Source organism: Ambystoma mexicanum, chromosome 12 (assembly GCF_040938575.1).
Source record: "Ambystoma mexicanum isolate Mex_15411 chromosome 12, UKY_AmexF1_1, whole genome shotgun sequence".
In the NCBI taxonomy this organism is placed as follows: domain Eukaryota; kingdom Metazoa; phylum Chordata; class Amphibia; order Caudata; family Ambystomatidae; genus Ambystoma; species Ambystoma mexicanum.
In genome coordinates this window covers 185435109-185579287 of record NC_090936.1, presented here as the reverse complement: position 1 = coordinate 185579287, position 144179 = coordinate 185435109, and positions in this window count along the sequence as shown.

Below are 144179 nucleotides of genomic sequence, written 5' to 3'. Positions count from 1 at the left end.
GCGTAATCTAGTTTGGTTGCCTTGCATGTGGGGACAGCACAAAGCAATTTCTTTGGCAACAGTTAGATTAGTGAACATAATTGAGAAAGAACTGCAGTTATTGAATAGTAGTTTGCATATTGGGCAAACTACTATTATGAGGGGTTGGTAAAATCATGAATCATTTTCACCTTGTATTTACCCAATAAGAACGAACTTGTAATGATATGATAGCTCTGCATTTATATCTATGCTTGGTCCCCATATGACCTGTTTCTTTAATGTGTTTGTTGTTTGGATGAAGGAGGTGAATGATGTTAGGAAGTGACTTAAGATTGTTTTGCTTACGTATTATGCGATGTATTATGATAAGAATTGTAACATTTGTTTTATGTTATGTCATGGTTTTAAAATTATGAAAATTTAAGGATTAATGAGAGTTTTATGTATATCTCAATTATGTATTTTATTTATTTGAATTGTTTTTTGTAAAGGTGTAAATTAATTTTTACTACCAAAAACAAATTAATAATAAAAAAAAAATAATAAAATTACTCACCTTGTCCCTGAGACCCTAGAATGGAGTTCACAGCTCCCAAGAGCCAACAAAGACAGGATTCCTGTCATTTCGCGATCAAACTGCTGCAAAATGTGATTCAAGCATGTTCGACCCAGATCAAGCCACCGGGATCCGCCGGAACTGCCTTTGGCATGCACTGCTTTACAAACCGCAGTCCACCCATTCATACATGTTTGACACCATGCCATCTGATGCATGTTATTTACTCAGCTCAACAGAAGAGCATTCTCATTGCTCGAACTGCCGTTCACCCCACAAGCCTCTTCATCACAGATCAATGACCGAACTGCCACTGGTGTTCTTTCCGAACTGGATTCTTCGAGCCGCATCGAACCACCTTGCCTGTGCATCCCGTCATTAGCTATCTCAAGCCACTTTGAACCGCAGCCTTTTTCCAGTTCGACCCTGCTTTTGACTCCTGCTAAACGCCGGACTACTGAGTCTGCCACATTTTGATCCGGCTTGAACTACCGAAGAGCGCGGAGAACCCTGGTTCAATGCATCAAACAGCCAAGACATTTCAAAAGGTACTATTGTCTGATAACTGGCCACCCTGGTCCATTTTGAGTGCTAGAGTCTGGTTAGCTCACCTTGATCTCTTTTTGCAACCCCAGGAATCCCTTTTGAACATTGTGGTTTTTATTGCCTTTTCTCCTCCTGTAACTTTACCCAGATTGGGGGGTGTGTGGCCTGAGCCGATCTGGTGAGCTGTGAATTTACAGAGCTCCTATTGAGATCCTTAATCAATCCTGCTGTTCGGCGGTAATTTATAAATTTAAACGCATGCAAGGACATCATCCTGCAGGGGATACCAGTGCCCTGCTGTGAGGCGTTGTTCCGATCGTAATCAGACTGGTTTGCTGGAGAGTGAGTGGCTGGAAATCTGGCCCGTCAGAAGGAAGATGGTAGCTGGAGCTGCGTTGCAGTGAGAAGGAGGAGGAGGGGTGGAGGCGCTGCCGCGCTGATCAACACACCTCACGTGGCCTGCATGCTGAGTTAATCTCTGGTGTGCCCACTACTGGGGGCTGCCTGGGACCCTGCCCGGCTGGCTCACAGAGATCACGTGCCCCGGACTGAGGCGCATTCTGTGCCTTCATCTGTGCATGGTCCTGGCAGATTGGATCCCGCGGATGCCTGACTGGAGCAGGGGCGAGCAGACCCATGAAGCACGGCCAACGGGGCGCTTGTCCTTTAATGAGGATCGAGTTATGATATTATATGTAATGATATGGCATTTATAACGCGCCTATACACAAGTGTTTCAAGGCGCAATGAGGCAAGGGAGGGGGAACAGGGGGAAGACAGAGACAATGATCCTACTAGGCCAGGTGACATTAAGATTGTGCAAGTGCAGGGGAAGGAGGGAAGGGGAAAAAGTGCAGGGGGCCAGGGGGCAGTGCGGTACATAGGATTACAGTAAAATGAATAAAGATAATAATTAAAAGTGTGTCCAGCTGGTGGCAGTGCGGTACATAGGATAACAGTAAAATGAACAAAGATAATAAATAAAGGTGCGGCCAGCGGGTGGCAAGTGCAAGGGTAAGTGCATGCATTTGCTCTACAAAAAGCTTTAACCACATTAGGGTTGATCCAAGCCATTACTAAGCCTACCCATATGAAAGGACGCATGCTGGATTGGGTAGCTCATCATAACTGTTCTATCCTCGTCCCAGACATCTCCCCCATCCCTTGGTCTGACCACTTCTGCATCCAACTGGACATCGCCACCACTACTGGGTCCACCAAACCCAATATAACGTTACCAGCAGCCTTCTCTAGAAGCTCGCGGAAACTAACTAAAGAGAATCTTCTCCCACATCTCCTAACACTAGCCCTCCAGCCTCCATTTCCCAATGATCCAGGCCTCTTCGCGAGCTCCTTTAATCAGGTCATCACTTGCGCAGTTGACACCATAGCGCCTCTCACCCTTAAGAAGGCAAAGAAAACCAAGCATTCAATGCATGGTTCACTCAAGAATTTATGGACCTACGTTCAAATAAAAGGGCCTTGCTTGCCACTTGGAAGAACACCCCCAATGAAAAAGCTAAAGCAGCCTTCAAGGCCTTTACTAGACACTACAAAGCAGCCATCACTCAGGCTAAAGCTGCATCCTTCAATACGAGGATTAACAATGCCAAGTCTGGAACTAAGGAAGGCATTGTTAATCCTCGTATTGAAGTTTTTGCAATTTTCAGGGAACTGGAGACTCCTACAACCCCTCCATCTACCCTCATAAAGAATGAGTCATGGTGTAATACTATTCAAACTGCCATGCTAGATAAACTGGACACTCTGCAATCCAAAATTCTAGCTCACCAAAAAGCATTATCCGCTCTTATAGACAAGTGCCCCCGCTACCCGCACAGCACCTGCTGGTAAGGAGGTACTGACATTTGAATTCTCTGACATGAGAAAAACAGAAGTCATATCCCTTATCAAGTTTATCAAACCATCCAACTGTAAAGGGGATGCCTGCCCAGCACACATCATTAAGGAATGTGCCCCTGCCCTAGTCTCTTTCATCACCGCATTCATTAACTCATCCTTCCGCTTGGCCCAGGTACCAAATTCACTGAAGGAGACCTGGGTCCGGCCACTCCTAAAAAAAAACTCCCATGACCCACTGGTCCCAGAGAACTACAGACCCATCACCACTGTCCCCTTCCTGCTAAAGATTTTGGACAAAGCAGCCTACCTGCAAGTTCAAAAATTATTGGAAGATAATCAACTCCTGGGACTGCGCCAGTCTGGGTTCAGGCCACGGCATGGCACAGAAACGGCACTACTTGATCTTAAAAATCAAATCGATGACCTGAGAGATGTAGGCAGGCCGGCTCCCCTTCTCCTGCTAGACCTCTCAGCGGCATTTGATTTGGTAGATCACAAAACCCTATTTCATCATCTGTCCTCCACAGACAACTTCTCCCCGAAGGCCTGTGAATGGATATCGTCTTTCCTCAAAGAAAGAGTGATGAAGGTGTTCTCTGATTCCTCTAGTCCCAACCCTAGTCCAATTAAATGTGGGGTCCCTCAAGGGTCCTGCATAGCACCAACTCTCTACAACCTCTTTACCAGGCCACTGTTCCAAATCCTCGACGCCATGGGCTTCTCATATACCAACTATGCAGATGACACCCAGGTGCTCATCCCACTGACAGGTGACTATCCTACTGATATGAACACTCTCAACCTCATCTACTCCACAATGCAATCCTGGATGGCTGAAAACTGGCTTTGTCTAAACAGTGAGATTTCGGAACTCTTGCTAATTGGATCCACAGCCACACTGGGTAAATTGGGCATGCAGTATTGTTCATTCACAATAGATAACATTCCCATCACAGTGTCTCAAGTATTCAAGACATTTGGTGTGTATCTTGAACCTGGCATGACCATGGAGAGTCAGGTTAATGCCATTGCATCCTCAGCTGCCTATCACTCCAAACTGATCAATGCAGTCAGGCCATTCCGATCACAAGAGAACTGCATCACCATTGCTATGGCCATCATCGGGTCCTGGCTGGATTATTGCAATGCTCTCTTTGCTGGAACATCCCAAAAGAATTTGGCTAAAATCCAATTAGCTCAGAATAATGCCTTGAGAGCCGCAACTAGTATCACACGTAGGGATCACATTTCTGGGGTCAGAAGGCAGGTGCACTGGCTACCTGTCAAAGAAAGGATTCTTTTTAAAACGCTGGCTATCGCACACAAATGTCTCCATCTATTATCGCCCATATACCTAGCTCAAAGGATCATCAAAAAAACATCTTCTAGACCTTCTAGAACTGCATATGCCAATCGCCTCACTGTTCCTCCTACATGAAGAGGGCAAGCCGGTGGTTCCAGCTTCCCAACCCTGGCAGCAACCTACTGGAACACCCTCCCAGCCCAATTCAGAATGATCAAATCTCATACAGCTTTCCGAAAGGATTTAAAAACAAGGCTTTTTGTTTGATTTGCCTCCCCCCTTCAAGCTTGTGCTGTATCCTAATTGCCATCTTGTGACTTTCATGCTATGTACTGTATCCTAATATGCCACCCTCTTCATGTACTTCAACACACTGTAAACTAAGCAACTGTATTAATCCATTGTACTGGGCTGTTCTCCTGTAAACCTGAAGCAAGCCTGTATACCTATTCTTACAGCACCTCGATGCCCGTGGGCTGTAGTGTGCTATATAAATCCAAAAAATAAATAAAGTGATAGGTAAGTACTAGTAGGGGCTGTAGGAATACAGAAACAGTCCCCAAGTGCAAGGATTGCCAGGGGGGCAGTGCAGATGTGCAACTGGCGGGGAGGGGACCTGGGCCCGAGATCAGATGGTAGCTAGGTAACCAGTGCAGTTTCAGATTCCGCCAGGAGATCAGCAGGGGAGAGGAGGAGAGGAAGCAGAAGCAAAGAGGAAGGTCTTGAGGTGCTTCCGGAACCAAAGATGGTTCTCCTAAAGTTTCAGAAAGGCAGAGAGGCTGTTCCAGAGGGAGGCCCCAGCAGAAGAAAGAGATCTACCACCAACTCGCTGCTTGGAGAAGTGACTGGCCCTGAGGGAGTTGGAGGTGGATGAGCGAAGACCTCAAGAGGGAAGATATTTAGGAAGAGAGAGTTGAAGATATTGAGGTCCCAGGCCCCAGAAGCCCTTGTGGACAATGCAGAGGGGTTTGAACTTAAACCTCGCTGCCACTGGGAGCCAGTGTAGAGATTTCAGTCCTGGAGAGTCCTGGAGAGATAGGATCCCTGGGCTAAAGGCCAAGGACAAGTCTTGCAGTCTTGATTTGGATGGGTTGAAGAGGGCAGAGAGAAGAGGCAGGCAGAGTTTGAAAGAGGCTGTTGCAGTAGTCCAGCCTGGAGAAAACCAGAGCTCTGGAGACAGTGAGCTTCTAGGGTAAGGAGAGGAAAGAAAGAATGAATACCTTTGAGGAGGTGCAGCTGGTAGTCTGACTTCTTAGAGACATCAGAGATGTAAGGGGAGAAGGAAAGTGTGGAGTCGAAGATGACCCCAATATTTTTAGCCTCACAGGTGAGAGCAGGGAGAGGACCAAGAGAGGCCAGCCAGAGAATGACAGGAAAGGAGGGAGCAGGTGTGCCGATGAGGAGAATCCCGGTCTTACTGGCATTAAGGCAGAGGACATTGGCGGCACACCACTCCTGGATGTCAGACAGACAGTCAGAGATGAGAGAAGAAGAAGAGGTGGCAGAAGGGAGCCTGAAAATTAGTTGAGTGTCATACGCATAGCAGTGAAAGTTGGGGCAGAGAGCGGCAATGTGGTGGGCAGGAAGTGCCAGGTATTGGTTGAACAGCCACAGAGAGAGAGGTTAGCCCCCTGGGAAACACCACACTTAGAGATGGAGATAGAGGAGAGGAAGGACCCAAATACGACATGGGAGGGTCGATGGGAGAGGAAAGAGGTAATTCAAGCCAGGGCCTGATCAGTGATACCCAGGTTATCATGGAGACGGTTGAGCAGGATGGCATGGTTCAAAGGCAGAAGAGAGATCAAGTAAGATGAGGACACAAGTGGTGTTGGAATCAAGGTTGGAGAGCAGGTCTTTGCAGATGTTCAGAAGAGCAGTTTCAATGCTTCTGGCAGCTCAGAAGGCAGACTGATGGTCATGGAGACAACCAACAGATTCAGTGTGAAGATTAAGCTGGGATATGGCCAGATTTTCCATGAGTTTGCCCAAGAACGGAGTGATGGAGATTGGGCGATAGTTAGCCGGGCAGGAAGGGTCGGCAGAAGCTTCTTAAGAAGAGGGTGCACAAGGGAGTGCTTCAGGGGGAGGGGAAGACTCCAGTGGCAAAGGAGTGATTGCAGAGGTTGGGGCCCGAAGTGGAGCGAGGGCAAACCGGCCGATGGCCGGTGCTTGAGAAGTGGCCTGGGTAAGAGCGGATGAGGGACCGCCCATTTTATTTGAAGGACCCGCCATGCTGGGATCCAAAACAAGCTCTGTGAGGGTTGCACATTGATTGGGAGACCTGACACCTGGTGGTGCAGTGGACATTGCACCTTCCTCACACTGGGATCGTAGGTGACGCAAGTGGGATCCAGGTGGCAGCGGGACGCCTGCTGTGCTGCTGGTGGGCGGTACTGATCCTGAGTATCTGCTCTGCGTGATGGACACATAGGGTATGAGAGGGACTGGGAAGATCTGCTGCCCTCTGATGCGATGAATGGCCCTCTGGGAAGCACATGTATCGAGTGCTTGGTGTGAGGGGAGTGCTGTTTCTACAAGATGGAGGGCCTTGACGTGCATGTGTCTGCGGCCTGGACTGGTCATAAGGGGAGGGCACCTGCTTGTTCTGACGAAAGAGAGTGCAGGTGCAGGGAGGAGGTTTGCACATAGTGGGATTAACACAGACTCCCCCGGTGGCCGCTTGAGGTGGTGGATACACAGAGTGGGAGATTGGAGGGGGGGGACGGATGTGCTAACATGTGACTGGCAATCTCTGGTGTCTGGGTTAGTAGGTTCTGGCACTCACAGCTAACAACACCCCAGACACTGGGAGAAGTGTCTGGGGTGTATCATAGTGTATCATAGTGTGTCATAGTGTATCGCCTATGCCAAGGAAGTCTGATGACAAGCATCGACCCCCAGATCTCTGGCCAGCTGATGCCTACTGTATAGCACCTTGAGAATGGAGAAGGAAGTGTTGCATTGTGGAGGAGTAATTATCCACTTGTAACGCTACTGAGCAGACCATACGCTGATCAGGATACGATACTCCTGTGTGGCTAGCCACCGCTGGCTGATGTGCTAACATTTTTGGGTCAGTGGGAGTACGCATAAAAGTCCTCACGAGGGCAGGAGACTGTACTAGGTGCCCCTCCTGCCTGGTGGTTCGCAAGATTTCTGGGCGGTGTGTGCCGATGCTGGACCAGGCACAAGCAAACAACGATTCATCTACACTGTCTGGGGGCATTGGCCAACTTCTCGCTGTCAGCTACACGCCTGGATCTCCGTTGTGGCCTCACTCTACGTCTGCTTTGTCCTCACTAGGAATAATATCGGTGACCAAGGGTAAAGGTAAAGGCACAATTATGAACTCATTTACTAATACGGGTAAATCCCGTGAACTTTCACAAAGTGCACCTGCAATGCAAGCAGAGGCATGTGTATCCAGCGCAGGCTCTCAAGAAGATCTGGTACTGGCTGCAATAGCTGCACTGAGATCCTCATTACAGTCAAAAATAGATGAGGTCAAGGTAGATGATCAGTTGCTACGACAGGACGTTACACAATTAGCCGAAAGAGTTGCAATGGCTGAGATGGAGCTGAAGGAAACGATTGACTCTACAAAGGACATGGAGACTCGGATTCGAGACCTGGAGAGAAGAACACTGCTTTGGAGCTGCGGGCTGAGGATGCCCAAGGGAGGGCCTGATGAAACAATGTATGGCTGCTTGGGATCCCAGAGGGTTTGGAGTTGTGTTCAGTGTCATTTGCACATTCATTTTTGTTACATATGATTGGCCGAATTGCATTACATATTGTCGCCAGTGTCATTGGTTGGTGCATAGTCAACGCATGGTTAGTCCAACTTGGGGCTACAGAACAATATTTACATGGTGGTTTTTTAGTTCAAAAGTCTATACACATTCTTTGTGGTACACTTGGTTGGCCGCGAGGAATGTCCATCAGCAGGCGTTATTCCAGGGCAGCTATATTACATATTACTGCAAGTGTCTTGGTTGGTGCATGATCATTACATACTTTGTCCAACTGGAGGGTGAGGTACAGCCTTTACATGGTGGTCAAAAGGTGGTATAAAAGCATGGTACACAACACATGGTATAAAAAACAGATGGTATAAAAAATGGTATAAAAAAACAGAGTATAAAAAACAGAGTACAAAAAACAGATCACTCAGGGTGTTCGGTGTTAGGACAAAAGAGGGGTCATAGGAAATGCTTCCATTCCACAGTGACATTTAACCCTTTCTTGACAGTGTCCAACTTATGAACCCATTTTTGTTCAAGGCGGGTCAAGGTTTTATCGATGTCCCCACCTCTTCTGCTCGAGGAGACCTTTTGTATTACCACCCACTTGAGGTCCATGTTAGTGTGGTTTTTGCGGACATAGTGATCAACAAGTGGTTTGTCCGGTACTTTGTTTTTTATGCATGAGCGGTGCTCACATATCCTGGTCTTGACTGGTCTCATGGTTTTGCCCACTTAGAGGAGCCCACATGGGCAGGTTATGACGTAAATTACCTGTTTGGTGTTACAGTTTGTATGCTCTAGTAGGTTCCATTTGACATTTTCGTGAAGAAATATTTTGGTAGTTTCGGTGAATTGGCATACCGTACAATTGCCGCAGCTGTAGTGGCCTTGTGTTGGTGGTGGATTCCATAGAGTGTTGATCTGTCTGGTAGGTTCAATGAAGGTATGTACCAAAGTCTCTTTGATGTTGCGTTTTTTTTTAAAGAGAACAGTGGGACTTTTTGAAGTGATCCTGTGTTTTTTATCAGAGGCCAGTGTTGTTTGACTGTTTTCTTGATGAGGTTGCTCAATGGGCTGTAGGTAGTGATACATACAAGCCTATCTAGTTCTTTTTGGGTTGTTTTGGTGAGACATATGCCCCGGTCTGTGTTGGCGGCCCGCTTCTTTGCGTTTTTAATAGCTTTTTTAGGGTATCCTCGGTCCCTTAGTTGTGTTTGTAGATCGCTGGCATGTTTCTCGAAATTGGTACGGTCCGTGCAATTTCTTTTGATCCGCAAGAACTGTCCGTAGGGTAAATTGTATTTCAACCCCTCTGGGTGGTAGCTTTCGAAGTGCAGAAAGGTGTTTCTGTCGGTGGGTTTCCGGAACAGCTCCGTGTACAGGTGATCGCCAGATCTATAGATGTGAAGATCCAGAAAATCGATCCTATGGAAATCCCAATGTATGGTGAATCTGATGTGCTGATTCCGTTGGTTTAACCATAGGTGGAATGCCTTTAGATCTTCAGGACTCCCATGCCAGATGAGGAGGACATTGTCAATGTACCTTTTCCATAAAATGATTCTTTGTACGGATTGATGGCTGACATGATATGTTCTGTTTCGTAGTGGGCCATGTATAAATTCACTATATCCGGTGCGAATGTCGCGCCCATGCTGACGCCTTTGATTTGCTTATACAGCTGGTCCCTGAAGAGAAAGAAATGTTCTGTCATAGCCAATCTTACACATTCCAGAATGAAATCCGTGGGTACAGTTGTAGTATCCGTCCTGGTGTTCAGAAAGAGTTTGAGTACTTCCAGACCTTCTCTTTGTGGAATAGACGTGTATAATGCCTCAACATCTAGGGTGGCTAGGATGTATTCTTTTTGCAAGATTATGGAATCGAGCATCATGATGGTGTCTGTGCTGTCCTTTAGGTATGAAACCATTTTGTTGACGAAAGGTTTGAGAAAAAAATCGGTATATACTGACAAGGGTTCAAAAGTTGAATCAAACGCCGAGACGATGGGTCTTCCTGGCGGATTCGTAGCGTTCTTGTGTATTTTAGGAAGTATGTAGAATGCTGGGATGCGTGGATGGTCTTTGTTCAAAAAGCGATGCTCATCATCGCAAATCCACGTCTCTTGTCGTGCGTGGTTGGTGAGGCTCAGAATTTCTTCCTGTAATTCTTTAGTCGGGTTTCTTTGTAGCGGTAGATAGGCATTTGTATTGCTGAGCAAGCGTAGACATTCATTGTTGTAGTCCGCAGTGTTTGAAATTACGATCCCTCCTCCTTTGTCTGCAGGCTTGATGGTGATGTCCTGGTTAGACTTGAGTGAGGCGAGGGCTTTTCTTTCTTCTGTTGTTAGATTATCGGGATAGAAATTTCCTTTTGTAAGACCCTTCTGGATGGCACTGGTCACCATTTTTTCGTAAGTATCAAATTCACAAGGAATGGTGTGTGCAGGTGGCCAAAAAGTGGATTTTACTTTAAGTCCTGTGGTTTTGTCCTTCTCCTTGTTGTTTATGTCGGTGCCACTGGAGGAGTGTTCGGGTAAGTAGACTTCGAAGAAGTATTTGAGTCGAATACTGCGGAAGAAATGTTTCAATTCCATTTCAGTGTTAAAGGCTTGTGCCTTGGCTGCTGGCACAAAGGACAGTCCCTTTTCCAACAAGTTTTGTTCAGCTAATGTCATCATATGGTCGGATAGGTTGAAGATGGGTATCCTCTCTGCTGTCCTTGGTTTTGGTACCATTGGCGGGTGCGCATCTGTTTCCCCTGTGGTGTTGGTCTCCTTCTCGGACGGCCTCGTTGCATGCCCCGGGGAAAAAAAGGTTGTTGTTGTTGCTGTTGGTTCCCCTGGCCCCCGTTGGAGCTTCTGCCGCTGCTTGATGAAGTCCCCGAGAAGTTGATGCCTCGATTGCGTCTATTGTAATAAGTTTGTTGCTGGATTTCAGTATAGTAATTTTCCCGAAGATATGGGTACGTTTTTTCTTCAGCGTAGTTTTGTAGATCCTTTTTGAATTTTTGTGCTTTTCTTTCAATCGTGATTGTTTTAAACTTTTCGATTTCAGCTTCAAGTTTTTCAAGTTTTGTTCCAGTGGCACTGACACAAACAACAAGGAGAATGACAACACCACAGGACTTAAAGTAAAACCCACTTTTTGGCCACCTGCACACACCATTCCTTGTGAATTTGATACTTACGAAAAAATGGTGACCAGTGCCATCCAGAAGGGTCTTACAAAAGGAAATTTCTATCCCGATAATCTAACAACAGAAGAAAGAAAAGCCCTCGCCTCACTCAAGTCTAACCAGGACATCACCATCAAGCCTGCAGACAAAGGAGGAGGGATCGTAATTTCAAACACTACGGACTACAACAATGAATGTCTACGCTTGCTCAGCGATACGAATGCCTATCTACCGCTACAAAGAAACCCGACTAAAGAATTACAGGAAGAAATTCTGAGCCTCACCAGCCACGCACGACAAGAGACGTGGATTTGTGATGATGAGCATCGCTTTTTGAACAAAGACCATCCACGCATCACAGCATTCTACACACTTCCTAAAATACACAAGAACGCTACGAATCCGCCAGGAAGACCCATCGTCTCGGCGTGTGATTCAATTTTTGAACCCTTGTCAGTATATACCGATTTTTTTTCTCAAACCTTTCATCAACAAAATGGTTTCATACCTAAAGGACAGCACCGACAGCATCATGATGCTCGATTCTATAATCTTGCAAGAAGAATACATCCTAGCCACCCTAGATGTTGAGGCATTATACACGTCTATTCCACAAAGAGAAGGCCTGGAAGTACTCAAACTCTTTCTGAACACCAGGACCGATACTACAACTGTACCCACGGATTTCATTCTGGAATGTGTAAGATTGGCTATGACAGAACATTTCTTTCTCTTCAGGGACCAGCTGTATAAGCAAATCAAAGGCGTCAGCATGGGCGCGACATTCGCACTGGATATAGTGAATTTATACATGGCCCACCACGAAACAGAACACATCATGTCAGCCATCAATCCGTACAAAGAAAAAATCATTTTATGGAAAAGGTACATCGACAATGTCCTCCTCATCTGGCACGGGAGTCCTGAAGATCCAAAGGCATTCCTCCTATGGTTAAACCAACGGAATCAGCACATCAGATTCAACATACATTTGGATTTCCATGGGTTCGATTTTCTGGAGCTTCACATCTATAGATCTGGTGATCACCTGTATACGGAGCTGTTCCGGAAACCCACCGACAGAAACACCTTGCTGCACTTCGAAAGCTACCACCCAGAGGGGTTGAAATACAATTTACCCTATGGACAGTTCTTGCGGATCAGAAGAAATTGCACGGACCGTACCAATTTCGAGAAACATGCCAGCGATCTACAAACACGACTAAGGGACCAAGGATACCCTAAAAAAGCTATTAAAAACGCAAAGAAGCGGGCCGCCAACACAGACCGGGGCATATGTCTCACCAAAACAACCAAAAAAGAACTAGATAGGCTTGTATGTGTCACTACCTACAGCCCATTGAGCAACCTCATCAAGAAAACAGTCAAACAACACTGGCCTCTGATAAAAAACACAGGATCACTTCAAAAAGTCCCACTGTTCGCTTTAAAAAAAAAAGCAACATCAAAGAGACTTTGGTACATACCTTCATCGAACCTACCAGACAGATCAACACTCTATGGAATCTACCACCAACACAAGGCCACTACAGATGCGGCAATTGTACGGTATGCCAATTTACCGAAACCACCAAAATATTTCTTCACGAAAATGTCAAATGGAACCTACTAGAGCATACAAACTGTAACACCAAACAGGTCATTTACGTCATAACCTGCCCATGTGGGCTCCTCTAAGTGGGCAAAACCATGAGACCAGTCAAGACCAGGATATGTGAGCACCGCTCATGCATAAAAAACAAAGTACCGGACAAACCACTTGTTGATCACTATGGGCCTCATTACGACCCAGGCGGTAAGTTACCGCCTGGGCCGTGACTTTACCACCATGGCGTAAACTACGTTTACGCCATGGTGGTTGGCGGACTTACCGCCCCATTCCGACCTAGGCGGGGCGGTAAGTCCCCAATCCCCATTTACCCTTCCCCATTCCCATTTTTGCCCCATAGGGCATAATGGGAGTGGGGAAGGCGTTAATTACGCCACCGTAATTTACGGTGGCGTAATTAACTCCATGGTCCCTTAGCGCCATGGATTTTAACACCTGCTAAAAGCAGGTGTTAAAAGCACCATGGCGCTAGGGGACCTCGTAATTGGCGGTAAGGGGTCGGCGCAGCTAACGCTGGCGTTAACCCCTTACCGCCAGGGTCGTAATGAGGCCCTATGTCCGCAAAAACCACACTAACATGGACCTCAAGTGGGTGGTAATACAAAAGGTCTCCTCGAGCAGAAAAGGTGGGGACATCGATAAAACCTTGACCCACCTTGAACAAAAATGGGTTTATAAGTTGGACACTGTCAAGAAAGGGTTAAATGTCACTGTGGAATGGAAGCATTTCCTATGACTCCTCTTTTGTCCTAACACCGAACACCTTGAGTGATCTGTTTTTTGTACTCTGTTTTTTATACTCTGTTTTTTTATACCATTTTTTATACCATCTGTTTTTATACCATGCGTTGTGTACCATGCTTTTATACCACCTTTTGACCACCATGTAAAGGCTGTACCTCACCCTCCAGTTGGACAAAGTATGTAATGATCATGCACCAACCAAGACACTTGCAGTAATATGTAATATAGCTGTCCTGGAATAACGCCTGCTGATGGACATTCCCCGCGGCCAACCAAGTGTACCACAAAGAATGTGTATTGACTTTTGAACTAAAAAATCACCATGTAAATATTGTTCTGTAGCCCCAAGTTGGACTAACCATGCGTTGACTATGCACCAACCAATGACACTGGCGACAATATGTAATGCAATTCGGCCAATCATATGTAACAAAAATGAATGTGCATATGACACTGAACACAACATGTATATGTTTCCGTGCTATTATGCTTCACAAGTGTGCAATTTTCACCAGCGATGACCTTCTCTACGTGCACCCTTGTCTTAGTCGCCCAACATTTTGCCCGCTCACACGCGCTCGCTACTAGGCATGTCATGGTATTCACTACAATAGCTCATGACATCGTGCCGGCCCTATCCATGGGCCGCCGCTTTGATTAATTTTTCGAATTTAATTTTTCGATTTTAGTTCATTTGCATCAGGCACTCCCGCGAACACCCCATTAGTGAACATCATAAAATGGCCGCCTAACTTGTTCTCAGTAACGAACGGTGAACCGACACGGTGCACCATCCACGGGTCTCGTGTTCGTCTACAGACACTCCACTGCAGACATCCAGTCTCCTACCTCGAGGTGAGTCGTGTTTTTTCACAATAGACCAACGATTATGATCGCTCTCACCTGACCGCACGCATGGCCACGTACAGCACTCCTTTGTGCTTTCAAACACACACATTGTGATAGAGCCAATCTAGTCGCCTTTAGGTGCCACAAGTTACCACATGCGACCGCTTTGTGCTGCATTATGCGATCACTTCGTGTATTTTGGCTACCACTGGTGAATCTGCCACGCCCAGGGCCTAATGTTCCTAGCATTAGATTTATCCTTATACCGTATATAACAGCACATCCCACAACAACTAAGCATGTTGATGCACAAACGTTCTGTCTTTGACTTAATTCTCACAACCTAGTCCACGCAACATCTTTGGGCTACACTGCACCCCGCACTCAACAGCACTCCAATCCACACAGGTACACGCATCATTGTAGCATATCTGCTACTGATGGGAGAACATGGTTGTATGCAGGTCTCTCCACACTAACGCATGTCACGCCTATCTTACCACTCTGTGTCACACGGGCACCTAGACCATCACGAGACCCTGACACATGTCCTTACCCGAACCTGATGTTCATTTTATCCACAGTCATCCCTTGGCGGATTGACACAGCGTCACCAGAAGCCAACCTAATGAAACACCCTACATCGGGGTACCTATAGGTAAGTCCCTACCCTTCTGGCGATACGTACTCTATTCTAAGAGAGACGGACAACTAAATGCCTTTTGTCTTGTCCACAGGATCAAAAAACCTTGTAAATTCTATACAGTGTATTTGGACACTGTTGTCTTCCAAGCCACTGCGCTCCCCAGACCCGGTAAGCACCGGCTCTTCTCCTCTGTGATTTATGTCACTCTTTTACTGCTAGATTTGCCTTTTTTGACACACTCCTAAAACATCCCTGTCTGTTTACCTCAACAGACCTCTTAAGATACCTCTGCCTTTGGAATCATCTTGTCCTGATGAAGGCCGTCCAACCAGAGCTCACTTAAGCTCACTTCCTGGCCGAAACACTGTTATGTTGACCTTCTGTATTGTTATGTGTTGTTGTTGTTCAACCTTACATTGTTCTGATTAATTATATTACTCATATGCTATCACATCACTAGGCCTGCTGGTTTCCTTCCCAAGGACATCCTAGTAGACATAGAAGCAACTGATTGAGACCACAAATATCCAGCATTTGTACCCGACTAACTGGTTAATTAACCTAAAAAATGTACACCGGCTGATGTATCTTTTGCTTATGATTACGTGTATTGAAAACACCCGCTGCAATCTAATTAAAACCCTGTTGCAGCTCACTGAATCGTCTCATCAAAATATTTGTTACAACTATTCATCTTAGTATAAACTCCACCACCTACAGGTGGCTATCTCTGAGGATTGTGTTCATCTAAGCACTCAGCAGTGAGACACTTATGTCCTTGCTCAATTTTGTTCTTCTTATCATGTTACCCACCTGGGCAGAGTAAGGCATCAACCAGGTGCCCTTTTTGATATATGGAACTAGAGAGGGTCCATGAGCGCTGTGGGGGGGGAAATGGTACGGGCGGCATTCTCTAACTATGCTAGAGGAGTGTTCACTTGGATAAATAATAATATCTAGTTTTGTATAGCACTACAAGTCCGCAGGCATCTGAGCACTCAGATAACAGTTGATGTTATTATCCCACAGTGTGGTATTGCGTGGTACTCAATTTATTGACCTCGGAAGGATGAAAGGTTGAGTTGGCCCTGCTGGGATTCGAACCTGCATCAGCAGGCTGCACACATATGTCAGAAACGGGCATTCAGCTCATTGTGCTATCTGACCAGCTGCTGGAGAAGGGGGCATGTAGAGAATAGATGTTATCTTGCTGGGTTACATCGATCATATTGAGGTGTGCATAGTTAACTCTTATTTCCAGAAACACGGTATTACATCCCACGTTCGCACACTTTGTTCCCGGGTCGCACATCTGCGGGAGTGCTTTTTCTTATAGGGAGGTGATTTTAATTGGCTAGAGATCCTGTCCTTGACAGATCTTCTATTCCCCAGAGAGGTCAGTTGTCTGCATCTACTGCACTTAATGCAGCACTGACCAATCTGGATTTAGTGGATGTATGGAGAGAATTGAATCCTGAGGGTAGTGGTAACTCCTACTATTCTTCACAACATGCCTTGCACACCAGGATTGATTACATCTTTGTTGGGTGATATCAGATGGCTGATATGTCTGGGGCAGAGTACTTGGGGAGAACAATGTCAGACCACTCCCCTCTGGTGGTTGCTTGGAATACAGGGAGTCCGAGAACCCCCATCCCAATGTGGCATATGCCAATGGATGCACTGTCTGACCAAGTCTTTAGCGACAAGTTGCAAATGAAACTGGTACAGTTTTTAGAACATAATGTGGGCAGTGTAAAGGAGTGGGGTACTGTGTGGGAAGCCCTGAAAGTGGTGGTCAGGGGAGATGTAATAGCTGGTGCTGGGGGTATTAGAAGAATGCTGAGGGTGGAACTGGAAACTCTAGAAGATGAGATCTGGGACTTGGAGGCCCAGTATGTGGGGCTGCAACCAAGTGAGGAGAAGCTGGCTAAAACCCGGTACCGCTGCCTTGAGGCATGGGAACGGTTATCCAAGTTTTATTAGGTCGCACGAACCACCAGCGCGCATGTAAAGGGGGATAGGCTGGGAAGGCTTTTAGTGTGGCTGTGTATGCGGGAACACCCCAGACACCTGACCACCGCATTGATTGAGGAAGGTGGGAGTGTATGCAGAACACAATCCGGAATCAACAATATTTTTGCCAGGTTCTACTCCCAGCTGTATAGGCATGAAGTGCAGGTTCCCCAAGAAGATTTAACAGAGGCTCTCTAGCTGATGGTGCTCCCCAAGCTAGAGAACGCACAACAGGCCATACTGGAGCAGACCATCACCGTAGAAGAAGTGTGTGATGAGATTGCTTCACTTGCTACAAGTAAAATTCTGGGTAGTGATGGACTTCCACCTGAATTCCAAAATGTATAATTTGACACTAGCCCCAATGTTGCTCAAGGTCTTTGAGGAAGCCTACACTAATGGTGCACTCCCGGAAAGCACGCAGGAAACCCTGGTGGTCCCAATACCAAAACCAGGGAAACCCACAGATAGATGCAATATCGATATATCGGCGCCTAGCAATGCTTAGATATGATATGAAAATTCTGACAAAGACATCGGTGGGGCGGCTCTGCAGAGTGATTGCGGGCCTGATACATAGTGACCAGACAGGTTTCATTCCAGGCCGAAGCACCGCCCTGAACTTGTGCCGACCGCAACACATTATCGCACAGACCAATGACTGCCTTGAAAAGTGCGTGGTGGTATCGCTATATGCGATTAAAGCTTTTGATTCGCTTTATTGGGAATGACTGTTTCCAGCACTGCAGGTATTTGGGTTTGGTGAGCAGATTATAAAATGGGTAAGGATCCTATACACATCGCCGACTGCCAGAGTCAAATATGGGAGGCAGGTGTCAGTGGCTTGGGACATACAAAGGGGAACACGACAGGGATGCCCGCTATTAACCATGTTGTATGTATTGTCGCCAGAGCTCCTAGCGGTCTACCTATGGCAAGAATTTTTAGAGGCAGATATTTAGGTTGTTGGTGCTAGACATTTAATTTCATTGTATGCCGATGACATCTGCTGTATATAGGAGAGACGCAACACAACCTACCAATGATTATGGAAGTATTGGACAACTTTGCTAAATTGTCTGGGATATCATTTAATAGAGAGAAGTCTTGTATTTTTCCACTGGTGGGACTCCGGGGGGTCAAGGTTGAGTCTTTGCCGAAAATGGTGCTCCAGTGGGAAGTGGGTGCCTTCAGATACTTAGGTGTACACATCATCTGGAATCTGGAATGTTACTACCTGGTGGCACAACTTAGTCTTGTGTCAAAATGGCTATCAGGTGTAGTTACATCTGAGTCGCTATTGCTCCAGCAGCTGGTGTCCCCTGCCTACCTCAGAGATGTGATATGGCTACCACTGAACTGCCCGGACACTAAATCCTTACTAATCAGCTTGGGCAGGAAAGTGTGGCATATAGCACTGAAATTATTGAAGATAGACTGCCCTTACTCACCTGATGTACCGGTAGTGCCTGGATGTATGCAGGAACAGAGATGATCTTGGAGTGGTACGCTGCTGGGAGGGCTGGGGAGTCACTACCCCAGACAACCTTTTTTTTCGAAAATGGTAAATGCAAAGAACTAGACACTGTAATTGAGCAGACTGGAATTCCTGGTGGGTAGTTCCTGCGATATATATGAGAATAGCAGAAGTGGCTAAACGTAAATGGTCTGGGTGGCTGGAGGAACCGGTGGTAACTGCGCTGCTGGTCTTAATGTACTCTTTGGCAGATGGTTGGCAACCGGTGTCTTGACTGTATGGTGCCTTAAATGATAGACGTAATCTCCGTAGTTCCAAGCTAAAAGAATGCTGGGAATCAGACCTGGGAGTGGAGATTGGGGAGCAGGAGTGGGAACATATTCTCAGGTTTCCCTAGGAGGTGTCCAGGAATGCACGCTTCAAATTGATTCAAATAAATGTGCTTCATCGCACCTATATGACTCCTAGCAGAGTGACCAAATTCAATAAAGGTAAACAGTCAACCTGTCCCTGGTGTCGTGGCGATAGGGCTTATCTGATACACGTTTTGGTGTTGCGCTAAACTGCAGGGTCTCTAGTCCCGGGTTGAGCAGGCATGTAGAAAGGCTGGGGTCAAAAGGTACTCCTGGAATTCATTGGAGTGCCTACTGGGTGCATACCCCAGAAATAGTAAACAAACTACCAGGGGGCATAATTCAGTTTATGGATCTGGCATGTATTCTTGTTAAGCGCTGCATTGCCATGTCCTGGAAGTCAGCTAGGGGTCCACAGTACTCACACTGGCATAGGGACTTTGAAACTTGGGCTGAGGCGGAGACAAGAGTGTGGGCCATTTCAGCACAGAACCTAGATGTGTCCTCAAGTGAAGCTTACGACTTGTGGAAGCAGCTGGTTTGGGATATGTTTCACCCCTCAGATGACAAGCCACTGTGAACACCCTGCAACAACTTCAGGTGTTGCATAACTATCTGGCTTCGCTGCTCCTTTTGCCCTATTGCCAGCCCCTATAAACCCAGACCGAGTGGGAACTTGGTTACCATAGCCCAATACGTACGATTGGAATCTTGTTGGTCTTTACCCCGGGCCTGACCACAGAGCTGATAACACTAGGGCCTAGTTGACATGCATGGAGAACTGTTTTTATGTTGTTTGATTTGTTTGTTTTGTTTGCTTATGTTGGCAGAATGCACCAAGTGAGAGTAATGCATGCCTGTAACTAATGCACAATGATCTATTGTACCATTGTTTGACTACAAATGGCAATAAAAAAAATTAAAATAAATTACCCAGATTGCTGCAACTATTCTATCTATGCATATTCTGTGTTCGTGTACAGGGTGGGTTTTTACAGTGTTTTCTAGTTAGGTGTTATTGTACATGGTTTGTTAGACTAAAGTACATATTTTTATGGAACCTGATCGGACATTACTTTATTTGGACTTTCATACTTCACTGTTTGGGTTGCTACTGGCACACTTTCACACCCCTCTTGAGAGAATAGCTTTCCCTTGGCCCACGTTACCACAAAAGGCCAAGGAGGTATATCTCTTAACTGTGCCTGTTTAACATTTATGATTGTGCAGGCTCTTGGTTTGTACAAGTATGAGGGCTGAGTGGGCGCTTTAGTCTCTACTCGTCCTTGTACTCCTGCAGGGTAGAAGACAATTCATCACAGATGGCCACCTCTATACCCAGGTTTCTGCCCATCTGTTGGCCCACCTAAGTTGTCCACCAATTGGATATTCTGATGCCCTAGCAGTTAGTGGGAGCAGCTCTGATTTATTCAAATTAATCACAAGTCCTGGGTATACACCATATTCCCTATTATCTGTTATTATGGGGACACGTTTTACAGAAGGCTGTGTTCTTGTATAATGCCACTTCATAAGCATGCTACTGCAACAGTGTGTGCCTTTCCCTGATTAATGCTCCCTTTTCCGTGTGGTTTTGATGACCCATTGGGCTAAGGTTCTATCGCGCAAATGAAAATCACTGGGGACAGGAGGCAGCCCTGTCTAGTGCCCATGATGAGCACAAATGATTAGGAGGAGCCAGCATTTGTTATGACTTTGGCAGTTGGTGATATGTTTAGAATTCATGTCTACCGGATGAACGGTACTGGAAGTCTGAATCGCAGTAGTGTCTGTGCTATGAACCTCCATTCAATGGAGTCGAATGCTTTGCTTGTCTCCAGCAGCACCAAAACCAAATTCTGTGTTGGGGAGAGATTGGATAGGGTGGAGAAATCCTAATGCAGATTCATCTGTGTGGTTCTGCCCGATATAAAGCCTGCCTGGTCTGGGTGGATCAGGAGGGGAATGTACAGGTTTCTTTTTTTTGCAGATGAGCACCTTAGCCAGGATAATGTAGTCAATTTTAAGCATTGGCAGTGGCCTGTAAGATTAACATTGTTTGGGGTGATTTCCTGATTTTAGCAGGACTATGATGTAGCAGCCATCAGGAAGACAGGTAGTTTGCCTTTCTGGTACGCTTCATGAAGCATGTTTAACAAATGTGGGGCTATAATGTCAGCATTCTCCTTATAAAACTTGGGGGGGGTCCCGTCTGGGCTCAAAGTTTTTCTTAATGGGCATACCCTGGATAACCATTTGGATCTCTTTGATTGTTAGCGGTGCAGCTAGAATTTGCGCTCTGTCTGTTTGGAGTTACAGGAGAGTGATGCGATTAAGAAATGTATCCAGTTATTTTGACATGCATTGTGCTGTGAATGTATATAAGGTTTTGTAGAAGTATTCAAAGGTTTAATTTATTTGCTTGGGATTGGTGGTTCTTCCCGTCAAACTATATACGCATAATACCGTCTGATTATGAACATTGGCCTAAGCGCATTCGCATTTGTACTGAAAACAGCGTTTAAACAGACCTGAATAGAGTTGACTTCGCCACCATCTTAGAACCATCCGCCATTTTGATTCTAACTCCTGCTTTCTGTCCTAAAATGGTAAATTGTGTTTTCAGCTGCAGAAGAACTGAATGAACTTTGAACTATGTCAACATTGAGGCTGCTGAGAGCAGAATGTTTGTCCTGTGCTAAGAGACCTTGGAGTCCAATTGAACCTCAATTCAAGTGTTGTCTACACCAATAGCTTAATCCTTATACAAACACTGGAAATGAATGTTGGACAACTAAAACTATGTGCCTTTGCAGAAACCCATTGAATTCGTTTCTTGACACTGGAATTACTTTAAGCTCAAGAACAAGGAAAGATCTACATGGCCGAACAGAACAAAGTTTGCCACCATTGTACGTTATGTATAGAAACACATATCTTAAAACTAAAGACAATATTGTCATATTTGTCATGTGAACTGGGCATGAACCCTTTTTGTAATTTATTAGTTTGGAGAAGGGCTGGACAATGCCCGGGACTGTGTATAAATAATGCATGCTTTGTGATGTCTTTCCAGCACTCTCTTCCCTCACAGTGTCTGCTTGTACACACTGCGAGGCTCTTGAGAGCCAGATTTGTACTTTGATTAAAAAGTAAACAACAGCAGCCTCTGAGAATTGCTGCATCTTTATATTGTGTTTAGTCTGTTGGGAGGGCTTTCAGATTGTCAAGTCTGCAGATGTTTAAGTTCCCTTTTCAGTGGGTTGAGCTTATTGTGTATGTCTCTTAGGTGTCCTGTCCCTTTAGCTATGCTGAATATACGTTTTATGTTCCACAGATCATTATCCTACTGTCTGTTAGGAGCCTTTGTAAGTGCTGAAAAACTCCACTTTCGCGGCTCTTTTCTCATCTCCGAACATTTGGTCTGACAGGGCCTTTGACTTGAATAGCCAGCTTTGTTCTGGGCGGGGCCTGTCGGGTTGAGCTTAGCCTAAGGTTACCAGGCTGTGATCTAAAAGCTTTCTCGGGAGAATGTGGCATTCCTTTGTCAAGTGGCTGACCCCCTGTGTGGGAAGACAATGTAATCTATCCTTGCTGATGTGTAGTGTGTGCCAGAGTAATGTGTATATTCATGAGAGTCAGGTTTACAGTGCCTCCAAGTATCTACTAAGTTATAAAGGCAGGTGAGGTCTTTATTGGTGTGTGTGGATTTGTTTTGGGGCAACTAGTCCCCTGTGAGCATTCCTGTGATGGGTTCTTGACTGTGTTGAAGTCTCCCACTCATTGTTTGACAAATGTTGGGTTGTATTCTCACTGCCATCTCAAAGAAGTTTGGGTAATCCTTTTTGAGGTCTGTGACGAATCCTTGGATGCTGTCCCTTCTGCAATGGGGGGAACTCTTCTGATGGGGCCAGGTTGGTGCGGCCACAGTCCAACAATCTCTCTGGGGACAGTGCACCATTGGAGGATCACATGGGGAGGGAAACCACTTTTTGGATGAGGGATGATATAATAGGGAGAACGCGGTATACCCCCACACCATTCCAACCTCCCTCACCCTCTTACCCTGTGCAGAGTGACTTAGTCAAACTGGCTCCCATCTATTTGTGCAAGGTAGATTATTCTCCATCAATATCTCACCGTGAGACAAGAAGGAGTTTGGACTTCGCACGTGAAGCGTATCTGGCAACTGGGATGAGGGGGAACATCAGGAACCCAGTGAAGGATTACTGTGTTTGTACTGAGACAAAGACAAGGAGTGCAGTGCTAAAGAACATTCCACAGAACCAACAAGAGTAATTCTAGTCCATGTGGAAAATGTGTTAGTATGAATGCTACAAAAGTGAAGAAAGAAGGACTCACAGTTACAATGACCCCTTCCTGGAGGAACTGTGAAGTCCAACAGTGCAGGTGTAGAGAGAAGTTAGACCTGGACGCAGTAAGAAGAGCAGCACAGGCCAGAAGCAGTCCAGTGTGAAAGGAGCGCTCGACAGAGGAAGCAGAAGAAGCACCTGGTACTCTGGGAACACAAGGAGCCTGGGAAACCTAAGAGTAGCCACCCGAGGAGACACTGCCCCTGCAGTCTCACTGCAGACCGAAGGGAAGCATAAAACGGCGGCCAAACCAATCAGCAGAGTGCCAGCATCCATTGACCCGCAGGACCAATGCACTCTAGAGAAAAAAGGTACATGGGTGGCAGGATGGATGCAGAGGCAACAAGCCAGTGGGGTAGAAGTTGGCAGGAACAAGAAAGCTCAAAGTATAGGGTTGGTGACACAGACAAAATAACTTTTACAGATTGAGAATACCACAGCAGTACTCCTCATAGTCACAGTACCTGGCAGGAGAGTATACCAGGTAGAGTGTGCACTGAATCAAAATATGCAAGTTTGGGACCCGCACCCATTTAGCCAATCAAAGGCATCAGGAGTACTCCTCATAGCCCCAGTACCTGGCAGGAGAGTATACCAGGTAGACAGGGCAAAGAAGCAGAATATGCAAGTATGGAAACCGCACCCATAAAGCTAATCAATAGCATCATCAGTACTCCTCATATCCCAGTACCTGGCAAGAGAGTATACCGTGTAGACTGGGCAGAGAAGCAGTATATGCAAGTATGGGTCCCACACCCATAAAGCCAATCAAAGTCATCAGCAGTACTACTCATAGTAGCAGTACATGGCAGGAGAGTATACCAGGTAGACTGGGCAGAGAAGCAGAATATGTGAGTCAGGGACTCACACCCATAAAACCAAGTCAAGGCATGAGCAGTGCTCCTCATGTTCGCAGTACCTGGTAGGAAATAAGATAGGGGAAACATAAAAGCTAAGAAGTAAGAGAAGCATCATACAGCGTGTGCTACCAATCGTGCCCGGCACGTGTATGTATCAGCCTTATGAGCCATCGTTGCCCTCTTACATAAAAAATTCAACTCTTTATGAACCATTGTTGCCCTTTCTTTTGCTAATGATGAGTAGTTGGTGAAGTATTGTGCCCCCCCTCCCATTTCCTGGCAATCCTATCTGTATTAAGCTCACGCATGTGTGTCTCCTGCAGGCATGTGGTATTGATTGTGTGTCGTCTATCGTAGGCCAGTAGCTTACATATTTGCTTGTGATTATTCAGTCTCCTGAAGTTCCAGGTGTCAAACTTAATTTTACTGTCCATGTAGGATCGGTTTACATCTAGGGTGACTGGGTATGTAAATCATTGGGTATTCTGTAGGAGACTGGCTCCTACAATGTTTCCCTTGTCAGTGGTCTGCCCAAACAACCAGAATAACTGGTGATATGGAAGATCAACTTTCTAAATGTGTCACTGTGGAGCGTCTGGAGAGTGTCCCCCTACCAACCACCCTATCATGCTTTGAGTTGCATGGTTGCATATGAAGTATGTTATGGAAGCTGGGCAGTTTACTCAAACATGTGAATATCCATTTCATATCAGCGTGAATGCAGCAGATTTGGTCATAGGTTGCGGTCATGTCTTGCTGTCTTGGAAGGTCTATTTGTTATCTGGGTCAGGTTTTTGTCCATGTGATTGGCCACCTGGGATAGCTTCTGCGAATTGTGCTGCATCTGATGGGTCTGTGTAAAAGTGCATCAGCCCTGTATGAACTACAGAGAGCTTTTTTGGAGCTCAGAATCTTTTTGGCTGCATCCCATTTTCTCCTGATGCATTGCACTAGCAGGCTGATACTCCATTTTCGTAGGAAATCGTATTTTTCTCGTGTGCTGCCTGCATTTTGAGATCCGTCTCTAGGTAGTGCAAGAGTCTTATTATTGTATCTGGATTCAGCAGCGTATCAGCTCCTTCTCTCAGGCCAAGTTATCTCACATTGCACCCTATAGTCCTGCTCTTTAGATCCTCCACCTTGTCAACACGTTATTTGGTGCTGCGCTCTGCCTGTTCTAGGCTTTTGAGGGCCTTCGTGTGTTTTGATTCTGCATTGTCTAACCCCTCCTCCACTGTTTTTGTGCAGCTGTTCAGTTTGGAGAGGTTTGCTTGCATGCTATCCACTCTGTCAGACTACCCTGATATCTGGCCAGATAGTTTGGTGTGATTTGAATGTAGTTTTTCTATAATCTCTGTGAGGGTGATCCTTGGTTCCTCGTTGTCGGGGGCTGTGACATTGCGAGTGCAATCCTCGCTTGCGTCTCAGAGGGTTGTAAGACAAACTGATGCAGGCTTTGGGTGGATGTGGCATTCTTTAGCTTGTGGTGTTTGGACATTGTGTCAGTGGCCTGTACCTACTGTTTCTCTCAGGGAATGAGGACTATGTATGTTCAGGCATTGGGCTGATGTGGGACCGGGCCATGCAGTATAGGCTTTCCACAGGCTCCCCACGCTTCCTCCTGTGACCTGTTACGGGCTCCCCACGCTTCCTCCTGTGACCTGTTACGGGCTCCCCACGCTTCCTCCTGTGACCTGTTGCGGTCTGCCCACACTTCCTCCTGTGACCTGTTAGGTGGATCGCTGGTGTCTGCTGCTCCCCCTAATGTTCATGCAGGTGGGGACAATTTGCTCAGGTTCTTCGACCCGTCCTCGAGGTCAGGCTCAAGGCTGCATCCCCACCCTTTCAGTACTGCAGCTGCCAGCTGCCAATGTGGTCTCTTATGCGTCAGAGCTCCTGTCAGGGTGTGTTCATGGAGTCCCCGACCTCTCAGCCTTCCCCTCGGATAGGTCCTCCCATAACACCACTGGAGTGTGTCTTATCGCGTCCTACCTCTGGGACAGCGGCACCAGCACTGGTCTAGGTTATGCTCTCCATCAGCTTTAGGCACCTCACCAGTTTGCCCTCTCACAGGTTGGTTTAGGGGCGATGTTCAGCCACCACTGAGGTGTACGGCCAGGGTCCCCATGTGGTGCTCCCCCGGCATGCCACGGCCCAGATCAAGCGAGACCACGCTGAGAATGCGTGGGCACCTCTGCTTTTTCTCTTGGACATCATCCCTGCAGCAGCTTATTCGGTCTTGTCGGCAGTCCTCAGAGGCGAGTCTAGTGTTGTTGCTTTCAGAAAGGTCTTACTGAGGGCAGGCCTGCTCAGTAGATTACTTCACGTACAGAGATGTTTGTGATGGAGCGGGTGCGGATGGGAACGTTCAAACCCATCTTGGGTTTACTTGGCTCCACCCATCACGTGACATTATTTTCTAATGGATTTTATTTTTCTCATTACTGGCTACTTGCTTATTTGTCAATGATTTTGCAAAACATATTTGTTTCCAAAATGAATAGAACCATTTCAATTTATATTATTAAGCTTATTGTTGTTGTAGGATGTTGGGAGGCCTTTGATATGGCATTCTAGATGGGTCTACATATTAAGGAAATTCAAACCAATTTTAAAGCTTATCAACAACTCAATAAGGCTCTAAGATAGCTCAGTCAGTTGAGCGCTCACTGCTTCAAGCTGTATGAACACCATTTACATAGACAGTGGGTATTTCCTGCCAGGTGTTTCCTTCACACTTCTTATGCGAGGACATCAGATATGCCTCAATATTGTCAGTAGTTATTAGACTTTCCTCATCAAGACAGTGATCTTTGGCTTTGGATTCTTTTCATTTTGGCCATACAGGATTTCAACAGGAAAACCTTCCACTGACACAATCGGATACCTTTCCTTAAAGACCTCCCCAGATGATATTCGGTCTGCCTGCAAATATTCTCTGGTGGCAAGTCTCTAGAATGACATGCTCTACATAAATCAACTGGCAGTAATGGTTAATGCCCACACAGTCACCAGGAGTGCTCTTTCACAAGCATGGCATGTTTCTTCTATGCTGGACAATCTTTTGATCACGTAGGAGACACCTTTGTTGGCGTGATCATGTGTCTGATAGAAATGAATCCTTATTCTTGATTGAATAGGCCAGTCAAGGACCTGCGCGAGGCTTCTCTCCAATTGCTTTACTCTCTCATCTCGTGCGCAACCCCACTTCCACTTCACCACTGCCTTCAAAGCATTTAACAAAGGGCTCTGTGATCTCTGCATAACCCTCAATCAACTTTCAACTGTAATTAGTCAGTCCTAAATTGCTTTGCATTTCAGACAGATTTCTGGTGTCATTTAATTTTAGCAGTGGCTCATCTTATTTCTTCTGAGGATTGAGCCTGCTGTTATTTCTTGGCCCAGAAAGTTCACTCTAGGGTAACACCATTAAGCTTTCCATAGTCCCTCTTGGACCCCTGTTTTAAATGTTGTCCTGTTAACTATCATTAGAACAGTTAACGCTAAATCACTTTAATTAAAAACAAATGCATGAGCAGGGAAAACAGGGCCCCAAGAAATGTGCTTAATTTCTGCCAGAAGTAGTGCAGCAGTTATTAGGTTTGCTTTTTGGCTGAAGGGAGAAAGGGTGCCAGTGGCCATTTTCATCCACTGCGGTGTCGTTGCCCCATTTCATTGTCAAGTCCGCGTGTCGGACGGCCAGCACAGCCCACACCTCACCATTGTCTGAGTGCCTTGGAGTGCACTCTGGGATTAGCCATCCTACTCTGCAATTCTGGTGACAGTGAGTGCCTCCACAGCAGACCACAGTTATTTTTTTAATATTGAAGCACATAGCTCTAACGGTTGCGTAAGCGCATGCCCAAACCGGCACCATATCCCTTCTGGCTTGGAATTTTAGACAGGTTTAAAAAAAAAAAAGTCAAACCTGTCTTTGTAAATAAACATACTAAACATCATTTTAGCTTTTAGTATTCCTATTCTGGGGGCTATTAACCTCTCAATCGCTAATTATACTTATTGGAATATGCAACCTTCAGTTGTCATCATTTGCAATTTATTCATGAGTGCATTGCTGCCATGTAAAGCAATAAACTGCCTCAAAGGGGTAAATTAATTGTAGACATCACGTACATATCCAGATGCATTCGGGCTCATTACAAGTTTCCCGGTATCCCGCCGGTAGCTCTCGCGGGATACAGGGAATACTGCAGCACCCTAACCATTTACTTACTATACAGACCCCCGGGCCCATTGGTACCTTTGAGGAGGATATATCCAGCCTTCTTCCCAATAACATCAAACACTCCTCAAAATGGTTTATTTTGGGCGAGTTTAACCTTGGATTCAATGACCCAGGCACTAGCGACCATCCTCTCAGAACTTGGCCTGACTCAAAAAGTTTCTGCACCGACCCATGTCAAAGGAAGGACCTTAGACTGGGTAGCTGACAAGAACTGCAAAACCTCCATCACCAAGGTAACCGCACAATTGTGGACTGACCACCACCTGATTGACTTTTCTCTAGCAATAAACAAACAAATAGCCCGAGATAAAGTCATGGCACCACCCCTTCCGACTAGGAGCAAAAAAGAAATATCAAGGCGGATAAGCTACTACTACATATCCTTCCTTCTATTAAATCACTCCCAAGTGATTCTGACACCGAACTCCTTGTCGAGGTATTTAACAATACTATGTCCAAGGCCTTAGACACTATTGCACCGGTCAAACTACGCAAATGTAAACAACGTGCACATCTCACTGCCTGGTTTACACTGCAACTCAAAGACCTCAGATTACAAAAAAGAAAACTACAATCTCTATGGTGCCACACTCCCTCAGATGAAAATAAGCGGCAATTGACTGACTTTACAAATAACTATAAAAAGGAAATAATTTGCACTAAGAAAGAAACTCCAATGCCAGCTCTAACACTAAGGAACATTTCACAATCCTTCGAGAACTGGAATCCCCCATTCTCCCTACAGATAATGTACCCAAGGACAAAATATGGTGCACAAGCATTCAGAATGCTTTAGCTAATGATATAACACTACTCCAAAATAAGATTGCTATTAAAAAAGCCTCCCTGTCTAATACGGAGCTGCAATCCACCAGTCCCATTGAATCCTCCGATACCATAGAACCATTTAGATTCACTAAAGTTTCCATCCAGGAAACTGAAAAAACTATTTTGTCCTTGAAACCATCCAACTGCCATGGTGACAACTGCCCTGCCCAAATAATCAAAGATGCAGCAAGAGACCTAGCCCCGTTCATCTCAAAATTAATCAATCCCTCCTTCATGACTAACACTGTCCCAAGCAACCTTAAAGAGTCCTGGGTCTTACTACTGCTAAAGAAATAGACTCTGGACCCCTCCATTCCAACTAACTATAGGCCCATTACTACGGTGCCCTTCCTTCTCAAAATAATCGATAAAGTAGCGTACCTGCAAATTCAGAACTTCCTAGAGGCTAACCAACTCCTAGGCTCCCGCCAATCCGGCTTCAGCCCACAACATGGCACGGAAATGGCATTAATGGAATAAGATATGTTACGATGTACTCAGTTTCTATGACATTTCGATGCAATTGCTGCTCGAAAATCCGGATGCCGCAAAACTGAAACTTTGGCGAAATGACTGGATCCAGACTTGCGACAAAAGAGCTAAATCTAAATCGATGCGTGAAGTACCGGCCGAGGCAAGAGCTTACGGAAACGTAGCTCCATATCTAGCTTGCTTCCCGGACCAGTGGGCCCGGGCCGCCTACCTTCAGTTTAGGCTGAACGCTATGTCAACTAAAGAACGTCTTTGCTATTGGTCTCAATCTTCGGACTCGGACCTTGTGTGTCGATTCTGTTCTAACACAAAGGAATCACTTAAACACCTTATCATAACGTGCTCCGAGTTTGACTCTGAGAGAATTAACATCTTCAACCCATTAATAATGAACTCTCAGTGCCTCACTCGTGATGACTGGTGGAAAGCTATGTTTGATGGATCAAACAGAGCGTTGTTATATGCTTTGATTTCCTTCCTTCGTGCTATAAAAGAACGTTTACACGATAGCCCGGTGGTCCCGCTCGTTGTGAGATCATGAGATCCGCATCTAGTATAAGTTATGGGAACCAGATGATGGGAGGAGGACGTGTATTGATTTGAGATGAATGTAGAATGCATAGCTTGGTTTTGTCTTTTTTCCTTTTCTTCTTGCTTCTTTCTTTTTAAAGGTTTGTAATATAACCAATAAAAATAAAAAAAAAATAAAAAAAAATGGCATTAATTGATTTAAAAACTCAAATCGATGAGCTCAAGGACAAAGGGAAAACTGCCTTGCTACTTCTCCTCGACCTGTCGGTGGCCTTCGACCTGGTGGACCATGAAGTTTTGTGCAAACACCTGCCTTGGCTGCTCACTTCTTGAGGGACGCAATAGCATGGGTCCAATCCTTCTTAGCCAACAGAACGATGATGGCAAATTGGACAGGCTAGGTGTCACCTACACGAATTACGCAGATGACACCCAGATCCTCATCCCCCTTTCGGGCAATTTAGACAAGGTTACGGCTTTCTTAAATAAAACCTACCTCCTCATTCAGGCATGGATGGCATCCCATGCCCTCTGTCTGAATGACGACAAAATAGAGCTCCTGATTCTTGGATCAGCTGCCAACCTAAAAAAAACTAAACTCCAGCTGCTCTACCTTTAACATAGACAGAAACACAATTAAGGTAGTTAAAGAAGTAAAAACGTTAGGCTTCTACCTTGATTCCACCCTAACCGTAACTAAACAGGTAAATTCCATGGCATCATCAGCCGCCTACACCTGCAAACTAATCAGGGCCTGTAGGACATTCCTATCCAAAGCAAGAAGCATCATCCTTGCCAAAGCATTAATACTGTCAAAACTGGATTATTGCAACGCTCTATACTTAGGTACTAACAAATATATCCTAGGCAAAATCCAAATCCTACAGAACAAAGCCCTAAGAATGGCCCTGAACATACCCAATACAGAACATGTCTCAGAAATCAGAAGAGGACACCACTGGCTTAAGATAAATGACAGAATCCTGCTCAAAACTGTCTCCCTGATATTCAAATGCCTAAACAATGCAGCACCCCCTTACCTAGCGGAGAGAATTGTTAGAAAAGCATCCACCCGCCCCTCCAGAGTGGCCAACTCCTTCTGTCTGAGTATACCCAGATTCAAGCTAAAAGAATCTGGAGGTATTAGCTTCCCTGTGAAAGCTGCCCAGTCCTGGAATGCACTACCTCCAGCTCTCAGAGCTGACCAATCCCACCTCAGCTTTAGACGCAATACCTTGAACTGGCTGCGCTCCAACGACATATGATCTCTACTGTACCCAACTCCATGTATATGCCGCACTATTTGCCTTGTGCCACATACTGTACAATTTTGCTTTTTTTCCCTTTTTATATGTTTTAACGCCCTCCTGCTTCACCATGTAACCTTATCTCACTGTGTAACCTAAGCTTTAAGGATTCTTGTACTTGCTGCGCCCAGTTACCTACAGGTTCAGTATGCCTTACAAATTAATAAACAAAGAATCAAACAAACAACCTGTTTATGAAGAAAATTGATATTGGCTTTAAGTTAAAAGTGAGCATGTATGCAGATCATGATTTCTCGCATCGCCCAGGTGGATGTGTTTTCTCTTCTCTGTAACATGGAGCGCCACAAGGAATCTATTAAACGTTTAAAGCAAGGCATTTTGCACTTTTGCACTTTCTTTATATGCAACATTCAATTTGTTCTTCCATGACCTATCGCATGCAAAACAAAGTCTCATGCTAGTCATGGAAAATCTAATCCGTTTGAGGAAAAATATAGCTTTTCAATATCTTTGGTAATAGACTTTCAATAAATGTAAAAAAAACAAGACAATGGTATTCAGCGGGAAAAGGGTCAGGAATACTCAAAGGCTAACAATCAGCTCGGATAGTGGGGTGATCAAACAGGTCACGAGCTACGATTATCTGGGAGTCCGGTTGACTGAAAACTGCACTTGGAAGGACCAGGTGAACAGGGCAGGTTTGAAGCTGACCAGGCACTGTGGAGCTATGTCTAGATTCATGCAGGCCCATGGGACAGGCCCATTAAGCATTGTTTTACAGATTTACAAGTCTCAGGAAAGACAGGCCGCCCTTTATGGGCTGAGCTCTGGGGTGCCTACAGTTCAGACATGCTCCGGGTCATTGAGCAGACCTTTCTTAAATCATCCTTGGGCTTGCCGGCAAACATGCCTGAGTCTCTCGGGGCTAGATTTGCAAAGCATTAACTTCTTATGTTGCTCGAGGCCAGTGTTTTATTGGGATTGACTCTGGACTAGCGACAATCTGAGCCAGTATAGAGATGCTGTCAAAGATCTTTTGTCTCAGCCAGGCGGAGCTGATTTATCTTGGTTCTCCACCATCAAAAACGAGTTGACTGCCTTGGGAATGGAGAATTATTGGTCTTGCCAGGACACTATGCCGAAGAACCCCAAAACACTGGTAAGAAATGCTTACGAAAGCAAATGGTTGAGAGAAACCTGAGCGAAACTCACAAGGTCTGCCAGTCTGGCTCTTTATCAGTCCAGGAATGAACATCCTGGTCTTGAAGATTATCTGGACAGAATGAAGTTGAAACCGATGAAAGCCCTGTATATGAAACTGCACGTGGGGACTCGTCCCTTAGCTGAAGTTAGGGACAATTGGAATAGGAGTATATTAGCAGCTTGCCCTCTCTGTCCTCATGAGATTGAAAGCGTAGTGCATTTTATTTTGTTTTATCCAAAGTACTCTCACATTAGGGAAAGATTTCTTATACCGCTAATTAAACAGTTTTGCATTAGTAGAATTGATGCAGCGCTTGACCTTTGCTTGGCGGGGGATTGCGAGCTGGCAACTAACTGTTTGGGAATTACTTGCTCCAAGCTTGGAGGGTGAGATGTAAACCGATCACCTTATCATCAGCCTCGTTAAATCTGGTATTTTTCAATTTTTGCTTTCAAATTTGCGGTCTTTGTTATAAAAGTTATAAAAGTTTTACCAATGTTTTAATTATTTATTGCAATGTATTGTGTGGTTTGTTATGCTGTAAAATATGTGTTTTACTTTTATGATCTATTTATTGGATCGAAATAAAGTATTTGATTGATAATATCTGTGAAGACGTTATGAGTGAAGTAATGCTTATTCCTATGTAGCGCAATTTCACGGGTGATGAAAGTGGAGTGGAGTTTGGGGTAAACACAAAATGCAAAGAGATTTATACACTTCAAGCCGGGCTTTGTTTTTTCTTACAGCATTTCTCTGTGATGGTAAAATCCCATTCCTCGTTTACCAGCGTTGATTCGTCCCCTTATTTTCATCGATTTATGTTCTGCTTTCTTCCATCTACTAAAGCGACCGTGCATCACTGTCACGGCGAGTAAGGTGGCGCGATTGATTTCGTACCTTTCGCTTGATTTTCAATTTATGCTTTTTTATTTATATATTATTAAATGGCAGGCTCTGAGTAAAGAGAACAGGATAGATCTATTATTGCCACACAGAAGAAACGTGCATGAAATATCTACCATACACGAGACGAGAGCATAATGCTTTGTCAGCCGGGGCGCGCGCCTAGCATCCAGGGTGTTTTATCAGTGAGCCTGGATGAACACGCCATGCTCTGTGTAAGCACTCCACTGTTTCAAAACGGCATTTCGCTCTGTCAATGCTTGCGGGGGTTATTTTGAAGCAGGCCCCAGAGGACCACAAACTGATCTAATTAGATCTCGCCTGTCTCCCACACACGTGAGGCAATGAACAGCTTTGACATACAGCTTCGTGTGAAAAGGCCTTGCACAGGCGTGATTTATTTATTTATTTATAGCTCATCCGCACAATGAACCCCTTTTTGTGTGAATAATAAGGTGCTCACGCCTGCACATAAGAAGGCTGTTCTTAGCTTCAGTTGCAAGCAAGTGCTGTAACGACGAGGGGATGGGTGAACAAGCGTCCATTTTATTCACACCTATGTAAACATTGGGGGCTCCAGCCTTCATGAATGCTTTGAATCTCCTGGAGTTGAAATTTAAAATCATTCAATCATTCTAATGATTCAGACCTAGATTTCAGGGGATTGAATAGAGAAGCAAACCTGCTGGCTCAAACTGGCTCACTTTTTTGGCATTTGTTTTGCCTTGCATTTATATTTGAGTAAATTGTATTCTTTCTTTCTCAAAACCTTTATTCGATGCACAGTCATCAGGTTACAATGCATTACAAAATGGGTAAAATACATAGAAAACCATACTGTTAAAATACCACAAAGAACATGAGTAAAAGTCTAAAATGTAACATTGGGAAAGGTTGGTACTGCAACACTAGGTCTCAGATGTGACAGTCGATTTAGTTCAACCATACCCAAAATCGGCTACGGCACCGGGAGAGGAATACTTGCAGCCGGGCACCCTGATTAAAATGCTACCTTCCTTCTCCTCAGCAGCCAAGCTCTGAGCAAATAGCGGGCCACTGAGTATGCCGTTGTGGAGTTGGTGATTTGCCCCTGTCTTGATACCTGCCTCAAGCAATACGGGTCTCAGATACAACCATTTTAGCCGCTGGTAGGACTTGCAAAATAAAAGGAAGTGTGCTATTGTCTCCTTGGTGGCCCCGCATGATGGACAACAAGCTGGGTCAGAACGCTTCCATTTGGAGGTAAAGGCGGTAATCCCTATTCTAAACCTCATATATAGTGATCGAGCATAGGTTGGGCTAATCTCATCCAGATACCCTTTAAAGCTCGCTATATGTCTCTTATCCAGATAGTCCGGGCCTAGCTTTAGCCTTGAAGCTTCAAAGAAAAGCAGGTCCATTGCTCTCTGTCTTATCAGAGGCTTAAATCGGCTCCAGCTTGACGCTCCTAGGCTTCCAGGACCGCTCCAGTACTCCCCCAAGTTCAGACAGAATAACAATTTTTTCAAATGGGAGAGTCATTTCAGGCCACTGGCTCCTTCAAGAGACATGATATGTAAGAGAGAGTCCCTACATAGTTCCTCAACCGGTTTCGACCAGACTCTGACCCATAGTGAGACAGGTCAAAACATTATATCAGTGGTGAAAGGAAGGGTGCCGTACTCCAAATGGACTAGTGCGGTCAGGGTACTAGGTGGTAGCAATAGCAATTTCTTCACGAAGTGGTTTTCCCTTTTAAGAATCAGCTCAGCATTCTCAAACCCCCATAGTTCTGAGCCCTACAGGGCAGCTCAAACCGACCTGCCCTTGATGAGGTTCTAGTGCAGGTGAAATTGCCCCACTCCCATGATTGGTGAAAAAGCTTAAAACAGCCCCACTAAATGTATTCAACGTAACAGCAGCCGTATTTATCTGTTGGACCCAGCCTGGACTTGCCTGAAATCTCACACCTAGGTAATCAAAGCTCTCGACTTGCTTAGTTAAAATGTCATTGATTTTTAGTTGAAGCAAGTTATTCTTTCCATATTTCGTTTTTGTTAACATCAACTTAGTTTTTGTAATGTTCATTTGAAGTCCAGGCTCGCTAGATTTCCTTAGATAGATAGCTAGGGATTCATTTAGACCCTGTGGTGTTGTTCCTATTAGAACAGTGTCATCTGCATAGAATAATGCTGAGTATTTAGTTTTGGACATTTTAGGGCAGTCCTGGCACCCCCTTAATAGCTTGTCAATAATCTCCTGTATATAAAGTTTGAATAAGAGGGGAGTCAGGGCAGAGCCCTGCCCTAACACCCAGTGCCACCTCAAATATGTCGTCTGATCTTGCCCCATATTATAGCATACGCAGGACTCAGTGTCTGGATAGAGTGATGATATAATACTAATCAAATACTCCGGTACTTTGCGCTTCACCAGCACCTTCCATAGTTGTTCTCGAAGAACAGAATCGAAGGCTGTCCTGAGGTCTACAAACAATACATACAGGTATCATTTCTGTAAAACTGAGTATTTCTGAAAGATGAGAGATAGCATAAGGCACTGGTCCACTGTACCACAACCCTTTTGGAACCCTGCCTGATGGATGCTGATCACCCTATTATTTTTAGCCCATTGTTGGAGGTGGTTCAGGTTTGTTTTTCCCCAAAAACCTCCCAGACCCATCCAGCAGGGAAATTGATCGAAAGTTGGCAGGACTGGCCCTGCGTACCTTCTTATATACTGGGACGATAACTGCCCTAGACTCAGTACGCCATCATTCACCCGCCACAGTATAGGGGCCCAGATGAATGCCTCGTCCTTGTAAATATCCAACAGAATTAGGTCTGGGCCTGCCACCTTGCCATTCTTTGTACAGGCTGTTGCGCACTCTACTTCCTGAAGGGAGAGACACTGATTATTTGAACTTATATTACCGTTTAAACATAGGGGACAGGTCAAAAACGAATATGTGGCATACAGATCCCTAAAATGGGCCCTCCATCCTCCATCTGACCATGCCAATACTGCAGGCCATTTGAGGTTCCCCCTATAATCACAGTCAGCTATCAGTTTCTAAAACCTGACACTGTCCCTTAGATGGTGGGCCCTATGAAGGCCCTCCTATTTCTCCTTTAGTTGTTCTGTCTTTTTGATGCAGATTAGGCTTCCATATTGGGATCTCAAAGACAGGGTTTTGGTCTGTCGGTCCCCGGTGGGTCTCTAGTGCATCTTTAGATGGCTCTTTTTACAGCTCTACAAGGACCGTCAAACCATGCCACCCTCTTGGTCGGTTTGTTTATGAATTCGGCCCTTGAACCGAAACATGCGGCTGGGCTTTAACTTTACATTTTTCGAACTCTTCCAAGACCAATACAGGCCCGTTATCTGGGTTACAGATTGCCTCAATGTTGTCTATGATCGAGCCATACATTCTCTGCCTCCTCTCGGGCACTGAAATCTTGGCCCATTTCAGCGGTCTTCGAACTGGGCCCAATAGCTCAGATTATGTGGATGACTAGGGGGCGATACTAATAATGGGCCTTTTTTCAAATCTGAATCTCTTTTTCAAAGGGCTCTGGTTTACACTGGTTGGAACCATAATCAAACTACAAATAAGAAGAAACTAGCACGGAAACCTGTGTTCAAATCACCCCTGCAGACTGTTTTATAGGAGTTCACCTGAATCAAACGTATTCAAATAGAGATGCCCTTTAAGACAACGGGCCTCATTACTAGGTAGGCGGTAAGGGATTATTGGTACCGGTAAGGGCACCGGTACCGGTAATCCCTTACCGCCCTATTACGAGTTCCCTTTACGGGTCCTCCCTTAACGCCTGGTTTTACCAGGCGTTAAAGGTGGGACCCGCAAAGGGACTTTGGTGCTAATATCAGTAGCGCAATTTGCGGTACCGTTATTAGCGCCTTCCCCATTCCCATTGAGCCCTATGGGGGCTCAAATGGGAATGGGGAAGGGCCCTGGTGAATAGGGAATTACCGTCCCCGCCAACCTTGGAATGGGGCGGTCATAGCTCCATTCACCAGTGCAGAGTCGGTAAGGATTTGGAGGCAGCCATGGTGCTAATAGCGCCAGGGTTACCTCCAAACTCCTAATGAGGCCCTATAACAATTATCTCACAGGAAGCAATAATGCAAGGTTTTTAGCTAATTTGCATGCCAGCAATGCATTGTTCTGTGGCTTTTTTTCAGGAGGTGAACATCCAGGGGTGTCGTCTAGGTTGCACTGTGCCATGTGTGGTTTGTTCACTGAAATGACCCGCTCTACGCTGACATTAAAGGTGAAGGGCCAGAGTCTCATAAATGAGCGCAATTGAAAAGAACAAAGAGAACCCGCTCCTTTCCTCTGTGCTCATTTCGAAATACTCAGTTCAAAGATGACCTGGTCATTTCAGGAGGGGCTGGATAATAGTGCAAAGATGCGTTGTCCAGCCCCCTTGCCTACATTAGTGTCGGGAGCATGAAAGGCTCCCAGCAAACACTTCCCCGAAATGGGTGGTTAAAGAGCCGGTCTCAGTGAAATGACAGAGAAAATTAAAAAGCAGTTGCATCCCTGCTTGGGGGATGGAAATGCTAGTGTGACAGCCACGGTTAAAACCGCGGTTGTCACACTTCAAAATCAAATAATGGCAGGAGCAGAAATTACGCTTTGCATTTGCATCACAGCATTTGCGCCTCGCCCCAGGCCTGATCGAAAACGGCGCAGGGTGAAGACCCTCTTTTATGTGCCTTTAAAAGTGCATCTTGTTTGTGAATTGGGGATGCGCTTTTAAATGCTCAGAAATTCCCATTTATCTGCGCAAAAGCAAAAAGGGGGGAAAGAGCGTCTGAATGAGCACATCTCACTTGCGCCCAAAAAAATTTGAGAATCTGGCCTTATATGTTTTTTGCCTTGAATTGCTAAACCCACCATATTATTGATGGTGTTTAGTAAATATAACGCAATGCTAAAACGATAAGGATGTCAAACTATACCACACTGATGATTCCAAGTTACAGTGAAATGTGTATGCGATTGATTGCTTTTTTTCCAGATGTGTCTTTAGCCTGAATAAAACACAAATAGAGTGGCCTATAAGACCATTCCCATGATATCTGGCTATTGACTATACTGGTAAGGGATGATGGGCGTTGTAGTCCAGAACAACTGGAGAGCCAAAGTTTGCAGAGCCCTGCTCTAAGATATAACTGTGACCCATAGATTTCATAACTTTAAACAAAGTAGAAGTTGGGATCCTGAGTGGGGAGGAGGCCTTTGAAAAGGAAAGACCCTGAGTTGGGTAGACCTGTGTTCATAATCTCTGTCTTGCTAGATGAGAACCAGAGTTTGTTAGCACCCATCAACCTCAACCGTACTGTGGCATTTGTTAAAGGATATGTTTGGAACACTACTTTCTTTGAAAATCATTTGGATGTTGTTGACATGGAGCTGTTGTAAGGAGTCACACACGTTTGCTTGGATGGAGTCCAAATGCTACATTTAAACTTCCAAAAGCTATTACTGTGGGTATTCTCCTTTTGAAGCACTTGAAGGCTTCCTAGAAGTAAGAAAAATATTGCACTGTTTAGAATGGCTGTCCTTTTTTTATTTTTAGAAGGTGACACTACCTCTGAGTTAATGCACTTGTGGGGTTTCCATCAGCGTGGGGGATGGGCTTGTAAAGGCTGCAGCTGTCTGCAATGAGCCTCTCCTAAAGTTAATATGTGTCACTAGCATCATAACTAGAGGATTATAACATGCTCGCCATTTGTGATTCCACAGTAAGAATACTTTATTGTAATACACCAAATATTGGGGAAGTGGACACTGTTGTGCACATAGCAAGTTGAACGCATCTTGATAGATCTCCAGCAGACAACTCTAATATCATGTATTAAATATCCTTGTGACACACTATTTGTGGCAGAGAAGACAATGACATTGTCATGGAACCATCCACGCACAACTTGGTCACATCAGATGCTGAAATAGATCAATAACTAGGAAGGAACAATGTGATATAATGAGGAGGCCTGCCAGAAGGTCGAGCGGATGGAGCCTAGTGTGGTGGGGGAAGCAGCGGTGCATGGCAACACAGTGATCACATTGACAACGTACTAAGGATGTTCACTGCCAGTGTGATCCTAATCAGCGATTGACAATGGGGGTGCCTCAGCCATAAGGAGATGCTGGTGATCCCGTCTCACCCCTCCTCCCTCCTTGGAACACTGGTAGAGTGGTGAGTGACAGGTGCTGAGAGGAGCAAGGAGATCAGGGAGACTACGTCCACTGAGGCTATATGGGGCTCTAAGGCAGGTGATGCCCCTGATGGAGTGAATGTGGCCGACTGGGCCCACACTGAGAGGAGCTTTGAGGAGGGAGCACAGCAGAAGAGAGATGCCATGGCTAGTGACCTCCAGGGCCCATCTGGTGCCCATGCCAGAGTGGATTGCAGAGCACGTGTCTCCCCTCACCCCACAGTGCACGGTCACAGAGATCATAGGAGCTTCCATTAGCAGGCTTCCCTTGTGGGGGATTTCGGTGAGACAGTGAGATGCATCCACTAAATACAGGGAGGAAATCTGTGTCTGGAGCATATGTGCATAATTGACTAGAGGAATCAATAACTGCAGCGGTTCATAGATGAAACCCTCATAACCAATGGTAGTTTGGATTGGTCCACTCGCTTGGATAGCATCGCCGTCTTTCCTGTCACCCTGGCGATTTGCATGAGAAGTGTAGTGAAAATGATTTCTTTTTCAAACAACATCTATGAGACCTCTCACCAACTTTGCACATGATAGGGGGATGGGAGGAGGGCATAGGTTTGCTAGCTCCCAATTTTGGACGTGGCAAGAAGCCCCAGAAGGGATCATTCATTGTGTAATTAGTTAACGCTGGGTGGATGCCATGGTAAATCCTAAAAAGCAAGCAAAGATTGATCATTTTGCGAAAGCATGCACCCCCACAGCAGCATGTCCTGAATAGCAGGTAGGTGCCTGGACCTTACACATAAGGACGCTAATGGCAGTGAAGGACAGCACGGACACACTATGTAGGAAAATTGACAGCCTGACCAGCAAAGTGGACATATCAGCAGCACAGCTCAAAAAATGTTGTGGCAGAATGTCGGAGGCCGAACAGCAGATTGGTGAGGCGGAATACAAAATTACAATGATGCAAGGAGAGATTGTACAACTCCAGCAAAATAGTAAGAAGGTCATAGTGAAGAATGACAAGCTGGAAGGACGGTCCCAGCGTAACAATCTTCGCATTGTAGGACTACCTGAGTCGACAGCAATAGAAACAATGGAACCATTAATTGAGCGCCTGCTGTTGGAGATACTGGGCAACCCAATAGTCTAATCCCTGTGCAGAGCACATCAATCTCTGGCCCTGAAACCACTACCTGTGGCCCAGGAGATACCAATCATAACCTGCATATTTAACTAGCGGGATAGCGATGCTCTACTGAAGGTGGCTAGGCACAAGTGGGAATTGAACTATTAGTCTGCAATCATACGAATCTTCCTGGGCTTCAGCCCACAGGTACAAGAGCTAGTGAACACACTTCAGGAGACACAAAATGTATTTTGCAGGGTGGGAATAAGATACACTATGATGTACATGGCAAAAATGAAAGTCCTGAGAGATGGCAAATCACTATTTTTCATAGATCCAAGAGCAGCTGAAAGGTACGCCATGGAGACAGCTGCTTTGTCCAGTAAAGCCCAATCACCAGCATGATGAAGCAGAAGGCAAAGTACCGGACGGAACTATCATTGATACTGTACCTTGTTCATATTAGTTTGCTTAACTGACCAAGCAGGACATAGACAATTTCAGATGACTGGTGCACATCAATAACGGAGTTCAGCAGCACCTGAATGTAACAGCTACGACAGAGGACAGTCATCCAGTACAGTAACTGCATACTCAGATAGATGTGAGGGAATGGGGGGGGGTTGAGCAGTCAGTATGTTTAGGTTTCTGGCATGGGTCGTGGGTAAGAGTACAGGATTGTTACCACTCTAGGCCAGATGAAAGGCATGGCACACGGTATGATAGACCTCACCTTAGACTTAGGGGGAAGAGTTAGAAACATGTTGGGTTGAGAGGATAGTTGTTCAGAGGACTACTCGATAGCATTACAGCAATGACCTGGAAAATGAGGGGGATGCAGAATAACAATAAGTTTCAGCAAATAATATGATATGTGCATAGATACCAAGTATGGGTGAGGATGTTGCAGTAGACACACCTGGGACAGGAAGATAGATTACTGACAGTGCAGGGCTGGGGAGTCCAAAGATATGATGCACCACAATCCCCAAATGCCAGGGGGCGTCAGTACATATATCTACCCCTCCTTACAGTACAAGTTACATGACAAGATAAGTAACACAAAGGGTCGCTACCTCATATTGGCGGGTGAATTGCTGGGTTTGAGAGTAGTAATAATCAATATCTATGCCCAGTCCTATTCACTTTTGAGAGGGCTGTGCACAGGCCCAGGACCCTCTGATGGAAGTTACGAAATCACGCACTGAGTGACCCGGTATTCAGAGAGGATATAGCCCTGTAAATTCAACAATACTTCCAGCACAAAATTTACTCTACAGATAATGTTAATATGATCTGGCAAGTGTATAAGGGATGCATTTGAGGAAATTGTATGTCCAAGGAGGGGGGTATACTGAAAAGCTCTGGAGAAAAATGGCAGACCTTGAAGCAGACATTAAAATAATGGAAACCACTTCGGCAATAGAAGGTGAGATCCATATCACTCAACACCTGCATTAGGCATGGGAAGAATGTGCAAAAATGGCAGCTAGCAAAATTAAATATCTGACAGGACCGGCCACAGCTAGGTCATTCGGTGAATGAGATTGCACCACTAGGACTCTAGCGTGCACAATGCAGAAAAAAAGGGAAACCACGGATATCACAGAGATTGTAATGCAAACTGGAGATAGAGTGAAACACAACAAAAGAATCAATGAGATCTTTTGGGATTACTACAATTCCGTATACACTGCAAAAAGGGGAATCTGGAACCGCAGAACTGCACTCCTTCCTACAACAAGTAGCACTGTGATGGCTGGACAAAAACCAGGCTTTGCTCCTCAATAACCCGTAGACAGTTGATGAAAGTCCCTTTCCAATAATAAAGCCCCTGGGGAGGATGGTTTGAACGCAGAATTCTTCACAGTATACATGGCAGGGCTTGCCCCACATCTCCTTTGAATGTATGAAGACACATACGACACAGACACCCTCCCAGAGTCCACATGACCACTCTGCTCATAGTCTTACTTAAGCCTGATAAAAAAGCCACAGAGGAGTACATCATACAAACCACTTTCCCTAATCAACACTGACAATAAAATCATGGCCAAGATACTAGCAAAGCGGCTACTGCCACATATACCTTCCCTGGTACTACCAGATCAGGCGGGCTCCATAACATGAAGTTTGACACAAAACAACCTGAGAAGAATCTTTGCACTCCTACACAATATTAACCCTAAAATCCCTGTGATAGCTGCCTCACTAGATGCAGAGAAGGAGTTTGACTCTGTCAAATGGCTGTTCTTCTTTGAGATACTACAGAGGTCGAGAACGGGCAATCACTTCCTACAATGGATACAAATATTTTACACTCCCTGAAGGCAATGATCTGGACCAATAAAATAGAATCAGAAGATATATTCCTCTCAAGCAGAATGAGGCAGAGTTGCCGCCAAACCCCACTACTCTTTACCTTGGCTTTAGAGCCCCTGGAATGTTATATTAGGGAATTTCATAGTAACAGGGGTAACAATGGGCACAATTTTAAGCATTATCTCATTATATGCAGATGACATGCTGCTGTATGTTAAGGAGCCTAAGCAAAATCCTCAGGCAATAATGTCCGATGTATGATGGTATGGTACCCTGTCCGGACTGAAAACGAATTGGAAGACCTCAGGGAAATGCTGCTATTGACACCCATTACCAAAAGAGAGGATGCCCTGGATAACCTGCAATGGTGGCCGGCATGTATGTACCTAGGCATAATGATTTCAACTGACCCAGCTACCCTGTATATGCCCCAAACTATATCACAACACTAGAAGGATTAGAAGCCAAGGTGAATGCCTGGATTCATTTAGCCAATATCACCAGCAGCAAGAAGCTCAGTGGAAAACATGGTTGTGCTCCCAGGTTGTTATATATTGTTAACAAGATTCCAATAATCCCTCCCGTGACTATTTGGCAGTGCATTTAGATCGTAATGATTAGATTGGTGTGGGCGGGTAAACAACCTAGAGTTGCCTATGATGTAGTGACTAAGCCATACGAAAGAAGTGTTCTAGACTATCCTGATCTCTCTCTCTCTCTCTTTATGGTGGTATAATGAGACCTCAGAGTACCCTACCGTTGGGGATTGAATGAGCAACAACACACCCAGATAATTTGACATCTTTGCTCTGGAGAAGAAAATGTAAGCACTGTAGGAAGGAGATACAGCCGGTAGATACAACATTTTACGCCTGGAGTAAAATCGCAAACGTAGTGGGCGAGGACTCCCTTTATTCCCCTAAATTCTCCATTTACAATGTGAGAGGGATAGCTATAACATATGAAGGTGTTCAAGGCCCATTTTGCAAGATTGAATATACACACGTTACAAGATATATTTCAGAACGGGAATTTGCTCTCATTGGAGCAACTTAAATAACGGGGTACATACAATGAGATTAACATATTCCTATTCGATAGATTTAAACATGTGCTATGTTCGCACATTCCTTGCATCCTGGGAGGGGGCTTTCCCTTTGCCCATAGAACAATACATGGTTGCGCCACCCAGATATAACAAAATGGTATTGTCCATTTACAGATTGATCAAAACCTGAAGGACAAACACATAGGATAAAGCCTGCGGGCAAAGGCATGTCTGCAAACTAGGAACGTAGCCTTAACTATTAGTCACAGATTCACCCATTACAAATACTTGCATCAGATGTATTTCACTTCCCTTAGACTTCATTTCTACTATCCGGCGAGATCACCTTCACTAAATGTCACGTACCACAAGCAGACTTTATACATCTAGCATGGAATTGTACGAGCGTACAAAATGTCTGGCAACCGATCATAGAGGTTATGTGGGAAATGGTGGACGGTCAAATCCCGTCAGCTCCCCTGGCCCGGCTGCTGGCGATATTTGAGGGTGAAAGCAGAACCACAGACACACTTTTGGGAATGGCTTGAGTGATAGCAAGATCGCTAATTGCCAGATCCTGGTTCAAAGGTCCCGCCCCCACATTTAACCACTGGCTGAATATTATGACTGACTGTGAACGGAAAGTGGCCCAGTATGCCATGAAACAGGCTGAGGGACACTTTGAGCCCACTTAGAAGCTATCTGGCCAAACTAGTCGCCATAGGCGTAGTACAGTGCCCGTAGTCTGGAATCACGGATGACTGATGATAAAGGGAAGGAGGAATGGTTAATCCCACTGGCATGATGGACAGCACAGTCTAGGATGAGCTCTGAGTGAGAAAAGGCTGGGAAAGGTTTGGATCACTAATTGTAACGGGAGGAAAATGGTCCGGATGAAATATATCACTGTGCAGTTTTGTTTTTTGGGTTATTAGTTTTGTTTGGAAGTTATGTATACAAACAATAAAAACAAATATTAAATAAACCAAATATGATTTCACAACTGAACGATTGTGTATGTGTAATATGCCCTGTACTCTATGTTATAAGGATGTCATAAGCATCAAATGGTTCTGTGCAAAACATTAACGTTTGGGGGAGAGAGTTTTCAGTTTTTCTTGATATTTTTAATGTTTATAATCATGGGTGCCCCTTTTTTATATATTAATACAAGTAATACAAATATCTAAAAAATAGTAATAAAAGTGAGCCTTATAAACACAAACAAACCTTAAAATTACAAGCAAACGATATTATAAGCCTTATATTGTGTGTGTTTAAAGGGTTGGACTGTTTCTTAAGAAAATCAGCAGTCGATTAGTTTAACAGTGCATTTTTTATTTTGTTTCTTTCAGGGACATAGGTGAGTGGTGCCACTTCAGTCAAGTACACTTACTTTGAGGGGACAGAAATATTTTTATTCTGGAAGAGAGAGAGTGTTTCTCGTGGACAGGCAGATTAGGTTCCATTAAAAGGTCTGGCTTGTACTTAATTTACAGTAATGAGGGGTGAGACCAACACAACACTCTTGACCCTGCAAGTATAGTTAAACACCTTTATTGCATACAGCACTGCTGGTTGCGTTAGATAAATGGCCATTGGGTTGTGGGGATGTATATACGAGAATAGTCTACCTGATTTGACTATCTCAATGGTGCACATGATGGGCTAAATACATATACTTGACTCCCACTGGTCTCCTCTGTCTAATGCTGGCAATATCTGTATAGAACCCCAAGGTTGCCCCTCACCTAATGTCAGGGCTTGAGAATAGCCAATGTCCTGAATTGTCTGGTGAAGTTGTCCTCCCACAACTCTCTAATGCCCTGGATTTCCAGATCTAACGTAGGGTTCAGGTTGTGATGAAGGCCTATAGCACCTAAGAGGTTGCCTCAATACAAAAGGGAGTACAAAAATACAGATTTGGGATGCAGAACTAAAATAAAGTAATGCCCTCATCTTACAGACCTAGAATCCAGGTTCCCCGATGTAACAAAACAATGTTTTGGGGAAATAATGTCTAGTTCACTTATTTGCCTCCAAGCAATGCCCCAGGCTATTTCTCCGACCCCCTACCACCTTCTCTGTCTGTAAATCCTCTCCCAGTTCATATTACCCCACACACGCTTCTCTCTCTAAGCAATGCCCCAAGTACATTGTGCCCAGAAAGCGTTTTCCTCTCTAACTAATTGCCTTTCTCTCCTCGGGGCTTGAGCTCAGGATACACAAAATGAGTTCCAATTGGGGTTGGTCTCTACAGCCCCACTCTCCAAAGTAGAGGATTAATATACCTCAAAGGTTTGCGAGAGCCTATTTGATTGCACCGTAGATAATGATGAAAAGGCCACAATGAAAAAGGCACTGAGAATGCAAGGCAAGTATCATTTTCGTTATGTCTTTTTCTTGCTGCCTCTCCTAACTCCCTCCTTTCCCCCTGTATCATTTCCGTCCTGCAAACCAATTGTTATACCCTCCTTCAACATAAGGAGCAGGACTAACTATACAACATTACAACTTCCCCCTTTTTAGATATATAGTCCCTTACTCCTTTTTTTTAATCAGCCTGGCAGGTTTCTTTTTCGCACGATCTGGTTGTTCCACAACAGGTCGTTCTGGATACTCATAGAATGCTCCTCGAGGTGTGATGACATTTGCCACATCTGAAGGTTTGCTGTCACCCACATAAGAAAAATCAAAATTGAAAATGATTGTCTCTAACATCCATGACTTCAGACATGTTCGGTTGTGGTGATATGTAAGGAATTTCTCGTAATCATTTTTCTTATTCATGGCTGTTACCAACAAACTTTTCTTCTCAATGATAATCATTCATTCAATAATTTTGTTCAGAGGAACACACCCTTTAAACAACACAAACATAAAATGTCATGACAATTACAATTTTCACTTTGGCACCATTATGAAACACATTGCAAGAAACACCGTTCCAATGCAAATAAGCAGGGTCCTGAAAATACAATTCACAAAGCAGCAATGTCACCCTTTCTGAAATACATGGCTCTTTTTAAAAAGGACAGCAAAGCCCGCGTAACATATTAGGATTCACAGGATAAAAGAAAGAATAATGGAGATCGGTGCTGTCTCAATTTAAAATGTCTGAAAACAGGAAGGATAGTAGCCTTTCTATTTCTAATATCCTTATAAACAGGACAAACACAAAATGAAATGGAAGTCGTCCGCAACATCTCTTCATGCTGGGGAGCTCGCTAAATCTGAAAAGCCCTTCCAGCTGACAGTATTTCCCATCAACAGCAAGCCGTTGAACCAGGCATGGGTAATCAGCCAACGGTTTGCCTTCTTCAGACGTAGAAGTAGATATGGCCAAAGAAGACCCACCCGACCAATAGCAGCTTGGCTCTGTTCGATGAGATTGATATCTCTTTACATTCCTGTGGCAACAATGTGCTCGGGGAAAAGTGCAGAGGCACTATTTTCAGTAAAAAAATTACTTATGAATAAAAGCCAAGGAATGTTCTGCCAATTGTCTCTGGCCAATAACCACTGAATAATTAATTGTGGTGATATGCAAGGAATTTCTCGTAATCATTTTTCATTATTCATGGCTGTTACCAACAAACTTTTCTTCTCAATGATAATCATTAATTCAATAAGTTTGTTCAGATGAACACATCCTTTAAACAACACAAAAATAAAATGTCTTGACAATTACAATTTTCACATTGGCACCTTTTTGAAACACATTGCAAGAAACACCGTTCCAATGCAAATAAGCAGGGTCCTGAAAATACAATTCACAAAGCAGCAATGTCACCCTTTCTGAGATACATGGCTCTTTTTAAAAAGGACAGCAAAGCCCAGTAACATATTAGGATCCACAGGATAAAGAAAGAATAATGGAGATCGGTGCTGTCTCAATTTAAAATGTCTGAAAACAGGAAAGATAGTAGCCTTTCTATTTCTAATATCCTTATGAGCAGGACAAAAACAAAATGAAATGGAAGTCGTCCGCAACATCTCTTCATGCTGGGGAGCTCGCTAAATCTGAAAAGCCCTTCCAGCTGACATTATTTCCCGTCAACAGCAAGCCGTTGAACCAGGCATGGGTAATCAGCCAACGGTTTGCCTTCTTCAGACGTAGAAGAAGATATGGCCAAACAAGACCCACCCGACCAATCGCAGCTTGGCTCTGTTCGATGAGATTGATATCTCTTTACATTCCTGTGGCAGCAATATGCTTAGGGGAAAAGTGCAGAGGCACTATTTACAGTAAAAAAATTACTTATGAATAAAAGCCAATGAACGTTCTACCAATTGACTCTGGCCAATAAGAACTGAATAATTAAATGTGTAAAACTTGCCTTCTCGTTTGACCAGAGACAAAGCCAGAAGATGATCGGTTCTAGCGTTAACTGATCCTCTACAAAGCTCACTCCCAATTCCTTGTGCACAGCGTTATTGGGAGCAGACCGCGGAAGTCTCAAGGGCACTTAGGATATTTATTTTCCTGTATCTGTAAATCAGACAGTTCCTACAAGATAAGTAACACAAAGGGTCGCTACCTCATATTGGCGGGTGACTACAAAGGGGGGCTTCATAAAGAATAGCAGTCTTCGTCTGAGTACGATAAACTTTCAATATCAGATCTAAAGGTTGACCATGGCACTGATCTATACAACGGGAAACCCCACCCAAGTATTGGGCCATGTTCAACTGTTGCTCACAGAGATTGGCTTTATTCGTTATTGCCGCTGAAAAACAGACACCCATTTAGTCAAAATCCTTGACTCTTGCAATGACTGCCCCATTATAGACCATAGGGTTCATTTTCACAGTCCTCTTCCCCCCAACACACACCATCACAGCAGATTTTGTGGTGTTCATTTTTTATTCCAAGTTATTCATGAACATGGTGTAGGCGTTAATACATTTCTGAATGGTCACTGGGTTTCTGGCAATGAAAACCATGTCATCTGCGAAGGCTAAGGTGGGGAAAGCCCTACCACCCAACCTCAGGAATTCTGCCTAGGAGCTGGGAATCCACCGGGGCATTATGTAGACCACTGATAATTAGGTAATCAGGTGAAATTAGGTTATTGTTTTGTGTGACATGGCTTGTCGCACTATCACTACATCCCCTACTTTCAATGATGATTTATTAGTCCTCTATTTTTCAGTCTACTTCCTCATCTGATATTTGACTCTTCCATAATGTTCACGTGTGGCAAGGTGGTCTGGATGCCGGTTAGTATCGGCCACAGAATGCGGTATGTGGGTCCTGACAGCTTGCCCACGCATGACCTCTGAGGGGTACTTTCTTTTATGACTGTAGGGCGTGTTGTGATATCCCTTAAAAATTGATATAGTATTTGTTCCAATGGGCAACCAGTTGGATGTGATAACTTCAGTGTTTTCTTACGATTTGTCATGAACTGCACTGCTGTCACATTAGCCTGAGGCCATAAAGGTGTGATGCCTTGCTGCTTGAAACCTAGATATTCTATTATATTTAATTTTTCATTTGTAAAGCGCACACACACCCACAGGAATCAGAACGCTTTTACCCATTACATGGGGCCCGTGGGTGGACGTAGGCATGGGTACATTTACATATATACGTTGTAGAAAGCATATGTACAAGAGTTACAGTAGTAACCTTACAGGCATGAGAACGTACATGGGTAGATGGTGGAGGACATCTCAACTAAGCGAACAGCCATGTTTTGAGCGCTTTGCGGAAGGCCCAGTAGGATACATACACTCTGAGGGTAGGTGAGAGAGAGTTCCACTGCTTGGCGGCTAGGACTGGGTAGCTGGACCGTCCTGTTTTGGCTCATTTGAAATTGGGTTGGACCAACCCGTGGGAGTTTTGGGCTCTGGTGGGCCTGCTAGATTGAACATTGGAGATTTTCTGTACCAAATAAGGTGGGGCTGAGTTGGAGATACACATGTGGGTGATCAAAAGGGTCTTGAATAGGATTCTTTCGCTAATGGGTAGCCAATAAGCAGCTCTGTGGGTGGCCGAGCTATGCTCTAATCGAGGGATATTGAGAGCGGCACGTAGGGTATTATTTTAGATCGTTTGGAGTTTTTGTATGTTACGAGTTGATGTGCCAGCGAATAGGACATTGCAAAAGGCCAGCCAGTTTGGATCGTTACACAGTTGTCACTGTGAGGAAGGGGGTGGCAGCATTGAGCAATGTTCGTGTGTCTAGGCTGCTGCAGAGGAGATGGCATTAACTTGGCATGTTAGGGAGAGTGTGGCATCAAGGTAGACCCCTAGTGTTTTTACTGATGAGGAGACAGAGATCACGGATCCATCGATGTTGAAAGTGGAATATTGAGAGTCGATAGTTTTTAAGGCCGCTGCCGGACCAATGATGAGAAGTTCGATTTTCTCATTGTTGAGGCAGATGCCGAGGGTCACCATCAATGATTGGATGGGGGTGTAGGTGTAGCTGAGGGTGGCAGAGTCTTTGTGGTAGGACCCTGTGAGCGTGAGGAGGATCTGTGTGTTGTTGGCATAGTTAGTATAAGCTATGCCGAGCAAGTCCAGGTGGTCAAAGAGGGATTTTTTGAAAACATTTTGAAATCCTGGCTCATGAGTGGTGGTCCAATATCTGACTTGACGATCTGAGGAATGCTATTTACCATGAATATCCAATCATAAGCTGGGATAATGGAATATGCAGCAGTGATATGTATTATCTGTATCTCTGTAAATCTGGAGTATTCATGCCGTGCAACAAAAAATCAATTGCAACTTCCTCCCACACCGACTGAGCAAGAGATGTCATGTGTAAAGGATCTGGCTTGTCTGAGGTCTTATCACGTGACATATGGGGCAGTTACTGAGTGTTTCAGCATGAGAAAACACACCTTCTGTCATAACATCTGCTTTGTTGATACAATGCATCTGTGACCTTCTTGAGCAAGACTGATTACGTGTTCCCGCACGTGGGAATGACTATTTTTGTAACCTTGAGAAATATATTGGTTTCAGTCAATGAAAGTTCATCTTTTATCAACAGAAGATTTGAGACATAACTATGAATGGCTTTTGTCTTCTAGCATAGCCATTTACTTTGCATATTTCCACTTCTCAGAGTGCAGACATTGACTTATGATGGACAACACAGGATCTTGGTCTCACTGACATTGCAATGCATCGAAATTTAAACAGGTTGGCTTTGCTTGTTGTACAATGTAGTTCACAAAACTGTTCGTGATGGAAGGCTTGGCATGGGATGACTGCTTAGGATGATGGGACAGGAAATCTGCTAGATGTTCCTCTTTGCCAGATCTGTGGACGATGGTGAAGTCATAAGCTCTTGTCGAAAAACCCTATGTGGCAATACGGGGAGGTATACGTGCTTACGGATTACCGTATATTGTTAGCAACACTTGATAATCTGTGACAATCAGAATAACTGTCTTGTGTAAGAAGAGATTAAACTGTTTGCAGGTCCAAACCTCAGCCAAACTCTCCTTCTAAGCCTGCAAATAAACCTGTTCAGTGGGCAAGAGACTTCAGCTAGCATACGAGGTGATGTGCTTTTTTTGAGATGACGTGGAAATATATTGAGCCAAGATGTCCCCTCGACCCACAGGACTGGGATCCACCATGAGTTTAGTGGTGCAATTAAAGTCAAAATGCAACATGTCAAATAAAAAACGGACATTTAGGGGTCCAGCCAAAATCATAGCCATGTCTTGTGAGCGCTTGCAGAAGTGCACTGATGGTGGCAAAATCTTGGCTTTAGTATTACAAAAGCTCATCAGACCAATAAATTATCACATATTAGACTGGGCCTGGTCTGGGCGTGTTATAAACTGCTGCTACATTTCGGGATCAGATCTCATTCCTCTCACCGAGTATTATTCTGGGTACTAAGTGTTGTTCTCTCCGAATGATCTAGTTTGGGCATCTCATGTTGACACACATGGAACCAGTACATTTCTAACAGATTTTGTTTACTGTCGCACCTTTGTTGACTAGAAATACAGCAGGGCGGTCATTTAGTTGTAGCAGTAATGCAGGGCTGTTATCAAGTGCCGATTGATTACCCAATGCAAACATGTATCCTGGCATCTTGGAATAAGGTATCGGATTTTGAGACATGTCCTTTGCCATTGGTGGTGTTTTGGTGAATGTTGTCAATGAAGGAGAACATTTCATTAGGAGACCGGGTCTTGTATCTGGCAGTATCAGATACTCAATTGTGAGACCTCTCACTGCTATGAGGTTGTGATGTAGGAGGCACCTTAACGAAATTGGAAATTCTGGATGCTCTAGATACTTCCTATGGTTATGACTTCCCACATTCTTTCCCCTGGGCTGTCCACATAACCATAGCAAAAACATAACCTATCAGATTGTCTTTGTGGCCGCAAATTACTTGTTATTTTATGACCAGTCGTCAATGATGGTGTGTTAAGTTTAAGTTTGTTCCTCATCTGTAGTTCAATGGCATGTCAGCTTGTACCATGGTCAATATTTCATCCAATGTGCAGGACTTGTGTTGTAATTTTTTTCTGAACCAAGATGATTGCATCCAGATAAAATTGGGATTTTGAGAGTTTCCTCATTCGAGTAACAGTGAAATTCAGAATGTTTCTGCCAGTGCGTCTATGTACCAAAAATTTTCCATTGTCATACCTTTTCTTTGACATCTTGTGTAGAACAAGTATCACTGTCTTGAGTTTATCAAACGTGGTTGCATTATCTACAGGGAATTCATACCATATATCACATACTGAGGAACCCACTGTCAAGGTGAGGAGACCCTTTTTTACTATGGTCTTGATGAGGACCAAGTCCATCAATGCAAACATTAAAATTGTGAATCCACCTTCAACATGTGGACCCAAGGTCGCTAGTGTTAGACAGATCAAACACTGTAGCCAGTTGTAAGGATATCAATATACCACGTACTGCTGGCGGCACTCAGGATGGCAGTGTCTTCAACATCAAGAAGATCTTATCTTCTGACATGTTGTTGCTTAATATGTGGCCGCGTGTAGGAAGTAAAATGACCCACTGTCTCTCAAAGTTCAAGGTTCTGTTTCAAATGCATGAACATTGTTTAATTGTGTGAAGCACTGCGAGGTATGGGTAAGGCTATGTTCTTATTAGATTGTCCCAGGCATTATATTTTGTAGGCACCAGGGGGCAAGGTGAGTAAACATATGAGAAGACAGTATGCACACACAGCTGTGCAATGTGGAAGACATGGAATACCAGTCACTGGTAGCGCTGCATGATCATAGATCTCAAGGAGTGATAAGATGAAGATGGCTACACCCTGTCTTAAGCACAGGCCCGCTTCAGCTTGCCGAGGGGGTAGTAATGTTTCCAGCTGGAGAGGGTGAGATGGGCATGATCAGCCTCCTTTCCAGCAACGCAAAAAGGACACAGTGTAGCACACAACCCCTTTTTCACCAATGTTGCACTGTAATTAATAATGAAGAGGCGCCAATGAAAAAGGTGTTGAGACGGCAAACCAAGTACAATCATCATCATTCACTTTATTTGATAAAAACTATTTACCATAAAAGCCAACATGTACATTACAAACCAATCACAATCAATTTACAAAAAAGTCGTCGTTTTACCTGTAAACAAGAAATACACATTCAGCCTGATAAATAGATTAAAAGCTAACTAACAGGTCCTGTTAAAAAATAACTATACCCAATACCAGACCAAAGTGCTTCTGTGCATGCGATACATATTTTTATCTAGGATGGGTGAAACGTCCATAAGGAAATAGTTGTAACACCAAACCAGACAATAGTTCTTCAGCCCGTCGGGTAATATGAACAGTTAGACGCACCATATAACACAATGATTGATCTTGTGAGAGAAGATTGCTCTGCTTTGTTCTTCTGAACCAGGCCCGAATCAGAAACCACCCCAACGTGGACGTAGCCAAGGGAACATTAGCGCTTAAGCAAAGCATGAAAACCCCAGCCAGAGTTGTGACCAGTAGCTGAAGAAAAAGATTCCTTAATTATATGTTTCTAAGATCCTTATACATGGGACAAAGCAACAGGAAGTGAACTCGATCTCCCCTAACCCCTGGGCAAAAAGGACAATCTGAGCTCACATTGGCATTCCATTTTGATTTAACAGATGCCAAAGGTAAAATGCCGAAGCAGGCTTTAAGAAAGAGAGAGTGCATTGACTTAGGACTCATAACATCAAGATAGTCTTTGTAGCCCTGGACCTGCTTAAGGGCCCAGTAGTTACTGAACTCCAATGTTGTGCCTGATCTCTCTACTACCTCCTTCATTCTTTCCTCCTTGAGGGCATGCAGAATCTTGGCTTCTGAGGTTGCATTAATAGACATGGAATAGGCCCAGAGCTCTTCAAGGGTCAGTAGGAGCAACTAGGACTTTAGGTGCCTCACCATGGGGAGTGATAGTCTGCCCTCCTGGTCCATTACTTCTTTTAGGGCTAACAACTATTTTAAAAGGTTCTAATTTTTCCACAATCTAATCCAGTATAGGAGTGGCTTTTCTCTGCATATTTGTCAAGTAGACTGAAAATCCAGTACCAAAAGGATCTGGAAAGTCAGAGCACTTGATGGAAGCCCCAGGACATTTTTAAGAAAGCCGTTTTCTCCCTCAGATAGTTGTGCAAGATTAGTCCATCTCCATATTTCGACACCATAAACATCAGCCTGGCTGGGCCTTATAGGCATCTAGAGTCATGCAAATACCCCCACCCCCATTACATTTAGCAAAGTTGACCATGGAACCACCATATCTTGCCAAAGTCAACTCTTCCTTTTTGGATTGTTCACCCCAAAAACAGTCTTCATGCACTCTTATATCCAGGTAGTCATACTTCTTTACCTGCTCATTCCGTGACCCATTTAGGGCCAGATCAAATTTCAGACGCTTTTTCCCCCGGACACCCTTGAAGGCCATGGCCTTGGTTTTATCAGTGTTTATTGTCAAACCATAGTTGTCACAAAAACTAGAAAAAATCTCCAGCTGCCGCCGAAGTCCCCCCAGTGTCAAAGACGGAAGTATGGCATCATCTGCAAACATCAAAACCGGGATTTTATCATGAGCTAGTGTTGGGGCATCCGTAGACAGAGACAGAAGCTCGCATATAACACCATTTATAAATAAGCAAAACAGAAAGGGGGCTAAGGCACATCCTTGGTGAACTCTTTTTTCGATGCTCACTTTACTAGATAAAGCCTCACCCATGCCATACCGCACCCTAGTACCCGTTCCCATGGTATAGTAACATAAAGGCTCTAAGGAGGGGTGGGGAATACCCAGGTTTGACAGAACAGTCCACAATCTGGCCCTAGGAATGGTGTGGAAGGCTATCCTAAGGTCTATAAAGACTGAGTAAACAGCCATTTTCCTTAACTTGACATACTTATCGCAAAGCAAGCAGAGCCTTAGTGACCGGTCTACAGTACTGAGACCCCTTTGGAACCACACCTAGAGGTGGTTAAGGGGACCAGTCCCAACAACCCATGTTTCCAAATGGACCAGCAATGCTTTATTCAAAACTTTTCCTCTCCTTCAACTAGAAGGGAGATATGCCTATAATTGGCTGGATGGTGTCTGTCCCTCTTCTTGGAAACTGGGACGATGATTGCCTCGGTGTAGGACGTTGGTACTCTTCCGGTATGTAAGGCTTTCCTTAAACAGTTTGCTCAAGTAGGGGACCCATATCAGAGGCTTGGTGGCAAAAGAATCGACCAGGGTCATGTCGGCCCCTGGGGCTTTTGCCTTCGTTTGGGAACACAATGCTGTTTTCATCTCTGTTTCATTGAGCATTAGCCCTTCAACTATGGATGTTTCATTGGGAATAACCACCTCTTTATAAAAGGTTCCAAAGTAAGCAACACAGGCGTCTTCGGAGATCGCTCCCTGCATTATATTTTGCATTTGCAAATGATGTCTGCTGACTAATTCCCAAAAAGTCCTAATTTCAAAATGTTTTATAGCATCCATCAGGGAGGCTCAAAGGGCTTCACGATATTCAGATATTTTTGATTTCATCAGCCGTCAACACTTTTTTCATGCTTCACAGACAGGTGAAATCCTCTCTACGGAGACTTTTCTTACTTGGACTATCACAGCTACCTTTTCTCTGTGAAAATGACCATCATACAATGTGTTCTTACGAACAGCCCGTTTCCCTATGGCTTTTACAGATTTTGAAACGAACACCACCACCTTACTCATCAATTCGCTATCCATGTGAATGACATCCATGACCCCCTCATCCGAATCCCTAAAGAAGGTAACCAGGTCCGGAAGAATGGAGTTGTAGATCAGTGGAATGGTGGTTTCTAAATCCACCCGATCCCACTTCAATAATTTACTAGTGTGACCAGTGATGAGCACCTCATCTGTAGGTGACACCATCTCATTTCCCGGTAGACCCAGGAAGTTTGGTAACATCTCAAGAAGAAGGGGATTATGATCACTCTCCATCCGGCTTGGGACCCTGCAGTCCATGATGTAATGCAAGGCATCAAGATTCACCATGATGTAATCAATCAAACTAGAGTGATCACTATTTGAAAGGTTGTATGCGCCGGCAAATCCCTTGCAAAGCGTTCCTTTCAGGCTCAGAGATTGTTAGCAAGGAGATTCACTGCCACTTTCTCTGCATTTTTATAATTCCTCTTGGGGTGGGAACCCACTAACTCAAGGATATCCCATCTCAAATCCTCATCTTCTGTAAGACTGGACATAATGTCCAACAGTTCATGTTGGAGATTACAATCTCCCAGTATAGGAATATTGGAGGCTTGGCCATGGGTTGACCTTCACCTCTGTATAGAGGCCTGTATATCTGTATATAAGAGAACAAATCCCTTGTGATTGCAGAGGTTTATTAACATTATATTGGTCCCATTCAACACCGTTAGATGCAACTCCAGCAAATCCATTGAAGCACTCTCAATGACTCTGACCCTGACCCTACAAATGTCTTTATTTTTTTTTCTTACTGAAGCACTCCTCCTTTTCCTCTCGCATTATTTCCATCCTGCGCCCAAATTGTGGATGCCTCCATTAACATAAGGAGGAGGACTAACTACATGTACTAAGTCTGTACAACATTATACTATTCCATTCTCAAATCCTTCTGCAAATGCGGACAGGCTTCCCCACCTCCTTTATTGTCACCTCGGCCAAGCCTCCACCAGTGGCCCAGGTACCATATGTAGAATTCATCTCTGGTCTTGCCACCACTCCCATGGTGGCCCTCCTGGTCCAAATTTAATTTAATTTAATTTACTTTCTCATGCGCATATTCTCCACCAAAGAGGGGAGACCCGGCAGATGGAACTGCATATAGGCGCTGGTCTTAATGTAGGTTGCAGAATACTGGAGAGGTGAAAACAAAATTACTGAAAAAGATGGGTTTTTATATGCTTTCGAAAGGAGAGAATTCAAATTCTGTAATTTAAGATGTTTGGGGAGAGAGTTGAATAGACGTCGACCCAAAACCAAGAAATGCCTGCCTCCATTCTGAACAGAGTTAGACACAGGAATAGGTAAGAGGTGTGCCACATGTGTCCTCAATAGGGCATGAGTTACACACTCCACCAGGAAATTGATGAACCTTTGAAGGCTGCCCATAAAGCCATTGATAACACCCCAACGGGATTCTGAACTTCTTCCCTGTATCCATTGACTGGGTCACCTTCATGGCTCCCTCTTTGCCATTCCATTTAGTTGTCTGAGCATCAGGCGTGTCTCCGTCTAGTTCCAGGATATACTCACCAACAGACTATGCAACTTGTTCATTCTTTTCTCCTGGGCTGGCCACCTCAAGGCTCTGGGATATAATCCTCAATTGACTGCAGTGCTCTTGGTCTCTCTTTTGGTCTGCCTACGGGCAGGGTTTGGGATTTACTACCCAACAGACTCTTTAAGGCTCCTTTTCTCTATTATGATCTGTATTCTATTAAATGGACACACCATGCACATAAGAGTAATGGTAAGCCTTTTATTACTCTGGTGTTCTTTCAATCAAGATATAGCGTAAGCATCCCCAACCTGCTTCTCCTCAATAACTGCTTCTCATTTTTTGTAACATAACATGCAATCTAACAGCATTGTAGAATTCCAATCCATGGGCCTAAGATCATACAGAATAGACACTGAATATGCCTCTATGAAATGTAATGGATGAACAAGAAATCTACTTCTCTCTCTCTCTCTCTCTCTCTCTATATATATATATATATATATATATATATATATATATATATATATATATATATATATATATATATATATATATATATATTCAATGAAAAAACTTTGTTAAAGGGACGTTATGGTTAAGTTGCGCTACTAAAAACCTATGAAATTCAGTGAAAAAACTTTGTTAAAGGGACGTTATGGTTAAGTTGCGCTACTAAAAACCTATGAAATTCAGTGAAAAAACTTTGTCAAAGGGACGTTATGGTTCCAAGTAAAACCGAAAAACCCTTGAAATTCGCCAGTTATGGTAAGCTAAGCAACCATAACTCTCGCCACCACCGTGCAATGCTAAGACTAACACCCAGGACATCAAAGATGACATCACAAATGTCATTGATGACATCACTGATGACATCACATGTGTATGTACTTTTCATTAAATATGTGTACAAGGGATTCTTATTATAATGTTGCGAAACAAGTGTCAAGGATCATTGCAATAGATACCATAACCTAATTAGTGCATTGAACGATGCATTGATATAAATAGCATTCTATTATGGGGTTCTATCTAGTATACTAAGCTACTCATGCAGAAACATAATATTGTGTGCAGTGTACAAGATGAAGGTCTAATATTCGTAATGTTAATATGTTGAATAATGAAATGATAATTGTTTTCTTAATAGATTTTTGTGTACTGTGAAATATGTAATAAGTAGCTAATAAAACACATGTATTACATAATTGCATTACTATAGACAAAACACAAAGACACAAGAACACATACCAATATGGGTATATACAGGGAAAGTGAAGTTAGCAAAAAAGCACAAGTAGTAGCAGAAACAATTAATAATTTAACTGATTATTTTCATGCAAATAAATGATTGCTATGTTTCAAAGCTGGTATTTACCCTAGGTATATGTATCACTTGATGTGATTGGACCCTAAGGAAAGTAGTGTGAGTACAATGTATACAAATATGACCATATACAGGGAAAGTACAGCCATAAAAAAAACAGAACTATCAGAAAGTCCTCATAAGTCTATTGATTATCTTTATGCACAAAAAGGATTGCTGTCTTTCAAGCTTGTGTCTTCCCGTATGTATATGTTTCATATGATGTGACTGGACTCTAAGGGAATTACTGTAAGAACCTACTTGAAGGATACGTCTACAAATAAAATAAAATGTTTAGTTTCTGACTGTTACTGAAGAAAACCATGTGGCCTAGATATGTCAGCAAAAGAAAAAAGAGTGAGCCAGACATGTGATGTCATCAGTGATGTCATCAATGACATTTCTGATGTCATCTTTGATGTCCTGGGTATTAGTCTTAGCAGTGCACGGTGGTGGTGCGAGTTATGGTTGCTTAGCTTACCATAACTGGGGAATTTCAAGGGTTTTTCGGTTTTACTTGGAACCATAACGTCCCTTTGACAAAGTTTTTTCACTGAATTTCATAGGTTTTTAGTAGCGCAACTTAACCAAAACGTCCCTTTAACAAAGTTTTTTCACTGAATTTCATAGGTTTTTAGTAGCGCAACTTAACCATAACGTCCCTTTAACAAAGTTTTTTCATTGAATTTCATAGGTTTTTATTAGTGCAACTTAACCATAAAGTCCCTGTAACATTTTTTTTTTTACTAAATTTTAAAGGTTTTTATTAGTGCAACGTCACCATAACATCCTTTTCAATAGATGAAGACCACTAACATCTTATGTCCTCAAAGTGGGAACGCCGGGTGGTAAAAAAAACAAAAAGATTTTCCTTCCTACACCGGGACGCCGCAGGCCTGTGGCGTCCCAGTGTAGGAAGGAAAATCTTTTACCAAGATGGCCACCATGGAAAGGGAAGGTGGGGTGTATAAAGAACACAACAGGGCATGAGCAGGGGGTGGGGGGGAAGAGGGGAGACACATGGGCATGAGCGGGGGGTGTGAGGGAACAGGGTACAAAAGGGGCATGAGCAGGGGGTGGGGGGAAAAGGAAGGAAACACGGGGCATGAGTGGTGGTGGGGGGAACACGAGAGAGACACGGGGCATGAGCAGCGGGTGGGGAGGAACATGAGGGAGACACGGGGTATGAGCGGGGGGTGGGGAGGAACACGAGGGAGACACGGGGCATGAGCGGGGGGGTACAGGGCACACACGGGACATGAGCGGGGGTGGGGGGAAAGGAGAGAGACAAGGGGCATGAGCAGGGGGTGGGGGGTAACACGAGGGAAACACGGGGCATGAGCGGGGGGTGGGGCCAACAGGAGAGAAACACGGGGCATGAGCGGGGGGTGGGGACAACAGGAGACAGACACGGGGCATAAGCGGGGAGGTGGGGAGAACAGGAAACAGACACGGGGCTGAGCGGGGAATGGGGGAACAGGAGACAGATATGGGGCTTGAGCGGGGAGAACAGGAGACAGACACGGGGCATGAGCGGGGGGTGGGGGGCAACAGGAGACAGACAGGGGGCATGAGCGGGGAGGTGGGGGGCAACAGGAGAGAGAAACAGGGCATGAGCGCGGAGTGGGGGGATACAGGAGACAGACACGGGGCATGGGTGGGGGCAACAGAAGACAGACACAGGGCATGAGCGGGGGGCGGGGGGAACATAAGACAGATACGGGGCATGAGCGGGGGGTGGGGGGAACAGAAGACAGACACGGGGCATGAGCGGGGGGGCGGGGGGCAACAGGAGAGAGACACGGGGCATGAGCAGGGGGTGGGGGGTACAGGAGACAGACACGGGGCATGAGCAGGGGGTGGGGGGCAACAGGAGAGAGACACAGGGCATGAGCGGGGGGCGGGGGGGTACAGGAGACAGACACGGGGCATGAGCGGGGGGTGGGGGGCAACAGAAGAGAGACACGGGGCATGAGCGGGAGGGGGAACAGGAGACAGACATGGGGCATGAGCGGGGGGTGGGGGGTACAGGAGACAGACACGGGGCATGAACGGGGGGTGGGGGTAACAACAGAGACAGACACAGGGCATGAGCGGGGGGTGGGGGGCAACAGGAGACAGACACGGGGCATGAGCGGACGTGGGGGGAACAGTAGACAGACACGGGGCATGAGCGGGGGTGTGGGGGGCAACAGGAGAGAGACACGGGGCATGAGCGGGGGGTGGGGGAGTACAGGAGACAGACACGGGGCATGAGCAAGGGGTGGGGGGCAACAGGAGAGAGACACGGGCATGAGCGGCGGCATGGGGGGGTACAGGAGACAGACACGGGGCATGAGTGGGGGTGGAGGGCAACAGGAGAGAGACACGGGGCATGAGTGGGTGGGGGAACAGGAGACAGACACGGGGCATGAGCGGGGGAGCAACAGGAGAGAGACACGGGGCATGAGCGGGTGGGGGAACAGGAGACAGACATGGGGCATGAGCGGGGGGTGGGGGGATTCAGGAGACAGACACGGGGCATGAACGGGGGTGGGGGGCAACAAGAGAGAGACACGGGGCATGAGCAGGGGGTGGGGGGAACAGAAGACAGACACGGGTTATGAGCGGGGCGTGGGGTGAACAACAGAGACAGACACGAGGCATGAGCAGGGGGTGGGGGGCAACAGGAGACAGACACGGGGCATGAGCGGGGGGTGGGAGGCAACAGGAGACAGACACGGGGCATGAGCGGGGGGTGGGGGCAACAGGGGACAGACACAGGGCATGAGCGGGGGGTGGGGGGCAACAGGAAACAGACACGGGGCATGAGCGGGGGTTGGGGGGAACAGGAGACAGACACGGAGCATGAGCGGGGAGTGGGGAGAACATGAGAAAAACACGGGGCATGAGGGGCAACAGGAGACAGACACGGGGCATGAGCGGGGGGTGGGGGCAACAGGAGAGACACGGGGCATGAGCGGGGGGTGGGGGGAACAGGAGATAGACACGGGGCATGAGCGAGGGGTGGGGGACCAGGAGACAGACACGGGGCATGAGCGGGGGTGGGGGGCAACAAGAGAGAGACACGGGGCATGAGCGGGTGGGGGGAACAGGAGACAGACACGGGGCATGAAGGGGTGGGGGGAACAGGACACAGACACGGGGCATGAACGGGGGGTGGGGAGAACAGGAGACAGACATGGGACATGAGCGGGGGGGTTGGGGGGCAACAGGAGACAGACACAGGGCATGAGCGGGGGGTGGGAGGAACAGGAGACAGACACGGGGCATGAGCGGGTGGTGGGGAGAACAGGAGACAGACACGGGGCATGAGCGGGGGGTGGGGGGCAACAGGAGAGAGACACGGGGCATGAGCGGGTGGGGGGAACAGGAGACAGACACGGGGCTTGAGCGGGGGGTGGGGGGCAACAGGAGATAGACATGGGGCATGAGTGGGGGGTGGGGGGAACAGGACACAGATACGGGGCATGAGCGGGGGGTGGGGAGAACAGGAGACAGACACGGGGCATGAGCGGGGGGTTGGGGGGAGGGGGAGAGAAAAACGGGGCATGAGCGGGGGTGGGGGGAGGGAGAGAGACACACGGGGCATGAGCGGGGGTGGGGGGAAGGGGATTGAGACACACGGGGCATGAGCGGGGAGTGGGGAGAACAGGAGACAGACACGGGGCATGAGGGGCAACAGGAGACAGACACGGGGCATGAGCGGGGCATGGGGGCAACAGGAGAGACTCGGGGCATGAACGGGGGCTGGGGGGAATGGGAGACAGACACGAGGCATGAGCGAGGGGTGGGGAGAACAGGAGACAGACACGGGGCATGAGCGGGGGGTCGGGGGAACAACAGACACGGCATGAGCGGGGGGTGGAGAGAACAGACACGGGGCATGAGCGGGGGTGTGGGGGGCAACAGGAGACAGACACGGGGCATGAGCGGGGGGTGGGAGGAACAGGAGACAGACACGGGGCATGAGCGGGGGTGGGGAGAACAGGAGACAGACACGGGGCATGAGCGGGGGGGTGGAGGGCAACAAGAGAGAGACACGGGGAATGAGTGGGTGGGGGGAACAGGAGACAGACACGGGGCATGTGCGGGTGGGGGGAACAGGAGACAGACACGGGGCATGAGCGGGGGGTGGGGGGAGGGAGAGAGACCCACGGGGCATGAGCGGGGGGTGGGCGGGAGGGGCAGAGACACACGGGGCATGAGCGGGGGGTGGGCGGGAGGGGGAGAGACACATGGGGCATGAGCGCGGGGTGGGCGGGAGGGGGAGAGACACACGGGGCAGGAGCGGGGGTGGGGGCGAGGGCGAGAGACACACGGGGCATGAGCGGGGCGTGGGGAGAACAGGAGACAGACACAGGGCTTGAGCGGGGGGTGGGGGGCAACAGGAGATAGACATGGGGCATGAGTGGGGGGTGGGGGGAAAAGGACACAGATACAGGGCATGAGCCTGGGGTGGGGAGAACAGGAGACAGACACGGGGCATGAGCAGAGGGTGTGGGGGGCAACAGGAGACAGACACGGCACATGAGGGGAACAGGAGACAGATACGGGGCATGAGCGGGCCGTGGGGAGAACAGGAGACAGACACGGGGCATGAGCGGGGGAACGGAAGACAGACACGGGGCATGAGCGGGGGGTGGGGGGAAGGGGAGAGAGACACACGGGGCATGAGCGGGGGTGGGGGGAGGTAGAGGGACACACGGGGCATGAGCGGGGGGTGGGGGAGGGAGAGAGACACACGGGGCGTGAGCGGGGGGTGGGCGGGAGGGAGAGAGACACACGGGGCATGAGCAGGGGGTGGGCGGGAGGGGGATGGACACACGGGGCATGAGCGGGGGTGGGCGGGAGGGGGAGAGACACACGGGGCATGAGCGGGGGTGGGGGGAGGGAGAGAGACACGCGGGGGTGGAGGGAAGGGGAGAGAGACACACGGGGCATGAGCGGGGGGTGGGGGGAGGGAGAGAGACACACAGGGCATGAGCTGGGGGTGGGGGGGAGGGAGAGAGACACACAGGGCATGAGCGGGGGGTGGGCGGGAGGGGGAGAGACACACGGGGCATGAGCGGGGGTGGGCGGGACGGGGAGAGACACATGGGGCATGAGCGGGGGGTGGGCGGGAGGGGGAGAGACACACGGGGCAGGAGCGGGGGTGGGGTGGAGGGAGCGAGACACACGGGGCATGAGCGGGGTGTGGGGGAGGTATAGAGACACACGAGGCATGAGCGGGGGGTGGGGGGAAGGGGAGAGACACGGGGCATGAGCGTGGGTGGGGGGGAGGGAGAGAGACACAAGGGGCATGAACGGGGGTGGGGGGAAGGGGAGAGACACACTGGCAATGAGCGGGGGTGGGGGGAAGGAGAGAGAGACACACGGGGCATGAGCGGGGGAGAGAGACACACTGGGCATGAGCGGGGGTGGGGGGAAGGGGAGAGAGACACGGGGCATGAGCGGGGGTGGGGGGGAGGGGGAGAGAAACACGGGGCATGAGCGGGGGAGGGGGGAGGGAGAGAGACACACGGGGCATGAGCGGGGGTGGGGGCAAGGGGATTGAGACACACGGGGCATGAGCGGGGAGTGGGGAGAACAGGAGACAGACACGGGGCATGAGGGGCAACAGGAGACAGACATGGGGCATAAGCGGGGGGGGTGGGGGCAACAGGAGAGACTCGGGGCATGAACGGGGGTGGGGGGAATGGGAGACAGACACGGGGCATGAGCGGGGGGTGGGGGGAACAACTGACACGGGGCATGAGCGGGGGGGTGGAGAGAACAGACATGGGGCATGAGCGGGGGAGTGGGGGGCAACAGGAGACAGACACGGGGCATGAGCGGGGTTTGGGAGGAACAGGAGACAGACACGGGGCATGAGCGGGGGTGGGGAGAACAGGAGACAGACACGGGGCATGAGCAGGGGGGTGAAGGGCAACAAGAGAGAGACACGGGGAATGAGTGGGTGGGGGAACAGGAGACAGACACGGGGCATGAGCGGGTGGGGGGAACAGGAGACAGACACGGGGCATGAGCAGTGGGGGGCAACAGGAGATAGACACGGGGCATGAGTGGGGATGGGGAAAACAGGAGACAGACACGGGGCATGAGCGGGGGGTGTGGGGTCAACAGGAGACAGACACGGCACATGAGGGGAACAGGAGACAGATACGGGGCATGAGCAGGGGGTGGGGAGAACAGGAGACAGACACGGGGCATGAGCGCGGAGTGGGGTTATACAGGAGACAGACAGGGGGCATGGGTGGGGGCAACAGGTGACAGACACAGGGCATGAGCGGGGGGTGGGGGGAACAGGAGACAGACACGGGGCATGAGCGAGGGGTGGGGGGAACAGAAGACAGACACGGGGCATGAGCAGGGGTGTGGGGGGCAACAGGAGAGAGACACGGGGCATGAGCGGGGGTGGGGGGGTACAGGAGACAGACACGGGGCATGAGCAGGGGGTGGGGGGCAACAGGAGAGAGACACGGGCATGAGCAGGGGTTGGGGGGGCAGGAGACAGACACGGGGCATGAGCAGGGGGTGGGGGCAACAGGAGAGAGACACGGGCATGAGCGGGGGGTGGGGGGTGCAGGAGACAGACACGGGGAATGAGCGGGGTGGGGGGGCAACAGGAGAGAGACACGGGGCATGAGTGGGTGGGGGGAACAGGAGACAGACACGGGGCATGAACGAGGGAGCAACAGGAGAGAGACACGGGGCATGAGCAGGTGGGGGGAACAGGAGACAGACACGGGGCATGAGTGGGGGGTGGGGGGCAACAGGAGAGAGACACGGGGAAGGGGGTGGGGGGAACAGGAGACAGACACGGGGCATGAGCGGGGGGTGGGGGGAACAACAGAGACAGACACGGGGCATGAGCAGGGGGTGGGGGGCAACAGGAGACAGACACGGGGTATGAGCGGGGGTGGGGGGCAACAGGAGAAAGACACGGCACATGAGGGGAACAGGAGACATATACGGGGCATGAGCAGGGGGTGGGGAGAACAGGAGACAGACACGGGGCATGAGCGCAGAGTGGGGTTATACAGGAGACAGACAGGGGGCATGGGTGGGGGCAACAGGAGACAGACATGGGGCATGAGCGGGGGGTGGGGGGAACAGGAGACAGACACGGGCATGAGCGGGGGGTGGGGGAACAGAAGACAGACACGGGGCATGAGCAGGGGTGTGGGGGGCAACAGGAGAGAGACACGGGGCATGAGAGGGGGTGGGGGGTTACAGGAGACAGACACGGGGCATGAGCAGGGGGTGGGGGGCAACAGGAGAGAGACACGGGCATGAGCGGGGGGTGGGGGGTACAGGAGACAGACACGGGGCATGAGCGGGGTGGGGGCAACAGGAGAGAGACACGGGGCATGAGTGGGTGGGGGGAACAGGAGACAGACACGGGGCATGAACGGGGGAGCAACAGGAGAGAGACACGGGGCATGAGCGGGTGGGGGGAACAGGAGACAGACATGGGGCATGAGTGGGGGGTGGGGGGCAACAGGAGAGAGACACAGGGCAGGGGGTGGGGGTAACAGGAGACAGACACGGGGCATGAGCGGGGGGTGGGGGGCAACAGGAGACAGACACGGGGCCTGAGCGGGGGGTGGGGGGCAACAGGAGAAAGACACGGGGCATGAGCGGGGGGTGGGGGGCAACAGGAGACAGACACAGGGCATGGGCTGGGGATGGGGGCAACAGGAGACAGACACAGGGCATGAGCGGGGGGTGGGGGGAACAGGAGACAGACACGGAGCATGAGCGGGGAGTGGGGAGAACAGGAGACAGACACGGGGCATGAGCGAGGGGTGGGGGGAATAACAGAGACAGATACGGGGCATGAGCAGGGGGTGGGGGGCAACAGGAGACAGACACGGGGCATGAGCGGGGGGTGGGGGGCAACAGGAGAAAGACACAGCACATGAGGGGAACAGGAGACAGATACGGGGCATGAGCAGGGGGTGGGGAGAACAGGAGACAGACACGGGGCATGAGCGCGGAGTGGGGTTATACAGGAGACAGACAGGGGGCATGAGTGGGGGCAACAGGAGACAGACACAGGGCATGAGCGGTGGGTGGGGGGAACAGGAGACAGACACGGGGCATGAGCGGGGGGGTGGAGGGAACAGAAGACAGACACAGGGCATGAGCGGGGGTGTGGGGGGCAACAGGAGAGAGACACGGGGCATGAGCGGGGATTGGGGGGGTACAGGAGACAGACACGGGGCATGAGCAGGGGGTGGGGGGCAACAGGAGAGAGACACGGGCATGAGCGGGGGTGGGGGGTACAGGAGACAGACACGGGGCATGAGCGGGGTGGGGGCAACAGGAGAGAGACACGGGGCATGAGTGGGTGGGGGGAACAGGAGACAGACACGGGGCATGAATGGGGGAGCAACAGGAGAGAGACACGGGGTATGAGCGGGTGGGGGGAACAGGAGACAGACACGGGGCATGAGTGGGGGGTGGGGGGCAACAGGAGAGAGACACGGGGCAGGGGGTGGGGGGAACAGGAGACAGACACGGGGCATGAGCGGGGGGTGGGGGGAACAACAGAGACAGACATGGGGCATGAGCAGGGGGTGGGGGGCAACAGGAGACTGACACGGGGCATGAGCGGGGGTGGGGGGCAACAGAAGAAAGACACAGGGCATGAGTGGGGGATGGGGGGCAACAGGAGACAGACACAGGGCATAAGCGGGGGATGGGGCAACAGGAGACAGACACAGGGCATGAGCGGGGGGTGGGGGGAACAGGAGACAGACACGGGCATGAGGGGCAACAGGAGACAGACACAGGGCATGAGCGGGTCGTGGGGGCAACAGGAGACAGACACGGGGCATGAGCGAGGGGTGGGGGGAACAGGAGACAGACACGGGGCATGAGCGGGGGTGGGGGAACAACAGACACGCGGCATGAGCGGGGAGGTGGGGGACAACAGGAGACAGACACGGGGCATGAGCGGGGGGTGGGAGGAACAGGAGACAGACACGGGGCATGAGCAGGGGGTGGGGAGAACAGGAGACTGACACGGGGCATGAGCGGGGGGTGGGGGGCAACAAGAGAGAGACACGGGGCATGAGCGGGTGGGGGGAACAGGAGACAGACACGGGGCATGAGGGGGTGGGGGGAACAGGAGACAGACACGGGGCTTGAGCGGTGCTGGGGGTCAACAGGAGATAGACATGGGGCATGAGTGGGGGGTGGGGGGAACAGGACACAGACACGGGGCATGAGCGGGGGGTGTGGGGTGCAACAGGAGATAGACACGGCACATGAGGGGAACAGGAGACAGATACGGGGCATGAGCGGGGGGTGGGGAGAACAGGAGACAGACACGGGGCATGAGCGGGGGGAACGGAAGACAGACACGGGGCGTGAGTGGGGGGTGGGGTGAAGGGGAGAGAGACACACGGGGCATGAGCTAGGATGGTGGGAGGGAGAGAGACACACGGGGCATGAGCTGGGGGGTGGAGGGAGGGAGAGAGACACATGGAGCATGAGCGGGGGGTGGGCGGGAGAGAGAGAGACACACGGGGCATGAGCGGGGGGTGGGCAGGAGGGAGAGAGACACATGGGGCATGAGCGGGGGTGGCAGGGAGAGAGACACACGGAGCATGAGCAGGGGGTGGGGGGAACAGGAGACAGACACCGAGCATGAGCAGGGAGTGGTGAGAACAGGAGACAGACACGGGGTATGAGGGGCAACAGGAGACAGACACGGGGCATGAACGGGGGTGGGGGCAACAGGAGAGACACGGGGCATGAGCGGGGGGTGGGGGGAACAGGAGACAGACACGGGGCATGAGCGAGGGGTGGGGGGAACAGGAGACAGACACGGGGCATGAGCGGGGGTGTGGGGGCAACAGGAGACAGACACGGCACATGAGGGGAACAGGAGACAGATACGGGGCATGAGCGGGGGGTGGGGAGAACAGGAGACAGACACGGGGCATGAGCGGGGTGGTGGGGGGCAACAAGAGAGAGACACGGGGCATGAGCGGGTGGGGGGAACAGGAGAGTGGGTGGGGGGAACAGGAGACAGACACAGGGCTTGAGCGGGGGGTGGGGGGCAACTGGAGATAGACATGGGGCATGAGTGGGGGGTGGGGGGAACAGTACACAGACACGGGGCATGAGCGGGGGGTGGGGAGAACAGGAGACAGACACGGGGCATGAGCGGGGGGTGTGGGGGACAACAGGAGACAGACACGGCACATGAGGGGAACAGGAGACAGATACGGGGCATGAGCGGGGGGTGGGGAGAACAGGAGACAGACACGGGGCATGAGCGGGGGAACGGAAGACAGACACGGGGCATGAGCGGGGGGTGGGGGGAAGGGGAGAGAGACACACGGGGCATGAGCGGGGGTGGGGGGAGGGAGAGAGACACATGGGGCATGAGCGGGGGTGGGCGGGAGGGAGAGAGACACACGGGGCATGAGCGAGGGGTGGGAGGGAGAGAGACACACGGAGCATGAGCAGGGGGTGGGCGGGAGGGGGAGAGACACACGGGGCTTGAGCGCGGGTGGGTGGGAGGGAGAGAGACACACGGGGCATGAGCGGGGGGTGGGGGGAAGGGGAGAGAGACACACGGGGCAGGAGCGGGTGTGGGGTGGAGGGAGAGAGACACACGGGGCATGAGCGGGGGTGGGGGGAGGGATAGAGACACACGAGGCATGAGCGGGGGGTGGGGGGAAGGGAAGAGACACGGGGCATGAGGGGGGGTGGGGGGGAGGGAGAGAGACACAAGGGGCATGAGCGGGGGTGGAGGGGAGGGAGAGAGACACACAGGGCATGGGGGGGAGACACACGGGGCATGAGCGGTGGTGGGGGGAAGGGGAGAGAGACACGGGGCATGAGCGGGGGGTGGGGGAGGGAGAGAGACACACGGGGCATGGGGGGAGACACACGGGGCATGAGCGGGGGTGGGGGGAAGGGGAGAGAGACACGGGGCATGAGCGGGGGGTGGGGGAGGGAGAGAGACACACGGGGCATGAGCGGGGGGTGGGCGGGAGGGGGAGAGACACACAGGGCGTGAGCGGGAGGTGGGGGGGAGGGGGAGAGACACACGGGGCAGGAGCGGGTGTGGGGTGGAGGGAGAGAGACACACGGGGCATGAGCGGGGGTGGGGGGAGGGATAGAGACACACGAGGCATGAGCGGGGGGTGGGGGGAAGGGGAGAGACACGGGGCATGAGGGGGGGTGGGGGGGAGGGAGAGAGACACAAGGGGCATGAGCGGGGGTGGAGGGGAGGGAGAGAGACACACAGGGCATGGGGGGGAGACACACGGGGCATGAGCGGTGGTGGGGGGAAGGGGAGAGAGACACGGGGCATGAGCGGGGGGTGGGGGAGGGAGAGAGACACACGGGGCATGGGGGGAGACACACGGGGCATGAGCGGGGGTGGGGGGAAGGGGAGAGAGACACGGGGCATGAGCGGGGGGTGGGGGAGGGAGAGAGACACACGGGGCATGAGCGGGGGTGGGGGGAAGGGGATTGAGACACACAGGGCATGAGCGAGGGGTGGGGGGAGGGAGAGAGACACACGGGGCATGAGCGGGGTGGGTGGAAGGGGAGAGAGACACACAGGGCATGAGCGGGGGTGGGGGGAAGGGGAGAGAGACACACGGGGCATGAGCGGGGGGTGGGGGGAGGGAGAGAGACACACAGGGCATGAGCGGTAGGTGGGGGGAGGGGGAGAGACACAAGGCATTCGTGTGCAGGCGGCAGATCCTGCTCCTCGGCCCTCCGCTGGCCACCGTTTGCCGATGGCGTGAGCGGGGTGCTGGAGGAACAGGGGAGCCACCGGAGCATGAGTGGGGTTGGGGGGACAAGAAGGACACACGGGGCATGAGCGGGGGTGGGAGGAACAGGAGACAGACACAAGACTTACTGTGCAGGCGGCGAGGAACAAAGATGGCGGGCGTCTCTGAAGCCAGATGCACTGCACGCTTTCACCGCATCCAATGAGAGAGCACGTCAGATGTCCGCGGACATTATGCAAGCTGCTTGCCCAATCACCGTCCTATCCGCGGAGCGAACAGGGAAGTGTGTCCGCGAAGCGAACACAGATATCACTAATTTTTTTCACTTACCTTTTTGTCATTTTTTAAAAAACTACTGGACGGATTTACACCAAATAAAGCAAAGCACGCTTTTGGGACCAAGCCGCCGGTCCTGCCGCAAATTTGGTGTAAATCCGTCCAGCGGTTTGGGCTGTAGGTGTGAGCAAAGTTTTTTCCCATTATGTCTATGGGAAAAAAAAAATTGGGACCCCCCCTAGAACTTTGCCCCCCCCTGGACGAATCCTCACCAAACTTTCCAAAAAAAATTCAGAGTGACGCAAATACTTTTTTTGCAAAGTTTGGTGAGGATTCGTCCAGTGAGAGCGAAGTTATAAGCCACCCAAAAAGTGCTCTTCCTATGGAAACACCAACTTAACCATAACTAGTGGCCACTACATGGCCACTATATTATCAGGCATATATATATATATATATTCAGTGAAAAAAACTTTGTTAAAGGGACGTTATGGTTAAGTTGCGCTACTAAAAACCTATGAAATTCAGTGAAAAAACTTTGTTAAAGGGACGTTATGGTTCCAAGTAAAACCGAAAAACCCTTGAAATTCGCCAGTTATGGTAAGCTAAGCAACCATAACTTGCGCCACCACCGTGCACTGCTAAGACTAACACCCAGGACATCAAAGATGACATCACAAATGTCATTGATGACATCACTGATGACATCACATGTCTGGCTCACTATTTTTTCTTTTGCTGACATATCTAGGCCACATGGTTTTCTTCAGTAACAATCAGAAACTAAGAATTTTATTTTATTTGTAGACATATCCTTCTAGTCGGTTCTTACAGTAATTCCCTTAGAGTCCAGTCACACCATATGAAACATATACATATGGGAAAACACAAGCTTGAAAGACAGCAATCCTTTTTGTGCATAAAGATAATCAATAGACTTATGAGCAGTTTCTGATAGTTTTTTTTTTATGGCTGTACTTTCCCTGTATATGGTCATATTTGTATACATTGTACTCACACTACTTTCCTTAGGGTCCAATCACATCAAGTGATACATATACATAGGGTAAATAGCAGCTTTGAAACAGAGCAATAATTTATTTGCATGAAACTAATCAGTTAAGTTATGAATTGTTTCTGTTACTACTTGTGCTTTTTTGCTAACTTCACTTTCCCTGTATATACCCATATTGGTATGTGTTCTTGTGTCTTTGTGTTTTGTCTATAGTAATGCAATTATGTAATACATGGGTTCTATTAGCTACTTATTACTTAACCATAACGTCCCTTTAACAAAGTTTTTTTCACTGAATTTCGTAGGTTTTTAGTAGCGCAACTTAACCATAACGTCCCTTCAACAAAGTTTTTTCACTGAATTTCATAGTTTTTTAGTAGCACAATTTAACAATAATGACTTTGACTTTATATACATGTCATATGGAACTGACTAGATCTCTTCTTATGAACTTGATGTCCGCGAACTTATTTAATGTTCGCGGACATGTTCGGAGAACAGTACCACTACCTAAAAACTGTGGGGGGGGGTGTGGGAGGGTATGTTTGATTGTTATATCATAATATAGGAACATTTAACAAATTCAAAAAGCAGCACACAAACACATTATATATAGTAATACATAAGAAATGTAACCCATATATGTAACACACTAACCATTCATTTAAATACAATATGTTCTGAAATGGAATATACCACAAGAAGATAAATTGGCTTCCAACATAATTACCTCACAGACACAACAGAACTGAGAACAAGACCAGACCCACTGAATACATAGGACTTATCTTACCAGAAATAGTAAGTGCACTTCATTTTACTCATATATTTATAAACTTTCTGTATTAGATTAAAACATATATTATCTTTTTTTTTTTTTTCTCACAGAAATGTCTAGTACTCTGGAATGGCTAGAGGACAATTTCCCACATGAAGAAATGTCACAAGATAGGAAACTAATGGTAAACACTTTATAATATAAACCATTTATCTATTATTTTTTCTATATACATTTAACATATATATTATTTTTTTGTACAGAGCATACCAACATAGAAAAAACTTCAGAAAACCCTGTTATGGATAACAGTCTTCACAATATAGAAGAAAAAATGGATGTGTTGTTGGCTAATTTTAATAATTTAAAAACTTTTGTAGAAAATCATTTCAAACCAAAAACCTCGTACCATTGCCCCACATGTACTTGTCCCTCCTCACCATATCCCAGTCAATTATCCCCAAACCCTCTCCATAATCCAAAACGTTTTGATGAGATTTCCATCCCTTCTTCACCTAATACCAATCATGTTGAAACCCCAAATTCTCCTGTTTTTGTTTCTGTTTCTGCCTCACCTTCTCTGTCATAAATTATTAATATGTGTTAAATAAAGTTTAATTTTTATATTGTATTGTGAATAGTTATAAAAGTGTCCGCGGACAGTGCGAGTGTTCTGAAATGTTCTTACATAAACGAAAATGGAGGTGTCCTGAAGAACACCACACCTGTTCGTAATGTTCGCTATCAACTTAAAACTGTCCTAAGAACACAATTGGTGTCCTGAAATGTTCGTAAATAAACGAAAATGATGTGTCCTGAACAACAGTACAACTGTTCGTAGTGTTCGCTAGCAACATGAAACTGTACTAAGAACACACGAGGTGTCCTGAATTTTTCGTAAACAAACAAAAATTAAAGTGTCCTAAAGAACACTATACCTGTCCGGTACTGTTCGCTAGCAAGTTCAAACTGTTCTAAGAACGCTATTGGTGTCCTGAAATGTTCATACGTAAACGAAAATGGAGGTGTCCTGAAGAACACTATACCTGTTCGTAGTGTTCGCTACCCAATTGAAACTGTTCTAAGAACACAATTGGTGTCCTGAAATGTTCGTACATAAACGAAATTACATGTGTCCTAAAGAACACTATATCTGTCCTTACTGTTCGCTACCAAGTTTAAACTGTTCTAAGAACACACACGGTGTTCTGAAATGTTCGTTTTACGTGTGACGCACTTTTAATTACTTCAGAACCCGAACAGTGTCCGTAGGACATCAAAGCGCATGGGCTAACCAATCTCCGTGCACTTGGTGTCCTGCGGACAGGCGCTTCCTTCGCGGACTAGTTCGCGAACGGATCATATGACCGCGCCCACGCTCATCGTGTGTCCTGAAATGCGGACACTGTTCGTGTCCCCGAACAATTTAAAAGTACATTTTCAGTTAATCCATAATATTTTTCAATAAAATCTCACCATGGCACAAGTCCCACATAGCAATCTTGAGTTTTTATATACCTTTTGAAACTTACCGATCCTTTTTTTGTGTTCGATCTGTCCGCGGACAGTGCGCATGTCCGCGAACCGCGCACAAGCACCCCTATAAAAGACCACGCCCAAGAGCTTATTCCCATTGTGTTTCTGGCTATTCTTCAGAACACAGTGATTTTTGCTGCCACCTGCAGACTACACCATCATCGAGATGGCATCCTTGGCTGCTGAACTGCCACTTGGGGCTGCACCTGCTTCAGCACCACCCCCACCCCCTCCACCACCACCACCTCCCCAAGGGCCTGAAGAGGGGAACAGGAGTGAGGATGCGGAGGAGGAAGAACAGGATGATGAGAATGAGGTAGAGGAAAACCCTACTACCCGCACTAGGCGTGAGTCTTGGGTGTGGCGGGTATTTACCATTCATGGTAATGTTCCTAAGGCTCGTGAGAACCGTGTTACCTGCAATGAGTGCAAAATGATACTCAGTCGCGGGAAGCACGGTAAGTACAGCTTTGGGACCACTACTATGAAGCGACACCTGAGGTCATTTCACTCTGGGGCTATTCGCAGGGTTGTACCTTGCGAAGAACGTAGCAGGTTGATTTCCTCTACTTCATCCTCTGTTTCTGATCCTGTCACCACAAGGACCACCTCTGTGGGACAGCGTCTTCCTCAAGCTGCCTCACAGGCCATACAGAATGCTGATGACCCTTACCTTTCGAGGGTCACAGTTGTATGTATGTACTGTGACACAGTACTCTGCAGGGGGGAGCGACTTTGGAGTGCTTTTGAGACTATCGTCTCAGAGCACGAGAAGACCTGCTCACTACCCAAATAAAACCCACTCTACATCTTCCTCTCTCAGCTCGCCCTTTCTTATCCCTGTGGTTGGTGTCCCCCCCTTTACCCTCCTTTACCCTCCTCTCCTAGTGTGTCGTGTCTGAAAAACCAAAAGAAATACAAAATTACAAAAATAAAAAAAATAAGGCTCTTTTCAGAGCCGCCTTTCCCAGTTAAAAAATAGAAGTGAAAATAAATGAAGCAGGACTCTTTGTATTTTTTAGAAGTCAGCGGACAGTTCGCGAACATTAAAAAGATTGGGTTGCTACTCCATCACAAACATTGTAATTTTCTCTGGAAAGAAGTGGTGGCTCTGAAAAGAGCCTTTGGGTGGTGTTTGTAAGTCAAAAATTGTAAATGCTTAACATCTACTTCAAAATCGTTGTTGTAATTCCAAAAAAGGTCGCAATGCATTTTGTACATTTCTCAGAAAAATCTGATTGCCAGCATAAGTAAGATGGACTCCATCTCTGCGAAAAATGTATGTACTACAAAACATAATATTTTCATTGTGAAAAGAAGACATGCCAAAATCTCTTAGAAAGGCACAAACAGTCTTATTAACATTGCGCCTTGCTTTTTCCATTTATGGACCAAATGAAGAAGAACGAAGCCATATTTGTCTCTGCGCAATCCGTGAAAATATCACTTGAGAATTAGGAAACATGTCCATAACCTTCCTAAGTCCTTCTTTCATAGCAAATTGCAAAACAATTCCAGTCATATGTCCTAAACTGTTCCCTCCACAATGAATTACAATTATGTCTGGATGTTGCTCTGTCTCCAAAGTAGCACAGAGAGGTAGCAAGTCCAACCACTTCATTCCACGTACTCCATGCCAGTGTACTTCCACATGTGGGAATCCAAGATCTACAGCTACTCCACAGCTTTCTGCATGCACCTTCAACCAATGTATCCACAAATCTCCTGAAATCCAAACAATCTGTTTTCTGAAACACACAGCCATAGCTATCTTTTGTTCTCTCAGCAAAAAGAGTATCTGAGAAAATCTCTCCTGGCACAACACACCCACCAAACTTTCCTGGCCAATCCCTTTCAGTGCTTATTCTCATTTGCATGACTTCTGAACCCAAAAATCCCCAGATGTAACTCCCGATGTCCGCGAACTACCGCCATGTCCGCGGACATATCGTAACATGAACAGCCCTTCTACCATCTCCACTACACTCTCTCTGCCATTCCCTCATTGGATGTACCTCAAAAATTACATGACCATGCACCAATCACATTCAAGACCTCTACATCTAACTGCATCATCATAGATCAGCACTGCAAATGTACTCTGAATCTCTCTGAGTACAAGTGTCATATCATTGGCAAGCACCATCTACCAGAAATACTGTACAAGTCTTCAAGATTTCTACTTGCAGCTCCATGCATATCCATATGCATGAACACAAACTTCAGGTATGCATATTTTCTGTATAGTAGATGAACACATTTTCAAACAGACGTTTACCTTGTAAAATCTGTAAAATTAATTTACTGTACTTTTTTCAATTTCCTAAAATCAACTATCACTTATAAACCTTTATACTATTTACTTTCTTTATACACACACACTCAAATCATGTTAAACTAACATTTTTTAAATGAAATATATAGACTACATATATTCAAACAAAATTGCATGCAAACTCAATCTATGTTTAAACCTTTATAAAAATACTTATACAATTTCATATTTTTTGTTTTTATTTATTTATTTACTTAATTACTTTAAATTAGACATGACATTGAGGCGCTATTACCTAGAATAGTTTACTTACAGAAATAGTGGTATTCACTAATATATTATAAATTTCACAAGACATAGTAAAGATATTTTTTTTGCTCAGTTAGTCATTCAATACAATTTGTTCATTAAGAACATATCATATGTACTGAACTGATGCAATGTATCTTATGTAAATAAATTAGTTTAAGGGTTTTACAGAAGGCACTGAGGATTTCAATGAAAAAAATCAATATCTAAATTAAAAACAGTGCTATATACAAACAAAGTTACTAATTTGAAGCTTTTCCAATTGCAGTGAAGACCAGTTTCCTGAAAAGAACAAGCCGAATTCGAAGAAGAAAGAAAAACTAAGAAGTTACCTGTTAATTTTAAAAAAAGTAAGTAAAATATCACCATAATATTTGTATTATTAATAAAAATATACTATAACATTAATACGAGCTATTTTGGTTTCTAAAAATAGAGATTTTGTACCATTTTGTCCAAAAATGGCCATGTCTTAAACAGCAATTTACTGCCAGAATGGCCCACAAATTTCTATTTTTGGACACACAAATTACCCAACTGAACCACTACAATTTTCATATTATAGAACAAACAACTGTTTTAATTGTATACATTAGATTTACTATTTGTACTTTTCCACACCACTAGCTTACTTTTTTTTTGTCATCTGAACCCCAGTTTAGTAACACATAAATTCAAGAATACCTATCCCTACTAGTTTTAGTTCCCAATGCACAATCACACACCATTACATACATCTTTATCATCTTACTCAAACACTCATGCACACAGCACACATACATTCCAGAACACCCCAACCCATATCTTCTTTATTTTTTTCAACAGACCCTAAATAATGCCTTCCAAAAGTCAAGTCCGTAGAAAGCAACGCAAAAGTAGAGCAAATGAAAATAAAGGTGTCCAACATAAGCATCCATCTCTAGCAGAATTTGTAAAAAAAGTTGAAACAAAACAGCTAATACAATCATTTAGTGAAACACAAGAAGTTTCAAGTACAACAACTTCGCTTCCTCTATCAAAATGTAAAACAAACCAAAAAACAATTAACAGAAAATCAGCTATCAGTACAGATAAAACTACTTCTTCAAATTTTAATATAGTGCAAAGTAAGCATACCAAGAAAAGTATTTTAGCCAAAATATACCGTCACAAAGTCCTTCAAAACAGGAGAGAAATCAGGTTCAAAGCTTAAAACCTATCGTAGGAAATTAATCTTAGAAGCATTGATGGACAGTGCAATTCTTCTCAAAAGAAATTTATTTATTTTACTGTTAAACAAAATGAAACCACTAACAAAACTAATAACTAAATTACAAAAAAGACTTCTCAATAAGCGAAATGTCAACAGAAAGAACTTCTTAAGTATCTGCGGAGGTGAATGGAATCACACTACGAGCACAGAACCATATTTTAATGAAGAAGCGTACAAACAAAAGCAAACAAATACAATTGCCATAAATAGCAGTGGTCGAGGTTATAAAAAAGTGAACAATACCATAATGGAACAAGAAGTACTCCTTACAAAAATATGCCCTGAAAACTTAGACTTACCCCTCCATTCAACTGAATCAGAACGTCTAGTGTACAAATGGCCATGCACGTCAATGTGTAACATTCCCAAACAATGTTTCAAATCTTTACGCCAATTCCTCAATAAATATGTAAAAAGCAAAGACAAAATCAAAATTAAATTACTGCAAAATATAGATACCTGTCCAGTGCGCAAGTACACAGGACTACAAGGACATTCATTGGCCTGCATTACAGGACCTACTTGTAAAACCACTTTCCATGATATCAAAAGGATATCAACACATCATTCAACTATAAGAAATCTAGTCTATAAACTGTACTATGCTAAAAGTCCTGCTTTAGCACTAGCAAAGTTAAATAACATCCTTCTACATGGTACAGCAAAAGACCTACTTGAAGAAATTCACTATATCCAGAAAAAATATTTTGGAAGTGAAACCCATTTACAGAATGAAATAGCTTTAAACCAATTAAGCAACAATTCTACACATGGCAACCTTTTGCTAAACACATACAAAAAAGAAATACTATAATTTAAAAGTACATCAGCTGAAGTACCAAACCATGTATGTGTATGTTGCCGTAGAATTTTTTATAAAAGTAACACAAAAACTGTGGACCTATCATACAAAATAGAAGACAATGAAGATTCTAAATGGTTTGAATTAGCTCTCTACCTTGTAGCAGAAAACAAATATGAAATAACTGAGCCCTTAATACTTTGCAGTTATTGCACTACAAAACTTGACAACAACCAAACTCCTTCACGTTCTATCACAAATATTTTGGAATTATACCCAGTACCAAAACCTCTACAACAACTTAATTTATATGAGAGCATCATAATTCAAACAGTACACCCATTTCAAGCAATAATACGCCTTCAACCAAAAACAGCAAAATTACCTCCCTCTGAATTGGTAAAAGGCATTCGTGGAAAAGTAGTTTATTTACCATTAAATCTAAAAGAAAATGTGCATACTCTATTAGTGCAACGTCCAATGCAGCAATCTTTAATTATATTAGTAAATTGAGTTCCTACAAAAGACAAAAAAATATGGCAACAGCTGGTAGATTTATATAAAGTTAGACAAGCCTTCCAATATCTTAAAGAGAATAATGAATATTACAAAGACATTAATATTGAAGAAAACTTGAAAGATACAACTGAAATAATTCAAGAAACACAAGAAGCTGGTCAATTTGAGCTACTAGATCCTGCTACAATATCAAATACTTTAGACCATTATACAATTCATCCTTTGCACTGTAATGACACCGTACAAGATGTCCTGGAAACTTACCAAATGCGTGAAACAAAAGGATCGCCAATCAGTATATGGGAAAAAAGTATAGAAGCACGTGCTTTTCCTCTACTCTTTCCTACTGGCAAAGGAGGAATGTATGATGATAGACCTATTTAAATATCAGCTTCAGAATACCGCTCATTACGGATGTATTCTGAAGATCCCAGATTTAGACAAAATGTGGAATACATATTCCACCTACTCTTTCAAAGTGAACTAGCAACTTTATGTTACAGAGTTGCACACATATTAAAATCAGGATCACACTTTCAAAATATGACAGCTACACAATTATTAGAGAAAGTGCAACAAAAGGATGAGGTTTTACAATCAAATATTACACATCTATTAGCAAATATGCATGGTACTAAAGAGTACTGGTTTCGACGTCATGGAGATGTACGTTGTATGATCAGAAACCTTGGCCCACCAACTTGGTTTGTTACATTAAGTTGTGCAGAATATCCATGGGAAGATTTACATGACTTCCTACGCATATCAAATAAAAACAAAACAAACATAGATATTCTAACACCTGGAGAACTTTGTTCTTTGGATCCTGTTAATGTTTCAAGATATTTTAACCATTGCTTCATTGCTATGCTACATTTTATTTGTAATAAAACTGTTCCTCCCCTTGGAGAAGTGCAACACTTCTTTTGGAGAAAAGAATACCAAGCCAGAGGAGCACCACATATCCACATGCTTTTATGGATTAAAGATGCTCCTAAATTTGGTCAAGACAGTGATGCCACTGTTTTACAGTTTATTGAAAAATATGTCACTTGTGAAATTCCATCAGAAGCCACAAATAGTGATCTTCATGCACAAATTTTACAATTTCAAAGACGCAAATGTGGAAAATATTGTCGTCGCAAATACAAAAACAAAGGCAAATACTGCACCAAATGCCAATTTGGTTTCACTAGACCAGTTACAAATACAGGTCAAGTAAACAACCTCATGTCTTCAGGTAGACATAGTGTTAAAGGTATGTCACTTAAAAATACATATTACATAAAAAGAAAAGAAGAAGAAAAATATATCAATGATTATAATGCAATCATTGCCCACTTATGGAATGCAAACATAGATGTGCAGTACATTGCAGACAATTCTACTGCAGTTGCACGATATGTCACATCATACTTAACTAAAGCAGAAAAGACAGAGCTCCAAGACCTCTAGAATGACCTGTCATCAGATAAAACAGTATCTCAGAAATTATACAGCTTGGGCATAAAAATGCTCACCCATAGAGAATGTGGATCTTATGAAGCAGCTGATCGTTTAACTGGTACTTCATTGTATGGTAAATCTGAAAATATAGTATGGCTAAGTCTTGGTCCAGCTAAATCTAGAAAAAGAGTTCTAAAATCATATGAAGATATAGAAACAATAGCCAAACATGATCCCAACAGCCAAGATATTTTAAAAAACAATTTATTGGACACATACTACCCAAACAGAAGTAATACTTTGGAAAACATGTGTCTATACCAAATAGCCCAAAACTACACATACAAAAATAATATGAAACCTGATGAAAAAAAGGTAAATATAGAGTGACAGACTGTGAAGGCAGCTTAGTTAAACTCACTAAACCAAATTTAATTAATCATATCAAATTGTCATTGAAGACTCCTCAACATAAAGAAGTATATTACATGTCCCTGCTACAACTCTTCAAACCATGGAGAAAAGAAGAACAATTACTAGATAACTATGACTCATATGAGGATGCTTTGAAAGCAAATGAAAGCACTATAACTGATGTAAACTTTACACAGTACAAAACAATGTTGCACAATGAACAGCAACATGAAGAAGAACTCCAAGCCCAACTAGATAAGGATACTCCTGACAGTAGTCAACCTTCTATAACAGGAAGCCAAGAACCACTGGGAGAACCACTAATAACAAATGAGGCAGAATTAGCTATGATAGAAGTAGAAAACACCATGTGTCAGTATGAAGATAAGGAAGACTTAACTATACTACAATTAAAACTAAACAATGAGCAAAGTAGCATTTTTCAAGAAGTAACAAAACAAATTGCATATGGTGTAAAACATGAAAATAAAGAATGTTCCTGCCATAATTATAAACCTATACTACTGTACGTCAGTGGTGAAGCTGGTTCTGGCAAAACATTCCTAATCAAAATCATTAGTAAGTTCCTTCAACAATTGACAAACAACAAACTGTCAGCTGTTGTCACTGCCCCCACAGGTTTAGCTGCCTACAATATAGGTGGTGTTACATTACACCGATTACTACTATTACCAGTAGAACACCAGAACAAATTAGACTATTACAAACTTTCTGCAGAAGCTGCAATGGAATTACGCAGAGTAATGAAACAAATGAAAATGCTACTAATAGATGAAGTGAGCATGGTCTCCAACCTGATGTTAGCTTTGATTCACCTCAGATTACAAGAAGTACTCAAAACAGACTACGAAGAGCTCTTTACAGGAAAACACATTATTGTTTTTGGAGATCTGCTTCAATTAACACCAGTAAAGGGTGAACCTATTTTTAAAACATTAGGGCACAAACTCTGCCGTAAAACTGTTGACAGCATTGGAAATGTCAACCTTTGGCAACATTTCCAATACAGAGAATTAACAGAAAACATGCGCCAATCTGCAGATCTAACTTATGCCAACATTTTAAAAAGTTTGAGAGTTGGTATACTTTCTAAAGAAGCAGAAGCAACATTGAAAACCCGGCACATTAATGCACTTTATGGCGATAATGCATGTGCTACAGACGTTATGGAACAATTAGCCCACAAAAATGTCAATTGTATGGCCTTAATGCCAACTCTTGCAAGCTGTCTCAAATTCAATGAAATATGTTAAGTAAAGAAATGCAACCAATAATGGAAATTAGAGCCACAGACAAACTAGATGTACATGGTATGACACTACCCATGTGTGACCAAGCCACAACAAGACTAAATAATTTAGAAAAATCAATCTCAAACACAGCAGGCTTAGAAAAGATGTTAAAAGTATCCTTAAATTGCAGAGTAATGCTTAAACGTAACCGTGACGTGGACCAAGGACTAGTTAATGGAGCACTGGGTACAGTTGTTGGCTTTCAAACATACCCACGTGACAACAAAATTCAGTTTGTCAATATACTCTTTGACAAACTTTCAGAAGTAAAACGGATAGGATGCTCAACAGCTAGATTCCTTCTCTTCAAAGATATGTATGTACGCAGAGAACAATTTTCTCTAACTCTTGCATACGCAGTCACGATTCATAAATCACAAGGTCTTACCCTAGACAAAGCAATGATAGATATTGGTAACGCAGTCTTTAAAGAAGGCATGAGCTACGTAGCACTATCAGGCTTACGTACACTTGACGGTCTATTTCTAATCAACTTTGATGCAAGTAAAATAAACGCTGATATTCCTTGCATTTTAGAATATAATAGACTTCGCTCACTATACACTCCCCATCTAAACACATATTCTGTTCCACAAAAACTAAAACGTTGTAAAAGAAAACTAAATCAAACAGAAATGCAACAGGACATCACTGCAAATCCTCCAAAGAGAGTAAAAGAAACTAATACTTCATCAAGTACCACAAACAAAAAAGAATCAATTAGAGAAAGTAAACCAGGTACTTCTTTAAAGAAGGAAGACAAACTCCAAAAAAAGCAGTTAGATACAGAACTACCTGGACCATTTAAATTCTCAAATATAGTTGGTGTAAGTTGCTATGCAAATGTAGCAATGAGTATTCTATTTCAATTACCACCAATTGTTGACAACATTTACTTACACAGTACAGACCCTTTGTGTTTGCAAATGTTAGTACTTCACAGAAATGCAGCAAACAATCCTGACAACATATATAGTGTTTTTGGAATAAGACGACAATTGGACTACTGTGCTGGAATGGTGAAATTCACTATAAACTCACAGGAAGATCCACAAGAATTTCTAATGTACTTACTATTAGTACTGAAAAACAAAAACATACCTATAAATGAAATCTTCCAGATTTCATACATGTGGAAACATACATGCACTCTGTGCAACAGTGTGACACAAGAAGAAATTCCCAATGAACGCTTCATATATATATCAATACCAAATTGTGAATCCATTCCATTTCAGCAACTTGTACAAAATGCAAACCATGGTAGATTATGCTCTACCTGCAATTCAGATAATCGCTCCACGTTAGTAATACAAACACATAGTAAATACGTAATACTAATGCTTCTACGTTACAATGCAGATGGTACGAAAAACAACTGCAAGCTGACTGGATTCACACATAGTCAAATATCACTTGGTAAGAAAACCTTCACAACAATAGGTATAATCTACCACGCAGGAGCCACAACCAATTCAGTGCACTACACGGCATATATAAAAAAGAAATGTGGATGGTTATTTTCGGACAGGCCAACAATATTGCGTCTGTGGATCGGGTGAGTCTGACCAATTTTCAAACTGAAACGCGTATTTTTAGGTATAGCGGGGTTTGACCAAACAATCATCCATGAGTAATGATGTTTATTTTTAACTGAACTCTTGCTTCCATCGGTGCCAATGAAGCTTCCTTCGATGTTCTGAGATGGGTCTCTCCTAGGTATACTTTTACAATTCTCACTGCACCATTTTGCAGTGTCTGTAGTCTCTTTGTACAGCCTTTTCCAGCACCGTCCAATAAAGCATTAAAGTAGTCCAGCCACTGCAAGATCAGGGCATGAACCAGTGTCCAACAATATACGGAGGATACATAAGGCTTCATCAGGTGTAGGAGTCTTAAAAAGTATTGAGAATGTTTTATTATATTTGTAGCTTGGGCATTAGCACTAAGTGTTGAATCTAGTATTATGCCAATTGTCTTCACTTGGTTCACCACTTTTATCATATGTTTGTCAATCTTGAAACTTGAGAACTGTACATCCAATTTGGCCCACTATTTTACAGACTCAAAAATCAACAATTCAGTGTTGGAACAGTTTAGACAAAAACCGTTTCTTGTCATCAAGGACTTAATAGAGTGGTAGATGAAAGAAATGCGCTTGGCATCTTTCTCATATTTACCACTCAGCTCCAGAAGGAGCTGAGTGTCACCTGCGTAATTCGTAAAGTAAAGTGCTAGAGAGTTTAGGAGATTGCGTGAAGGGCGGCAGAACACATTGAAAAGTTCTGGGGACAAACATGAACCCTGTGGCACTCCACATTGTATCAGCTTGGCCTCAGATGAGGTATTCCCCCATGTGATTTTAGCCATTCTGTTATTCAGGAACGATTCAAACCAAGCAATCGCACTTTTAGGGCATTGTCCTGTAGTAGCTAGACTGTTAATCAATTTTTCATGGTTGATTAACTCGAAAGCTGCTGATAGGTCCAGCAACATCAGCAGTCCACATTGTCTTTCCTCCATGATGCATAGCATTTCTGTTTGTAGGGCGCTTTCGGTGCTATACCGTGATCCAAAACCTGATTGACTGGCATGCAGTAAGTCCCCCTCATCCAAATATTCCTGAAACTGTGATGTAGATATTTTATCAATCAACTTCTGGAGAAAGGGGACATTGGTGATCAGCCTGTAGTTTGTCAGCTTTTTTCGGTCGAAGGATTTTTTTTTATCAGTGGAGTAACAGTCACATTCTTCAAAAGGTTTGACTCTATATTTTCCATAAAAGAGACATTAGTATAGCGCACCAGGAAGGGGCCAAACAGGTCCACATGCTGAAGTACAATCTTGTAAGTGTTTTCAATCCGGCGCTTCACCGAAGTCAACGCCTAGCGTGTAATGCACAACTGAAATCCTTATTTATTTATTTTGTGTCTAAAAGTTCTTTTAGTCTGAACGATGTACCACTTATATCATGCCCCTCTCTTGGAACCCCCCCTCCCCCCCGGTCGCAATGATCCAGGAATCAGGCTGGTTTGCAAAGTTAAAATATTTATTCATATATTCACAATATAATCACACTATTTTTAATGGGAATACAATGATCACCAATGGGGTGATGTCACACTAAGCAATCTCTTTAATCACAAGGAGTAATAATAAGCAAAAACAATGCAGCACAGCAATAATACTTTTGTTGGTGTGTGTTCAGATCAAATGGCAATGTCGTTACTATTTCCCCCTGCACACCCCCTCAGCCCCCCAATATGCAATGTAGAGGGATAGGAGGAGAGGGAACAGGTTTCAGGAATGCAGAATTCAAATACAAGGTCAATCCCAATTTCCCCCAGCAAACACAAGATAGAAACAGAATTGATTGGCAAACTGTCAAAATGGTTTTAAAGTTGGCTTTGAATGGAATAGGAAAAACACTAAATGTGCTTTAAATGACTGAAATCGTTTAAATTCCAATGTGAGCTGATTCATATGGTTGCAGACAAACACGAACAATTATTTGACACCAATAAGCAATGTGCAAACTGAAATTTGAAGTTGGGTGCATGAAAAGCTATTTTACATGTGTAATATTTTGCCAAAACGAAAATTCACGGAAAACTTTTCCGTGCGCGGTAATCACGATTGCGGGAACATCTGAAGAAGTTATGGATGTTTTCGTGGAGGTCGGTTTTTAAAAAAATATGCACCAAAATCCGAAAACCGGGATGTGCTTCCAAAAGACAAACAGGATTTATTTACAGTAGGGAAATAATATGAAGAAGCAAATACTACACGGGGCACAGCCAGTAGACCAGGATGCCTCTGGATCAAGTTTTTGCCTGCCGAGGAGCTTGCCTTCTTCAGATGAAATATATCAGCGCAAAGATCGGTTTAACACTACTAATACAGAAGGAGATAATAGGGATAAGGTAAAGTGTTCAGGCAATTCAAAAATATTTCTAACAATGCAGTTCTGAAGACAAGGTAGGATGGATTTGGATAGGGATTGCGATGGACAGTACATAGGCTAGTGACACAAGTGACACAGTTCTGTACTCTGGATACTCAATATATGTATTTGAACAGAACCGCCAAGAATTCTGGTCAGTCAAGATTTCTGCACAGGAATTCTGCTGGGCACACCATCCTGGACAGGGTCTGCAATCAGCAAGGCGCTCTGGTCACCACACGACAGGACTGGACAAGATCGGCACAGCACGGCACTCTGGTCACCGCACGACAGGACTGGACAGGATCGGCACGGCACAGGATTGGTTTTAATCTGCCCTTCTCGGTTCTGAAGATACTTATTTAACAGGAAAGCAGTTACAGCACAGCCCGGCTGCTTCTTTGGTTTCCCCTTTAAGTTTGTGGGATTCTGGTTCTAGAAGTGTAAGGCCTAGCTGAGAATGGTTTAGCTATAGAGTGGGCCTTTCTGCTTTGCCAAGTTTCTGGAGTCTGGAGCAAGGAATATGGATGGATCTCCTTCAGGGTGCTTCGCCAGGAATCGGTTGGTGGGTGAATCTGTGTGTGTTTCTAAGTCCTCAGCTATCTCTTTTTATGCATTTGGTAAAGGGGTGTGTATGCTGGATTATCCTAAGCGTGCCCCCTAGGCTGGCTATAGGCTAGAATTTCCCATCTCCCTTGATTGGAGGAGAAAACAGGGTGTCACCATGATGATGTGGTTTTATGAGTCAGGGCATCCTGCCCTTGGCTTTTGAACATGAAATCTACTTTTAGTATAATACATATTTACATGTGTGCAATCTTTATAACAATACCATATTTAGATCACATATTTTGTGTGGCAAATGCTCTTCCAAGCCCCGTCATTGTAGGATCTTGTGTCGGCTTTTGACAGAATTCTGCCCTTTTGGGCCGGAACACAATATCTAGTTTATTCAAAAATGTGTGCAACTGTGCACATTGCATATGGGCATAAACATGTGAAGTTTCATGCTTTTGACATAAATACATTTGGTATAAAACCACAATTTCTACAGTTACTTCCCAGAACATAGCACAGAGTTCTGGCTCCTCTTAAAATGTGCAGCCAAAAATGAGGTTCCGAAGTCCGGGGTTTACATATTTTTTACAATTGTACACAATAAATTATCAGTCTTTTTAGAATATATGCCTTTTGTCCATTGTGAATCAACAAAAGGTGTCTGTCCCTGCCTCCTTCTCCTTCTTGCAGCTCAGAAGCAATCTCCGCCCCCTTCCTTCTGGAAGAGGCCATTTACGATCCTTCCTGATTAGCATCTCCTTGCCTTGGAGGAAGTCCATTGTGCTCTTCCTACAGCAGCCCAAGTTCTCCTACCCTCTTAATCAACACCAGGGTGTGAGTTCCTACTCTAGAGAGCAGAAGGGAGGTGCCTGGCCCTGTGGGGGAAATTGTTTGTGGTTTGGCTTGGAGTCAGGCTTAATTTTAAAAGTCATTTTGTTGCAATTTTCTTTGTTTAAATAAACTTGTAATTTTAAAACAAGCAGCTAGAACACTGATTCCAGACCCTAAACCATGAAGTTTAAATAGTTACAACCTAGGTTACTCTTGATAACAGGTAACTTAGATTTCCGACATTAGATCTTAATGGTGCAAGTTTACAGTTTTAATGCAGGCTTTTGAAAACAGTAATTCAGGCAGCCGCTGGTACTGCGCCTAGATTTTGACGGATTCCCACAGGCAGGCAAACTTGTGCTGTGGGTGTTTTGATGACCAATTTAGCTTTCCGGGATATTGCAATTTCACAATGATTTCTTGAATCCAGTAAAATGTGACACCCAGCAAGAATATTGGATGTTTGTGGTTGTTTTGTACCAGCATTTTATATTTTCAGCAACCAAGAAAAGATTTAAAATGCAAGATTTCAGATTTCTTTCAGCAAGAACTGCTTTTCATGCAGGCTCCATTTTTACTTGTCGGGCAGCCCAATAACATGTTTCAGGAGTGAGATCTCCATTCCACCACTGACAACATGCATGGTAGATTTGGCAACCATCTTTTTGTGCTTTGTAGAGCGCCATTTTCCACAGGTTTTGGCGCGCCCAGGGATTTTGCAGCCATTTTGATGATTCTGGCACCACCAGGACACAGTGATGCCGCAGGGCAGAGCATAAGTGGGTTAATACATCCCACAATCCTAAATGGAATAACATCTCCCTGACATGTAGTTCGATGCATACCTTTGAGCGTTTTTTGCATGTGCTCGATGGTAATTGTACAAAAAGCAAATAAAGCTTTTCCCTATCACGGAAAAAAAACATCAGTAGTAGAAAGCTGTATTATTTATGTGGTTCACTGCTAAAAAAGATAAAGCTCACTGTTACTGGGTGCAAGAATTCCTATTTAACCTTCTGTTATGATGGGCATTACATACTAAAACATTCTTTAAACATACAAAAAGAATAATACATTTACTTGAAAGAAAAACAATACACTACTTGGTTGTGAAACTGGTCATACTCGCAATTCCCTATGGTCAACAGGAATGGACAGTGTTTACACAAAATAAGTGGAAGTTAAGAAAACACATCTTGTTTGTTATTCCTGGTAAATATTAATTTGGCAAAATGACTGGCTGAGGATCCTCTGTCTTTTTAAATAGTTTTCCCTTCCCTTTACTCAAATACTTCAAAGTATTCGACAGTTTGGGATTGAGGATAAATTAAAGATTAATCAATCAAGCTGGTGGCCAAACAGTGAACAGACTCCACCAGTGGTGTTCCATCACTATGGATGGGGTTGCCGCCCCCTCGAATGAGTGGCAGGCAGCACAGCCCACCTGTGTGCTTTATGTGTCTGGGGGACTGTGCTGCCTACCTCTGAGCAGGTGTGTAGCCCCTCCTACCCTTTTCTTTTTTGTTTGTATGTGGAGACCTTTGGGCTCATCAATTAATAGCACACAAAATAATGTGAGGCTGGCAGCAGAAGCCTAGCCCGCAGCCTCTAATTATTGCGCTATGAGCATTGACACACTCACTGACAGGAGAGAATTTCTCTCCTGTCAATTAGCAGGTTAACATTTTGAAGAGGAGGGCCATCGTGTACTGCTTGACAGTGCAACATGTATATAACGTGCGAGTTGGTGCAATTCAATTTATACAACTTGTATGTATGTATGTGTTGCATGTGCATGTTGTTGTGGTTGTTTTTATGAATGGGTAAATGCAAGGAGTTGTTTGAATGATGTGCAAAAGTGCGGGTGAAAGTGTTGTTAGTGTGCATGTGTGTATGTCAGTTCCCACCCCTAAAATTTGTGGTTGCACAAAGTGGAGCCACTACATTTAGAGGTGAGTGATACTAGGGACATGGCATTCTTTTTGCTTTACAGGCAAGCAACAGTTTGAGGGGTCCTCTGGGAGTGTGGTTGGGACATCCGCTGGCGAGGCATGGTATCGCCCCTTTCACACCTTTACCCCATCCTACCAGGTAGGATATCTTAAGCCTTCAACCACCCCCCCCCCCTTTCCATACAAACACTTCCACATGGCCAGTGCACTCTGGGGAAAGACAGACTCACACCCGAGCATTACATTGGACATGTCCAGTTAATCAGGTCAGGCAAAGTCATGCGCTTGACCTTAATTACATACATCTGATACTCATTAGCTCTACTCACACGGATAAAAGGCGGAACATAGAGACACACTCTGAGCAACGTGAAACACGAGAAGGTGCAGAACTTCCGGGGCGAAGGCAAACCTTCTGGAGCAGAGAGACTGACAAAGGGACGAGAGCAAAGGGTGGAGAAACCCTGGAGATCCCTGCAGGCGGTCGCTGCATCTGAAGAGCTGTTAAAGATACGCAGAGAAGACCAAATCCCAGACAAGAAGACTGCATTGTGTTACAAGGACACCAGCAACCCTCACGGTCGAACGACAGAGTTGGGGAGGCGACGCCAAGACTGTGGTATTAACCTTGACCCGTGAATTAAAACCACAAAGACAAGAAAGGAATGCGCAGAGCTGGTGAGATGGCGAGCGACATGAAAGACTGGTGTGTGTGAAGGTAGGATTGAAGTTGCAGCAGTATATATCACAAATGAAGATGGCACGTATGTGGATGAGACACCAAGAAGGCAGACTTGTGGTGAACTTTAAATTAACGATAACCACAAAGCCGGTTATACAGAGTAGGAGAGTGGTCCGGTGAAAGGAAGTTGCCCGTTTGAAAGTCTCTGCAAAATATGTGATATCTTATTATAAAGTAGCAAAGTGAGTGAACTCTGAAATGCGTAATGGTCAAGATTAACTCTGGCAAAACAGGAAGTGAAACGGTGAATGCTTTAAGAGAAAGATCTCTTTGAACATTTTTGGTTATGTTACTGAACTACCAAGATCGAAAGACACAGGTGGAAATTGCATAGGAGTGGGAGCTGAAGAGAAAGTTGTAGTGGTCCTGAGGAGGTCTATGGTAAAGGCCTTGCACATCTGAATGTCTTCAACATCAGTAAAAGGTCCCAGCATGACTGAGGGAGACCAGAAGTGTGATAAGTCACGGGAACGGAACCCCTAACAAGTGTGAATTATGCTTAGGGAAGGGAACCCCTGAAAGTGTTGTGATTACGAGGTCTGAGCCCGGCTGAGGTAGATCTGCATTGAATCAGGTACTTGTTGATTGAGAGGTCTGAGCCTGGCTCAGGGAGACCTATGTGAACTGTTAAAGCTTTGCGAGGTCCGAGCCCAACGGAGAGAGAACTATGTTAACTTTTTGTTGAACTGTGAAAGAATGTTTGGAACGCTGGAATAAGTGACTTTAACGTGGAAGGCCTGGCAGGCCTCGATCCACGTTTTGAACTGCCTTTGTTTTGTGAAACCTGAGCTAGAGTGTGTCATCCTTTTACAGGGGCTGCCTTACTCTGTGCTGTCCAACGTGGGTAGGAGAGCTGACTCAGCCAAGTTGATCCTGTATGTTATAACACTGAGTTTACGTTGCATACATATTCCCCCTTACACATTTCTTATATAAGAAATAATGCTGGCATTAGGTTTTGTTACTATAGGCCCTTTTGATTTGACAATGACTGACAAGGACTTTGTTTTCTTTATTATTTGAGAGTAGAGACTACTCCCATCATAGCTATATGGCAAAGTAGGAGTTTTTCCAAACCCCGAAAATTGAAAAAAGCATTTTGAAACTTCTACCGCTTGTGTCAGTGTCATACTTGTGATATTGTGTTGAATCAACTTCCGGGGCACCAGTGGTCCAGGGATGAATATCGGTTTCTAAACCATCAATCAGCCCCACACCTCTGGTACACCAGAAGGGATCCAAACAGATTAGAACGCAAGTAAATTATAAACCTCCTTGTCAAATTTTTGGTAACTCGTATGGAACAGCAGGCTTATCCCCGCAAGGTTGTGGATCATTGGTTAGTTGCAACACAGAGAAAATACAATTATCACCCAATGATAAAAGGGACTGTCTAGTCAAGGTTGTACAAACAAATCTACTTTATTATTATTACAACAGACAGTTCTACAACATACAACCCACCCTGTAGAGCAACACAGAGGACAGACAGTTTCACAAAGGAAAGGAATGCACCCTGGATACTGACAGGAATCGGTCAGTAAAGCAATCAGTCTTAACTGTTCAAGGTTATTTCGTTTCAGCACCAAGGGCGCAAGAGGTCGTATATGTCACTAGGAGCCGTTGGAGAAGGACCAGGGGGACAGAACCACAACGTACCCGGTGCTTGAGATGATCTTGATGCTCGACAGCGTCAAGTCAGTTCCAGGACACTTTAAAGCTACTGCGACAGAATTAAAAATGGGAGACAGCAGCAGGTATCAGGCGGCAGACAGTTTGGCAAGCAAGGCTGGGCGGACGGCTGCAGGCTGGCCTACATGGTGGCTCAGGGTCAAGAAACGTTGTCTCTGTGCTGGTTGGTGGATCTGGAACGCAGGTCGAGGCGTCATGGCCGGCTCTAGTGGGTGCAGCATGACAACAGTGAGTGGCTCAGCCGGTCATGGTTCAAGGGCTCGACTGCCTTGAAAATGTCCTTAAAAGATGGATGCTGGTTGAAGCTTGTTGTGGCACTTCTCCTGACTTCTTCACATGGCTTGTGTCATCCTTTAAGGCAGATGGCCCAAAGCTGAGGAGAGTGTTTGAAGGCAAAGGCATTGTCCTTTGTTCAGAGACTCTCTGGCATTTCCCACCTAGGAAGCTTGCTGGCAGAACCTAGCAGGGCATGCTGTGTGCTTGCTGGGTACCGGTTCTGGAGATGTTGGATGGGTCCTATGAGTCTGGTATCTCCCTCTGTTCCCTGGGAGATGCTTTGGGGAGGGATCTTGCTTCCCTCTTGGAAATCCTTGCCTTCATTCACTGGCGGAAGATGTAAGGCAGACTGTACCTTCAGCCAGGGTCCAAATGAGTCCTTCTTCTTACTCCTTTTGAAGTTGTCAGATGATCTGCTAAGTGAGTAGCCCAGCCCTCTTTTAAAGCCAAATGGGCCCCAGTGATTGGTGCAGGCTAAGCCTACCTTAATGAACCAATCCGGGGGCCCTAACAACAATCTTCTGTTATGCGTGAGTTCAGGACCAGTGTGCTTTGCAACAGGAAATGTAAGAGGTGACATCATGTACTCCTAAGTCCCACCCATCTTCCTGTCTGTTGTAGATCAAAGTGTCTCTCCGGTTAACTTAGCCCTCTGTCACACTTGATCAAATCGCAGGTCTCCCTTGAAGTTTGTGGTGAGAAGAGACTTCTGTCTCCCTCAAAACGTATACTTTGTTCCTCTGAAAGGAGCCCGCTCTGCAGGGTTGCCTGCGGTAAATAGTGGACCCAGACATGCCATTCACTGTCCTTCATATAGAGGGGTGGGAACTAGCTCCATGTTGACACATTGCATATCCAAAAGGTGTTAGTCCTGCCTTCCTCTTGTCCATTATGCAAATCAAACCTGACGCAGGCCTGTTCCAATTAACTTATTAGTATGTGCTGCCACCAGCAGTTTAGACAATAGGAATGCAGATCCATGGAGCCTTTGATATTTTAATTAGGATGCCCATGGCGGGCGGAAGGTGTCACCTTCCCCCTTCTTAAGATGCTTTGATGTACCCATGGCTGTCACATTCCAGCTGAACATGACAGGGGAGGACAGCACCTCTAGGCTGTGTCCTCCCATAGTACATGTTACCATGCATGCAGTGAGCTGGGAAAATGTGTGCAGAATGGCCTCACACATTTTTGGAGGTTGATCTCCCATCATTCATTTTCGTTTCTAAAAAATCAAATAAGCCCAGGCAAGCACACACTGTCCGTGTGGATGGTCGAATTCCTCACAGATACAATGCCTCCTTTACAATGCCTAAATCCTGAGCCAACCTAGTTCTTTTAAAAGTAGAAACAAGTTGTCGCCCTTTGCAAGATCTAATGAAATATTAAACAAAAGTCTCAGAAACCAGATTAATTTTGACTGAGATTGAGGATTCCTTCTCCACATCTATAATGCTTCAAAACAGGGACGTCATTTAGTGGTAGCAATTTCTACCCCTGGTGTCTTCTTTGGTACTGCTGGCATTGCCCTGTGTACACCTTGTTGTGCGAGGGAAAGAAGCCAGGAAAGGTTCCTTTAGCTGATGCATGAGGCTGTGTAAAGGGACAGTCCCAGGGCAAGTTTCCTCCCTGTCTCCAAATGCTCAGAAGTTAAACATCACTGCAGGGCTTCCAGACTTCTAAAGAGTAGGTAATAACTCACACATTTCCTGTCAGATCTCTTCACCAAGTGTTCTTTTAGTGCTCATCAGATCTGACCGGGGCTGACCTCTTGCCATCCTATTTTTGTCCCACGGCTGCTCATGTTCTGGATGCAAGGAACATTTAGAGTTTTTTTTTCTTGATTTCATTGTGGCAGAGGAAAGTTGAAGATCACTTTTCAGCCATTGCATTTTGTTTCCAATCAAAGGAGTTATATCAGGGCCTACAATAAACATTATGCATGGGATGAGCTATACATTGAAATATGTATTCTCTATTCCCATATAAGCAAAATAATTACAGGATGTGAACATTTGATTGTCGAAATTGGTAATATGAGGGTGCTCCCTACGACTGGAAACTACCCACATATTGTTAAAATTCATTAGTACCCGGGACGCGCGGCTGAACAGGAATACTGTGTGGTGATACCACGCCGTGCGTACCGGCTACTCTGTTCCCGGCGAGGGGCGTAGCAGCCCCTCAGCCAATGAGGAAGCTCGAAACGGGGCAATCCCCGCTCTGAGCCTCCCCATGGCTGGAGGCTTCCCTCGTCCCCCGCCGGGGACTCAGGTAAGACATTTTTTGCGTTCTAACCTGCCTGATGCCTGCTTCCCCCGCCTGCCATATTCCCCTCACTGTCCCTTCTCTTTTTTTCCTTTATCCATCCCTCCTCACTTCCCTTATTGCAGCAGCGGCACATGCCACTGCTGCAGCTTCTGCTGCTTCCGCTCGTGGTCCATTATGGCCACCATGGAAAGGGAAGATGCGCTTCCAGATCCATGGTGGCCATATTACTGAAGAAAATACAATGCTCTCTGCTCCCCGGGTTACCGGATTGGCAACCTGGGGTGCTAATAGAATTAAGACCACCTCTCATCTTAACGCTTAAATATCACATCATTTTCTAAAGTGCTTTGTTGTGGTACCCTCCCACTTCTAAAGACTTTAGTAATAGTAATTTCCATTGCCCATATTAACAGTGTTCAATTGATTGTCCTTGGAGAAGATCGACACTGGATTTTGGGGTTTGAAACAGTGACTACATACCAAACACAAATCTTTGTAGTATACCTTTAGGTCACCTAGCTCTCTTAACAGCTATCTTACCACAAAATAAATTCCCTGTATGTGCTTGAATAATCGGTGATACTTTTACCAAACCCTTTAGTTCTTAATTTAACAATCTTGGAAGTGTAAAATTCTGTGTGAGTCGTGATGGCTTTAACACCTGTGACCAGTATGTCTCAGTACAGACACTTTGCCCATAGATGTCTTATACCAGTTGAAGTTCACTCATGCCAGAAGTGCTTGGATCCAGCCGCACATGGACTTGTCCACCTCTGCAGGGATCCTGTAGTCGGCAACCAAGGGGTTACAGACAGGAATCAGAAAGTAATCCAATAGAAGATCATTGACACTGTATGGATGTCTTATGAGATAGGCAAGAGTCAGTAGGGGAGATCACGTGGGTCTCTGGTGATGACCCAAACAGAGTTTGATGGTGGATCGTAACAAGATTACAATGCAAGAAAACAGCAAGCAAAAAAATGAGTATAATGCAGAATACAAAATCAGCTGGAAAACAGTTGTCGGAAGCAGCTGCATGAGAGGAAGAGGCAGTGCGGCTTGACGGCTTGGTGACAAGTCGCTAGGTTCTCTCCTCTAATCTTCTAACACTTTGGGAGCTACGGGCACAGGCGAGGAGGAGGAGGAGAAGGGCTGACTCTTGGTGAACACACTGTTTTCTGAAGCGACAGTGAATGCGGTGACATTCGGTGCACCCGCTGACTTGCAATAGCTCTGAGCTACCATAGTGTTATAGTGAATGGCACCCTGATGCAGTGTGAGCATGGAGTCCCTGAGGCTTCAATATAAAGGTATTTTGGGCCACTGGTCCTACTGCCCCTGGCAAGTGCTGTGTGCTGTGCAGTGAGCATTCATTCAGCGCAGCCAGCCAAGGGTTTGGAGGCATCCATTCTTTTGACATGAAGTGTAGAAGCACGCTCCTTTTGATCCTATACCTGCTCTGTAATTTTGCTGTACCTGTGTGATTTCTCACCTCCCCCCAACCTTACAAGTGAGTGCATCCTGCAGGTTTAGGTGGTGGCGGGTAGAGGAATTAATTGGAGATGGGAGTGTGTAAACTCGAGGAAGGATAGCACAGCCAACGTGGTTCTGACGCCTATTTGTTTTTGGAAATTGCCCTTTTGCTTAGGTTCCTAGGGCTAGGGCCTAGGAGCACATTGAGGCTCTCCTAAAGGGAACTTTCATTAATTGGGACCCTGTGCGGCCTGTGCAGGCCCTCTCACTTGGCTCCCTGTTTTTAACCTCGCATGGTGATTTTTGTTCTGTGCAGATAGTTTGCCCTCATGAAGCTACGAAAGCACCAGCAGCATGGCCTAAGCAGTGAGATGCCACATATGGGGAAACACCCTTGCGGTCCTTCATTTGGGACTGCAACTAACAAAAGGATGCGGTGGCCCAAGAAACCCTAACTCACTCAATGGACAGGCAGCCCAAAATGAGTGGGTTTCTTACGGGGCCCAGCTCCAGATGACGAGGGAGTGGTATTTGAACAGTTGCCCCCGACCAGCGACCCTGGCATGGGCTTAAGTGCATCTTCTTCTTCTGCACTCTTGGACAACAACAAATCTCTTTTACAATTGTGTCACTCATTGAAACAGAAGCCATTGGAGAAATCTCTTGTGGATCACAATAACTCCAATCTTTCTGCTAACCCTGGCCTTGACAACTCGCTCTCTCTTTTGGAAGAGACATATGGCGACCCTGAGGTGGAGAGTGCAAATGAAGATATGAAGCTAGCCTATGCCAGGTCATCATCACACTCATCTCTTGGTGACATCTCTGACACCATGCAATTGAATGCTCTTATGGCAAAATTGGACGCTCTTTGTTTATTATGTAGTAACCTGGCACAGTACCAAAGTGAAACAAAAAACATCTTGGCAAGGGTGGTTGATGTCATAGTGGGTTGTGGTACGGCCACAACCTATCACAAGGGCAAGAGCCATGGCTTTGTGGCACCGTGCAGCCATCACTAGAGGGTTCAGTACCATTAACACCCCTGGCTGCACATGTTGAACCAGCTCCCATCAATAGGCACATAGCATGCCCTCCATGTCACTTTTTCCTGTGCATTGGAGCGACTCTGCATTGGTGTCAACTCCATCCCACAGGGCTCAGTGACCATAACAGCAGAATATGAGGAGCTTCCTTTAGTCGCTCTTAGAAACAAGCTATCAATGATGAATAGCCCTCCTCGGGTTCATAAGAACAAGAAGCAATGCTCAAGCCTTCAAGCTAAGAACAAGCTCCCTCTTGCTGGCAGCTCTGCTTTGTCTATTGCAGCCCCCCTGCAGTTTCATGCTGCTACATCTGGGCATACATTGGTCACTAAGGACCAAGGTGATGGTACTACTCGGCATGTAGCCCTGCATGGGCCTATAGACAATTGGCTTCGCCCTCCTCCAATCATAGAAGCTACAGCCAGGTCAGTGTCAAGACGAATAGTCCCTTGCAGTGTTAACCGGGCCACGAGTTTGGAGCAATTACTGAGTGTCCCTACCGGATCATCCATCCTGTGAGCGGGCTCACTGCAGGATGTGGCCACATCTCTGCCCCCAACTACGTGCTCAAATTGGGCTTCTTTACTTGCAGCTTGGAAACCCTCTTGCAGTGAATTTGACAATGTGTTTCATTTTGGAAAGTTGGCAAAAATCGAGGAAATTAATCCTAAAGCTGAGATTCAGTTTCTGAATAGATCCTTTTTGCTGGCTCTATGGAATCAGCCCCCGGGTCTATCAGCTATTACTAGTGCTGATTTGTTTCGTATTGAGCGCCCAAATTGGTCCAGTGCCTCAAATCGGGTTCTAACAGAGTTCGCGTTCCCCGTGGTAACCTCCTTGATGTACATGTGTTCAGATATATTGCAAAATATGGGCTTCTGATTAACAGTGAGTGGTAACCCAGTGGATCAGAGGAACGTTGTTGACCACGCCAGGGGCTCTGTGATTAATGTGCAGGCCACTGAGTGGTATAGCTCGAATGAGTATTGACAGTTTACTTACCCTGAGATTGCATGATGGGAAGTGAGGCCCAGGGATAATGCTTGTAGTGCGATTTCCAGGGATTCGACAGCAAGTGCATATTTGTGTGGACCCTTTACATCTACTCATGAGGCCACTCAAGATTCGACTTTTGTGACAGCATCCCAAATCCACTTGTGTTTACAACTTGAACCATTACACCTGATGTCCTGGAACATAGCTGGGCTCCAGAAGCATATGGACGACCCATCTTGGCTGGACCTGGTTTGTTGTTATGACCTAAATGCTTTGCAGGAAACTTGGTATCCGGTGCCCCATGACATCCAGGGTTTCACAACCTTCCACATGCCAACAGTAAAAGGGAAGGCGGGGCGACCAGGCGGGGGCCTAATTATGTGGATTAACACAAAGTTATTTTGGTCTAAGCACTATCTTACCGTTCCAGTTGATTATGTGGAAATCCAATTGTGTTGGTATGATGGGTCCAACCTCTTGTTGATCAACTTGTGTAATCGCCCAGATAAAGCTGCTAGCAACTTTTTGCTTCAATTGGCAGAGGAAAGAGTCACTCAGTGGAGATCCATGCAAATGGGCGTGATACAAATTGTGGCTTTTGGTGACTTAAATCTCCAATTGGAGCCATTGGAAAGTATGGTGGGGCTGACTGATGAGGAGGATGCGTTATGGAGTGTGGGGGATCTGGTGGCAGCACCCTCAGCAAGGAAATACAGATCCGCTTAGGCAACTGCCAGAGTGTTTTTGGTTTTAGGTCTCAGGGCATGCAATGGTAGATTCCTCAGGGATTGCCCGGCGGCCACCACTTTCGGCTCTTTTCCTAAATCTAGTCTGATGGACTATATTGTGGTAAATGTTGAATATTGGCACCATCTGCAGGATGATTTTATGATGATGAATAGGCCGGAAATCGACCACAATCCCATTGTGGCTAAAGCGGCAGGGACATTGGTTGGCTTGAGGGGGGGGGTGACTGTGGTAAAAAAGAAAAACCTAAAATAACTGAGGCAAAAGGCAGAAATAGACGTTCCATCAAATGGCAGTTGCTAGATTTAGAAATTAAGCTACCCATCATCTATGCAAAGATTCAGTGGCCATTTGAGATGTTCTGTTTCTATGATGCCGACAATGTGGGTGCACCTTGTGGAATGTATTGACTAAACTGAGGGTGCTGCTTGGTATTCAAAGAGAAATCCAATCTCTCTATTTTAATAATGGGGCGAAAATCAGGTGTGGGTCAAGAGGGCAAACGACTGCTAGAATCGAAATTGATGTTGGAGTTAGGCAGGGCTCTGTCCTTGTACCAAGTCTGTTTTGCCTTTTTATAAATGGGTTATTGATTCATTGTTGGCCAATATGACCAATGCCCCATTGTTGGCTGGTGAGCTCATCCCGATCCTTTTATTTGCTGATGATGCAGTTCTTCTCTCTCTGATGCACAATGGCCTACGGAAGCAATTGAAACTATTTGGGAGTGTCTCTGAAAGCAATGGACTTTCAATAAATATTAAAAAAAACAAGATAATGGTGTTTAGTAGGAAAAAGGACAGAAAAACGCCAAGGTTAGCAATCAGCTTGGACATTGGGGTGATTGAGCAGGTTACAAACAATGATTATTTGGCGGTTCGATTAACTGCAAATTGTGTTTGAAAGGACCGGGTGAATAGGGCAGGTTTGAAGCTGATCAGGTACTACAGAGCTATGTCTATATTTATGCAGGGCCATGGGGCAGGCCCAATAAGTATTGTTTTACAGATTTATAAGTGCCAGGCCAGACAGGCTGTCCTTTATGGGGCCGAGTTGCAGGGTGCCTATAATTCAGACATGCTCACGGTCATAGAGCAGACATTTTTTTTTTAATTCAGTTTTTATGAGTTTTCAAGAAAAAGAAAAGCAAGCTTATGCATAAAACATACATTGGGCACACGCCCATCACAACTTCAAAGTATAACGGAGTCATAAGGCTTATTGCTTTCAAACCCACCCACCCCCATTCTCGGGTCTCAATGAACACATCTTAAGAGTCCTTTCTTCGGGCAGCACCAGCCGGGCTTGTGGCCAACTATATACAATCGCCTCCCATGATTCCCATGCAAGGGGGTCCACACAAAAGAATTAGTTTCGAGCCGGGTGGAGAAGCTCGGCTGCCTTCAGGGCATGACCTTCATGTTGGGAAACGCCTCCATGAATTGCAGCCAGTTAGTTTCGATCTGCGCACTTAAGCCTTGTATTGCGGCCGTTAGCTTATTCATAAGGTAGATGTCCTTGGCCACTGTCACCCACTCCCTCTTTTTTGGAAGGGCAGGTCTTTTCCAGGCCCTGGCTCGAGCCGCTCTAGCTGCTAACAATAGCGAGTGTGTCACATCCGGTAGCTTTTCCCAGTGCTCATCTCTGTGTTGCAGGCCGAAAATCACCAGGATGGGGTCCAAACAGTAGTCCCCCTCCCCCACCTCCCTGACCTAACTGAGCACCTCTGACCAGTAGGTCTGGACCTTGTGGCACATCCACCACATGTGCCAGTAGTCAGCCCTCTCTCCACATCCGTGCCAGCACATTGGGACTACATCTGGGAACATCCTTGAAAGAGAGATCGGGTCGTACTGCCACCTATGGAGGAGCTTGACAGCATGGGACTTGTATTGGCATGAAATCGACGTCTTGAAAGCCCTGGTGCAGATTTTCCCCCAGAGACCATCCCCGATGGTGCAGCCTAGGTCCCTTTCCCATTTTCTCCTGAGATTCCTGGTGGTTCCCTCGCAGGGGATCAAAAACGCAGTGTACAGGAGGGAGATGAGGCCCTTCATTTCCGTGTGGGAGTCTAGTATTTTTTCCACTGGGGTGAGTTTCCTCTGAATGCTTTCCTTGTGTTTTGGGTTCATCAGGATTCCCTTAAGTCTGAGGTATAGGAGTGGCGAGAGTCTGCCGATACCCAAAGCCTCCTCAAGTTCCTGGATAGATATGAAGGAGTCCACCCGCACCAGTTGGCCAACCCTACAGAGCCCCGCTTCAAACCAGGACTGGTAATGCTCGTGTCCTGGGATCTCTTCCAGGACTGGTGTGGCCCTTAAGTGGGGAGGGCCATGTTGTGACTCTTTCTTTGTGTCCCTTCCCAGCCAGTGCCTTCCACATCGTTCCAATAATCGGGTGGGATCCTTCTCGGGAGCATTTTTAGAGGGACCCACAACCATTCGCCTACAGTAACTGGGCTTACAAGGGAGTTCTCAATGTAGACCCACTGTTTGTTAGGGTCTTCTCTAAGGTGGGGGGCAAGAACACTCAGTTGGGCGGCCCTATGGTATGTATCGAGGTTTGGGAGTGCAACACCTCCTCTTTCTTTGGGAAGGGTGAGGTTCTTGTAACCTATCCTCGGTTTCTGGCCTTGCCATATAAATTTCAGTATGCGCCTCCTGGCCTCTCCGAGGTATGCCTCAGGGGCCTCCAGTGGAAGCATCTGGAAGAGGTAGAGCACTCTAGGTAGCAGGTTCATCTTTATCGCATTTATTCTGCCCATCCATGAGATTTGCCCCCTCTCCCAACCCTCCATTTCCCTGAACAATTTCTCAAAGAGGGGGGGATAGTTTGCCTGGCTCAAGTCTTCATCGGGTCTTACAATGTTGATCCCCAGGTATTTCATCCCACTCTCGCAGACCTGGAGGCCCAGTGGGGGCAATTCCGCTACGCACCTATCGGCGTCGGAAGCAAATGGGAAAATCATCGACTTGCCTAAATTAAGCTTGAAGCCTGAGAAATGACCAAACTGGTCGATTATCTGAAGGGCCGCCGGGACTGAGCGCGTGGGTTACCTCAGGTGTAGCAGGATGTCGTCTGCATACAGGCCGAGTTTAAAGGTGCGGTCTCCCACCTCTATGCCCCTCACCATGGGGGAACCCCTGAGGTACTCTGCGAGGATCTCCATGGTCATAGCGAAGTGAAGGGGGGAGAGGGAACAACCCTGCCTCGTCCCTCTGTGGAGGCCGAAGGTACGTGATAAGCGACCATTGACTGTGACTCTGGCGGATGGTGACACATATAGGGCCTTAATGGCCTGTCTGATCCCTATTCCGAAGCCAAACTTTTTTAGGACCCCATGTAGGAACTCCCAATCGACCCGGTCAAACGCCTTCTCGGCGTCGATGGACACTAAGACTAGGTTCTCACCCTTAGGAGCCGCAATCCACATGAGGTGTAGAGTTGTACGCAGGGTGTCGGCCCCCTGTCTCCCCTGTATAAACCCCACCCTCTCCACCCCTTCCTCCCTCCCATATAGGGTCTCATAAAAACTAGCGAATTTCTCTGCTATGCCTTCCGGGTCTGTACTCTCCTCCTCCCCATCACTACCAATTTGTTGGACCCATCTGTCCGCTTTCTGGCCTCGGAGTTTGGCCGCCAGCATGGTGTCGGCCTTATCCCCTTTTTCATAGTACCTCTGACGCAGGTGTTGGAATCTGGCTACTATTTTGCCCAATTCTAGGTCCCTGAGTTCCTGTCTCTTCTCTCTGGCCAAGACTAGGTCTCTCTCTTTCTCTCCTTCCCCCTTCCCCTCAGATCTTTCTAGGGCGAGTATGTCTGACCTCAACCTATGAGCTAGGAGGGTCCGCACCCTTTTTTTGGAAGCTCCTTCACTTATCAGCCTGCCCCTCCAGGTAGCCTTCGCCGCCTCCCATACAGTTCCATGTGCCACTTCGCCCGTGTCATTTAGCTCGAAGAATTCTCTAATTGCTGATGACATTTCTTCTCTAAAGAGAGCATCCCTCAACAAAAAATCGTTGCACTTCCACAGGGATTCCTTGGCCCTTAAGCCGGAGATGCTTAGGTCTGACCAGACCATATCGTGGTCTGACCAACTGACGGGACGGATATCACACGCGTCTATTCTACTCATAAATTGGTGGCCTGTGAAGAGATAGTCTATTCTTGTCCTAGTTCCGTGGGCTGCTGAATAAAATGTGTACCCCTTTGCCCTCGGGTGGCGTTCCCTCCAGATGTCCACCAGCCCCTTTTCCAACATCAAGTCACTAAGGCCCCATCCCTGACTTCCTCCCACACTACCTGGTCGAGAAACCCCCCGCTATGGTCTAAATCACGGTCAGCCCACGTGTTGAGGTCTCAACCGTGTATCAGGAAACCTTCCACCCTGGACATCACCTCTCCCATAACTTCTTGCATAAATTCCTTCTGACCTATGTTGGGGCAGTAAATGGATACTAGGGAGACCCTGGAATTGTGGAGATTACTGGACACTACCAGCACCCTCCCATCCTCCCTCTCCCAGTGAGAAACATCAGTTAATTTTTGGTACCTGTGGAGCAGGATCCCGACCCCAGCCTTCTTGGTGGCGCTGGACGCCCAGAACACTTGGCCCACGTGTGTCCCAGGGATGGCTCTCTCCTCACCCCTCACCCATCTGGTCTCCTGCACGAAGAGGACATCTGCCCCTGAGTTTTTCATTTCTCGCCCCAGGAGGGAGCGCTTGGTCGGGGAGTTAAGTCCTTTAACGTTGAGCGAACCAAGTCTGATCGTCTCGACCCGGCCCTTTCTTTCACTGACTGCCATCACCCCTGTGCATGGTGTTCATCAATTTCCTGATTCGGCGGGGGCTGCCCCGTCCTCCATTAATGCTGGATCCGAGGAGAACCCGAGAATTCCTTTTTCCCCAAACCCGTCCTCCCCCTTCCCCCCTCCCCCCCTGTTTGTGATGCCTGCCAACCGGCAAGCCGCCAGGGCAAAAGCATGATTGTGCACCGCAGTTCTCCTAGTTGAAGATCATGTCCCCGGCCGGGGAGCCTCCTTGCGCTAATCACTCTGTAGTCCACCCCCGCTCGTTCGAAGGATAGGGCGAACGGGAAAGACCATCTGTATCTAATGTCCTGGCTTGTTAGCCACTGTTTGAGTGGGCGGCATTCTCTCCTGCGTGTGAGCGTTAGAGCAGAGAGATCTTGGTATATCTTAATGGTGTCAGCTTCAAAGACGAAACTCCCCAATCTTTTTGCCTTCTCCAAGACCTCCATTTTCTCCCTGTAGCGGAGAAACCTCACAACGATGGACCTTGGGCCACCCCCGGCACCTCCTCCACCGCGGTGCACCCTTTCCAGCTGGACCTCCTTGCCCCCCTCCAGTGAGAATAGTTGGTTAATCAGGCCCTGGACTTTCCTCCCCACATCCGCTGGTGTCTCCCCCCTCTCCTGGGATACCCCCATAATGCGCAGGTTGTTTCGACGTTCCCTGTTCTCTAAGTCGTCCATCTTGAGAATAATGTCCTCCTCTCTCATTTCCAGGTCTGTCAGCCTGGCCTCGTACTTCATGTCTAGGAGGTCTGCCTGGAGATGATGGTTTTCCATCCCCTCCATTTTGTCTTCCAGGGTTTCCACTCTCCCCTTGAGGTCTACAATGGAGGCTTGTATGTCTGTGCGGATTGCCTTAATCTCTTGGAGGATATCTTTGAGGTCGTCCTTAGTGAGTGGGTTTGGGGGTGGGTCCCCTACGGCAGGCATAGTGGCTCCGGGGGCCTCGGACTGGGGTGGGGGACGACGGCGGAACTGCTGCAGGGAGCTGATCGCTCCGGGGAGTGGGGACTGCTCCAGGATCGAGGCCAGGCCCGGCACCCAGGAGGCAGTGTCTCTATGTCGGTTCCCCCGGTGTAGATCCAAAGGCTCAAGTTGAGGCTTCAGGCAGTGTTAACTCCGGGACACCACGGGGATTCTGTGGTCAGGGCCGGGGCTTTCTTTTCAAGGGCCCTGGCGAGGCACCAAAGCCTGGGCGTCCAGTATTGTGCTTCTCCCCTGCCACCTCTACTTCCGCGCTCCCTCGCCTTGCCGGCTCCGCCACTGGGCCACACTGTCCGTGCGCCGTGTGGAGCTGGGCGCTTGGGTTGAGGGCGGGAGGGGGGGCACTCGAGCCACCACTACGACAACCACTCGCTTTCCCCCCTCCGGCTCCTCACCTTGTATTAGCGTCGGGTTGGGCCCCTCCGTGAGGCCGGGTTTAGCTGGAGCGGGTCTCCCCACGTGCACGGCCCTCAAGGGACAGCTTTCTTTGGGTTCTGGTCTGGGCACCTGGGCGCTCACGCGGGGGACAGATGAGGAGCGCCTGGGACGGCGCGGGGAGGGCCCATCTTCTCTGGCTAGGGGAGCCGCTGTAGGTCCGGGACGGCCTCGACTTTTCTCTCCGCGTCGTGGGGTCCTGGGTGCCAGATGCTGGCGCCCCGCAGGCAACGGAGGTGGGGGTGCCTTTCCCAACGCCCGGTTATCTCGCTAATTCGGTATATGCCGGGGGTGGTGGTTCTTGCCTCGCCGGCGGCTCCTGTCGGCCTCCGGAGCCCGAAAAGGGCGCGAAAGTGTCTCCCCAGCCTTGAACGCCGGTCACGCTAGGCAGGCTATGTCTCTCCTCCTCACAATGGCTCCCTCCGGGGTTGCGCTGGGTGAGGCTGGCTTCTTGGGCTGCTCGGCTGGCGGGGCTCGGTCCCAGGACAAGGGTCTCCTCAGGGGCCACTTAGAAATCCCGGACGGGGATCATAAAAGCGCACTAGGCCCTGCGGTGCTGACGGAGCGCGAGCTCACAGGTCCTTCATGCTCTGCGCCCCCTAGCGGTCTACCAGAGCTGACATTTTAAATGCAGTTCTAGGCTTGCCTGTCAACACCCTGAGTGCCCCTGTTTTCTGGGAGCTAGGCCTGCAAAGCATCAGCATCGTATGTTACTTGAGGCCAGTGTTTTATTGGGCGAGACTTTGGACAAACGACAACCTGAGCCAGTACAGAGATGCCGTTAAAGATGTTTTGTCTCAGCCAGGTGGAGTTAATTTACCCTGGTTGTCAGCCATCAAAAAAGAGTTGATCGCCTTGGGGCTGGAGAGTTATTGGTCTCGCCCGGATACAATTCCTGAGAATTCTAAAATATTAGTAAAAAAAGTCTATGAAAGCAAATGGTTGAGAGAAACCCAAGCGAAACTTGCAAGGTCGGCTAGTCTGGTTCTTTATCTGTCCAGGAAAGAACATCCTGGTTTTAAAGATTATCTGGACAGAATGAAACTGAAATCAATGAAAGCCCTGTATATGACACTGCGCATTGGCACTCTTCCCCTAGCTGAAATCAGGCACCATTGGAATATGAGTATCTTAGCCACTTGTCTTTTCTGTCCATATGAGATTGAAAGCATAGTGTATTTTATTTTGTTTTGTCCGAAGTACTCTCATATTTGGAAAAGATTTTTGATACCGCTTGTTAAACAGTTTTGTATTAGAAGAATTGATGCAGCTCTTGGCCTTTGCATGGCGGGGGACTGTGAGTTGTCAACTAATTGTTTGGGGAATTACTTGCTCCAATCTTGGAGGATGAGATGTAAACACGTCACCTTATAGTCAGTCTATTGTCGCTGAGTCCAGTGTTTTTAAATGTTTTGCTTTTGAATGTGTGGCCTCCGGTTTTTGGTATAATAGTGCCGCTTTTTATAGAGTTTACCAATGTTTTAATTATTTATCGCAATGTATTGTGTGATTTGTAATGTAAATTCTGTGTATGACTTTTTATGGTCTATTTATTGGATTGAAAATAAAGTAAAAATGAGAATACAAACTCACCAATCTGGATGTTGCACAGCTAGAAAGAAGGTTTGATTGTTCAGTGTCATATATCTATGTATTCATCGGCTTTCAGCCGTCTACAGGATGCAACTCTATTTCTCTATGTGTAGGCCTTTTTTCTTTTTCCTTTCTAAACTGCATCTGACTCCAAGTTACATGTTAACATGCATAACATTTGTCCTGACATTATTGTGCATCAGTGCACAGCGGTTTTTCGCACTCAGTCCATCCTTTCATCCATCTTCTTCCATTTAACACATCTGTGATTCCCTATTGGCAATGCTGTTAGTCCTTAAGTGCTACACTAAAAGCACACAAAGACAAATACAGGAATCTACAAGGATAAGCAGAAGTGCGGGCTTGAGGAATACAATCTGCACTGCCTAACCCTAACTCATACACGCAGCCTCTAGGTGAACGGGCTTGAAAATAAACCATCCACAGCAAACCTAGCATTCTTCTTTACTTCTAATTTAATTCCTACAGGATTATTCGCCTATGTTTCTCAAAAATGTAATTCACAATAAACAAAGAAAAGAAGAACATGTACATGTTTTTCAGTTTTAAGCAGCATACACAACATCTATGTCTTCATTGAATTATTAACAATGTTCATGTGACTTCTCCGGTACAGCACTTACATATTAAAGTTTATGCCGCCCACATTGGACTTTTCAATATCCTGCAATACACAATATCAGGGAATTAATTCTTGTCAAACTTGAACATTTAGACATTACTTTTGATTAAAATATTCTTTAACATAAAATATTCTTTTACATAATTTCAGAAGCCTTCAGGAATTCCCATTTTCAACAGCAAGTGATTGCAGGATTTTCTCTGGGGTAACGTGCCATCAGACTTGTGGTACATTCTTGTCAAAGTATCTTATGTGTGTGTAAATACATGCAAACATTGCTGGGTGGATTAACTAGAAGTGTTGTATTGTCAGTAAATGCCCTGGTGAAAGATCTAAGTTAGATGTGTATACTGTCAAACCCATCGCCCAGTAGTACATCGGGAGCTCTCCAACAACAAACACACCATTCAAGTACATGAAAAATGTGGGTGCAAATCTCCCCAGCATGAGGATCTCCTATAAATAGGGTATTATGTACTACTATTATTAATATTATCGTTAAGGTATTTATTTAGTGCGTACCTAGCTTTGGGAAGCAACAAAGTGCTTTGCAATCATAGGGGGAAGAACAAGGTTACGAAGCATAGAAATAATAGAGTGTGGATCTAACAACAGGGGAGGGATAGCAATAGTCATCAAAGGAACTACAAGTAACCACAGAGGAAACAGTGGGGATTAGATAACCCAGTTTCAGGTTAGATGGTGACTGTATGGTGTATGGACCTAGGTGTTAGGGAGGAGCCATTCCTTGAAGAAGAGAGTCTTGAGCACCTAGCTTAATCTAGAAGCAACATGGCGATTCATATGTTGAATGGGAGGAGGGTTCGAGAGTCTTGGAGCGTAGACAGAAAAAGCCTGTCTTCTGTTTTATTCTTTCCTGCACCGACAGATTTCAAGTCTGCACATTTTCTTACTTCTGGTGCATTGTAAACCTCTGGAGATGCTGAGTTTCTGTGTGAGACAGCTTGGGGACTTCAGGGTGACACCCTTTTAGATGATGCAGCAGGATTTGAAGATGATACGGCTTGCAGTGGGAGCTAGTGTAGTTAAATGAGGGTTGGGGTGATGTGGTTGAATTTGAGATGAGTCATGCTGAAGCATGCAGGGCACATCTGAAGGTAGCCTGTGTAGTTGCTGGAAGACCTTCCCAAAGGGCATTGCCACCATTCAGGTGGGAGAGGACCAAGACCTGGACAGCAGATCTGAAGTTGTTTTCTTAGATGAAGGGTTTGATTTTTCATAGAAGAGAAAGTTTGTACCAACCCCTTTGTGTCATCGTTATTATGCATGGTTTGAAGGAGAGTTGTCTGTTGATGTCGAACCCCATGGACTTGGCGCAGGTGGCCAGCTGGTTTGTGAAGCCCTTGAGGTGCATTGCAGAGAGCTAAGTCTGGATGTCCTGGTGTTCAGTGTTCTGGTCAGCCGTAGCAGTCTTGGAGGGGATGAGCTTCAAGTAAGCACTGGACATCCATGACTGGATCAATGAGAGGCAGGTCTTTAGCTTGTGGATGTCTTTGATGGAGGATATCTTGAGGTATAGCTGCATGTCATCTGCGTATTGGTGGATGTGGATGTTGTATGGAGCAAGGAGGGTTCTAAGCGGTTCCATTTAATATTGAAGATCACAGGGTATAGGATGGATCTATAGTATTTATGAGCTGAAAGATTTCTGCAGTATTTTCAGTTTGTATTTTAACATTTGACATTAATACTTAATAATGCGGGGGGATACAGTGGGCCAGATTTGCTTAGGCCACAAAAGTGCGTTCATAGCGGCAGGAGCATTAACAGGGCCAGGCCTAGAAAATGCAAAATTAAAAGCTGGACAGCAGTACTTTGCAAGGAAAGATTCAGAGTGTGTGATGTAACAGCGTGGACATCAAAAAAGAACACTCATTGTTTGTGCAAAGCAGGACAGAGGAAGGAAGAGTAAAGTGAAGTGCAACATTATTGAGAGATTGTGCTAAGTGGAACGCTGCTCAAAGGTTACAGAGGGGGCATGCTCGATGCTGGAAAGTTCTGTCACGTGACATGGACACCTAAACCTAAAAAAGAATACATTTGGCATAGAACTGACAGGCAAAACTGACTCTGCAGCAATAGATTTTCTAGGGCTTCATATATATGTAGACAACGACAAAGTACAGACTAGAACTTATAGAAAGCCTACATAAATAAATTCGACCCTGTACGCTACCAGTTGCCACAAAAAATCTATGTCACAGATATTCCCGTTGGAGAATTTTACACCGCACATAGAAATTGTAGTGATGATACCATTTATAAACAAAAATGCGATTTGCTTTCTACTACATTTTGGGAAAGAGGATACTCCAGAGACTGGGTCATGACAGCACAGAACAAAATCAATTTAATAGTGAGAAAAAATATGTTATGATATTATATGATATGATATGGCATTTATAACATGCCTATACACAAGTGTTTCAAAGCGTGACGAGGCAAGGGAGGGGGAACAGAGAGAAGACAGACAACGATCTTACTAGGTCAGGTATCATTCAGATCGCGCAAGTGCATGGGAAGGGGAAAAGTGCATGGGGGAAAGGGGAGGGGAAGTGCAGTACATGGGATAATAGAATAAATAAGATAAACAAAAAAAAACGGCCAGCTGGTGGCAAATGCAAGGTAAGTGCAGACATAAGTGCTGGTAGGAGACTGTAGGGATGCAGCAAACAGTCCCCAGGTGCGGGGGTTGCTAGGGAGACAGTGCAGGTTTGCAACTGGTGGGGCCTGGGCCCGAGATCAGAAGGGTCACCAGGTAACCAGAGCAGTTTCAGTTTCAGCCAGGAATTCAGCAGGGGGAAGGGGGGGAGAGAGCAGGAGCAAAGAGGAAGGTTTTAAGGTGCTTCCGGAACCGGAGATGGTTCTCCTCAAGTTTCAGGGAGGCTGTTCCAGAGGGAAGCCCCAGCTGAAGAGAGAGATCTACTCTTTGGAGGCGGATGACCAAAGAGCTCGAGAAGGATGATATTTAGGAAGAGAGAGTTGAAGGTATTGAGTTCCCAGGGCCCAGAAGGCCTTGTGGACAATGCAGAGGGTTTTGAACTTAATCCTCGCAGCCACTGGGAGCCAGCGCAGAGATTTCAGTCCTGGTGAGATACGATCCCTGGGCTTGAGGCCAAGGACACATCTCGCAGTCCTGTTCTGGATGAGTTGCAGAGGGCGGAGAGTAGAAGCAGGCAGATTTAGAAAGAGGCTGTTGCAATAGTCCAGCCTAGAGAGAACCAGAGCTCTGGAGACAGTGAGCTTCTGGGGGAAGGAGAGGAAAGGAAGAATACCTCTGAGGAGGTGCAGCAGGTAGTGTGACTTCTTAGAGACGTTAGAGATGTGAGGAGAGAAGGAGAGTGTGGAGTCGAAGATGACCCCACGGTTTTTAGCCTTGCAGGTGGGAGCAGGAAGAGGGCCAAGAGAGGCCGGCCAGGGAGTGGCAGGAAAGGGGGAAGCGGGTGTGCCGATGAGGAGAATCTCAGTCTTACTGGCATTCAGGCAGAGATCATTGGTGGCACACCGCTCCTGGATAGCAGACAGACAGTCAGAGATGAGTGAAGGGGAAGAGGTGGCTGAGGATAGCCTGAAAATGAGCTGATTGTCATCCACATAGCACTGGAAGTTGGTGCAGAGAGCGGCTATGCAGTGGCAAGAAGTGTCAGGTATTGGTTGAACAGCCAGGGAGAGAGGTTAGACCCCCGGGGAACACCACAGGCAGAGATAGAGATAGAGGAGAGGAAGGACCCAAGTTGGACCTGGGAGGGTCGATCAGAGAGGAAAGAGCCTGCCACGCCAGGGCCTGATCAGTGATACCCAGGTTATCAGGAGACGGTTGAGCAGGATGGCATGGTTGACTGTGTCAAAGGCAGAGAGAGATCAAACAAGATGAGCACACAGGGGGTGTTGGAATCGAGGTCGGAGAGCAGGTCTTCACGGATGTTCAGGAGAGCAGTTTCAGTGCTTCTGGCAGCTCTGAAGCCAGACTGATAATCATGAAGACAATCAACAGATTCAGTGTGAGCTGGGAGATGGCCAGCTTTTCCAGGAGTTTGCCCAGGAAAGGAGTGATTGAGATTGGGTGATAGTTAGGGCGGTTTGGCAGAAGGTTTCTTTAGAAGAGGGTGCACAAGGGAGTGCTTCAGGGCGGAGGGGAAGACACCAGTGGCAAAGGAGTGGTTGCAGAAGTTGGCCAGAGCAGGAGCCAGGGAGTCAATGTGGTCCTTGATAGCTTTGGAGGAATAGGGATGAACCTGTTTTGACGAGACTTTCATAGATCGGACTTGTCTAGGAACCTCATCTGGGGAGAACAGGGGAAAGGCAGAGAAGGAGGGAGGAGAGGTGGCCAAAGAAGGGCCATAGGAAGAACAGGGAGTCGAGGGAGGAGGGGGAGAGGAAGAGAGAGAGGACAGGGTGTCCTGAGTTTTAGAGATGAAATGAGAAGCCAGGCTGTGCAGAGGGCCTGGGAAGGGACAGAAGAGGTAGAGACTGCAGCAGTATTGGCCAGTTCCTTGCAGATTTGAAAGTGTTCGGCCGCGTTGTTAGATGCTGCAGAGACGTGTGCTTGGATGCAAGCTATCTTCTTGGTGCGGACAGGGAGCCGGTATTGCCTTTGGAGCAGGCGGCAGGCCAGTTTGTCAGAGGATGAACCAGAAGCACGCCATTTCCTCTCAGCCACCCTGCACTTGTGTTTGAGGGTGATGAGGTCTGAGTCGCACCAGGCCTGAGGGGTAGAGAGGGTGAGCTGGGAGGAGAGGAGAAAGTGATCACTCCAGGAGAGAGGAGTGGTGAGAGGGATAGAAAGGGGAAGGTCTGAAGAGATCAGAACATCCAGAGTGTGCCCTGAAGAGTGAGTCGGGCCAGAGGGGAGAATAAAGAGTGAGAGAGAGTCACAGAGGTCGCGAAAGAGTCCGGAGGAAGGACAAGAAGTATCCAGGTGGATGTTAAAGTCTCCAAGAAGGAGGTGTTGAGTGGTCGAGACCAGGAGGGAAGAGGAGAGGTCCGCCCATTCAGAGAGGAAGGAGGAGATCTGACCAGGTGGCCGATAGATAGTAGCAAAAGTAAGTGAATGACTAGGAGAGAGAGAGATCCTGCAGACGAGGCATTCAAAAGAGGAGTAGGCCTGCGTATGGGTGACAGAGGCAGGAATTCACTCCGGGAAGATCAGAGCTACACCCCCTCCGGAACGGTTGGACCTGGGCGCGGAGAGGATCTTATAGCCATCATGGAGGAGAGTGTCAAAGCTCATGATGGAGCTGGCCGTGAACCATGTCTCGGTGAGACTGAGGACATCGAGGTCAAGTTCCTCCAGGAGGCGGCAGATGTCAGAGGAGTGTTTGACAGCAGAGCGAGAATTAAGGGTGCCAATTTGGAGAAGGTTGCCACCCTTGAAAGACTTCCAGGGAGTGCTACGAATCAGAGGTACACCCTGCGGAGGTGTAGAAGAGGCCCGGGGGCAGAAGAGGAAGGAGAAAGGGGCAAGGTAGCCAATGAGGTCACAGTAGGGGGAGGCCAGGAAGCTGTGGCTGGAAGAGAGGGGACAGCAGGAGAAGGAAGGAAATTGATGAGGCGTGGGAAGCGTCTATCAAAGATGAGAAGAGTGGCCTGAGGACCTTGGACCAAGACGGTACCGTTCAAGTAAACATTAATGATGACATTGGATGAGTGGAAGTAGGCCAGGAGGGCATCCCACCGGGTGCCACCATTAATGGGAGAAGAAGAGAGAGGGGAAAGCACAGAGACCATATGAAGAGTCCATAGGTCTGGAGAGGGAATGACAAAGAGGATGTCGGTGAGGGTTTGCCTGGAGGAGGCACTGGTATAGGTGTCAATGATAGGGAGGCCTGGGTTGGAGACCAGGATCCTTTATTGAATACTATTCAAAAAGATAATACTTTTAACAAACAAAGGGTGAGTATTATTTTCCTAAATATTTCAAGGACAGTCAAGATCTATTCAAAATGGTATACAAACATTGGCATATCCTGACGATGGATACAGACTTGTAGGACTACATAGATGATAGACCTAGGTTCATCTACACAAGGGCACCTACTATAAAAACCACCACCATTTCTGAGACCAAGTCAAGATGCTTGAATTGGATGTTATTGGTTGAGACCGCTGAAGGAGGGTTTTTTAAATGTGACACCTGTAGAATGTGCAGATTTGAAAATCCAGACTGTGACACATTTAACTGTAATGAGGGAATGGAAATCAAAATACATTATTTTATTAACTGACGCACAAAATATGTGGTTTACGCAATTATTTCTATCTGCCAGATGATTTAAGTGGGCAGCACTATACGTGATTTACGTATTCAAATTAGGGAACACATGTCAAGACTGGGTAATCAAGACAACAGATTACCCATTAGCCAGCTATTGAGATGAGTCACACCAATTTGGAGATAAAACTAATATTAGATTTATTGGATTACAAAAAGTGAAATGTGGTAACTGAGGGGGCGATCAGAAGTTGCTCCTTAGGCAGATGGAACCACAAATGATTTGTTGATTGCGATGTACCACCATTGGCTTAAACAAAGAACATGAGATTCATGTTTTTCTATAATAATTGTTTTACAGCAATGTATTTACGTAAATATCTTAATTGTATATTCATGACAAATTAGACTGTGGATTAACAATATTATGTGACATCTCACAATGTACACCAAGTTGTGAACTGCATGATGTAATCTAAATTAGTAACACTAAGTTTAAATCTTTGGATGACCACGTGCCTCATTTAACATGTGTACTTATTCTGTAATCAATTACCAACATCATGCACTCACAAGAGGCATGATCAAATGTATAAATATATTGTGATAGTGAAGCTGTACATTTGGACCAACAAATAGCTTTGTAACCACATACATGAGACCAAAATATAAAAGTGTTTAATCTAACACTATTCACTTATGGCCATTATGATAGCAGTCAAAGGTACAATGCCATTTGATATATTATGAACTAGGTAATTTAGACTAGGAGGGATTATACTGAGTTCTTCACTTGATGTGGAATAGATGAGGAATGTGAATACAAGTACATGCTATTCTCTAAATAGGGAAAGACCAAATAACCTATGCACTGTAAGGAGAATATCTTACCTAAATCTATTTTTAATATCCAGATCATCTCAGATCATGAATAGGCACTTTGAATATGTTTATGTGATTGGGGCAAGGTTATTCTATCACAACGCAAGTATTTTGTTGTTAAGAATAACACAGTGACGGCACATTTCACGTATGCGTGACGTCCCCACACTCAATATAAATATTGAACAAAATGGCTCCCATGATTGCACACAGAATGCCGTTTAGAATTGCGAGTGAATCCTGACAGGGAACCCGGTCAGGAAAATTGTGGATGACACTGGTATTAGAACCAGGTCATTATTTGATGATTTTGACTTCCTTACCATTTGGGCTATTTATGTATATATGATGAGATGGAGAAATGGGCTGATGACAACATATTTTATCTTAGGGACACAAGAAGAAGAATACCGAACCATGCATTAAAGATAACCTATGAGAGTACGTACTGTTGAATATAATTGGTGAGCAATGAATATGTGAATAATTCAAACTGGATAATTAGTCACTAAATATCATAAATCCGAACGTTTCATGATGATAAAATATAATTACGGAATTAGCTCAAAAGTAAGACATGGTCATACATGATTTCCACAGATATATAGCTGCAAAGGATGTTTAATGAACAACACACTGCATTTATGAAGGAGGTCTATAGAGTGAGTAGAGTTATTCATGAGTACACATAGGCACAATGAGGTATTAGGTTGGTCGATCTAATGCATGGAACAATCACCTACTCTGACAATTTGATAAGTAGCGAATTCAGGGAGAAATTTGCATGTAACACATTGATGATTCAGGGATTTAAAATCCGAGGGGAAAGGGTGGTCAATAATCTGATTAAGTATAGCGCTGACGGACTCTCTGTGCATGCATCACTGGTTGGTGTAGATGCCCAGCTTCACTATATCATCCTTATGTCGCACATTCGAGTGCACACATTTCTACTGGCCATGGAAGCAAATTGCATGTGACACTGGATTGTTGGTGCCACTTAAGAGCACCTGATGACAATTGAATAACAGAATGTTATTGACTACTACATGAGCAACAACATTTTGGAAACATTGTATTTCTCTTTTTTCTCTTTTTTATTATTTTCTTTTATTATATTTCTTTCTTTACCCTCCCAATTGACCCTTTTCTACCCAATGGATTTTATGGTGTGATATAATATCTATTTGAATATATTGCATACACATACTTGTTTTTGTGTATTTGTTAAACCATGGATAATGGTATAGAATTGTGTTTACCGGTTTTCAGCCATAAGAAAGCCTTGATAAAGACCAAAGGTTGAAACGCTTGTCGGCTGGGGCAGTTGTATAATACAGTTAAACAATGTTCATAGAATCTTACTGAAGATAGAATGTGAATAGATTGAGAGTAACCAAAAATATTGTTTTGGACAAAATGACAAATGTTTTGTTAAATGGAAGATAGAATGTCGCACATGTGATTCATTAGCCACTGTGCAATGGATGGTGAGAGGAAAAGCGCACTCACATTGGTATAAGAATGTTGGGTTGTTAGTTAGGGAAGTTGGGCAGAGCCTCAATATACCAGTGAATGTAGCTATCTGAAAAATATATTTATTAACTATATCAAGATATTCCAGTGATACTAATCAATCTCAAGTGCACCCGAAGACCTATCTAAGGTTAGCTAAGATACCAGTAACTATATATCTATATATTCATATATAATTTGAAAAAAATTACAAAAGAGCTAGGATTAAACCAACAAAAACTTAAAGAATACAAACATCAGAATAATAAAGTTAAGGTAAAAGCATAATAAACTTTATCAAAATATTAAAAAAAATATATTTAAATCAAATACCATGGTTACCTTAACTCACCCTGTTTTTCTTTTGCAATATTTTGTTTTGCTCTAAAATGCTTTATAGTCACAGTTATGTAATGTGTTGTGTGAATACGTGTTTGTTTTAATCCAAATGTTAAACTGTTTTTTCTTTATGTTTTTAATGTGCATTACCTTTGTGCTGCTTTTGTTAGTATTTACAGTTTGCATTATTTAATACATTTAATAATTAACATACATATTAAATATCTGCATTGTTTATGCACAGTGTAGTGCCTATACATGTTGTCTATATGTTAATGTTTTTGTAGAAGTAAATGTTAGTAATCTTTTACTGTATATATTTTAATAATGTTGTATTTGTTTTGTGTACGTTTTATGTTTATAATATGTTCATAGTTTAGTAAATGATATGTATTAATAATGTTAATTGATATTTGTATTTGTATTTTTTATAAATGTATAAAGTTATTTGTTAATTCATTGTATTTGCCAAACCCCAGAGAACCCTCCCGATCTTCCTCCTCACCTGTATCTACGACAGTGCAGTCTTGGGCTTCAGATTCTTTCTTTCGGCGGGATTTCCGCAATTCCTTGACTTTCCTTTCCTTCTTCTGATGAAGGTAAGGGCAAGCTCCCTCGTAGGCCACCTTAGCCTGAAGCGCAACCCAGGACTAGGGGTACCCAGAGGAGTAAGCCCCCAAAGTTCAGGGAAAAAGCCTCCTTGGCATAAAAAACCCTGAGATTGTTGGTGTCCAATCTTTTCCTAATTGATGATATTATGTCTTGGTAGATCAAATACCACTAGTAGTAATGATGGAGTCCAGTATAAAGTCTCTAAACTTCCTTCAAAAACCCACAACAAGGGAAAGTATTGATACAAAGAGTAAATCTTGAGGTGTACACAGAAGTGCTGGATGCTGGTGGAGGTTAACTTCAGTAACGACTGGCTAAGCAGAGCAGTATGGAATAAACCAGTGCCAGGTTTAAGTAGGTAGCCAGCCGCAGGAATAAGGTAGCGAACAACAGAGAATAGGCCTTCCTAAACAGGATGGGGTTTAAGACAGTTGGACTATAACCGTAAGAAGATGGTAATTCTAAGCACAAGAAAAGAAGAACTGCGAGGGCGGAGAGAGCAAAAATGAGAGGACCGTCTGGAAGGAACCGCAAGGAGATGGTAAGACGGTTGAAGAGCAAGAAACCCACAAGCACGGGTAATAGAGGGAAAAAGAAGTATAAGATTTGAATACTTATGTATATTTTATTGTAGATTAATTTTAGAAAATATTCTGTGTATTTTTTTAAAGATAAGATTATTATGTTTATTACTTTGACTTTATTATTTCAGGTGTTTGTAGATGTTATGTTTTTGTGGGTTTCAACTTAACACTTTTGTAAAAATGGTTTTCAAATAATTCCACCTTTTTGTAACGGTTACATGATTATTGATTCTGAGTGTCTGTTGTACTATTAGCCTGTGCTGTAAGAGCATGTAATATAAGTGTGTGGGTGGCATAAAAGACTGTTACATTACATTGTGTGGTGTAAGTATATGTGTCATAAGCGCATGTGTTGTAAGTCTATATGTTGTAGGACTGCGTGCTGTAAGATTGTGTGACATTTGTTGTAGCAGCATGTGTTGTTTGAGTATGAGTTGTAGCAGAGTTGTTGTAGGAGCATGTGCTTTGGAAGTTGATGTCATAGCATTGTGTATCGTACGAGCAGTCATCATGGGTGTGTCATTGCAGTGTGTGCCATAAGAGTGTGTGTGGTAGAATCGTGTGTCATAAAAGCATGTGTCATATGAGCACGTGTTGTATGTGCCTGTGTCGAGGGTGTATGTGTCAAGGGAGCATGTGTCCTAGGTGCATGTGTCCTAGGTGCATGTGAGAGGACCTGGCATACGTCCACATGTTATATGTAGTAGGAGCATATGTAGTAGGTGTGTGTGTTATAGACACATATATCATGCAAGTGTGTGCTGTAGGAGAGCTTTTTATGTCAGCATATGTCGTAGGACCATGTGTCCTAGGATAACGTGTCATAGAAATATATGTGTTGTGCATGAGAATGTATCATACATGCATCTGCCCTGGGTGCATTTGTGAGCACTTGTCATATATCCACATGTTATGTGTATTAGGAATATATGTTGTAAGAGTGTGTGTCGTGGGACCATGTGTTGTGTGAGCATTTATGTGTAGTAGGAGCATGTGTACTAGCTGCACGTTTCATAGTAGCATGTTTTGTAAGAGCGTGCATTGCAGGAGTTTGTGTCATAAGAAGATGTCGCAAGAGTGTGTGGTAAATGTGCATCATAATAATGTGCATCGTAATAGTGTGTGTCATAAAGGTGTGTGTGGTTGGAGCATGTGTCGTAAATCCACTTGTTATATGTTGTAGATGCATGTGTAGTAAGTGACAAACTGGAGTTTGCTCCACAAGAGCACAATGATGACTAGGGGTAAAAGAGCCCTTCCTCACACTTCTACAAAACAAAACAAAACACAACACAATCATAAGGGTAAAACATGGACAGTTAAAAGATATACCTCTTTCACCTTTTGTGGTAACGTGGCACAAAGGAAGGCTATGCTCTTAAAAGGGGTCTGAGGGTGAACCAGTAGCGACACGGGCCTACTCTACAAAAACCCACCCCAAAGGAAGAACAGAGAAGATGCAACAGACTGGAGAAAGGAGCAATCTGAGCACAGTTCCAGGGGTGATAGGAAAATCACTAGCCACAAAAAGAATAGCTTGGATCAAAACAGGAGTGGTTGTGACCTAACTAGTCTCCAGGGTCCAAGTGTACCGAGGGGGCAATTCCGAATCACTGGTCCCTGGGTTCAGTGCTTGGTGGGCTGACAAAGTCAGACCCGATGTTGAATGTAGATGCGAGCGGATCAAGCTCAGTTCGGGCACGTTGGATCATGTGGGCCCAAGCAGTAAGCGTGCATCGAGTAGGGGCAAAGACTATTGCTTTATGCGGTAGAAAAGCGGCACCAAGGATGCAGGTTGGGGTGGTCCCAGGAACGCTTCCCAGTTGGCCAGGTCGAGTCAGGCTTTAGTCGACAGTAGGTGTCGATGATTGATGCTCCATTGGTTCGCGTTGGAGGGTGCAGTCATCTAAGTGGTGATCTTAGGTGCGTTGATGTGCAATCGATGAGCTAGCTGGGCTGAGCTGCGGTTGCAACCCCTGGTTAGAGTCTGCGCGTTACTCTCCAGTGATTTGGTTCCGGTCCCAGGATTGAGCAGTTGCTTCGGGCCTAGCAGATGACGACCTTCAGTTAGGACACGATGCAGTATTGAGCTGGTTCAAAGAGTAAGCAAGTTTGAAGAGGGGGAGGAGCACAGCTACCTGTGCTAGCAACTTCTCTCTTGTTCCAGATGCAGTGAACATGGAATGACCTATGGTAGAACAGGGAGCTCGGCTGGGCCGGCCCTTCATTTGCAGTGAGGCCCACTCAGGAGGACTCGAGGATAGGATGGTTCCATTTGGGTTGACTCTGCCAGCTGAGGAGATTACGGTGAATATTGGTAGGTACTGATTCACAGAAATGGTCCCAAAAGATGTGCCCTTGGAGTGGGTAGGGAACAGATCTTCCTTCTGTCTTGGATGATTCCTTCCTCACTTCATTCTAAGGGCTTTGGAAAGTACAATTTTCCCAAAGGAAGTCCAGTGAGATCTTCAGAGTGCATCAGGGCCTTAAAAGAGGGGTGGGAGACCCCTTCTTTTAAATGCAAATGTCCTCTGGAGATTTCAGTAAAGCTAGCATGCTTTAGTGATCCAATCCCTGCTCTTGGACAGAGTGAACTCTGATGTCACACCCAAAGTGCTTTTCTCCAGAGGTAGCAGAGGGGACAGGAAAGAGAGAGAGAGAGGGACAGTGAGAACCAAAATGGTGGAAGTCTCTTTCCATTGACCAGAGTCCTCCTAACTATCATAATCCCACCCCTTCTGTTCCCACTGGGAAGAAAGGCCTTTAGAGATACAGCCCACTGGTGTGAGGCTACTCCTTTTAAATGGTTGTGCTGCTCTAAGATGTCCGGCATTGCCAGCTAAGCATTTACACATACATCCTTGCCATAATTCTGCATAGGCCAGACCACTGAAAACCTCAACAAAATATTTGAGGTTGCAGGCATTTTTAGCTGCATCAGCATGTATTATTCAATGTTATGAACATTTTAATGTTAGGGAGAGTGTCTTGAAAAATTAAATGAGGCCCAAGACCATGTTGCATTACATACTTAGTTATTCATCCGTACAGCCATTTCATCTCAGACATAGTTGTCAGATATACAGATCTGTAGTAATTTGTATGTTACCAAAAGGCTCTTTGATTTTATGCAAAGCAGGGGTACACACACTGTTCTGTATCTTCTTGTTTCGTTTCCCAAATTAGTATTTCCATAGATTACAGTACAAGTGTACCAGAATGTCCATTTTGGAAAGATAACTTTGTTTTATGTCAGAATTGAATTGAATTGAATTGAACTGAATTGATTGTTTATTTGTATAGCACCTATCACATTGTGTTTTGAAGCGCTTCAAGGAGGGAGGGAACATGGGAGGAATAACAATTACATTCTTACAAGTCCTTGAAACAATTCAGAATGTGAAAAATAACCATCTTAATCAGCCTGTTGACATTTCAGATACTGCAAGTGCAAGGAACAAATAGGGGATGAGGGGGGAGGCGGAAATGAGACCAAACAAGCGGTTACATTACTAACTCTGATGACAATTGACGTAGTGACAGAAAATTAAACAAGAAGGGGGTAGGAGTGGGGGAGAAGGAGAAGAACAACACAAGCAGCTAACATACTAGGTCTGATAGCGATTCGGAGTAGCGCTGGAGGGGGAAGTGGGAGGAAAAACAAGGAGGGAATGGGGGAGAGACAAACAAGCTGCTATCACTAGGTCAAAGGACACATGATAGAGTAAGTGCTAATGAACAGTAATAGGAGGGGAAGAGAAGAGTGGATGGAAAAGAACAGACAACTACAATTACTATGCCTGATGGCAATTGAGGTAGTGCTAGAATATAACAAAGGGAGGGTGAAGAGGAGGAGGAGAGGGCAGGAGGGTGAGAAAGACAGGCAGCTACAATTACTATGCCTGACGTAAATTGAGGTAGTGCCGGAATTTAGCAGTAGTACAAATTTAATGGAAGTGCAATTTGCACATTTTGACAACTTTTCATTTTTGTACAATTTTTCTTTTTTGTTTTTTTTTCACACTTTTACTTACATTTCCAAACCAACCATATGTATGTATGGTTGGTTTGGAAAGCCCTCGAAATGGGGTCAGGAAATTTAGATTTACAAATGTTAGCATGTTTTCTGACTACAAGCCTGACAACCTACATCAGAAAATAATGTACATGGTTATTCTAGGGTCTAATAATGTGCTTTGCTCAGTAAGACAAGTGCAGCATTTTCATTATGACTGCATAATATACACTGCAAGGGATCAGTAGGAGTGACATTGTAACCTTTGAAAACAAGCTGGTTTACAATGTTAATGCAAATATAAAACTGTGCTTATTTTTAATAGCTCCTTTTGCAAATGAAAATGCCCCACCTTTCCCAACTCCACACCCTTCCCTTCCCAACATTTCATCTCAGACATAGATGTCAGATATACAGATCTGTAGTAATTTGTATGTTACCAAAAGGCTCTTTGATTTTATGCAAAGCAGGGGTACACACGCTGTTCTGTATCTTCTTGTTTCGTTTCCCAAATGAGTATTTCCATAGATTACAGTACAAGTGTACCAGAATGCCCATTTTGGAAAGATAACTTATGTCAGAATTGAATTAAATTGAATTGAACTGAAATGATTGTTTATTTGTATAGCACATATCACATTGGCCCTCATTACGACCCTGGCGGAAAGGTGTTTACGCCAGCGTAAACCATGGCGCACCTTTCCGACTGACTACGAGTTCCCGTAGCGCCATGGTGATTTTTACGCCTGCTTTTTGCAGGCGGAAAAATCCATGGCGCTACGGGACTTGTTGTTAATTACGCCACCGTAATTTACGGTGGCGTAATTAACGCCTTCCCCACTCCCATTATACCCTATGGGGCAAAAATGGGAATGGGGAAGGGTAAATGGGGATTGGGGACTTACCGCCCCGCCAAGGTCGGAATGGGGCGGTAAGTCCGCCAACCCCCATGGCGGAGTTGGCAGCCTAGAGCCATGGACCATGGTGCAAATTGCACCATGGTCCTCCGCCAGGGTCGTAATGAGGGCCATTGTGTTTTGAAGCGCTTCAAGGAGGGAGGGAACATGGGAGGAATAACAATTACATTCTTACAAGTCCTTGAAACAATTCAGAATGTGAAAAATAACCATCTTAATCAGCCTGTTGACATTTCAGATACTGCAAGTGCAAGGAACAAATAGGGGATGAGGGGGGGAGGCGGAAATGAGACCAAACAAGCGGTTACATTACTAACTCTGATGACAATTGACGTAGTGACAGAAAATTAAACAAGAGGGGGGGTAGGAGTGGGGGAGAAGGAGAAGAATAACACAAGCAGCTAACATACTAGGTCTGATAACGATTCGGAGTAGCGCTGGAGGGGGAAGTGGGAGGAAAAACAAGGAGGGAATGGGGGAGAGACAAACAAGCTGCTATCACTGGGTCAAAGGACACATGATAGAGTAAGTGCTAATGAACAGTAATAGGAGGGGAAGAGGAGAGTGGATGGAAAAGAACAGACAACTACAATTACTATGCCTGATGGCAATTGAGGTAGTGCTAGAATATAACAAGGGGAGGGTGAAGAGGAGGAGGAGAGGGCAGGAGGGTGAGAAAGACAGACAGCTACAGTTACTATGCCTGACGTAAATTGAGGTAGTGCCGGAATTTAGCAGAAGTGCAAATTTAATGGAAGTGCAATTTGCACATTTTGACAACTTTTCATTTTTGTACAATTTTTCTTTTTTGTTTTTTTTTCACACTTTTACTTACATTTCCAACCATATGTATGTATGGTTGGTTTGGAAAGCCCTCGAAATGGGGTCAGGAAATTTAGATTTACAAATGTTAGCATGTTTTCTGACTACAAGCCTGACAACCTACATCAGAAAATAATTTACATGGTTATTCTAGGGTCTAATAATGTGCTTTGCTCAGTAAGACAAGTGCAGCATTTTCATTATAACTACATAATATACACTGCAAGGGATCAGTAGGAGTGACATTGTAACCTTTGAAAACAAGCCGGTTTACAATGTTAATGCAAATATAAAACTGTGCTTATTTTTAAAAGCTCCTTTTGCAAATGAAAACACCCCACCTTTCCCAACTCCACACTCTTCCCTTCCCAACATTTCTATTTTTTACTCTCTGGGTCGCGCAACTGTCAGCTGGAGTCGCTCTAGCAAATCCGAACCCGCCAACACAACTCCCATTCACATAGAAAAAGACAGAGACATATGCCCCAGTTCATGGAAAAGTGTGCAGAGATCCTGCAAAGTCAGCGTGCCAAGAATGCTTCTGCACGAGCCTGTACGCATATGTTATTTTGCGCGCTCCATGTATTCATGGAATTGTTTGCGCAAAGATATCGTACATGTGAGTCATGGCTGAAACGCCCCCGACACACCCCCAAGCAAAGCAAAAAGAGCCAGCTACAGCTAGTTTTGCATGCTCCTCCGGCACGAACACATGCACCCTTGAAACAATGCGTGGGGTCCTCCGCAACCAGATCTGCACCGCGGGGACACTGTGTGGGGTCCCAAATAACTATTACTGGCACTGCAACAACATGCGTACACATTTCCGTAACTCTAGTAAAACTCCAGAATATGTGCATGCAAACCCTGTAAACGGTCTATGCACCCCGCTACTCTGCGTTCTCGCACTTCTAAGTTAGTTCCAAACCGCGCCTGAGTGCATGCACAATCCAAAATGCAATCCCACTGCGCAGAGATGATAGCTATCCGCAAGTGTATGTATGCCTGCCTTCAGGTGGTGGACAGATTGAGGGCTTTGCATAGGCCTTTCCAGATAAGAGCTTGTGCTGTCAGATCCATGAATACGCTTCGTTACGCACCTTGTGGTCAGGCGTTGGACTGCTTGCAGCTCGTCCCTCATAATGCCCACATTTTCCCATGTTGTTCCCCATTTTCTGTGTTCTGCCCTCTACTCTGGCCTCTGCACAGGCCAGGTCCACGCTCTGTGAGGTGTCTTGTGCAGGGCGATCGACTGCACAGAGACATGTCAAGCCTCTGCGAAGTCCCCGCAAAAAACCAAAAAGTCCAATTTGTCGATTCCATGAATTGACAAACGAGATTTTGCATGCGGTTTGGTGCGCAAAGTCCCTATTTACCGCACAGAAAATTCCATCAATCGGGCCCATAGTGTGAGTCATATATATATATATATATATATATATATATATATATATATATATATATATATATATTTATATACATATATATATAGAGAGAGAGAACACTAAATCGACGTATCTTTCTGCAGGGTACAGCTAATTACCATATACTACAATACAATAAAATAAATGACATCAAATCATACCCTTATAGTGTTATAGACATAGCCCTACTGAACACGGGAAAAAGAATGCCACGCATTTTATTCATCAAAAAACAACCTTCCCAACTAGCTCACCCCTCTCAATCCATACAGATCACATCAGTGCCAGTCATCTTCCATTCCAGGCTGACACAACTACTTCCTATTGAATATTAACCTCCAGGGTAATTGCCAACACATCAGTGTTTGCTGTGGAATCCAAAACAGTCCTCTGTCCGGTTTACTTTGCAACTCGTGTGCATTTACCACTTGTCAGGAAAGCTGCCGTGTAAGTTCCTAAAACACGATACAATTAAAACCAAGGCCAGGTGTATCCTAACCGACAGCACACACGATCAGGAATCCATTAGCTCTCAATAAAGGCACTAATAATACATGTTATCTTCTTCTCCGTGTCTGTCTATGCTTGTGATGGATCTCATGTAATCACAGGTGTCTCCAAAAAAGACGTTTGGCACGTCAACAGTGATGCGAATTGGTGATGTCATTTGATTTTAAACACTGATGACACTGATGATGCCATCAATGTTGTATCGCTGACCTTGAGCCACAGATCGCTGCGGTGGGACATTTGGTGTTTTTAACCTTAAGATCATCGTCCTTGCGGAGAACACGCAGAGGCTGTGGGGTGAGAAAGGAATCAGGAAGTGTGTGCATCACAACCAATAAATGTGGGGCTATTGGTATCTTTCCAGGTGGCCCATGCCCACTGTTGGTGAAAGAGATGTTTAATAGTGGTGACTTGTAGGCAATATATTGAGGACTTGATGACCTTTGGGAGGCAACCAATTGGCCACTTGTTACCACCCAAATACCAGGCTAGGGAAGAACATTTTAGTAGATGTGAACTAGACCTCATGTTTCTTTGGGAAAATATAGGGTGGAGAGTGCAGGGTGGAAGGTAAGATGTTTTGCCATTTGGGGAATATGTGGCATCATGACATATAGATGGTTACTGTCATGAACACCTGGCTTTTGAATCTGCAGTTAATGGGCCTCATTACAACCCTGGCGTTGGACCATGGTGCTATTAGCACCATGGTCCATGCCGGATTCCGCCATGGTGGATGGCGGATTTACCGCCCCATTCCAAGGTTGGCGGGGCGGTAAATCCCCATTCACCATTGCCCCTTCCCCATTCCCATTTTTGCCCCATAGGGCTCAATGGGGATGGGGAAGGTGCTAATTACGGCACTGTAAATTACGGTGCCGTAATTAGCACCAAGGTCGCTTAGCGACTTTAACGCCTGCAAAAAGCAGGCGTTAAAGTGGGAATCTGGCGTTAAGGGTTTAACGGCGCCGCAGCCTTTTATGGCGCCGTTAACCCCTTAATGCCAGGGTTGTAATGAGGCCCAATGTATTCCTCAGGCTTGAAGCTGGAATGACATCGGTCTGTGGCCCTCATTACGACCCAGGCGGTAAGGGGTTTACGCCGGCGTAAACTTCGCCGACCCTTACCGCCTGAGTACGAGTTCCCTTAGCGCCATGGCAGATTTAACACCTGCTTTTAGCAGGTGTTAAAATCCATGGCGCTAAGGGACCTTGTTGTTAATTACGCCACCGTAATTTACGGTGGCGTAATTAACGCCTTCCCCACTCCCATTATGCCCTATGGGGCAAAAATGGGAATGGGGAAGGGTAAATGTGGATTGGGGACTTACCGCCCCGCCAAGGTCGGAATGGGGCGGTAAGTCCGCCAACCACCATGGCGGAGTTGGCAACTTAGCGCCATGGACCATGGTGCTAATAGCACCATGGTTCTCCGCCAAGGTCGTAATGAGGGCCTGTGTCTGTCATGTCCTGTGGTGAATTGTTCCTTTTGCTTGGAGGTGAAAATACTGAACTCAATTATATGATTTCTCCGACACACCCTATTGAACTCCCAGAGTCGATTGCGAGTGGTTATGATTAATGTTTATTCCCACTAGATATTTGTGGCAAAATGTTCATGCCCTCAATCTGCTTACTAGAGCATCCCAAACTGCCTATAATTATAATCTGACAGAGGATGCACAACTCTTCATGCAATCTGTGATATGTTTATTTGCAGGTGCAAGATAGGGTCATGGTCAAAATGAATCATTCTTTTTGACCTGCCTGATTCATGGAATTGTTTGCGCAGTGCAACGTGCACTGCCGACGAACACCCTGATTCACAGAATGGTGTGAAGTGTATTTTTGCAGTGCAAAGTGACTTGCACTGCAAAAATACACTTTGCACCACTCTGTGAAGCTGGGTGTTTGTTGCCAGTGCAAAGTCACTGCACTGCGCTAAATGAATTAGGCCCGTAGGGATCGATTCATGGAATTGTTAGCGTGGTGCATAGTGACTGCACTGGTGCAAATTCACTTTGCCCTGCAAAAATACACTTTGCACCACTCTGTGAATCAGGGTGTATGTTGACAGTACAACGTCACTTTGCACCAGGCGAAAAATTCCATGAATCAGGCCTCAAGGACCTAATTCATGGAACGTTAAGTGCGCTACAAAATGACTTTGCACTGCCAACAAACACGTTGAACCGGGCCTAATTTACAGAACAGTGCAAAGTGTATTTTTGCAGTGCAAAGTCACTTTGCACCGCGCTAAATGTTCCATGAATTAGGCCCTAATACTCGTCTGTGGAATAATTGCACATCACTTTGAAGAAACCCATGTATTAGAGCGGTGCACGCTTTCATATTTGTAAATGGATTTTGCTTCGAACTCTCCCTGCATTTATTAATTTGCATCCGAGAGATGCGACCTATTAAAATGCTGTTCAAGTGTGAGCTCGACGCAGACATCAGCTCGCCGGTGCATTTCGCGCAGGCTGCAGCCGGAGCAGGTATTTCTGGCCACTTAACAGTCTTTGCAGATTTCCATCACCCGCATTAGTCATCTCGCCAATGCTAGAAGCCTACTTTCTACATTCATTTAAATGCCACTTCCTGTAATTGGCCTCCTACATTGGAAACAGGCGGACTTTCAACCAATCATTAGGGACCAGAAGAGAAAAGAGCCTGAGTGGAGGGATGAGAAATATGCTTCTGCTATGAAGTCTCAGCTCAGTGCTGCCACAAGTTGGAACACGTTTCAAAAGTAATTGATCCACCACAACTTTGCGTGTCAAAGTATCTAATGTGCACATTTGGTGTAACGCGCGCCCCTCCTAATATTGCCCTGTGTGTTTGTATAAGAGGGCAAAGCAGAAGTTTTTAATTTTTTTTTTATATTTTAGCACTATGTAAAGCCTTGTAGTTCATTTATTTAGTTTTATACGGCACGCCATTGTGGCCTTACACACTCTTTCAAACTAATAATGTAGGTAATTCCATCTCAGAAAGGGTAACCTGCAAATCAGGTCCCCTTTTCATAAGCTCAATGCCAAAAGCATGGTGTACACCTTTGGCCTGATCTGCAGCACCTGCTCTCTAGTGGCACAGAGCATGTTCATGGGTCACAGGTGCCCTCTTGAAAGCTGTTGACAGCCAAAGTTATGCAGTGAATGGGCTGCATTTAAGACATGCGCCCCTGTTGGGAAAACCACATAACTATGAGAATTACTATCCTGATTGCTGTTGTAAACTTTAAATACAAGCCATATGTGAGTTTAGGTATTATGGATAGTATCTCTCTTATTTATCCAAGCCACATCAATTTGACATCATACAAGTGTCTGCACTGTGAGCTCAGCTCAGTAGTGGAACTGATATGTGTTTTCTGGTCAGACAGCCTGGTTCTGCCAAGTAGTATGGTAGGAGACTGGATGGTGATGCCTCTCATTTTGATCCTTTGTCAAATCCGGCAACACCACTCTCCAGTGAGACAGACTCCCACCAGGGGCTGGTCTGGAAAACAGAAATCAAAGGGCCCAAAAGGACTAGTCTCACATCAGGGTACTGCAAACCAAAAGAGTCTTTGATGCTAGTGACGGGAATTGGCAGAGTTAGTAAAGACAGAGGGACCTTATGCCAGTTGGAGGAGGATTCCACCATCTTGTTTTCTCTTTATATCTCTCTTCCTTTCTGTCCCCTCCACTTCCTTTTGGCAGATGTCAGAAGGCAATGTCCTCTTGTGCCAAGGACAGTGGTTAGACCCCTAAAGCAGGCTTGCTCTATTCCAATCACCTGTAAATGTTTGCCTTTGAAAGAATGGGTCTCCCACTCCTTATCTGAATCATCTCTGGAGTTCAACCTTGAAGAAAGATTTGTTGGACCATGTTGGGAGTGCAGTCCTTTCCAAAATCCTCCATTTGTGAGCTGAAGACAAGTCGTCCAAAGCAAAGGCAAGCTCTGCTCCTTAACCATCCCCAAGGCCTGGATTCTTGCAACTTCATCATGACTTCTGTAAACTGTGATTAAGCACATTCAACCCCGTGCAAACCAACAGGACACTCCAGGAGCTGATTTTGGCAATCGCCAACCTTTAAACTATTGCCTGCACGCTCAATCCAGTTTGCTGCCACACTGCACCAGCTGAAGTGCGTCACTGCCTCAGCTTGAACAAAGAAGCACTGCCACACCTGCAATGCTCAAACTGCTGTTTAAATCTCTAGCCTCTTCGTGGCCGATCCAGTCGACAGTCAAACTGACCCTGGTGTTCTTCATGAACCGAGACATTTGAGCACAGTTTAGAACCAACTCGCCTTGCAAATCCTGGCATCAGCCATCCTACATCGCACCTGGACTGTTGAACCGAACATGGTGATCTCCACAATCAACATCGCTCAATATTCACTTCCAAATGAAGCAACCTTTAGTTCTACCCTGATTCAACATCTGCTTGCCGTCTGGGCTACTGGGATTGCCGCCTTCAAGTAAAAATCGAACCAGAACACAGAGCTAAGAAGCCTGGTTCACTGCTGTTGAACAGCCAAGACACGGCAAAGGTATTGTTGCTTTATAACTGCACCCCTGGTCCATTTCTGAGTCGTAGAGGCTGGCTAGGTCACTTTAATTCCTTTTGCTACAAGAACATATACATTTTGAAGAACACTGGTTTTTATTGCCTTTCCCCCATCCCATTACCCAGAGTGCTGCATATTGAGATCTTTGCATATTCTGTGTCCTTCCTACAGGAGTGGGTTTTTGCAGTTGTTTCTATTTAGTTAATATTGCATTTGGTGTGTTTGATTAAAATATATATATTTTTGGAGTTCAAAATGGCCGCCGGCACCATGTAGACTTGCCGACAGCTCCTCCTCGACCCTGAGCTGGAAAGGGCGCCCCACCACTCTGCCAGCACTCCGGATCCGCTCTAAAAGGAAGCAACCGTGACATCAACAGTGGAGTATCGGAGCGGGGAGCCCAGGACACAATACGTGTCACCCCCCCCCCCCATGGAGGGCTGCTGTGGTCAGGAGATCGGCCTTGCCACGAACGCGGGCTTGAAGAGAGGAGGAGGGACAGAGACCGGAGGAAGACTGCCGGCGCACACTAAGTGAGTGTGGAGGAAGGAAGCATTCACCCGGCATCGGAAGATAGGGCCCCCAGCGGTGAGTGTCTGGGCCGCTGCGGGATGGAGGAGGCGGACCTGTAGTAGAGGCGTGGGCAGCGTGTGGAGCCCTGCAGGCACCGACGGTGAGGAGCAGCAGAGCGAGCCCCACGGCCTGCAGAGAGAGAGGAAGAAAACGTGGGGAGCAGGCCGCGCTCAGCGCGAGGCCCTGTGGAGAGGAGCAGCGGCCCGCATACACTACTGGGCGGCCAGGAGAGCAGTAGCCCATAGAGAGGGCTGAGAGGGACCGTGACGGGTGGAGAGCGCTGCAGGAGCAGACCCCGGGACCGGCAGTGGAGAGGTAAGGGGCATTCCAGAATCAGAGGAGGGGGTGGGCCCCACCCCATTCACCCCCCGGAGAGGACCCACCCCATTCACCCCCCGGAGAGGAGTGAAGAGACGGCTGGGGAGGAGTGTGTGGCCCCTGGAGGGTTCATGAAGAGAGGAATCCAGGCATTCAAGCACGGAAGGGGGTCGCACGGGGAGACCCAGGTGAAGTGACTGCCCCCGCCATGGGTCTCCTGTGGATTGTCCCTTAGAGGCAACGGACTGGCTTGGTCCCTTATCGAGAGACCTCCATAGTGGAAAGGCTGGAGGCACGGTGGTATCTGTTTGCCCAGTGGAACGCTACCTGTAAAGCTCGATTCCGCAGTGAGTGTCTGGTCCTTTAGGTCCACATTGGTAAGCAGGCTGAGCCCGGGGCCACTTTCTAGAACAACTTTGGCAACCCTAGGCCAACATATAGCAAGTCACATTCCTGAACTCACATTCCTCCCCGATCCCGGGCCCAGCTGGGATACGTTCCCCGGCCAGCTTCTCCAGGACTGCCTCAATTTGCCCTGGCTTCTTGCTCAAACCTACCCCTCCCGAGCGCAGAGGAGGAGGAGGCGCCGGATAAGGGGTTAAACAGAACTGGTAGGAGGTATATAGTGGAATAGAGGGGAAGACACGGGAGAACTGGCTGAGTGGCCCGATAAAGTAAAGAGGCGGCAGGGTGGCAAAGGACAATTAACCCCCCAGTGAAAGGGAAGATCGGAGGAAGGCAAGAAAGCCCCAGTGGAGCGACAAAGGCGCACCTGGGAGCGGAAGACGGGGGTCTATGACCATGAAGGCCAAAGGAGGATGGGGAAAGCCCACCCAAGTCCCAGGTGACACCCCAGTCACTCTCCATGCCATGTGGCCCACGCAAAAGACTAGGGAGGGGGCCAGGTGCAGCCAGGAAGAGGTAGGGGAAGGCAATATCCAAGGAGGTACAGAAGGTTTGGCCCTGATGTGAAGACAGGACTTCCTGGGCGAAATGCACGCCTTACAGACCAACTTGGCAAAGACATTCCAAGATCAATTTTAACATATGCGATCCGACCTGAATGAGGCCCTACGGGAGATCAGACAGGAGATGCGACAACTAGGGGAGAGGACAGACCTTCTAGAAAAAGGCCTTCAAGAAGTGGATAAAGAAACCACGGCCAACAGTGAAGCCATAAAGAGACTTGATGTGGCTGCACGGAATTTGGAGATCCAGATGGAGGACATAGAAAACCGATCCTGAAGGATCAACATAAGGGTGAAAATGCTGCCGGAATCGGTTCCAGATAAAGAATTAAAAACAGTAATTCAAGAGGTTTTCGCAGAATTTCTGGAAGAAGGGAGCCTGGACAGGATCGAACTATCGAGTGCACAGAATAGGGAGAATGGCCAAAGGCCAGACAACAAGACCCAGAGACGTACTGGCTGCCTTCACCAGATACGCCCAAAAGGAAGCAGTCCTGCAAGCGGCAAGAAAACAAGAACCCGTTATGTATAAAGGGCAGCAGGTCGCACTGTACCAGGACTTGGTGAGCAGCATGCTTATAAAGTGGAGACAAATTAGTCCAGTGCTAAAAGCTCTAAGTGAGCGAGCCATCTGTTTCAAATGGACCTTCCCGTTTGGTTTGGTATTTGAATGGGAGGGGAGCCAAAAACGCATCACCTCATTGCAGGAAGGTGCAGATATCCTACAAATAGGGCTAGAGGAGAATCCTACAGGGTCTGGAGCACAATCAATGGGCAACCGGCCCAGGCCGAGACCTTGGGAGTGGACGACAGTCGGGGAGAAAAGGAGAAAAAGACCGAACGACAGCAGATTAACAAAGAGAGAGAAGAACAGAGAAGAGGCGACGGGAGCACAAGAAGAACCCTAATCTAAAACAGCGGTAAAAGGGGTGGTGGGCGTCTAAAAGGAGCAATGGAGCTTTGGGGTATCGGGGGAGGCAACCATTTTGAACCGGGAAGGGCGGGAACGCCCGAGATAGAAGTGGAGGGGGAGTGGGAAGGGAATGCTCTTCTGGGGGTGAAAACGAGGGGGGAGGGGAAAAGGGGTGGGCAGGGGGGGAAGGGTATGGGGAGATGGGGTGACCTACAGAAGAGAGAGCGAAAGGGTGGCACCGGCAGACATGGGACAAGATCCGATTTGTAACTTTTCAAGTGGCTAATGCATAATGTTAGGGGGCTTAACTCACCTCTTAAGAAGAAGAAACTGGAACAATTCACAAGGAAAGAAGGGGCGGACGTTTTGGGGCTACAGGAAATGCACCTCTTGCACAAGGATCAGGGGCAGTTAAAATTGCGGGGTTCAATCAAATCTTGCACACCTCCAGCCATAGTAAAACAAGGGGAGTGGCGTTAGCTATTAAAAATACGGTTGACTTTAGAGTCCGTGAAGTCATACGGGACAAGGAGGGGAGGTACATCGTTGCCAGGGGGAAGTATCAGGATCTTCCCTACAACATAGCAGTTGTATACACCCCAAATTCTGGACAGGAGCAGTTTTTGCATTGAGTCTTGGGGGTGTTAGAAGAAAAGGCATGGGGTCAAATAGTATTGATGGGGGATCTTAACATTGCCTGGGACAGGGAGCAGGACAGGATCGGGGGCCAAGTAAGAGGGGGAGGGGCGGCGATGTCGGCAGAACTGAAGGACAGAATTGAGAGGATGGACTTACGAAGTACATGGCAGGAGCTGAGGGGGGATGAGGAGGGATACACTTTTCTATCCGGAGTCCACGGGTCGCAGTCCAGAATTGACTATATTTGGGTCTCTGTGGGATCCGGGAGGATGTACACGGGCCCCATAGGGATTGCAGACCATAAGACAGTGTCGATCATCCTTGAATTGGGACGTAAGGAATGGGGGGTCAAAATACCCAAAGTCCCTACTTAGGGATCCAGTGATTAGATGGGAAATCGAAGAGAAGATCAAAAGTTTCTTTGCTATCAACATGAAAGGGGACACGAGGGAAGATGTAAGGTGGGACGCGTTCAAGGCTACGCTCAGGGGGGAATTGATAGCGGCGTCCGCTCCAAGGGCGAAGCAATTGAAGGCATTGGAAGAGCAACTCGAAGCAGAGGTGGAGGTAGCAAGGCAAAGGCGGGAACAACCCCAACTAGGTCTTCCATGAGGGAGTACAGAAGGGCGCTGGGGTAGGTAGAAATTCTCTGCACTAAAAAGGCAGAGGGGGCTCTACTTGCTGTTCACCAAAAGTATTATGCTAAGGCGAATAAGACAGATGCACTATTAGTGAGATCGAGGAACGCGATTACATCGCTGAAAACGGGGACAGGGGAACGGGCCACACATTTCGGCGACATCCAGGAAACAATGGCTGAGTACTACGATTCTCTCTATGCTTTGCAAAATCCCCCGACCCACCTATAGGAAGGGTTTTTAGAAAGGGTACAGCTGCAGAGAATTGGGAGAGAGGCACGGGGTGCACTTAATCAGGAAATTTCCGAGGATGAAATACGAAGAGTGATCAGAGCCCTACCACCGAACAAGGCCCCGGGCCCAGACGGTTATGCCGCAGCCTTCTACAAAATGTTCATAACAGAGCTGATCCCGCAATTAACCTCGCTCTTTAACACGTTCAAGCTGACCGACAGAATAGCTCCTTCCATGGAGGAGGCTAAGCTGACCCTTATACTTAAACCTAATAAGGATTTCGGAGGAGAGAACATCCTATAGGCCTATCGCGCTGATAAATATTGATGCCAAGATCTTTACCAAGATCTTGGCAAACAGACTAGAGAATTACCACCCGGACTTGATCCACCCAGATCAAGCAGGCTTTGGCAGGGGCAGACAAACGGCGGAAAACATCAGGCATGTGGCCCACCTAGTGGAAAAGGTACAGAAAATGGACACTCCCGCGGTCCTCTTAGCGTTGGATGCAGAAAAAGCATTTGACCGCATGGAGTGGTCCTTTCTGTTCCGGGTCTTGCAAAAAATGGGCTTTGGAGGGGAATTCTTGATGATGGTCAAAGCCAACTATCAGGCCCCGTCCATTAGAATAGTGGTGAATGGGACAACATTGAGACCTGTCAGACTGCAGAGAGGCACAAAACAAGGCTGCCCGTGGTCCCCAATGCTTTATGCAATTTATTTGGAGCCCCTTCTTCAAGCCATAAGGGAGGCAGATGGGATACAGGGCATTCCCTTCGGGGGAACAACAGAAGGTGATGGCGTTTGCTGATGACATGCGGCTCACCTTAGCAGCGCCAACCGAATCTATCCGGGCTAGTACAATCCTGTTAGAGGAGTTTGGGGAGGACTCGGGCTTAAAGGTCAACATTGGCAAATCTGAAATCTTGAACCTAACGCTCAAGGCAGGGGAGCGCGACATCCTGAGGGCAAGCACCCCCTTTCTATGAAGCCTGGGGGCATCAGGTATCTGGGAGTTAGGATTACGGCATCCCTCACAGGCTATGGCTAACTATCCCCCACACTTGAGAGATATTAAACAAGACTTTCAGAGGTGGAGGAACCTCAGAGTTTTATGGTTGGGACGGATTGCAGCAATCAAGATGGTTGCACTTCCACAACTACTGTATTTATTCCAAGCGATCTCACAGGCAATACCATCAGGATTTTTAAGAGAACTGAGGGTAATGGCAAATGAGTTCTTATGGGAAGGGAAAAGAGCGAGGGTCAGTAGGCACTTATTAATGGCTCCCAGACAGGAGGGAGCACTAGCGTTACCGAACTTCCGGCGGTATAATGAAGCCACGCAGCTGCGGGTAATTAGGGAATGGTTGAAGGGAGGTGAGGGCATGCAAGATAAGCAATGGATGAAGATGGATATGGTGGTAGCAGACCGTTACTTAGTGGAAGTTCTATGGTTACCAAAGCAATATAGGCCTAGGTATCTGTATGAGAGTACCATAACCAAGCTCATGGCGGACACCTGGGATAAATTGGCGGGACCCAAGGGAATAACGACATTTCCATTGCCTTTCACACCTATTTTCGATAATGGGGATTTTACCTGAGGATGGAAAAGGGGGCATTTAAGTAGTGACAGGACGGGGGCTGTAGAAAATTGAGTAACATGTTCTGAGGGGGGGAATTACTTTCTTTTGAGGCTTGCAAGAGGGAAGACGTGATACAGGAAGGGGAAAGACTAAGGTATGTGCAAATAAGGCATTGGGTGCTACACCTCGGGAATAGGGAAGCAGCAACGAGGGAAATAACGAAATTTGAAAAATGTCTTCTATCCAATGACGGGGTTAAGTGGCTAATATCCAACCTTTACAAGATACTGGACAACACAAATGCTGGACAACAGTGGGCATATATGCAGAAGCGGGAACAAGTCCTGGGGAGGGAGATAAGAAGGGAAGAATGGGAGAGATTTTGGAGGAGGATACCCAAGCTGGGAAAAGCTTCCCAATTAAAAGAAGCTTGGTACAAGATCTTAGTCGGCTGGCACTATACACCGGCCCACCTTCACAGAATATACCCGGGAACTTCGGGAACTTGCTGGAGGTGCTGTGGGATGACGTGCACAGCGGAACATATTTGGTGGAAATGCCCGACAAATGAACCATTTTAGAGGGAGGTGCAAAGGGTGCAGGAGCAGGCATATGGTCCCGGGGACGATAGACCACTGGAACATATTCTCTTGGGAATTGAAGGTGCTATGGGAGTGGGAGAACCCATGCCGAGGGAAAAGGCAAAAATAATATTAACCCTAACGGCTATGATGATAATAGCACAAAGGTGGAAGTGCCCGGAGGCTCCCATGATGCAGGACTGGCTTCGAAAGATTTGGGAAATAGTAGCCCCCGAGTGGGCTACGTATGCCATGAACAACAATGTACATAAATTTGCTACAGATTGGGGGGAAACGCTGGCCTTTCTTAAAGATGACTTTAGGGTGATATGGTGTCCGCAGCGTTTAAGACTGTTAGACCTACAATGAACGTTGGTGGTCGGTCCATGAGAGAAATGTACCAGGGACAGGGTGGAAGTCGCCTCAGGGGGTTGGGGGTTGGGGGGAGGGATTGTTGGGGGATTGGTTAAACCTGTTGTAAAATCTAATAATCTAATAAAAAGAGTTTTAAAAAAAAATATATATATATATATTTATAGAACTGTGATTGGACATGCCTTTATTTTGGACAGTTGTACTTTTCTGTAAGGGCTTCTACAGCTGCCCAGTCACACCCCTTTTTTGGGTATTTAGCCCTCCCTCGGCCTTCGTTACCACAAAAGGAGAAGTAGGTTTATCGCTTAACTGTGCCTATTTTACCTTTATGATTGGATTCACTCTTAGTTTGTAGAGGTGTGAGGGCTGAGTAGATGCTTTAGCTTTGACTCACCCTTGTCACCCTGTAGGGCAGAAGTCAATGTGTCTCTCACACACACACACACACACACACACATCTACACGCACACCCACACACACACACTTATTTTACTTTTGGAATATTCTTTTTTAGATAAGCACATTGTTTTCAAATATGCTTACTTCTACAGCTTCATGTGGGTGATTGTGAGTCATTGCTTTTTTATGTCTTCTTTGCTTTATTGTACATTACCAAAAGGAGCACCACATCCAAACATATAGGAAATACAGAATCTAAAAGAGAGACTGCAAAATTACAAAACAAACTAAAGTACAGTTATACATACCCACGTAGGTAGTTTCAACTAAATAAGTTAATAGGCTACCAGAAGGTTTTGTAAAGTTTTCTCACTGATTTCTGCAGTAAAACCCTTTCTACAGTTTAATTCATTTTTTTCATCTTACCCTCGCAATCAGTAAGTGTGGGAGACGTAGTAATTTTCTAATTAGACGCGATCAAGCCACAAGCAAACAAGGAACTCACATACCCAGCCACATGGCAGAAAGTGGGATTTGAAAATCCACTGTATAAATTATTAGCTTACAATACTCTTGTGAAATATTCACCCAGAAGTTAATTATTCATGGACAAGTAAAACAAATCCCCTACATCCAATCCCCGATCTGCAATGCCAATAGCATCTTGAAATGCCTTAGATACAATTTCTCCATGTGATTGGTGTATAAAATAGCCGGGTCAGGCAAAAATATTGTTTAAGCCTGAAATTCACCCTAATGGAACCTGTCTGCTCTTTTCGCATAACTTAACCCAAATTGATTAATCGAAAAACAACCCACAGCTGTTGGCCATTTTTCTTAAATGTCAATATTGGTAACATGTGAGGTCAGGATTGGTTGTTTAAATACCTTGCTTGTTAGTCGAACAATCAACAAACTAAAAAGGCAACCGTTATTCACCAATTTCAAAATCGACTGTTGTTACAATAATCTTCAATTGTAGAAATCGAAAGAAAGCAGATTGGGCAAACATGTCGCTGGCTGACCAGCAACTCAATCCCCAATGGTTATATCCTGGTGATCTCCACTTTTGCCATAGGTGATTGCTCTACAGTACAGGCAGAATTAAATAAAGTTCCCTTGACATTGGGGTATTCAATCTACATAAGAAAACAATCTCTAACTTCGGGTTTGATCATAAGATCCAAAATGTCTATTGCAAATAGCTCTTCCAGTTCGGGTTGCATCAATCATTGCAGTTATCCAGCAACAGCACACATAAAATAACTTTCAAGATCAGGGGGAGGAAATCCTACAACCTTGGTGCTTCTACAGGGATTCTCCCTACTCAGCCTATTGCGCTTTCCAGCCCAGACAAATATCACAATGGCTTTTGTCGACTTATTAAAAAATTCCTATGTAACATTAACAGCACAATTTGAAAAAAGAACAGATATTGTGAAGTTGACATTTTAATCAATTGAACATGTTTAATAAGTGAAATTGTTTGTTTCGCCTTTTCTCTAGCTGTATCTTGATCATGCCCAACAAAGGACAACAATTATTATCAAACATTGAGTCATTGAAGCAGTGCATCTGGGAGGAAAAGGCAGCCCAAATGTACAAAAATAGCCTCTGCATTGAAGAAGAAGCTGACGTCATTCAGGCTACCCTTCTCCCATATTGTAATACTGAATCTCTCTTGCTCTCTGCTCTAGATGAGCTATAATTCTGGGTAGATGCTGGAAACACTGGTGTACTTATTTCATTAGATCATCTGCAGCCTTTTAATCAGTGGATCATAACATCCTCTTGCACAGTATATATAATGTCGGATTAAAGAGAAAAGCGTGGGAACGGATTCAATTGTTTCTAAGTAACGGCAAACAAATAGTGTGCCTTCTCCCCTTTTGCTCAGCCATGAGAGACGTCCACTGTGGGGTCCCTCAGGGACCCTCTTTTAGCCCTCTGCTTTTAAACTTTATACAGCTCGTTTGACACTGCTAGTGTGTAGCTTTAATATGATTTGTTACATGTATGCTAATGATACCTAGCTAATTTAACGCTAGCGTAATTAAAATGCAAACCTGATTGACCAATTCAAGAGCTGCCTCGAGCAAGTGAAGAGATGGGTGATGGCAAACTTCCTTCAACTAAATGAACAAAAAACAGATTTACTTATTTTTAATCCAAATAAGTTTAATGTATCCACTGAAGAATGTTTGGGAACGTGGGATTTGTGGCCATCTGTGCTGGGATCCTGTCCCAAACCTTTTTATTCAAAACGTAATCCTGGAGTCTGGTTAGACCCTGAATTGTCCTTAAAGGGTGTTGGGATGCATTTACAGCATCCAGCTAGGCAAAACAGTTCAGGCTGAGAAAAACCTTTTACAACATACCACAGTGTGAGCAGGTTGAGTTGTGTGTGGCAGAAGGCCCACGTATCACTTGCCGGTAGTTTTGGACACATATTAGAGGCCCATGTACAGCAGCAGGGAGGGAACAATATATTACTGTTGCGATTGCCGAGATTATAGATATGGCTTTATTATAGTCCCTGTGTTTAGGAGTTATATACAGTCACAATATTTTTCAGTGAGGTGCGAGGAAAGAGTTGAAGCAAGTGGAAGATGGAGTCAGAAAGGTTCTTTGGCAGGACCGAGGTCACTGTGTTAACATTACAGCAGTGTTGCCATATTCTACTTTAATGCCTAGTACACAATGCACAGAGTTGGTCTTGATGCGGAGCTGTAGCTCTGTTTAGCTTATTGCAAGACAAATCCCTTTTCCGTCCCCCAGGAATGAAGCCAATATCCGAGGTACCCGCAGTGCACTGATAAACGCTAATTGTATCCAGCTGCAGGGCCTGAATGCAGTGGGAATGTAATGTTAACTGAGGTGAGGATAGGTAGGGATGCGCCCCTCGAAGGACAAATCCAGGTGAATAGGGCATGAGGTTTTGTGATGCAAACAGGCCAAGCAAAGATTTAGAGCACAAGGAGTGGTCATCTCATTTGAATAACAAGTAGATGCATAACATAACCAAAAGAAAATAAATCCATGAAATTTGAATAATTAACCTTGTTTTCCTTTAAAAAACGATGCAGGGATCATTTGGTCTCATGGATTATGTTTACTGCATGGGTTTTGGGTTGCTATTCTCTTTACAAGAGACACATTGGAGCAGCTTCTTTTTTCAACTGAAAACTCTGAAGGGCTTCCTGACCTATTTCTCATTCTCTGAGAAAGTAAAGCTTATAAATGCTTTTATTTCCAGTTGCCTTGATTACTGCAATGCTGTCTATCTGGGCTTCCAAAAATAACTCTATTTAAATAACCACATATCCAAAATGCGGCTGTAAGGTTGATTGTCCACCTTAGGAAATATGATCATATTAACTCTTCTCTGCGCTCCTTGCATTGGCTTCCTGTGGTTAAAAGAGTGCAATTTAAAGCCTACAAACGGGCTAACCTTCAACAAGAACCCATTTCACTCAGTATGTTCCTGGACGACATCTTCGCTCCACCGCCACTAAATTCTTCTTCACCCTTCCTAAATTCAAGAGACCCAGATAGGTTGGCCACATCTTGGCTGTCCACGGTTCGATTCTCTGGAACTCTTTACCGTTTACAATTAAGGATGAGTTGGACCACTTCATTTTCAGTAGACATTTGAAGGCCTAGCTGTTCCCTGCTGTTTGACTTTTTCTGGTGGCGCGCAACTGAGATCTGTTTCCAGTGCCTTAATACATAGGGGGTCATTACGAGGTTGGAAGTAAGGGATTACCGGCACTGGTAAGGGTGCCGATGCCGGTAATCCCTTACCTCTGTAATCCGAGTTCCCTTTGCGGGAGTTACGTACGGGACCCGCAAAGGTACCTCGGAGGTAATTACGGTACCGTAATTTACGGTGCCGTAATTACCTCCTTCCCCATTCCCATTGAGCCCTATGGGGCAGAAATGGGAATGGGGAAGGGCAAAAGGAGAATGGGGAATTACCGGACCATCCAACCCTGGAATGGACCGGTAATTACTCCATTCACCATGCAGGATTTGGGACGGTTTCGGAGGCAACCATGGAGCTAATTACTCCATGGTTAGCTCCAAACCTGGAATGAGGCCATCAGACTGAGGCAATTTGTTGCGCTTAACAAGATTTCTACCTACCTACTATTGATAGCATTCATTTTGTATGCTGCAACTTGTGTTAAGATGGAAATCCCTGACAAAGTCCTTTTAAAATGTACTTTCAGTGGTTTGATAAGTAAAGCTATTTTAAGTCTGTCTAGGTTATCCAGTTGTACTTCCCCTTACTTTGGTATTCCTATCAGGGGTATGTATTAGATGTGACATTCCAGGATTGGGTATCCCTATTGGATCATCCCACTTCTTATATGTCCTCACACGGACCGGCCCAACTCTAACCACTGCTTTGAACATTAATGGCTTGTTCATCCCAATTAAAAGACAGTAAATTCTAGGGTTTTTCAGAAAGTTATGCTGGATACAGTTTATCTGGAGATGCATTTTACAGGTAAGGAGGTGGCTAAACCACCACATAACTGCATTTGCCAGGAACTCCACGAATGTTTAAATTCTAAATCACATGGTAAGAGTATATAATTTGAAAGCTGCATGGTGGACAAAATTACAAATAAGGAGAAAGGATTCTCCTAGGTCTATCATTTAATGATGCCAAGATGACACTAACCAACCTTTATCTCCCAAACGTGAATTCCAGTCAGATTCGTTTGGAAGGGCCTGTGATACTAAACTCCTTGTGGTAATGTGCAGCATCACTATTATAGCTGATTGCATTTTATATAGGAGGGGCTGCACACAGATTATAAATTATAGAGACCGTGCTGGCTTTTAGGGTTGGATTACAGACCTTATTCTATGTTGCATTTGCAAACTATAAGGGATTATAACTTTGTCTTTCTAGCGCAGAAGCCTTATTCTAGTTTACCTTTCTTCTTAACAAGACAGAGCATGTTGAAGATGCAGATTGTGACAGAATGCCATCTGGTGAAGGGAATGAAAGCCCTGAATTTTCTGATTTTTATTTCAAATACAATGCTGATAATTCTGTCTCTTAAAGGGAGTTCAGCTAAACAGATCCCCTTTCAAAATGTGCCATGATTCAATTATGGCGCACACATGTGCTTTGCTGCAATCATTCTCTGGACATCTACATTGCAGCTCGGCAGTGACACAGAGCAGGTTCAAAGGTAACCTGTTTTGATGCTGGAAATGCATTGGAGGGACAGGGCCTCCCTGTCCCTGTCCTGTAGTCCTTTTTCATTTGTGTTCTGTATTGTTTTCTGCCCAGGAGTCCATATGGGACTCCTGGCAGTGCAGCTCTTCCTGTTTTTGGTTTGGTGTACAGATCCATTGGATACCCTTATGGTACCCATGTGCCCCTAGTGTATGTTTTTGGGCAGCCTGTGTGTGGCCCACAGAGCAGGGTATGGGCTGGCGGCAGCTCCATGCTGAATTTGACAGGTGCTCTGAGTATCCTCCATTTTGGGATATCCAGGCCCTGCCATTGGAATCAGTTGATTCCTGGTAGGAAACAAGATGGCCCCTGTGGCTTCTTGCTTTCTATTGCCTGTTACCTTGTTTTTCCAAAGACCTGGGAAGCTCTGACTCTGTCCCTTCCCCCTGACTGGCTGTTGGGTGGAAGTTCCATATATGGTGTTGTCGTGAAGTCCAGGCCGTCCCAGTGACTGTATGTTGTGGGTACACCCAGTGGGTGGGACCTGGGTGAATGGAGTTTGTGACAAATATGCACTTTTTGTTGTAGATGTCTGGTTTCTGGTGTATGACACACTGACTGAGACAACCCTGCCCGAAACTGGTATGAATGCAGTGTGTAGTGTTGAATGGCTGGGTACTTACTTGTCCCAATACACATTCCTTGTTGTGAGTGTCTGAGAGGTATGAGTAGGGCATGAATGCACTGTATGCCTGATTGGCTGACTGACTGCTTGAATGCCCTTCTGTATGATTGGCTGCTGAGTGTGACCCAGCAGTGTGGATGAGAGACAGAATAGTATATTTGGGGACCTCTCACCACTGGAAAGTGTTCAGAAGCTGAAGAGAAACTGGAGCTGAAACTGACCCTTAACCTTGAAGCCCTGCTGCAAGAGAAGTCTTGATGCTGCTCTACTTCATCAATCTGAAAGCTGCTGTGTCTCCAAGGACTGACCCAGAGAGGACCTGGTAAGGCGCCCTCTTCCCAAGCTACAAGGGACCATCGTGCACCAGCTGATCTTTGCCAAAGCTCCCTGGTAGACAGACCTACGACAGGCTGCAGACCGTAGACAGGGACCGCTGTGGAATCACAAGGAGAAGTGCCCGGACACTGTTGTCCATCATCTTCGATGACTGCCGTCACCGTCCGGAGCCGCCGTGCTCCCTTTGTCTAAGTAACATTTGATCCAAGGACGCTCTCGCCTGCACTGTCGACCACTTTGTCCCGCCGGAGAAAGTCG